At 40.0% G+C, this 144,179-nt stretch overlaps 5 protein-coding genes and 1 long non-coding RNA gene across 11 annotated transcripts; 3 read left to right on the plus strand and 3 right to left on the minus strand.

The window, feature by feature from the left end:
* Positions 1 to 62: 62 nt before the first annotated feature.
* LOC103696091 (protein DMR6-LIKE OXYGENASE 2-like) lies at positions 63 to 2,254 on the plus strand. 2 transcript variants are annotated; one of them, XM_008777619.4, is made up of 4 exons: positions 63 to 313; positions 392 to 639; positions 745 to 1,066; positions 1,883 to 2,254. In XM_008777619.4, exons 1-4 carry the CDS (start codon positions 89 to 91, stop codon positions 2,126 to 2,128), a joined length of 1,041 nt encoding a protein of 346 aa, XP_008775841.2. In that variant the 5' UTR covers positions 63 to 88; the 3' UTR covers positions 2,129 to 2,254. The 2 variants fall into 2 exon arrangements, with proteins under 2 accessions (XP_008775841.2, XP_026656573.2); XM_026800772.2 differs by having other exon boundaries at positions 745 to 1,039.
* A 22,133-nt stretch (positions 2,255 to 24,387) lies between these two features.
* Positions 24,388 to 25,306, plus strand: LOC103696090 (probable E3 ubiquitin-protein ligase RHA1A). Its single transcript, XM_008777618.3, has one exon. The coding sequence runs from the start codon at positions 24,525 to 24,527 to the stop codon at positions 24,984 to 24,986; it is 462 nt and encodes a 153-aa protein (XP_008775840.2). The 5' UTR covers positions 24,388 to 24,524; the 3' UTR covers positions 24,987 to 25,306.
* Positions 25,307 to 41,349: 16,043 nt separating this feature from the next.
* On the minus strand, positions 41,350 to 64,995 carry LOC103696089 (MADS-box protein SOC1-like). Of its 3 annotated transcripts, none has more exons than XM_039115533.1 (8): positions 64,785 to 64,995; positions 64,429 to 64,678; positions 43,258 to 43,339; positions 42,386 to 42,444; positions 42,195 to 42,294; positions 42,054 to 42,095; positions 41,885 to 41,926; positions 41,350 to 41,745 (listed from the first exon to the last, which is right to left on the minus strand). In XM_039115533.1, exons 2-8 carry the CDS (start codon positions 64,608 to 64,610, stop codon positions 41,626 to 41,628), a joined length of 627 nt encoding a protein of 208 aa, XP_038971461.1. In that variant the 5' UTR covers positions 64,611 to 64,678; positions 64,785 to 64,995; the 3' UTR covers positions 41,350 to 41,625. The 3 variants fall into 3 exon arrangements, with proteins under 3 accessions (XP_038971461.1, XP_038971460.1, XP_038971459.1); XM_039115532.1 differs by having other exon boundaries at positions 43,237 to 43,339; positions 64,809 to 64,994; XM_039115531.1 differs by having other exon boundaries at positions 43,237 to 43,339; positions 64,785 to 64,994.
* Positions 64,996 to 71,222: 6,227 nt separating this feature from the next.
* Positions 71,223 to 72,075, minus strand: LOC120104445. The gene is made up of 2 exons (XR_005506871.1): positions 71,885 to 72,075; positions 71,223 to 71,738 (listed from the first exon to the last, which is right to left on the minus strand). It is a non-coding gene; the product is annotated as an uncharacterized LOC120104445 (long non-coding RNA).
* Positions 72,076 to 75,127: 3,052 nt separating this feature from the next.
* On the minus strand, positions 75,128 to 91,244 carry LOC103710691 (MADS-box transcription factor 50-like). 3 transcript variants are annotated; one of them, XM_039115535.1, is made up of 8 exons: positions 91,096 to 91,244; positions 90,773 to 90,991; positions 76,656 to 76,737; positions 76,311 to 76,372; positions 76,134 to 76,233; positions 76,004 to 76,045; positions 75,799 to 75,840; positions 75,128 to 75,559 (listed from the first exon to the last, which is right to left on the minus strand). In XM_039115535.1, exons 3-8 carry the CDS (start codon positions 76,734 to 76,736, stop codon positions 75,395 to 75,397), a joined length of 492 nt encoding a protein of 163 aa, XP_038971463.1. In that variant the 5' UTR covers position 76,737; positions 90,773 to 90,991; positions 91,096 to 91,244; the 3' UTR covers positions 75,128 to 75,394. The 3 variants fall into 3 exon arrangements, with proteins under 3 accessions (XP_038971463.1, XP_038971464.1, XP_038971462.1); XM_039115536.1 differs by having other exon boundaries at positions 90,773 to 90,994; XM_039115534.1 differs by lacking the exon at positions 91,096 to 91,244 and having other exon boundaries at positions 90,773 to 91,091.
* Positions 91,245 to 136,320: 45,076 nt separating this feature from the next.
* On the plus strand, positions 136,321 to 140,678 carry LOC103710692 (homeobox protein BEL1 homolog). The gene is made up of 4 exons (XM_026806086.2): positions 136,321 to 137,681; positions 138,406 to 138,788; positions 139,535 to 139,595; positions 139,826 to 140,678. The coding sequence occupies exons 1-4, from the start codon at positions 136,989 to 136,991 to the stop codon at positions 140,402 to 140,404; spliced, it is 1,716 nt and encodes a 571-aa protein (XP_026661887.1). The 5' UTR covers positions 136,321 to 136,988; the 3' UTR covers positions 140,405 to 140,678.
* Positions 140,679 to 144,179: the final 3,501 nt, after the last annotated feature.

The following is a 144,179-nucleotide window of genomic DNA, read 5'->3' on the forward strand; positions in this document are numbered from 1 at the left end:
AGATATGCTTTTGTGGACTATAAATGACAACCCAGCAGCCACACCAATCCATGATCTCCTCAGACCTCTATCTCGTTCTTCCCCCACCATGATGGCTGTCCCCTCCAAGCTCCTCCTTGCTGACATAGCCCAAAACTGTAGCTCCATCCCCTCCAACTTCATTCGTCCAATCTCCGACCGCCCCAATCTACATGACGTGAAGACCTCAGACGCATCAATCCCCCTCATAGACCTTCAAGGCCTCACCGGCCCCGGCCGCAGCAAACTTATCAAAGAAATTGGTGCTGCATGCCTGAAGGATGGATTCTTCCAAGTATCAGAACTCTTTCTATACCTTGCAGGTATGTTGGTGTAATCCCTCCTAATCTAACAGTGTCCATGATTCTGGTAGGTCAAGAACCATGGCATCCCTGAGGCGGTGATCGACGACATGTTATGTGTGTCAAAGGAATTCTTCCATTTGCCCGAGTCTGAAAGACTGAAGAAGTACTCCGATGACCCCATGAAGACGTGTAGACTCTCCACCAGCTTCAACATCAAAACAGAAAAGGTTGGCAGCTGGAGGGACTACTTGAGGATCCATTGCTACCCTCTCGAAGATTTCGTTCATGAGTGGCCCGACAGCCCTCCATGCTTCAGGTGTGAAATAATCAATTCTCCCCTTGCCTATCTACAGAAGATTTTCTTTCTTCATTCCATTACAAACGATCATGGTTACCATGCATGCACCATTTTTTATCGCAGACAAGTCGTCAGTGAGTACTGTAAAAGTGTGAGAGAGCTGGCTCTTCGAGTTCTGGAGGCCATTTCAGAGAGTTTGGATCTGGAAAGGGACTTCATGAATAAGGTATTAAGTAGCCATGCACAGCACATGGCCATAAACTACTACCCACCATGCCCGCAACCGGAGCTCACCTACGGATTACCAGGCCACAAAGATCCCAACGTCATCTCTCTCCTGATCCAAGATGGAGTTTCTGGCCTGCAAGTGCTTCGTGATGGGAAGTGGGTCGCCATTAATCCTGAACCGTATAACTTGGTAATTAACCTCGGCGATCAGATGCAGGCCAGTGGACTATCTTTTGACAACTCGAGAAATAATTGTTTCATAATTTTTATTGCTCTTTTATATATTTCTTTCTTGCAAATTCTTTATAAATATATAGTTTATGTAAACTTCTCTTTTCTAATAAAGGCCAGGTGGCTTTGCCTCCCTCTCCATAAAAAAAAAAAACAACAAGAGAGAAATAATTGTTTCATGCAACTCGCTAGTTGATTGTAAGTTTGGAAGTTCTTGTCTTCTTTTCTTATTCCTTTCTTGATGGACTTATATTAAACCTGAAGTCAATCCTCCCACCTTTCTCACCTAAAGACATATGCCACGTTTTGCATTATTTTAATTGACCCGGAAATGACCTGCAAATGGATCTAATTAATTTACTTGCAAGTTAATTTACTTGCCCAAATTTCCTTTTTCACCAAGAACGGGTTGCTAGATATGAACACAAGCGGATGATATATCCTGCTTGGATGGGAATTGGTCGTAGAAGTTGGGCGGAGGAAGAAGTAGGAGGGACTGCAAAAGCAATTGATTCCTCTCTTTCTAGAATTGTGAAATATTAGCTTAAATTCTTCAAAAAGGCAATATCTGGTATTTTGGATAGTCTTTGGAATTGCAAGATAAATGATGGTCCCTTTTGTTTCTCTCAATCTCTCAATCCCTGCCTTGCCTTCTCTTGGTAGACAGTCCCAAATGTGGGGCCAGAGACCCAATTAGTTCAATTAAAATTCCTTTACGAAAAGTAGAGAACTAGATTCAATCATAATACTCTATAATCTTTATGGCATCTAAACCTTCATATGGTTAATTACTTTTCGGCAGGTACTCAGCAATGGCAAGTACAAAAGCGTGCTCCACCGAGCAGTAGTTAACAGCAATTCTGCGAGGATCTCAATTCCTACTTTCTACTGTCCATCTTCTGATGCCGTGATCAAACCACCAGGATCACTTGTTGATCAAGAGCACCCTTCAATCTATAGGAGCTTCACCTATGCAGAATATTATGAGAAGTTTTGGGACCATGGAATGAATTCCGAGAGCTGTCTCGACATGTTTAAAGCCACCTAGGCTGGTAGTCATAAAGGATATGCTACATGTCTTCGCATGCTTAATTGAAGTTGGTGAAAAAATTCTGAAAGTCTTGGGATCAAATAACAAAAGACAACTCTGGCCCTTATCTTTCTTGCTGGTCTTCTTTTGTGCTGCACTTTCCAAAATGTTGAAATTTTGCTCTGGAATTTGACAGTTTGGTTCAATCCACAGAATTGTAACCTCAAATTAAAGTAGAAGCGCAGAAACTCTTGTGGGAGATACGTACGGCACTTGGAGACTCGTGAGATTTAGAAGACTTCGAGTCTTGGGAGCGGGAAAATTTGGCCCATGCAAACTTCAGGGCCACAGTCTCATGGATGGAGGAAGGAAATTAATCATCTCATACGCGCAAATAGAAAGACTTTAGTACCACGATGTTGACATGATAGTTGATGGCTTCCCCATGATCGCTGTAAAATGATAGAATTTTGAGAAACAACGATATTTTAAAAAAAATGTTAAAAGGATTGTTACAAAATGATAAAATTAAACTAGGATTATAGACAGTTATGGAATTCAGTGCCCTGCCAATTATGCATAGTACTGGGGAACCCATTTTCACTCAGATTAGGGGTAAAGAGACAAAACTTCCACATACTCAATATTAATCAATAGACAAGTTCTGAAAAAAAGAAGGGGGCCGGACTCCGGCAAGTAAGGGCGAGAGATCGGGTATTGTCCATCATCTACTTCAATACACGGCTTAAAGGTGAGTAGCTAGGGATTACCTGCACTATATGTTTTGCATTGCAGCTGCGACATCATCTGATCATGAAGATAGATGGCTATCAAATATTTAGAAATGATGTGTGGTGTATGGTATGCAATGTGACATGATCCGTCGACATGTCCTATTTGATAGTCCTTCATCTCCATGATTCGATGAAGTGGTGGCCATCAAGTAACTCTTTATTTACAAAGATGGGTGCCTCTGCTGCTGGTGACTTCTAACACTTTGTTTATCAAGACTGTTTCTCATTTTTAATAATTATAAAATTGAGTTACATCAAAGCAAAGCAGAATATCAGGTATCTAAATCTTTGATCAGGAGGATGAACCCATAATTTGTTTTGGTGTCGAGCACTATATCCTCTACATATACATGTATATGAGTGCACTTACACATACATGATACTAGTGTTTTGAATCATAGCCGGGATATTGAATCATTTTAGCGACTAAGTCATAAGTCAGCATCCAACTGCGAGGCAATTTCAAATCAATCATTGATCCATGATATCAAAAAATAAATAAAACAAGTTAATATTTAAAATAATAAAATATTTGAAGATATATAAATATAAATATGAATGAATCTCATAAATAATAATAATAAGAATAAAATTTTCATTATATATTTAACATCTACACCATAAAGTGATATAATCTCACAACTTGATTTTGCAAAAAAAGAAAGAAGAAGAGAGAATATATATTAATATTTCTTTATACTATAGATAATTTCCAAATGATAACATGACAAGGAATTTGAACTTTGGATGACAAATTTTTATTATGTCTAAGATCATAAAAGTAAACTAGTAAAATAATAATTTTGGTTATAACACTTTAAGAGATTGATCTTGATGAGTCAAAAATGGATTGATCCAACAGGGCCGATGGGATGACCAGCTAGGTTTGTAGGTCACATATTGTTTTAAATTTTTAGGTTTGAGATCAACCCAATCTCTGTGTAGGCTTTTCAGTTACAAGTTGCATGAGTTGACCTGGTCAACTCATCCCAATCTTAAAACAAAGCATGATACTACAGTACATAGTTATTTAATTAAAGATCATCAATTGATCGATTTAGAGTTTTATTCTAAATCTTCTATGTCAATCTAAAAGGATCACTAGACTTGTTGTAGACCACTTTAATCATTTAAGATAAGTCTAGACAGGTTTTGAAGAAAGATATGCCATATCCAACATTTAACCTCTATTTACAAATTCTAGAGGCCATAACTTTTTAAAATGATAGTTGTTTTCAGTGCCGCTAGGTGTTAAAATGAAGCTTTCAATCAATACCATAAGGATGTAACTACCTCTAAGGGATCAAAGCAAGTAGTAAATGTAGGCTTTCAATAATATTTGGGCTTCGAAATGGACCGGTCAAAGCATTATTTTTTTTTAGTAAGACATTGACTAGGTTTGTTTTCAAATACAAGAGAAATTAGATAACCTAATAAAAGACAAAGTTGACATAGAAGTTGTAAACTCTTCGAACTAATAGTTTTACACCAAAAACTATTAGGCATGAGTACCCAATATATTTTAGCTTTTTTATGATTATTTTTTATTAGGCACGGGTATCTAGAATTATAAGCTCTTTTAACAAGAAAACAAATCTAACTCAGATTTTATTAGAGCGAAACTCACTAGTATAAACAGGGGACCTATATAACAGTTTTGGCCATTTTTAAGGAAAGTAAAAAGCTTAGAATCATGCTTTCAAAATTTTTTAATATTCTTTGTTGTTTTATTTAGTGAGATTCTAGTTGGGAATGTTAAAAAATATTCTTCCTTGCTAGCTGATTGGGTCAAACTCCTAACCTATGCTCCGACCAGTCCTTCTAAAATCTCAATTTTTTAGAGGTGCAAGGGTCACTAACCAAGATTCAATATAAGAAAAACAAGATTTGGCGACGCTTTTTAAGGCCTTTACCGACGCTTATAAGCGTCGGTCTGTTTTCTTTTGACGCTTTTAAAAGCGTCGCCAAAGGGTCGGCTATATCAGAGTGGAAAAAAGAATTGCCGACGCTTCTAAAAAGCGTCGCTAAGGTGGTTTTTAGCGACGTTTATTAGCGACGCTTTTAAGCGTCGCTAAAAATCCATTTAGCGACGCTTTAACGTGTCGTTATAAATATTTTTTTAAAAAAATATATCTAAAAAAATAATTTGAATCAGAGCCTCGATTCCTCCCTAATTTCCTCTTCGCCTCCTTCATCGCATCCCTCAGATCCCACAGATGCCCCATGCTCGCGCTCAAATCCAGCGGCTCCATCTGCACCATGTCGACCCCCTCGACGCCGGCGATCGCCTCGATCTCCGCCAGCCCTGCCGCCGTCTCCACCTGGCACATCACCAGCAGCTCCTCGTAAACCCGCGCCAGGTAGCCATCGTCGATGCCGTAGGCGGAGGCGCGCACCACTGTGTCGGCAGACGCCGCGCGGCGGGAAACGGCAGAATGAGACGGCGAGCTCGGCGGCACCAGGGGACTCGATCATGGGGAACATGAGGCCTTGGGGGCCAGATGGCCGGGGTGCGATCGCCTCTCGTTGCCATTGAAGCGGGCTCCGAAGAAGAAGGCGACAGAAAGGAGCCACGAGTCGCTGTGCACCGGCTCATTTCTGTCGCTGTGACCCTCGCGAAGTTGATCCCGAGCGCCAGCTCGGGCAGCTCCGGCGACACCTCCTCCACCGGCAACGTCACCTCCCACATCCCTCCAGGATGCCCATACAAGCACAAGTTCTCCTTCTCTGCATCAAATCAACCCACACCCAAATTCCTCGATTCCAAGAACCAGATCCAACACCAAAACAACCCTGATCTCAAACTTCTACCGATCTTTACCAAAAAAAACAAAAAAAGACTCACCCGGATCGCACATCGCATAGAACTCATCGACATCTGAGGGTAGAACAGATCCCAAGAAAATATGAGAAAACAACCAAAAAAAAGTCGAAAAAATCGAGCAAAAGAGGGATTGGAGAAGGGTTTGGTCTCTGTACCTCTATCTCTATGAAGCACTGGTTACCGATGTTTCTGGAGAGAGAGAGAGAGAGAAGACGAGGAATGGGCGAGAGAGATGTGGGTAATACTACTGGTTAAATAGATGCTTTCCGATCTCTGGAATGGGTTGAGGGAGGAGGGATGAGAGAGAGGAGGGCGGTGGCCGGGTAGAGAGAGAGAGAGAGGCGTGTGAGGGTGGCTTCCAACAGAAGGTTGTTTGGAGGGGGGTCGTTGGCTTCCGATGACGCTTTTTAGCGTCGTCTTAGGCATGCGACTACACCGACGTATATTAGCGTCATCTTTTGTCGACGCTTTTTACAAGCGTCGCCAACTTTAGACGTTAGACCGAAAATTGCCGACGCTTTTTACAAGCGTCGCCAACTTTAGACGTTAGACCGAAAATTGCCGACGCTTGTAAAAAGCATCGGCAAAAAAGCGTCGGTAAAACTGATTTTTTCTATAGTGATTAGATTATATTCACTTAGTATTTCTAATTATTCTCTTGTTTTGGGGTATAGGAAAAGATGGATATCATGTATGAAAAGCTAGTTTCTTCTCTTATCATGCGTATCTCATTTCACTTACCAGTGAAACTTGGTGCTTTTAATTAACCATTTGGTTCAAGACTTAGGCTTTTATATTGGGGTTGAGAATAGTTGGGAACCTGCCTTTCCTTAAAGGTTACTTAGAACCATCAAATAATTGAGCACAATGGAGTTATGCTTCAAGTGACTATAAGGAACTCGAACTTTTGTGCGTGTATGAGAGAGAGGAGCAGAGATAGGAGATGGAAAAAGGAGGTGGGTTACTAGACTCTTGAGGCTTAGCTACTCAGTTAGAGGAACGGCTCGGGCTTGTGTTGAATCTCATATTGATTGTGAATGGGAGAGACCTTGTATATTTATATAAGGGTAAGAAATACAACTTATATATTTTGGCTAACCTTTTTGGATGAGGTATCGAATTATTATAATTGGTATCAAAATAGATCCGGCTTATAACTATGTGAAGATCCATGTAGGCATATATTTAGTCTATCGGTTATACATCATAATACTTTAGGTGTTTATAGAAGCCTAAGGAATTTAAATAATAACTTTTGGCTTTTTTTTTTTTTTAATATGATGTCATGAATCACTAGTACACTGCTCTCTTTCTCATTCTAATAGCATCTGGGCTCCACAAAGTGCTATCCTTGCAAGAAGGCTTTGTCATTGTGGACTTTGACTGAATTCTTTTTATATGCTTGAGAAACTATGCTCTCGTTTGTGTTGGTTCCATCCAATCTTAGCTTGATCGCATATTAATCAGATGCCAAGGGCAACATTGATTTAATTTAAGTTATTTAATTTGAGCGTGAATACAGGAACATCAACTTATTGTATTTTATGACCGGCTTACATTTAAAAGTAATTTTATTAAGTCAAGGGAGGACAAATCATTTTCATAAGGTTGGCGAGAGTCTCACGGTATGCATGTAACACAGAAACATGGTTAGAAACTAACCTTATATTTTAAAAAAATAATACCGTGACGAAATCCAGTGCCCTCATGAATCATGACCTCTGATGCTTGACTTACGTAGGAGCAGCATGAGTAATCAGTGAAGGATTCTGCTGCATGACCTCAGAACTCATGGGCAAAAGAGCCCATTCCAAAACACTAAGGTTATTATGTGCATATAAAAGAAAAAAAATAGTAATTACATACAGACGACCGAGAATCATGGTGATTGGGGTGACTTGGTCTCTCTCAATCCTACCAAAAGATAACAAAAAATGACTTAAACAACAGGATAATAATTAGATAACAACAGGATCTAAATCGAAGTAATTGATACGGAATTCGATAATTTTATCAATTGCACTGGTTGATACCTTCAATATTATTCAAATATAAAAAATATAATCATTTTATGTTTATAATTTATATTGAATACAATGATGGATAAAATGGTTGTGCAATGCCAAGTACCTCAATCGACAAACGTACATGGTTATCCAAGGGGATGTGGTGTCTATAGAATGATGGAATCGCTTCCAATTAACCTTGATGTCACTCATCTACTATTGTTTATCAACATGAGCCAAGGTATTTGCATGGGTGATAGGGTGAGGAGGGACTACTTTGTTCGGCAAATGTAACACCATTGCAAGAAAATAGTTTATTATCTAATTTTAGAGCCTGGACTGAGTGACATTCCAACATGGACCATATGCCTCACTGATGGGTTGATGCCACTTATATTTTGAGCCACATAAGAATCGTATCCATGCTACTAGTGATTCTTCTACCAAAGGACACGGCACGTATGTAGCCGAAGTGGAACTTATTAATTAAATAAGAAGTGCTAAGCCTGCATGACTGTGTTGAGGTTCGTCTGCATTCCACAAAGGAACCCCTCCACAAGACACCTCCATGAGTTGAACAGTATGGTTGATGTCACATGTAGCCAAAGCACAAGTCGGGGTTGTATCTTTTGGACGAAGGAAGGTGAAAGGATTCACCTTCCTTCATGCAACTCCACCATTGGATCATCTATTAGTTGCTTTGAGATCTATGCAAGTGAATGAATAATGAAGTTCCAAATGTTTTTGTATTTTTGAGGTGGGTGATCCGATGGTGGATTTGTGCAAGGAAGATACACTCTTCTTTTGTGCGAAAGATACAGCCTTGATCTCACCTCTTGACCAATAATAGCTTTCAATAGTCAACACATAATAATACTAATTAATGTAAGCTCATAATGGCAAGTGCACGCATCAGGGTTGCATGTTTCGCACAAAAGAGGGATTCACCTTCCTTCATGCAACTCCATCATCGGAACATCCATTGGTTACTTTGAGATCTGCAAGTGGATGAATGATGGAGTTTCAAAGTGCTTTGAGATCTTTGAAGTGGGTGATCCAATGGTGGATTCATGCAAGAAAGATAAACCCTTCTTTTGTGTGAAAGATACAATCTTAATCTCACCTCTTGACCAACAATAACTCTCAACCGTCAACACATAATTATACTAATATAAGCTCATAATGGCAAATGCACACACCAGTCCATTATATTAATTTACCATTTGAAATCACATCATCATTCTTGAACATATCTTTTAGGTAGACAATTTAGGTATTCTTGGAGATGGGTCAATAGAAAAAGTGGAATTCTCCACCGTCTTTTTTTTTTTAATTATTGAAGAAGAAACGGAGGTGGAATTCTCCACCTCCTTATTTTTTGAAGAGGGCTTGAAGCTGGGTAGGTGTACCCATCTGACCATTTCAAGGATAGAAATTTACCTCCAGGGTCGTCATAAAAAAATGCCATATTTTCTCAAAACCAAGTAAGGCTACAAATTTTAATTGGACACCATGTTTATGTTAATAATTCATGTTCTGAAATGAATTTTTGTAATTTGCCCTCTACTTCTACTTATATTGTTTGGTTGAAGTTATATAGACCGATAACAAAGCTATATATACTAGTTTGCCACAGTGGTGGTCATTGGCTGAGGACTTTCTGACTTTCCTATGGACTTCTTCTCGAAGGCCGGCCAGGGTGGAGCAGGAGATTAGGGCAGCTTAAATAGCTTATCATTGCTAGCTAGAGAGGAATGCCTGAATCTTTGAGGACAGAGGTGCGCATCCGAGGTTGGTGGTGGACCGGGCTCTTGCTCATGCGGTGGAGATCCTTGATATGGCCGCTTCATCGTCCCTTGGGATGGCAAGGAGAATCTGGAGCTCTCGTTCCGCTCTTATAGTGCCCAGGACTATATCTATATTCTGGGAGCCTTCACTCCCAGGCTTTCTCAAGGTGAACTTTGACGGCGGTGTCAACGAGGTTGGAGGCAACGAAGGTGTCAGAATTATCATCAGAGATCAGGAGGCCAGACTTGTGGCGGCCAGAGGTTGACGGATCTTTGAGCAGACTGTGGTCGGGGTAGAGACCAGAGTTGCGTGAGAAAGTGTCTCCCGCGTGAGAAAGTGTCTCCCACGTGCACCTCCCGCGTGAGGCAAGTGCTAGATGCAGACTGCATTGTCCTTGAGAGGGATGCGACTGATCCATGACATTCGTTGACTCTTGGGTGAGTGCACCTCCCATTGGGCCACTCATGCCTATAGAGAGGCGAATAGTGCGGCTGATTGGGTGGCATCCTTTACGGCTCAGCATTTTGAGAATTTTATTTAGGACAACCATTCCTTGTTTTCGGCATCCTTGTATTCTCTTATCCTCTTTGATTTTATGGGCTGCACCCACATTCATTGTGTGTGAGTCGCCATTGTACAAAAAAAAAAAGCTATATATACAGTAACACGCAATTGTAGATGAGCTAATTATAATCTTGGGTATTGAACATGAGAATTTATATCCATTCATTTCAGTAACATCTAAAGCATTCAGGAACAAATTGCCTGCTGAAATAGTGTTGAACAGCCTCCAAATGTGTCACGCCCCAAAATCGGATCATGACACGGCCGTGCTATTGCAAACCCTTGCCCGCAATAACACGCAGCCACTTTAAAACTTTAAATCAATTATGAACAATGTCTTTCTTGAATGTTAACAAATGTTTCATCAATAAAAGATTGATTACAAAGCATCTAAAAATAGAAACATTTAATGTGTCATTTTCTTTTCCCCATAACCCTGAAGCATGTCACGCTCCTCGTTCCTAGCATCTCCTATTCATCTGTAAGAACATAAATAAATGGGTATGAGCTATAAAGCTCAGTAAGTAACCATGCATAATCTTATCTGATCAATCATAATATTTTCTCATACTAGTGCATTAATTTAAGAAACTAACAGTTATAACAAAGTAAGCATTTCATATAACAAACCAGTCATAAAACTATGCATGTCCATTTATGCAACTTCATAAACATGGCTATGCATTAAAAAACTTTTGTCATTATCCCATGCTTTGAAATCCGTACTCGTCATTATTCATGCTTTGAAATTCATGCTCATCATTATTCATGCTTTGAAGTCCGTACTTGTCATTATTTATGCTTTGAAATTCGTGCTCATCATTATTCATGCTTTGAAATCCGTACTCATCATTATTCATGCTTTGAAGTCCGTACTCATCATTATTCATGCTTTGAAATTCGTGCTCATCATTATTCATGCTTTGAAATCCGTGCTCATCATTATTCATGCTTTGAAATCCGTACTCATCATTATTCATGCTTTGAAATCCGTACTCTCAGATGATAGTGCAGCTATGGTCACTATTATTACCCGTGACAGGGCCATAATCTTTACCAACTATTATTTTCCGTTGGCAGGGTCTAAGCCAAGCTATTATCACCCGCTGGCGAGGGCCGTATGCCGAGCTACTATAACCCGCTGGCGAGGGCCATAATATTTGCCAACTATTATTCCCCATTGGCAGGGTCTAAACCAAGCTACTATAACCCGCTGGCGAGGGCCGTATGCCGAGCTACTGTAACCCGCTGGCGAGGGCCATAATCTTTGCCAACTATTGTTCCCCGTTGGCAGGGTCTAAACCAAGCTACTATAACCCGCTGGCGAGGGCCGTATGCCGAGCTACTGTAACCCGCTGGCGAGGGCCATAATCTTTGCCAACTATTATTCCCCGTTGCCAGAGTCTTCTTCCAGTTACTTTTACCCACTGGCGGGGGTCGTAAAGCCAAGTTACTTTTACCCACTGGCTGGGGTCGTATGCCTAGTTAATGTTACCCACTAGCGGGGGTCGTACATAGCAATCTGAGAGTTCTTTAAAACATATCATGCTTTTCATAAATCTTTTCTCATAGGTACATTGGAAAGTGAATAATGGCATCATGCTGAATAAAATTCATGATCATGCTGAAAACTTTATTTTTCTTTCCATGCATCTTTCTACATTATCATAATCATGTGTACATAATATAATAATAATAATAATGATGGATGCTATGTATCCAAAATCATGTAATCATTTGCTAACACATGCTTGATCTTAATTTTGTGAAAACATAAATAATCATATACAATTTCATAATCAAGTAATCACAAGTATTTGATAAAACATAAGATTATATCAGGTACTTTTTCCACAATTCTTATACATAATTCCAATTGCATAAATAATACTTTTTCATCTTATAAAACGTGATACATAACCCATAATAAGATTAAGACAGGTTACTTACATTAATTTGCTCACCAAATGCTAATTCTCCAATACCCAGCAAGATCATTAAATTACATATTACTTGCACATTTAATTTCTATTTATTTATAATCTTAAAGTCATTTACAGCCCATCCATAGGACTCAATTCCATTTTTGGGTCCATAGCCTAATTCAATTTCTGGTACAGGTCTGGGTCAATTGCATACTGATTCAGATCTGATTTAATTTCTGGTTCAGGTCTGGGTCAGCTTCTGGTTCAGACCTGATTCAACCTCGGATTCAGGTCTGATTCAGCTTCTGGCTCAGTTACTTCTGGGTTTAAGGATATTGGGCTCAGACCAGGCCCAGTCCGGCCTCGGGCCTTTAAAGCCCAATTCATTTGAAGCCCACCACCGGAATCGGCCTAATTCGGCCCACAGTAATTTTTTATTTTATTTTATTTTTCTTTCTTCTTTTCTTTCCTCCTTTTCTTTTCTTTCTTTTTCCTTTTCTTTTCTTTCTTCTTTTTCTTTTCTTTTCTTTCTTCTCCTCCCTTCCCGAACCTTCTCTTCCTTCCTTTCTTCGTTCCGTCCCGATCTCCTCCTCCTCCTCTCCTCCCCCGCATGAAGCTAGGGGCGAGCTCGGAAGGATGCTCGGGATGAGGCCGGCCCGAAGCCGGCAGCACTGCAGCCAACCGGCGGTACCTGCAGCGGCCGTGGCCTGGCTGGCCGCTCCCCTTCTCCTCCTCCGATGGAGGAGATAGGGCACGGGCACCCCCCAAGAAGCAGAGGAACCGGCCGAAGCCGGTGGTGCCCGCGTAGCACGCGGCCGACGCCCGTGATCGGCCTGACGGCATCCCAGGTGCCCCGAGTCGGCGGCGGCTATGGGCAAATAGGGAGATCCCCCTTCGGCTCTTCTTCTCCAGTCATCTTCGGCCAGAAATCAAACCGGTTCCACCCATGGGAACCGGATTTGCATGAGCCGAGGACCCTTCCATGGTTTGTTTGCATTTTAGGATTTTAGACCTAGGATTTTGATTGCAGTGGTAAAAGCCATGATCAGATGAAGGAGAAAGATCTTTAGCCAATGTCAGATCACGAGTGAGATCTCCCCCCTTCCTCCACTGCATCTTATTCCTACCCTTCCTTTTCTTCTTTTGATCTCTTTTATTTCGTTGTCTCTCTGTTTTGTTGTTCCATGATTAAACTAGATCTACTTGCATAATACAAGGGAAGACAGGGACTTACCTAGCTCCGGGACAACTCTGTGATGTTCCCTTCGGCGGCTCAGATCCCTCTTCCGTTCCTTGTAGCAGAAAAAGAAGAGAGTGAGAAGAAATGAGAGACTGATAGAGTTCCTTTGCGAGGGATCCATGGGCTTTAATAGCCTTCGGCCGTAAGAGAAGAGGGGTGGTGATCGTGGCTGTTAGGTGGTTGTAACCGCCTCAACAGCTGGCGATCATGGTTGCAGGTTTGGGTTTTTAAATGGACCACAGACCATAATCCAGGTCGGTCCATTTGGCCCGGTATTTACATTCTTCCCTCCTTAAAAAAAATTTCGTCCTCGAAATTTTACATAACTTAATTCTTAAACAAATGAAGTTACTTAGTCTTTTATCTAACTTTCCAACAAGCTTCCGCTGCGCAAATTTGATCGAGCCCAACATTTCTAAGGCTTAACAACTCAATCTCAATTTGTATTAGCTTTAACTTTCTCGTTGAAGTGATAAAATTCTTAAACATAACATCTATAAGATTAGTTTTCTTAAGGGAGATGACATCACATAAAGACTGGTTCAATTCTTATGGTGTGCATTATAGAGAGTTAGAAACCTAGAAGATACAAAGGGGTCGGAAGATTTACAATTAATTGACACCTGGCCTTCATGGCATTATCTAGGATGATATTTGTCACTATTTGATCACTCGTACCAACATTCTACCAAATCAATGCAAAAGCTGAGCTCCCGATTCAGTAGGTTCCGAGTCGTTCTTCTTTTTATTTGGACAGTCTCGTGTCAAATGTCCATGTTGACCACAAATGAAGCAGACTCCCATCTTCTTAAAACAAGGCTCCCTATGAGTCTTGCCACAGTAGGTACATGCCTCAAATCTCTTCTTCTTATTTGTATTACCTTCAGAGTTCCGTGGCCTGTCACTCAGATTTTCTGTCATTTTGGGTCTCTTCTGGTCACCTCTTTCTTTTTCTGATCTCTTCATTTCGGCTTCTAATTTTAGAGCCCTTTCCAATACATCCTGGTAACTAGTGAAAAGCAGAACAATCAACCTGGACCTGATCCCATATCTCAGGCCTTGTTCAAACCTATTAGCTTTACTTATCTCTTCCTCCATGAACTGAGGACAAAACCTGCCCAATTCATTAAACTTGCTGGCATAATCCAATACTGTCATATTCTCGGTCTGTTTCAGGGCCAAAAATTCATTCTGCTTCACCAATCTCACTGACTGGGGGAAGTACTGATTGTAGAATTTACCTTTAAATTCCTCCCATGTTAGTTGTTCACCTTTTCCTTGAACAGCAGCCTTCATAGCTGTCCACTAGAACTTGGCATTTCCTCTGAGCATAGGAACCGCCAATTTGACCTTAACCTCCTCGGGAAATTGTAGGGCATCGTACATCTCCTCTATCTCCCGAATCCAGGTCTCAGCAACCAAGTAATCAGCCCCTCCCTCAAACATTGGAGGATGCAGCCTCCGAAATTTCTCATAATAAGTATCGGTGGACGACACAGATCGGAAGGAGAGCTGCATCTGCTGCTGCTGCTGGAGAAGCTGTGCCACCACTTGGCATACCCCAACAAGATTTGCCTGAGTGGCTACAGTATTTGGAGCTAGCCCAGCTGGCATGTTGGTAGCTTCTTGGGATGATGCTTTCACTCCTTTTCTTTTATAGTTAGCCAAAACTTCATTCTCGCTATCACTCATCGTCACCTATTAAAATATAGTATGAATCCTTTTCCATTTCATCACATTATATATATATATGTATTTAAATATATGTATATATATATATTTCTTTTATTATTATTATTGTTATTATTATTATTATTTAGAATATCATTATTGTTCTTACTGTGATTCCAATTATTGGAAAGTTAACTTAGCTACCCATTCCCATGATTAATTTTAAAGTTCTTAAATCATAGTTAAAAATTATTGCTCTGATACCAAATGTCCCGCCCCCGCCTCTGCGAGGCACGTGAGGCACCCAGTGCCCACGTGGGGGCCACATGAGGGGGGAACGCGGGGCTCCCCTGCCAGATATTGTCCGGTTCTGGGGCTTCACGCAAGCGTCCTTCACCCCTCCCCGATTTTTGTTTTCCACCCAAAACGCGTTTGCAGGATTAGGAGACACCCGCCTCATATGCCCAGGCTCTGGAACGAATCTTTCCGATGTGGGACTATTGGGCCTCACACCCTTCCCACCATCGGACAAGAGCCGTCCTCGGCTCTAATACCACTTAATGTCACGCCCCAAAATCGGATCATGACACGGCCGTGCTATTGCAAACCCTTGCCCGCAATAACACGCAGCCACTTTAAAACTTTAAATCAATTCTGAACAATTTCTTTCTTGAATGTTAACAAATGTTTCATCAATAAAAGATTGATTACAAAGCATCTAAAAATAGAAACATTTAATGTGTCATTTTCTTTTCCCCATAATCCTGAAGCATGTCACGCTCCTCGTTCCTAGCATCTCCTATTCATCTGTAAGAACATAAATAAATGGGTATGAGCTATAAAGCTCAGTAAGTAACCATGCATAATCTTATCTGATCAATCATAATATTTTCTCATACTAGTGCATTAATTTAAGAAACTAACAGTTGTAACAAAGTAAGCATTTCATATAACAAACCAGTCATAAAACTATGCATGTCCATTTATGCAACTTCATAAACATGGCTATGCATTAAAAAACTTTTGTCATTATCCCATGCTTTGAAATCCGTACTCGTCATTATTCATGCTTTGAAATTCATGCTCATCATTATTCATGCTTTGAAGTCCGTACTCGTCATTATTTATGCTTTGAAATTCGTGCTCATCATTATCCATGCTTTGAAATCCGTACTCATCATTATTCATGCTTTGAAGTCCGTACTCATCATTATTCATGCTTTGAAATTCGTGCTCATCATTATTCATGCTTTGAAATCCGTACTCATCATTATTCATGCTTTGAAATCCGTACTCTCAGATGATAGTGCAGCTATGGTCACTATTATTACCCGTGATAGGGCCATAATCTTTACCAACTATTATTTTCCGTTGGCAGGGTCTAAGCCAAGCTATTATCACCCGCTGGCGAGGGCCGTATGCCGAGCTACTATAACCCGCTGGCGAGGGCCATAATATTTGCCAACTATTATTCCCCGTTGGCAGGGTCTAAACCAAGCTACTATAACCCGCTAGCGAGGGCCGTATGCCGAGCTACTGTAACTCGCTGGCGAGGGCCATAATCTTTGCCAACTATTGTTCCCCATTGGCAGGGTCTAAACCAAGCTACTATAACCCACTGGCGAGGGCCGTATGCCGAGCTACTGTAACCCGTTGGCGAGGGCCATAATCTTTGCCAACTATTGTTCCCCGTTGCCAGGGTCTTCTTCCAGTTACTATTACCCACTGGCGGGGGTCGTAAAGCCAAGTTACTTTTACCCACTGGCTGGGGTCGTATGCCTAGTTACTGTTACCCACTGGCGGGGGTCGTACATAGCAATCTGAGAGTTCTTTAAAACATATCATGCTTTTCATAAATCTTTTCTCATAGGTACATTGGAAAGTGAATAATGGCATCATGCTGAATAAAATTCATGATCATGCTGAAAACTTTATTTTTCTTTCCATGCATCTTTCTACATCATCATAATCATGTGTACATAATATAATAATAATAATAATAATGATGGATGCTATGTATCCAAAATCATGTAATCATTTGCTAACACATGCTTGATCTTAATTTTGTGAAAACATAAATAATCATATACAATTTCATAATCAAGTAATCACAAGTCTTTGATAAAATATAAGATTATATCAGGTACTTTTTCCACAATTCTTATACATAATTCCAATTGCATAAATAATACTTTTTCATCTTATAAAACGTGATACATGATCCATAATAAGATTAAGACAGGTTACTTACATTAATTTGCTCACCAAATGCTAATTCTCCAATACCTAGCAAGATCATTAAATTACATGTTACTTGCACATTTAATTCTATTTATTTATAATCTTAAAGTCATTTACAGCCCATCCATAGGACTCAATTTCATTTTCGGGTCCATAGCCTAATTCAATTTCTGGTACAGGTCTAGGTCAATTGCATACTGATTCAGATCTGATTTAATTTCTGGTTCAGGTCTGGGTCAGCTTCTGGTTCAGACCTGATTCAACCTCGGATTCAGGTCTGATTCAGCTTCTGGCTCAGTTACTTCTGGGTTTAAGGATATTGGGCTCAGACCAGGCCCAGTCCGGCCTCGGGCCTTTAAAGCCCAATTCATTTGAAGCCCACCACCGGAATCGGCCTAATTCGGCCCACAGTAATTTTTTATTTTATTTTATTTTTCTTTCTTCTTTTCTTTTCCTCCTTCTTTTCTTTTCTTTCTTTTTCCTTTTCTTTTCTTTCTTCTTTTTCTTTTCTTTTCTTTCTTCTCCTCCCTTCCCGAACCTTCTCTTCCTTCCTTTCTTCGTTCCGTCCCGATCTTCTCCTCCTCCTCTCCTCCCCCGCATGAAGCTAGGGGCGAGCTCGGAAGGATGCTCGGGATGAGGCCGGCCCGAAGCCGGCGGCACTGCAGCCAACCGGTGGTACCTGCAGCGGCCGTGGCCTGGCTGGCCGCTCCCCTTCTCCACCTCCGATGGAGGAGATAGGGCACGAGCACCCCCCAAGAAGCAGAGGAAGGTGGTGCTTGCGTAGCACGCGGCCGATGCCCGTGATCGGCCTGACGGCATCCCAGGTGCCCCGAGTCGGCGGCGGCTATGGGCAAATAGGGAGATCCCCCTTCGGCTCTTCTTTTCCAGTCATCTTCGGCCAGAAATCAAACCGGTTCCACCCATGGGAACCGGATTTGCATGAGCCGAGGACCCTTCCATGGTATGTTTGCATTTTAGGATTTTAGACGTAGGGTTTTGATTGCAGTGGTAAAAGCCATGATCAGATGAAGGAGAAAGATCTTTAGCCAATGTCAGATCACGAGTGAGATCTCCCCCCTTCCTCCACTGCATCTTATTCCTACCCTTCCTTTTCTTCTTTTGATCTCTTTTATTTCGTTGTCTATCTGTTTTGTTGTTCCATGATTAAACTAGATCTACTTGCATAATACAAGGGAAGACAGGGACTTACCTAGCTCCGGGACAACTCTGTGATGTTCCCTTTCGGCGGTTCAGATCCCTCTTCCGTTCCTTGTAGCAGAAAAAGAAGAGAGTGAGAAGAAATGAGAGACTGATAGAGTTCCTTTGCGAGGGATCCATGGGCTTAATAGCCTTCGGCCGTAAGAGAAGAGGGGTGGTGATCGTGGCTGTTAGGCGGTTGTAACCGCCTCAACAGCTGGCGATCATGGTTGCAGGGTTGGGTTTTTAAATGGACCACAGACCATAATCCAGGTCGGTCCATTTGGCCCGGTATTTACAAAATGTACATGAACAGGCACAATTTTGGCTTGGTCTGCTAATTAACAGGCTGTAACTTTTCAGCCCAAGCTATATCGTTACTCCAACTATCTCACCAATATCTTAGGCCCAGTGGAAGCCTGGTATTTCTTAGGTCCAATCTGTGTTATTGAGACCAACTGTCTCAAACCCTTTCAGGAGCAGTTCTAGTTAACCTCTTTCGACTTAAAAGTAGTGGAGCCCATTATAATTAACGCAAAACTAGGCTGTGGGCTGTAATGCCTGCCAAGAAACAACCCAAACAGGCATACCAAGCTGCAGTGCAGAATGGGTTAAGCTTATCAGAATGATCTCATGACCACCATTTCATCATGGATATGATGTCTAAACCTTTAAGCTTGAGCATGCAGTATCATTATAAGTATACAGAAGAAAACCCCAGTACTGCAGCACTAATAAGCACTACTGGTATACATGTATAACTTTCCTCCAAGTTCATAAAGAAAGAAAAGCAAGATGAGCAATGGAGCCAATCATTTTTACTACAAAACTGCCTTACTCCATATGAAAGCATTTTCACTTCTTGACAACACCTTCATCCTGTAGTTGAATCCATACATATAAGCATCATCAAAGACTTGTCCTTCGGGCAATGACGCACAAATGATGCTTACAATGAAATTGAGGGCAGAAAAAAAGGCAGAGCATGTGTGATGGTCCCTATGAACACCCAACTTAGCTACAGTTCCTCAAGCTACATTCTTTCCAATCCGATCAATAGGTCTGGCATGGACCCAACATCTGTATCCCGGATGCCCAGAGGATGAACAAATGATCTTCCTTAGTTCCATGAACATAACACTTCAATAATGTAATTTACCTTCTGATGTCATCATTTGGTCATCCTTTATTTTTTTCCCCTGAGATTTGATATCATTTTTCAGCATCAGATATTAATTTCTAGAAGCAGAGCACTACGAGGACCATGTGAGCATATATTTAGTCCCACATCAGTTGCATACTGAGAAAATCTCGGGTATACAATGTCCAACAATCAAAAATATCTCTTGCTAGTCTTTTTGGATGATGTCTTGGATTGTTATAATCACTCTTCTTGAAGGGTGACGAGTTCTCACAAGACAAACCTTTCTTTGAGGATATTATAAAAACCAGCCTTGTAATTCATTGAGGATACTACAGAAACCAACTTCCCTCTCTGCTCTAGGAAAATGGCTGAGTAGTTTAACAGCTGGCTTTCATTAATTTCAATCTTTAGACCTCTTTACTTTCAAAAAAATTGAGGATGAGGAGCACAAATTTTCTTAGCATTATTTTCCAAATAATTCATAAAAAATAAGGTCCTTTGCTCCTTGGGCATGCAAAACGTTTTATTTTACTTATGATATAATAACGCATCTTAGGGGTCATTGTTCGGTGCAATGGTAAAAAATTTGGACCGACAAATTCAAATTCAATGGTACAGATTTAAGACCGAGAGCCACTTTGCGTAAATAAATAGTGTACCCTTTATGATAAACCATCTTGCTCCATCCATTCATGGCAGCTACCAGGTCTGTCGGCTGAACTAATTTCCAGTTCACCTACCATTGCTGGCTTCAAGCAAATGTTGTCAGCCAAGAGAAGTTGGTTCAACTTGGATGCATGGCCCATCAGTCTCAGGCCATAAAGGAATACCTCTAACAGCCTTTATCACTTTCAAGTCAAGGAGTCATCTATATCTTGTCTTTTATGGCATCATGAAATAATTCATTAATTTAGATTGAAATCTAGAGGTATATTATTATGAGAAGGAAACAAATTGAAATGTACATATTAAGTCCAGAAGTATCAACAAATAAAGTGCCAACCCTGTACTAAAAAAATTTGAGAAAGTAAATAAAAGAGAAATTCATCCAAAAAAATGGAAGAGAGAAAAATGAACACCTCTAACAGCCTCTGTCAACTTTCAGTAAAGAAGTTATTTATATCTTGTTTTTTATGGCATCATCAAATAATCCATTAATTTAAACAGGAATCTGAAGTTATATTACTATGAGAATGACAGATATTAAAATCTACAACTTAATTTTAGAAGTATAAACAAGTTAAATAAAGTACCAATCCTGTATTGCGAAAAGTTGGAAAAGTAAATGAAAGAGAAACTTGTTATCCAAAAAAAATGGAAGAGCAATATATATATATATATAATCATTGCATAACAAAACTTTAAGGCCCTATATTGATAAAATTATTAATTTAATTTATTGATACAACTGCCATAAAAGATTTAGCAAGTTTGCTTTGTGAATAATTGGAAAATTATTATTTTAGCCTGAGGGTTGTCACTTTAACCTGCAAACTTGGCATCCATCTCAGACCCAACCTGCCCGATCTACATCGAACCGAATGATGAATGAGCCGGCTACGGGTTCAAAGTCAGATTCATTAAAACTTTACTGAATCTGACCCAAACCCATATAATAACCTGGTTTATCATGTACTACATAAATACGTGCATGTGTGCATGTATACATACATAAAAACATATATTTTTCAATTTCTAAACTCTTAGCATATAAAATTTTCTTTTATAAATTATAGGGATAGAAATATTAAAAATAATAACGTGTTGGAACATGCTATAATATTTATATGGACTTTAATTATATCTTCTAATTTTCAGTCAGTTATTATTATATTGTAATTGTGACATGCATGTTGTTTACGATTTAACTTTTGTAGCATGTCTTGGATATTTCATTGATAGAGTTCTCAAAATATCGGTCATTTTAACTTGATTGACTTTTCAAAATATTTTGATATCTCAGTTAATTCAAACTCGATGCATATTTTTATTATCTAAATCGGGACCGATCTAAACCTTCAAGGATCATATATGGAATAAAATTTAGACCTGAAGTCCGGTCTTAATTTAGCGAAGCCCAGACCCAATCCACCTAAGTATATTAGCTATGATATGAAAAGGCTATGTTGTAATTCGGGGAAAAGAGAGATATCTAATCATTTCTTTTATAATCACTTACCTTTCTGAACCTCTCTTTTGCGCAAGTGCCTTCCTATTTCTTTATAATCTTGTTTGTGCCACATGTTAATGATAATATTCGCAAGTTTTAATATTTTAGATGGTATGGGTGCCATTGTGGTGGTATCACTGCAATGACAGCAATAACACTTTTGTTCAGGTGCGGAACCCATCTATGTCATTTGTTGTTTTCACTTTAATCAATAGACACAATACACAAGCCATTTTGAGTATGATGCTTATGTTTATATATATATATATCAATTTAGCAGCACTAAGTTGTATTAAAGCTATGCTATGATGTGGCCACTTGTACGTAGTGCTGCTCCATTGCCGACTGCTGCAACCTCTCTTCTTCCACAATATTAAAGAGCATCCATTCCACTGTCACCCTCCGCAAATATGTGCACCAAACACAAGGGTTACATCATTAACAATGTCTCAATTGCAAGATGACAGTAACCCCACGACAACCACATCCTATATTTAATTAAACATAAGACGAACTAAGAAACCTCACCTTTTCTCAAATAATATTTTCAACGTAAAAATGGTTTAGATTCTCTTAATTGACCATTTATCACTCAACCTAGACGAAATCTACATGGTTTGGCGGGGCCGTCCATGATCTGTTGTCGGAATAGTTGGTGAGCCTTCCACTGTTTTATTACATAAAGAGTGTACTGTCTTTAGGTCAATGAATGCAAAGCTAATGAAAAAAATAAATGCATGCACCGTCCTCCTTTTCGGGTGTGCAGCTACCAATGTATCCAGAGGCACAGCAGCACTTGCTTCTTACGCGACATATAATGAAAGCTTTTCCGTTGTACCTCCCAAGGAGTGTAGAGGAAGCCTCTCAGGTTCAATGAAACCAACCATGGAGATCACCAAAATAAAAATCAACCAAGGAATGGCAAAATTAGAGCCCACTGTTTTAAGAAATCTGGCTGCTAATTGTTTCTTTTGATACAAATGTTATTCTAGGTCGCAATTCCTTTGTATCTCTTAAATTTGATATATATTATATTGCTATCACCTGGCCACCTTGTTTTTATCGTTATGACAGCTTACACGCATATATAACAACCTATAAATAATGACTGCTATTTATAAAGGCAACCACTGTAATGATGTTGAACAATGACATTTGGTTACCTGACGCTCTTGTTATTTATCTATTGATTTTTTTATTACAATAAAATTATATTTTTTTGTGTGGATATCGTCATGCTCCAAATCCACCATCTAGTTGCCATACAGCTAACGTGCAAAGCCTGCTAGGGGAATAAGAGTAGTTAAACTCTAATATTATTTAATGATTCAATAAGCTTAAATATAATTTTATTTGCGCATCTAGTGGTATGAGATGACTTCTATTCATTTTCTATTCTTCACTGATAGGCTAACTTAACTGTATCCTATGCATCTGCATCTCTAAAAAAGTAGTTAAAAAAATAAGATTAGCTACCACAACTCAGAATATCATCAAAAAAAAAAAAATAGCCAAAAAATATTATATGAATTACTTGGCTCTATATAAATACTTAAGATCTACCTATTGCATAGCTAATATGAGACTAAATACACACTCGTATCTTATATACTCTCTCTATTTAAGTCCTGACATCTTAGAATCAAAATTCATTCATATTCAATTACACTATAAATCTAATCACAACTACTACAATTAGCTCATGATCAGCCTACATAAGCCCATTCAGCAATGTCCCCTAATTCAGATGGCTATGGTGGGTACCTATCACAACCTAGGATCTCATCTAAAAAAGATAGCTAGAAGATATTATTTGGAATTTTTAGTTCTATATAAGTACCTAAGATCTATCCGATATATAGTTGATATAGAATTAAATATATGCTCCCATGGATCTTTACATATATCTTATGGATAAGGATGCATATTCAACCACTATATACTATTGCAATGGGTCATAATAGCCATTGCAGTACATCGGTTAAAAAGTTGAAGAAGGTCGTGGTAAATCAGTAAAAATATTCAAAAAAAAGCTAGGTTTTAAATTTTCTTTAGCCAAGTAGCATTCATTCATTGCAGTGCCCTTGTTTTTCCTGTCTCGCTATTCTTCCCTCCTCTTCCTCTCCTTTTTTATTGTGCTTCTATACCTCCTCACTAGGCATTCCCAGCTCTTTTCAATAAAACATAAAAATAAAAATAACAAAATAAAAAAAAATCATTGCAACGTTATAACAGTAATCAATCTTTTTGGGCCCCAAAGATCAGATGGAAATGGTGGCATTACTAACACACCGATCCATTGAAATAGCTCCAAATTGTATGTCCATTATTGTCGCCATGAAAAGCTTTCATACGACAAAACATCCAAGGCCCAACATGCTTCAACGAAAAGAAATTAATATTACGGCAATAGCAAACAACTTGACAAATCTCCACCGAGCCTTGGTATTGGCTCAGTAATTCCCACATGAATTCCTGCCCGTGCTACATTGGATGATGAGATTTCTCGTATGCTATCATACCATTATTATTTCTTTTACCCATGCAAGGTCCCATCAATAGATAGCCCCAAAAACCTTCGTTAGAAGAGTCAATGGCTGGCCACCCCGGAGGACGGCCAGCATTCGAGAAGTCCTCCGACTCCTTCGTACCCTAAAAGATACAGAGAGCACATGGGCTGTCAACCACACCTCTTCTTCCTCCCCACCTCACAACCACCCTCCTATTTATAGACCCCACCATTCACCCCCTCTCCATTCTCTCCTCATCACCACCGACAGCCCTTGTTCCTTTCTCGCCACCCCCACCACCTTCTCTTCTTTCATTCACAACTCTTTCTCCAACTCCACAATGGGCTTCCCTTCTGTCTGCTATTGTGTCATCCTTCCGAAGCCTCTGATCCTTCTAGTCCAACTCCTCGACTGCCTGAAGTTCGCCGTGTCGGCGATCCTCTTCTGTCTTGGATTCGCCTCGTCTCCTGAAGATTATGTCTATCCTCTCTCGGCGACCGATTTCTCGGTCCCTTCGTCTCCTCCGATCACCCCTTCGGAGATCAAAAGTAGGATTCCGGTCGTGAGGTTCTCGAGCTTTCGCAAGAGTTCAGCCCAAGGAGAGGAGTCCACCTGTGCTGTTTGCTTGGGAGCATTGGAGGCAATGCAAGAGGTTAGGGAGCTTGGCAACTGCTTTCATGTGTTCCACAAGGGGTGTATAGATAAGTGGGTGGACATGGGTCGGGTCACCTGCCCGTTGTGTAGAGCCCAGTTGTTGCCCAAGGGAAGGGAAGAGAAAGGGATGGCTGTTGGGTTGATGTAAAGCTTTTGAGATGATTATGAGACGTGTTCATCAGGAAATTGTCAATTAGTATGTGAGTGGCCTCATCGAGAGTGGTCCTGTAGGGTATTTGTTACACTGGATCCTCCAATATGGGATCACATTTAGATTTTTGTAATCTTCTCCCCTCTTCTTTCGAAAACTGAATCATGTGTACAGTTGATAGTGGAGTACCTTCCATGACTTTGATGTTAGGGACTGGTTTTTTGTTCATTCCTATGGAGGCCTAGGCAGTGTTGTATGATTGCTTCCACTTCCAAAGTAAAATAAATAAATGCTGGTGCCCTTGGCTTCAGAATTCAGAATACAGGATAAGCAATGATGATTGGATGTGCTCTAATTTGAGAGTAGATTGCATTGCCTGGTCCTGGTGCAAACAGGTTAAAGAAATTGCTCTGCAGCACTCCTGAAAGCAAACCTAGTTCATGGTCACAAGCATGTCAAGTTTTTTATATCTCAAAATTTATGATCGAGATTGCCTTGCGTTGCGCTGTTTTCGCCAAAGTTGGCAAATGTTAAATAGATGACCTGATTCACATAGATAAAGTGTGAAGATCCGTGCAGAGGTGCCTTTAGTTCTATATCAGTTGTTCGTCGGAAAGATTATGGGTATTTATAGAGGACTAAAGAACTCCAAAAAAAATATCTTCCAGCTAGCTTTTTTAGATAAGGTCATGGGTTATTATAAATAGTACCAGAGCGAACCTGGCCCATAGCCCATATGGACTAGAGACACTGCAGCATAGATTTGTTGATGCTGACTACGGTCGATCATGATACTTATGATTAGATTTGAATGGATTTGGATCCTTAGCCTGGTGAAGACATCAAGACTAAAAGAATAGAGTATGTGAGGACTCATACAGGCGTGTGTTTAATCCTATATAGGTTATTTGTCAAAAGATTTTGGATACTTATATAGGACTAAGGACCTAAAAAAATGTCTTCCGGTGGATGAAATTCTGGATTGTTAGATAAGCATTAATGTTGATAATTTATTTTCATGAAGAAGCACCTCAACCCTTAAATATTGGTCTCGATACCCTCTGTCTACCATCCGGGATCATATCAAACATATAAAATTACATTGGCTATGCCCAAACAGTTCAAAGAAAGAAATTATATATGCTCCCCAGCAGTGTACCTTGAGGCGGCTGTTTCAGGAGGGGAATGATGATGCCTATATAACAATAAATAACTCTTGTAAGAAGTCTATCGTTGCAGGTTGGAAAAATATATTGAAGAATAAATTTCAAAGATCAATCCAAATGATCAAGTGATACTTGCTGATCTAACCACCAACAGAATGTAACACAAAAAGAATCATAACCTTTCTCTTTAGTGGGTTCAATTGCACTGGAATGAGAATGATGCAAGGGTGATGGATTGAGTTCAATCATGGCATTAGATTCCAAAGATCCTTGAATGGCTCTAAATGAGCATCCTCCAGCCTTCAGCTGAAACACTAAGAGATACATTTACCATGGTACACTAATAGCAATGAATTATTTGGCATTTGTTTCCTCTGATTAAAATAAAACCATTTTCATTGAGCTGCTCTTTGATGTCTTCCAAATGACGCTCAACACAATTTAAAAAACAATTCATAGCATAACATGGCAAGAAAATCAAAACAATTCATACATAATATAAAATGACTAATTTAAACATCTACCTATTATCTTTATAAGTAATTTGCATAAGAAAGCTCAAAAAACCATCAATTTTCTTATTATAGACTAGAAAGATGGTATTTGCTTCTGTATTGGCTGTTTACAGTGCTGGAACAGGGTTTTTGTCTTGGATGGTTTTGGATTTGCTCACAGCCAGCCAATTACGGAAGGCTTAAACTCGGTTATGAAAGGCCTGATATCACCGTCGATTCTCTTTTCTTTACCACCCAGAGTGTATTTTATGTACTGGTGGAGAGTAGAGGGCACCACAAAGTGTTCGTGCAGCCATGGTCTACCCAGTAAAGCCCGGTAGGATGTATCAGCATTAATCACATCAAACTGAACTTCAGTCTCCAAGCTACCTAGGCGCAAAGGCAAAATGATGGATCCAAGTGCGGCGGAAAGATTAAGCAGGTTGGTAGATAATATAGATTAGCGTCGCTCAGATTCAGGCAGGTGCTAATTGGATCATATTCAAGTCAGGTCAGAAAACCCTGACCTGATTTTAATTTTGGTAAAATAATCAAGCTGAATCCAACTAGATTATGAGAGCCTATTTATGAACTCAATTATTTGGCTAGGTTCAGGTGGGGTGGCTGTAAATGTCAGAAATTGCCAGCCTCAGTTATTTACAGGATTGGGAAGTCTTGCTTGACCTCCGGCATACACTATATCTACCAGGCTCAGCTTATTATTCTAGCCCAAAGTTTGGGAATCAGAATATGAAAAGGCAATAACATTAAGGTTCTTTTTTTCTACATGTAATCCTTCTCTTATAGATTAACTGCATATAAATATTCTTCTTTTATATACTTGCGGATCAAGACCTCTCATATCTCAAAAATTCCTCGACAGGACTCAGGCCAAGTTGGCTGTCTTCAGTCATAATGGAATATTATCCCCTGCTCTGTCCCTGTTAAGCTTTTAGCTGGTGGCCACTTGTAATTCTTGATGCTATCATCATTGTACTTGATCTCCTTGCGAGCATTGTTGTTATAATTAGTATCTTGATTTTATCTGGAATTTGCTCCAAGGGCCTAGTGGGAGGAGGAATGAGAATCAACATAATAAATATTTCATTATGTCTAGAAGAAACTTGATTTGGGTCCTATGGGCAATTTCTAAGATAAGGTAGTTCTTGATCGTATCAGCGCCAAAAAATCTGATCGCATCAGAATTCCATAGCTAAGTATGCTTTGGAGAGAGTAGGGCTGTTATTCTGACCTGCACCTGACCGACTTGGACTCGATTGGTTCCCGACCTAAGCCCCACTCAGACTTATCAATGAATGGATTAGGTATGGTCCGAAGTCAAAAATATCATGTTGCATCTCGGTTTGAAATGTTCAAATCCAACCCGACCATATCCTGACTAATTACTTGGTGTGTTTGTATACATGTATAATATTAGATTTTATTTTGTATACCCTTCAATCTCTAAACTCTTAGTTTATAAAATTTTTCTCTTGATACTTAGTGGGGTAGAAAAAAATAAAAATATTCACATGTTAGAACATATTTAGATGTCTGTAGTTGACTTTAATTTAAGTGTACCTTTTCAATTTTTAATTAATAACTTTAATATGGTTAATTAGCAAATGCTTATTGTTCATGGTTTAGTTTTTAGCAAATGATTCAAATGTTTAATTGATATACTTCTTGAAGCATGGATGGATTTAGCTTGATTAATTGTTCAAGGTTTTTTTTTTTTGTTTCCCGCGGGGGGGGGGGGGGGGGGGGGCGGGGGCTAATGGGCATCTGAACCCAATCTACACCAATCTAAACTCGATACAAACTAGGTATGGCACAAGTTTTGACATATCTAAGCCCAGTCGAAGAACTTGTATAATTTTTTTTACTCGAACTTGGATCCAACTTAATCCTACAATAGGCCAAGTATGGAACAAAATTTAGACCCAAACTACAGGGGTTCTGGGCCTGGATTTATGGAAACCCAGACCTGACTTTAACCTAATATCACCTCTAAGGTAATACCATGTGATCCAATTGGAGAGAAGAAAGATTTTCTTCAACCTGCTCAACTTGAATCACTGAAAAGATAACTAGAAGAAGATGGAGAAATCTCAAAAATATAGTTTTAAGTCCCCTTTTCTTTCATTAATGATTAAAAATGAGGTATATACCTCTATTTATAATGTGAGGTCCATCCTAATACGATTTGGGTTGGATTACTCTTCCTAATCCTAGTAGAATTTTTTTTTTCTAAAATAAATATCTCTAATAGAAAAGCTAAAAATTTTAAGAAGGTAGATCTCGACTTCTACATTAACTTTGCCTTCGGTCGTTTTGTTTGATTCTTCTCGGATAGAGAGCTATGTCTGATTAAAGTTTTACTCGAAAAGAAAACTTTCGGTTTGACCAACTCGTTTTGGGTTCTAATGGTGGAATTTCATCCCAATTCAACCTCCTAGTTTTAGATTTCGAAAAGATATCCATTTTTTTTAAAAAAGATCATTTCAATCGAGATCGTATGACTAAGTTATGGCTTCTGGAAGTTTGGCTGCAACTTGGCTTTCCCGATGTGGTGGATCTCACTCTTGAACCCTGTCTAGCCTAGCCCATAGTGATCAAAATGGTCTACATCAAGTCTTAGGATCCTCCAGGATCAAAGCTCCCCCTGTTTAGAAAATTTAGCTCTCCCCTAAATTAGAACTAAAGGTAGAAAAATGCCTGCTGTCCTATCATGGTTGAACCTCCTAGCCTTACTTGGAGACAATTTCTGGCCTGGCTCTTCTTCGCTCTCGAGTCTCGGCGAACCACTTGCTCTACTCCTGCATCTAGACTTTGTGGTAGGGACACTCCTTGCTGTCTTTCCTATTCGATGATGACTATGACTTCCTCAATCTTGATCTTGGTAGATCGATTAATGGAACGAAAGAACGAGAGCTTGGCCTCTCATAAGTAGTATCAGATTTTCGTACTATTATCACAAACTTGTTGCTGGTATTAACAAGTTGCTTCGCTTGGGCAGCAATTGCAAGGTCTATATTTTTTTGTGTTTTGGAGGCATTGATCATAAACTCCTTCTTGTCCTTCACGAACTGATACATATTCAGATGTCGGTAGAAGATTGCATCTCCATCCCAAAAGTATGGGCCCTCAAGGATAACTTGGCAAACATCTAAAGGAACAACTTCACAAGTTACTTCGTCGATATACCTCTCAGTTATAGCAAATTTGAAGATACATTGCTTTGTGATCTTCCATTCAACGTCCTTTTGAATCCAACCAAGAGAGTAGGGCACAGATGAGGCTTAACCTGCAACTCCAACTTATGAACCAAATTTTCAGAGATGAGGTTCTTCTAGCTTCCAAGATCCACAATAGCCTCAATGATTCTCTACTTTACTTGAATCTTCAATTGGAAGAGTTCCTCTCACATTTCTAAATCTACTTCAGTAGTTGTCTCGGGTTTTCTCACTATCAGGCTCAATTTGGAGACTGTTTACTCAAGCTCTGGCAGCTCCTCAACTTCTACCGTATTGAAAACCACTTTTTTCTTCTTTTTGGAATGATCTTCTTCTTGTGTCTTCCCCTTCGGTAACAGCTCGGGGTGAAGCTTTCAATACTTCTCCTTAGTGCATCCATGATGGTTACAATAATCACAATAAATTTCTGAGTCGTGTTGATGTGCTTCTTTCTGTACTACCTTTCTTGATATGGATTTCTGCCATTTTTCTGAACTTATTACCCTTTTTACCTTGTCTAGGCTAATTATTCCTCTCAATCCCTATGGCCTTCATACTAGCTTTGTTGATGTCTTCAACTTTGAAGAATTTCAGCTCCTTTTGGATACTTTCGTAGATATCTCTGATTTCATAAAAACTGCATAATCGTCGGTGGAGATTCTGAGCGAGATTGCTTGCTTGTGAAACTCGGTGGCGTAGTCCTGAACAGACTGATCATACTTCTTCCATATAAGTACTACCACTTAATCTAATGATCCTCCTCATGGCCAATTGGGTAGAATTACTTTTTGATTAGACTTTTGAATTTATTCCATGTCAGATTCGAAATATCATTGTTTCTCATATATAAATTCTGCCAGATAAGAGCATTGCTAGAAAGCTTGAGATGGGTAAAAGCTACCTTTTAAATACTAAAGTATCTATAGATAGTAAAATATGTCTCTAGGTGGTCTAGCTAGTTATCTAGCTTTTTGGGATCACAATCCCATTATATACAGGGATCTGAATTCAAGCCTCAACTTTAAATGGTTGAAGAGAGATATTTTTCATAGGTCGCTCATCCTCATCCTCATCTCTAGATGGTGGTTCTTTATCTCGATCCATAGGAGACAACTTTACAACAGAAATTATTGATGCTTGTGCTGAAGGTATCGCCAATCTCGAGACAATTTCGATGAGTTGGGCAATCTACTTCTCCAGTTGTATGAGACGTTTCTTCATCTCATCATCACTCGTTGAGGAAGAACTAACACCCATACTTGTCTTTGTCATTCGATATACTTGAAGCATAGCCCTTCTCTTGATTGTTTGTATTGCTCATGCATTTGGACTATGAACAAAAGCCTCCATATATATAAAGGGATGGAGCTCTGATACCAACTTGATCTGATTGGGATGAAGGAAGATTTTTTGCAACCAACTCAACTCGAATCTCTCGGAAGATAACTAGAAGAGGATAGAGAAATCTCGAAAGTAGAGCTTTAAGTCCCATTTTCACTCATTAATGATTAAACAAATGAGGTACATAGTCTCTATTTATAATATAAGGTCTTTTCTAATATAATTTGGGTCGGATTCCTCTTTCTAATCCTAAAAAAACTCTTTTTTCTAAAATAGACATCTATAGTAAAAAAAGCTAAAAATTTTGAGGAGGTAGATCTCGACTTTTACATCAACTCTGCCTTCTATCACTCTGCCTGATTTTTTTTAGATAGAGAACTATGCTCGGTCAAAGTTTTACTTAAAAAGAAAACTTTCAATTTGGCCAGCCTAAGTGTGATATCCAATTTCAAAAAAAAAAAAAACAATCATCTCAATCGACCATTATATGACCAAGTTATTGCCTCTAAAAGTTTGAGTGTGACTCGGCTTTCCGATGTGGCGGACTTCGCTCTTGAACTTTGTCCAACCCCACTCATAGTAGTCAAAATGGTCCAGATCGAGTCTGAGGATCCATCTGGATCACATGATGGGTGAAATAAGGAAAATCTTCGTCTATAGATATCTAAAAAAGAAACCTTTATGTGCGACTAGTCTATAATGGGAAAGCTTATATGCCTAAAAGAACTAAAATGGGTAAAGTACAATTAGATCTTTTATTGTGCTCTAAAATTACATTAGGAAATGCACATTTTACTCTAAAACAAATCTTCTACTTAAGTGTCAACTTACAAGGTGATGTTGATTATACTAGCCTCTTGTAAAGTGCTTCACAAGAAAAAGAAGTCACAAGATATGCTAAAACATTCCAAAGGTCGGCATGCTAAGAATTTCTATTAGTAGATCGTATCTAGGCATGGCAAACACTATGTCGTAGAAAATAGCAATCGGTACAATAGAAGTATTGGAGAAAGTGCATGTCCAAAAGTTGGATTTCAGGTCACGTACAATATAGATGCAACTACTTATATTTAAGTTTTTCCTTTAATTTTTCTAAATTTTGGTAGGTCTCCCCTTCTCCAATTGCCATTTAGTGTAGGCTGAGTTTAGATCCTCGGAGATGGTCAATTGTTTTGCTCGGTAGAGGCAGGTGCATATTTGGCTGGGTGATAAGTCATCTATCTCAGAGATGGACAAACATCGCCTATCGCATTAGCATGCCAAACATAGTAGGTTAAGAAATGGGCAATAACTATCCATTTCTGAGATGGGTAACATATTGTCCAACTAAACATGCAGCCGGCTCTTGTGGTGCAAAACACGCACCACAGAGATCCGGACTCATAGTAGACCCCACTCTCTAGCAGAATTTCCCAAGCTAAAAATACACCAATGATTTTTATGAATGGTTATAAAATATTTCTTTCTAAAGGGTCATGAGATGATCCATAAGCCAATCCATGATAGATGGGATAACACTTGTAATAAATAAACAAATAAAAGAGTTGTTAGTAAATAGATTAATATGCTAAAAATATAAACTAAGACCAAAATAGTCCAATGAAAAATAATAATATTAATCATCATCACATCAAGGCTTGTAAGCAGTAAGTTGTCTACATATTTGCTTCCTTCTGTAAAAGAAATAATTAAAGTGAGGATACGCCGTCTAATTTATAAAATTTAGGGATCAACAAGAACACGTTGCCAACCCCTTACATTGCAAGTTTTGATCTACAATTGACTCTTCCTTGCAGGCTGATCTGCTATCTCATTTTATAGCTCGTGTATGTTGCAAGGTTTCAAATCTACAGTATATGGGGTATCATATTGACCATCAACTTTGTATTCTGCACTATATTGACCTCTATCAATGCAGGGGTATTGATGGGGACATTAGAGCCCTTCATCCAGATGATCCTGAGCCCTCGGATTGAGTCAGACCCGGATTGGGTCCATTTGAATGCGAGTCATTTTCTTTTATTACATTATTTGCTTTTGTCTTAGTTAAGTCAATTTGGTCAGTTGTTTTGTTATTAGACTAGTCAATTGGATTTATGTAATTGGGTTAATTTAGTGGACCAATTTTGGTAAGGGATTAATTGATGTAAGGGTCAAAATTTAATTAGTGTCAATTGATTGATTTGATCAATTGATTACTTGATTTGGTTAAGATGTAAGGTCTATATAAAGACCATCCCTCTCATGTATGAGGCGATTGATGATTGAATGAAAAAAATTCTAGCCTTCCTCTTGTTCTTCTTCTTCCTCCTCTTCTTCTCTTCTTCTTTCTGCGTCTCTATAACCTCTTCTTCCTTCTCCCTTTCTTATTCTTCCTCGTTCTTCTCTTCCCTGCAGTGGTTCTACATCAGCTTGGTATCAGAGCTTCGGCTTTGCCTCTGTGCCAAAGCCTCGGGTCCCTAAACATCATCTTTCTCCCTTGCTGCCACTTGAATCCACTGCCACCCCTGCTGCGGAACCTTACCCTACTGCCTCCACATCCCCTGCTGAGATACGCCCCGTGCGATGCGACATTCGCAGCGGAATTCGCACGGAACGTCGTTCATTGCATGAACGCGCCTCGAATCGTAGAATTCAAAATACTTTCTGAATCCAAATCCAGAAGATCTTTAAACTCATTAGGAAGAGGAGATTAGGATCAGAGGAGGGTTGATTAAGATTCATAAAACTGAAACAAAAATCAGAAGTTATAGATTTGAAGATCTCATCTTCAAAAATTCTGCACGTATAGAACACCGCAGTCTGATGATCTTTCTAGGTTTCTGGTTAAGCCGCACACATGTCCGGCCTCTATAGGTATCCACACGAGGATCTAATCATCTGAGATAGGGTCTTACCGGAGTGCTAGCTCCTTGCAAAGACCTCTCATGACTATCATAATATTGAAAGATAAAAATTTGCAGCATACCTCTTTGAAGGTGAATGCTTTCTTCTTCAACCTTGCTCGCAATTAAGGGAGAGAAGGAGGTAGATTTGCTCGTAGATCTTCCTCACCTTACAACCATGGAAGAAGAGGATGAAGAACACTCCTTGCTGCCGTGGAGAAGGAGAAGAGAAAGAAGGGGCTGACGTGAGGAAGAACACCTTCTTTCTCGGCGTGATTTGATCTCTTCCTTTGCTTCTTCTTCTTCTTTTCTTTCCAACGCTTGGAGGAAGAAGAACCCTTTCACCTTGCTACCATAAGGAGAGAAGAGGGCCTCCTCTTGCTGTCGTGGGAAAGGAAGAAGGGAAGAGGGAGGAGGCGTGGAGGGAAGAGGAGAATTCTATTTCTCATACGCCTCCATGAGTCCTTTAAATAGATTGGGTTTAGGGCTTTTTCCAAAGTCTATCAAGAGTAGGAGACAAACTTCTCAAAATAACCCATCCTTGGATTAATGCCAAGTGTCCAATCCATGTGCCCAAGGTGCCATCAAATCAATGCATAACAAGTGTCATTGGATCTAGAGCTTAGAGCCTAATCCAATTAGGCTTGAACCCATTCATGGCGCCATGATAAAGTCCTAATCATATTAGCTCTTGATCGATTTCCTAGATAAGCCTAATTCCTAATCAAATTAGGAGTTAGGCTAACTCCTAATCACATTAGGATAATTAATTTGGGAGTATGCATCCAACGATGCCATGTGGACTTTAAAGTCCGCATAGTGTGAACACGACTTAAGTCATATTCATCCTACGATGACATGTGGACTTTAAAATCCGCACAAATCCTGGTTTAATCCAATTGACCCAATCATGAACCCAAATCAATTTGGGTCGAACTCAATTTAATTTGACTCATTTAAACAGCCCAATTGCAATCTAATTGCAATCAATGCCACTTAATTTTTCTTCCATTAACTCACTAACACTTAGTGGGTTAATTCAATCACCAATTATATTGATGATTGATTACTATTATGATTCCAAATCATAATTATGATAGTTTAACTAATTAAATTCTCTATGTGTGTGACCCCGTAGGTTCTATTCTGATCGGTAGTAAGACATATCGAGATCTCCATCTCAATATCACTGAAATTTCTTTCAGTGGGCTGAAACAATTTCAGTTCTACTCTTAGGGTTCACTGATCACCAAGTGAATACATTCGAGTCTCACAATCCACTAGTGACACCTAGCAGTATGTGGTGGCAACCCAGCAAAATGGAATATATGAATCTCTAGGTGTAGTTAGCGTATGATACAGTCTTTCTATCATTGATCCCGACGTGATGGAGGTTATGGATATCTCGTCAAACCCCATCGTCCGTCATATATCAAATTTATTCGACTTTCAGTTCGAGATATGGAAAACTCCTTTTCCAAAATATATGACCAGAAATTTATCGAACTCAGTCTTATAAATCACATAGGATCACTCCTAATCTATCATGGTCGATAAATCCTATCTAGATGCAGCCCTATTTCAAAATGAACCTACTGCAGCCAATCCGCACTACAAGGATCTAAATGGCTAGGGCCCAAGTTCACATGCTCATCAAACTACAGCAACTTCACAGTGAATAGCTAAGGCATCACAGGTCAAAGGACCAGTTATATAACTATAGCATAAGTAGTCACTGACGAGTGGATAGACATCCATGTGACTACTTTCTTTGGTCACGCTCAGTACCTTGTTCTCTAATAAGTACTCGCACAATCACTCCAGTGTCTCTACACCGTGGACTCGAAACTCGTCCATCTGACTAAGTGATCTGTGCACTAATCTCAATGAATCGATCACCGTCTCTCGTGATGGATCCATCGATCAGGAGTATTTAGAAATTAATCCCTAATGACACATGCCTCAAATTCTCAACTTCTTGAGAATATGTGTCATCATCTATTAATTTCTTAGACGATTCATGGACACAGACAAATTTGAATGAAAAACAAATTGCCCAATCTTATTTATTGATAAGAGTCAAATTATAAATTTGTGCTCCAGATTAGAAATATGCATCAGCCACATTGGCTTCTAGGGCATACTTCTAACACGCATCTCCGACACTGCTTCTCCCTCGACTTCCCATGGCCCACCACCCCTTTCCTATCTCTCTCTCTCTCTTGGTGCTCACCAGAAAATCAGTGAAATAAAAAGGGAAAACCCCTATTCGTCAGGCCCGTCCCGTCAGCCGCCAAGCCCATGTCTACCACTCCCACGCTCCATCGCCGCTGCATCGTGCCACTGCCAGGCTGAGCACCACCTCCTTCGAAGTATCGCCGCGTGCTCCAAGTGCTCCGCCACCATCGGGCGCCCTGTTGCCGCCCGTGGAAGCTTGAGATCGGCCGCCTGCGTCATGTCCGCAGAGGAGACCGCCGCCGTGCAGCCCCACAGTCAGTCACCGCTGGTCGCCGCAAGCCTGCAGCCGCTGCCATGCCCTCTGCCCGCCCGCAGCCGCCGCCGCGATTATCGGCATGCCCTCCCGTAGCCAAAGGGAGGTTGAAGAAAGGATTAACAGGTAAGTCACAAAACCCGTTAACTCGAATCCGGTAATCCTGTTCCAAAAAAACTCTGCACGTGACCGCACATGCATGCAAAAAAAAAAGAGAAAAAAAGGAGTAAAAAAAGAATAAAAAAAAAGATTACCATTTCGTCTTCCCCGAGCCGTGGCCGTCGTCGTTCCACCGCCGTCGCGCCACCACCACTCCGCCGCTCGGTTCCCACCGCGCCGCCCAAGCATGAGCCGCTTCCCGTCGCCGCCGAGGTCTTCGCCGGTGCCACCCAGCCTTGAGCTCCCCGCCGAGCCGCACCGCCTGCGCATGCCTTGCCGCCGTCGCCACCCGAGCACCTCCTCCGTGATCTCCCCTTTAGAGCGCTGCCACCTGAGGACCGCCACCTCGGCCTCTCCCACTGCCGCCACTTCCCAGCTGCTGCGCCGGTCATGCCACCGCTCTCCTCCGCGACCTCCTTCGCCGACGTCCCAGTCGCCGCCGCCGCCCGCCGCTCCTCCTTTCGCCTAGCAACACCACCCCGCCTCCACCCCTCAACCGCCACAGTAATCCCTCCGAGGGCCCCCTCCGAGCCCTCCCATGAGCCATTGCCCCTTCCGCCTTCCCTCCCTTCCCCTCTGCTCAGCCGTAACTCATCCCGAGCCTTCCCATCTCCCCCTCATCTCCCTCCTCTTCGTTCCCCTCCCAAAGCGCAGCTCCCCAGGGTTTCAGGTCGAAACCTGTTCACTGTCCTCCTCCACTCTATAGAACCGACCCCAAGCTCACAGTCCCTCACGGGTCAATCAACAGGCCCCCGCTTTTCAGAGCCCAACCATCACTCGACAGGCCCAAGCCCACACGACTGATCTTTCCTTCTGTGGCCCAAACCCCAGCAGGCCCGCTATCCTCCACTTTTACAGGCCCATCAGGCCCGCCAGATCTCTTTGGAGCTGCTGTACTCAGGTTCTATCTTCGGCAATTGGAGAGCCCATCAGCTGCAGCCGCGCCCTTGATCGTCGCCCTAGCCCACAAGCAGACGATTCTTGTCGCCTGCTTCACAACAGGTGATAGGTTTCTACTTTTCTTGGGCTTGTTCATTTAATTATGTTCTAGTTCTCTTGCATGATAGCCATATTCTTGAAACTTACTTTTACTGTCAAAATTTAGAACATTGAACCTTTCACTTCTGAACCCGTCCTATTATCCATTAAATATATTAAATTAGCACACCCTAATAACAGGATGTTTCTCAATATTATTCGATCAGATTACTTTAGGATCAGAACAACTGTAATACTTAATTGCAATCTAATTTCTTAAATTGAATAATCTTAATCCTTACATTCGAATAACCGAAGTAAAAATCAGCAACATTTAAACTTTAAGTTATTCTTGTGAAAACTTGCTGATCTCTGAAATCATAATAGATTGCATTAATAGGTTGTCCTGCATCAAATTTGGTCATGCATCATATTTATTAGGGTTTCATTAGCGACACTGCATTTCACATCATCACATAGTGTTATTATTACTTGCCAACCCGTACTGATAGGGAGTATGATTTCCGTCAACCTAAAATCCCTGTAGAATTTCGACATTAGATCTCTTATGGAACAATTCGATGCCATGCATGATGGAAACGAGGAATTCAAACAAGAGATCCGTGAGCTCATGCGAAATTCTAAGACCCCTAAACCACCAACCCCCATTGTAGCCCAACCTAAAATCGGTTTGGCCGCACCACCTATAGTCCTTCCCTATCCTCCTAGGAACTAACCACCTTTCGATTACCAGCGCACTCTAGATAAGAGGCTGCTGCGTGCCGTAAGAGTAGAGGCCCCTACCTTTGCTGGTCAATCCGAGCCAAGCGTGTATCTCGATTGGAGAGCCGCTATGGACAATTACCTTGAGAGGAACGAGATAACTGACGATAAAAAAGTACGATTTGTCAAAATGAAGCTTATTAGGCAAGCTCACTGGTACTGGCATAATGTTGAATATATGCGTGAGACCCAAAGGCTTCCTCATATAACTACATGGGAGGATATGAAAGAAAAGCTAAATAAGAAGTATCTGCCATTTTCATACCGACAACGCCTTATGGATAAGTGGCAGAAGCTAACTCAAGGGACATCGACGGTTGTTGATTACATCGCACGTTTTAAGAAATTTTATATGAAGTGCAGTGTAATAGAAGAGGAGACTCTTACCCTCTCTAGGTTTCAAGCAGGACTCTATGAGGAAATTTAGGAATAACTACTCCTCCGAGAGATTACCACTCTTAACCAAGCATACCAGTTGGCTCAAGATGTAGATAGTTTCTTAAGACTACCTGTGGTGAGGCCCATCGACCCTCAACCACTGGCCCCAGGAGTCCGACCTAACTAAAATTATCTCCCACAACCTAGACCGCTTTTCAATCCTCCTAATCAGCCTGGCCTAACCCAAGCATCGACTCGATGCCTGTCCCGAACCCTTCAACTGATAAGGAAAAAGGAATCTTAGGTTCCAACCCTCCTTCTCGAAGCCAAATCCAATGCTTCTGGTGCCAAAAGTCCGACCACATCGCGTCCCAATGCTCTGCCAAGACTTACCTGATTACTGAACCAGAAGCTAGGATCCAAGAGACCGAATATGTCAAAGAAGTTTATGAACCAAATATAGAAAACTATATAGAAGACTTTGAAGATGAACCCACTGGATTAGACTTTGTCCAAAATGATTTCCAAAGGGAGACTATTGACCTAAGTACAACTAAGCCACTTCACATCACTACTGTGGAAGAGGTAGTGAAAGATATTGAGAGCCAGTCACCTGAGTTGGCACTTATGGCTAAAGATACCAATGCGGAGTCCAACTTTGAACATTCTCCTGTAGTAGTTCCCCTTCTAGAGGAGTTTCATTCTATAGTCTCTGATGATCTTCTGGATGCACTTCCTCCAATGCGTGATATCCAACATGCAATTGATCTAGTTTCCGGAGTATCTCTGCCCAACCTTCCACAACATAGGCTCAACCCGAATGCATATACTAGGATCTGGGATTTAATGTTACCGACAGTTGAGTTTGTATATAATAGTTCGGTTAACAAGTCCATAGGCATGAGTCCATTAGAACTGGTGCATAATTACAAATGTAGGCAACCCATAGACCTATTTTTCATGTCTCATCAGTATAGAGTCTTTGAGTCTGCACAATCATTTGCATCACATCCACATTCATTACATCAAGAAATTAGCAATTGTATTCACTTTAATAACTTAAAATATAAATTCCTTGCTGATTTACACAGACGTTATAAAGAGTTAAGTGAAAGAGGTTACGTCATGATAAGAATTAGGCTTGAATGACTTTCTTCGAAAATGTTCAAAAAATTGCAACCTTATAGTGCAGAACCGTTCAAAGTCCTATAGAAAATTAATTCGAATGCATATGCTGTGGATCTTCCTGATGACTATGGGATTAGTGTGACATTTAATATTGAAGATTTAGTCTCATACATAAAGACAATATTCATGCCTTCTGACCCCTTTATTGATATACCTGCCCATGATGAACATCCTGAACTATTACCTGCTATTAAGCCACCACCTCCCAAATTTTATGCACGCAGAGAACAAATAGAACATATATTAGATGAGCAGGTTATGTCAACTAGAAATGGTGGTTATCAACATTACCTTTTTCGGTGGAAAGGTCGACCAAAGTCTGACATGACGTGGATTTTCAAAGCACAGTTGCAGCACCTTAACCCGATCTTCTGGAGCAGTACGACAGCTGGCCAGACCTGTACTCGATGAGATCGAGTTTTTCTCACCCGGGAGGAGTTGACGGGGACATCAGAGCCCTTCATCCAGATGATCCTGAGCCTCTGGATTGAGTCAAACCTGGATTGGATCCTTTTGAGTCCGAATCATTTTCTTTTATTACATTATTTGCTTTTATCTTAGTTAAGTCAATTTGGCCAGTTGTTTTGTTATTAAACTAGTCAATTGGGTTTATGTAATTGGATCAATTTAGTGGACCAATTTTGGTAAGGGATTAATTGTGGAAGGGTCCAAATTTAGTCAATGTTAATTAATTGATTTGATCGATTGATTGCTTAATTTGATCAAGATGTAAGGACCACCCCTCTCATGTATGAGGCAATTGATGATTAAATGAAAAAATCCTAGCCTTCCTCCTGTTCTTCTTCCTCCTCTTTTTCTCTTCTTCTTCCTGCATCTCTATAACCTCTTCTTCCTTCCCCCTCTCTTGTTCTTCCTCCTCTTCCGTTATCCTCTGTGGCGAAACAACAATGGACATGGGGGGTGTACGGCAGACTTGTATCGTATGGGTGCATGAACAATCGAAAGCCACAACATGGGATTTGAAAGCTTAAAGTGTTGAGTGTAAAAATTTCACCCTTTCCTCAGTATGGAGAAAGAAACAGCCAGTGACCACTCTTGTTCAGCTCCATGCATGCATCATAATTTGAGACAAATGCCAGTAACCACTGTAGTGTTAGATCAATCAAGCAGATATTTTTACGTGGTGCTTGTTGAACCAGATGCATGAGTTGGGCCTGTCATAGTTAGAGCATACAATGGCAAGAGCACTGAGACAATTAAACATTCTGTTATCTTATGGCAATAGCGAGGTATGGCGATCCAGAACTCTCTTCCGTGAAAGAAAAGTTTGAAATCCAACTGAAAAAAGAAAAAAAGGAAAGAAAAGCTCGTACCAGACCTTGAAAGACAGGAAACATCCAACTATTTCTTCACACAGGATCATATAGGCAACAATTGGTTGATCCATGACATGGTCTTCAGAATAATACATTTTGACATACCATTAACTTATTGTCCATAGCATTTATATTTATACATATGCATTTAATCGATAAACATGTTTGCTGGTGATGACAATTTGATATTGTCCCTTAACCTAGCAAGTCCCTGGCCTACCAATTACCAGCTCTGTCTCTACCTCCGTGTTCTGACCATCATGATCATCAGAAACAGCTTTCCAAGGAGCGCATAGCTGTAGCTGAGTTTCTGAGTCAAACTTAAGATAGAGGACAAATATCAAGTTAGTTAAAACATTGTTGCAGATGTTACAGACCATTTAGGGACAGGTACTTAAATATTGCATATCGATTGTATGATGAAGCAACATAAAGACCAAATTATATTCAACTTCTTACCATTTCATGTAGTGAAGAATTACGTTCCAAAAGGATCTTCCCCTGAATTGATAACCAAAATGTAAAAGGAAATCTGATCAAGTACTAGAAATAAAAACTCAATGTAGTTCCTTGGCAAAGGACGACTTCATTGTTACAACCATTACAATGCATAATTGTAGTAGTCTACCTTTTCTTTCAGTTGATCGATTTGCTCCCCTAGCATGTGATACTGAATGAAACAGAAGATAATGACAATGTCAGAGATAATGATGTGCTGCTGATGGCTAAAGCCAAATAAAATAACACAGGAAAGGCTATTATATCATACTTTTCTTTCTCTGATGATGCTTAGGCTTTGCTCTAACTGCAACTCTAGTTCATGCAGTTCCTCCGCTGTACATGATTCCAAACTTTCACCTAGGAGCTTCCTGCATGAAAGGAAATGTTAGGATTTTATCTTATGAGAAAAAATTTTGAGTTCTGGCGGGATGCAAACTTCTCAAATTTTTCAGTCTTCACCTTTTACAAGCCTCAAGCTGTTCAATCTTCTTCATCAAGCTTGCAGTTTCAGACTTCAGCTGTTGCAGTTTAGGCAATTTAATTTCATAACACATGCGAAATAAAAAATAAGAAATTAATTTATGACGGTTTGTCTTACAGATTTTTCTAAAGGTATATTATTTCTATGCATAATTATTTAAGATGCTTTCAAGGTATATTATTTATGTGCCTGATAACCAAACATAAATCCTTCCATGTTTCTGTTTCTTGTTTCTGGTTACCATTTGCTGATTCCATATGATGGGGCCAATAGTACTAATGTAAAACATTTTCGAAACTTCGTGAGTTTTTCCATAATTTGACACTAGGCATTGGAAATAGCAGTTTCTTCACTTCCGCCAACCAGCTCTAGCTCTTGTTAGCATTCCTCCTTACTTGAGAGAGTTCCACTTTTCAGATCCTGCAGGTGGCATCAACCACCGCATTTCTCAAAAATTGACTATATCTTTCCTTCTGCATGGATATTAACATAACCTTGATTGCATTACTCAGATGGATATTCCTCTTCTTCTTCATGAATATTAATATAACCTTGATCAAGATCATGCCAATATCCATGCAGAAGAAAAGAAACAGGCCATGTTTTCCATTCAAAAACATAACTTTGATACATTTTAATTGAACTTTGTAAGTATATTCAATTATATTATGCTTTTAATAACTAAACCCAAAACCTGGCTCTTGGATGCTATATCCTCCTTTGCTAAGACAGCAGATGCAATATGGGCGAATGACACATGAAATTAAACAGAAACGACTAAATAAACTAATCTCATCAAAAGTCAGATAAGAACAATGGGATCACTTACGAAAACAGAAGGATTACTAACTCGTTTATTATGCTCTTTTGCTTGCTTGCTGATGTTAACATCCATTGCATGTAACATGTAACGATCAAGTGTGCTTTCCATGCTGAAACACCCCAGAGTGAAAAAATTAGGTTTCGTTCAAGAATATATTCAGATAATAGAATCTGGAAAAATATTCAGTAAAAAATATTAATCTCTTCAAAAAGCTTAAAGGTAAATGCAACTGTCTTTGGTTGCACTGTGATCTGACCCAGACTATGACCAAATAAGACCTGATCCAATTCGACCCATTTGACTCACTAGCTAGGTTGGATTAGGTCCAAATCTTGACTTAATTTCTATATTTCCGTTGGATCTGGATAACCATTGAGTGATCTTTACCCTCACCATGGCCACAGTTAGAAAGTCAACATTTGTGGCACAGTATTGGTCAGATCTAATCCAACCCAATACACAGCTCAAGAGACTTATTTTAATGCATAAAAAACATATATCTAATATTCGCTATTACTAAAAGTAAGATTTCAATTTGAATATTTTCTTAGTAAAGCATCATGAATTTAGAAAACATTGGCAACATAAGAAGAAACTGTAAACTCTTTCAGTCATGTAATACCATTTCTAGTAAAATATAGTGGATTTGGTATTAGCATTTTAAGTTTTAACATCAGCTAGAAATAATTGATTAGTCATTTATATTGATCTAAGCTAAAATGGGGGCTAGAGTTACACCATCTAGATTGATATGGAATCAGGTGTAGATGTGAAGTATTAATGTTATGTTGCAGTGCCCAAACTTTTTGTTCTTTAAGAGTTTCCTCTCATGATCATAACCAAGTGCTATACCAATACCATGTCTAAGTGTAGGGACCAAGCATTCATGTGTAAATCAAAATGTCTGGGTAATAGGGCTGAAACCAAATCGGATACATATCATATACCAGTATATCCATATCTATATTTATTTTGTTTGACAAATACAAATATGGATATGGATGTTAGTTGGATGCAAAAATTGATATCCATATTTATTTTAAACGAATACAGATATAAATAGGATAGTAAAAGTATGGATATCAACATGGATCTAAACAAGAGAAATCCCTCAACCATCCCAACAAATGCCACACACAATACATATATGTATATGTATGTATGTATGGGATTGGATCTAAACGAGAGAAATCCCTGAACCATCCCAACAAATGTGAAACAACAAATGAAAAATGAGCATTTTAATTAATTGACTTCTAAAAAAAAGAAAGAATCTTAAAGACGAATCCTATGCTCTTTGACCAATCATATACATACAAAAGCACAGTATTACAACACAAATTAATGCTAGTATCATTTTTTGAGAATATGATGATTATTAACCATTGCTCATATTTGAACCAACTTGGAGAGGTATGTGAATCAGCTGACCTATCAGCTACTGGTATGGCCACTGGAAATATATCATAAAAAAATTGGACTAGATCATAATTCATATGATTCTAATTGCTTTTTTTTAACTAAGAAAAAGATAAATTGTTAAAGTTATAAACTCAATTTTATGATTCAAATGAATAATCTCTTTTTTTTAAAAAAAAGAAGAAAAGATAGAACATAGAGAATCTAACATATCCACTTAGCTTGTCCGGTAGTTCAACTGGTTTGGTGTCTACACTAATTTATATTTGATGCTCACAAGTCAAAATCAACTTCAACTTTCATTCTCACATTACAAAATCTTGAATCAAGAACTGAGAAGTACACTAGAAAAAAATAAAAAGATTGCTGCTGCATATGCACTGATTCATATCTCCTAGGCAATAGAGAGCACCCAAATGGCAATATAAGAAAAAAGGCCAACAAGTGGGAAGGGAGTTTCTTATACTCTTGATTTCATATAATAAAAAAACTATAATTTTGTGGGAATTAGACTCTATCCAAAAACAACAAATTCATTTTTTATACGTATAATGATTTAGGGCCTCATCCAAAAAGACTAGTCAGAAGGTGTTATCTAGATTTCATAGCCTTGCTTAAAATGCCCAAGACCTCTCCAATATGCAACTACAAGCTATCTGTGAGGATCTGTACAGATGTATGTTTAGTCCCATATCGGCTATGCAATGGGTAAATCCTAGATACTTATATTGGACCATGAAATTCAAATAATATCTTTTAACTAGCTATTTGGGGTGAGGTTCTGGATCGTGACAACTGGTATTAAAGTGGATCCAACCCACTGCGTAATACGGGTCTAGATTGGATTTATGGTACTTATAATTGGATTTGAATGGATTTAGACCGTTAGCTTTATTTGTCATGACTTAGGACCTTACCCAGAAAGACTAGTCAGAAGGTGTTATTTGGGATTCATGGTCCAATATGAGTACCCTGGATCTACATATTGCATAGCAGATGCAGTACTAAACACAAATCCATATGAGTCCTCATGCTACCAGCTTGGACTTTGCCCAGGTTTTACTAAAACCATACCTGTATCTATTGGAGCTTCAAATCTAAATATTATTTCATAGCTAGTCTATTTAAGGATCAGGATTGGTCTAGGTTCAGGTAATAAAAATGTGCATTAGGCTTGGGTCAGTGAAGATTAGGTCCCAATATCCATCAGGTATAACTTATATCATGATAAAGCTATTGTCAAAACCATTCTTATATGATTATTTTATATGAAAATCATATCACTTATATCTTGATAAAGCGATTGGCAATCGTTTTATCATAATTTCCATGATTTAATTTTTGGAGCACGTATTGAATGTTTCATTAATAAACTTCTCAAAACATGATTTTTTTTAGCTTGGTTAAGTCTTTAAGATATAATGGTTGATACATTGATAAACTTCTAAAAGCATGGACCTGAAACAATGTTGAGCTGTTGAAAAAGAATGGAATTCTGTCAAAAAAAAATATATGCAATGATTTTTCGTATTACCCTATTACAGAAAGGTTTTAATAATAAAATAAGATATTAAAAATATGATCTATTTATTGCACCTTAAAAGTTGATTTTTTTTATTTTGCTCCATCTAAAAATCTCCCCTCTGGTCTCTAGACTAGTTAGTTCATAAAATTTCGAAAATTATTTGTCTGAAGTATTTTACAAACAAGGGTCAAGAATGTGTAAATCTTAGGAGTTTCATCATTGGACAACAAACCCACAATTCTCCAATAGTGTTTGTTGCCCAAGAAGACAACCCAGGAGGGGGGGGGGGGTGAATTGGGTTATGATTTAAATTTCGACTAATTAAAAACTACGTTTGGTTAATATCCAATTCTATTGCAAGTATTCCGGTTAAGTAATTATATGCAGTGAAAGATTAGAGAGAGTGTAAGAGAGAGTGCAGCAACCAACACAAACACAAAACAATTTATAGTGGTTCGGTGCTAACCCCTGCTCCTACGTCTACTCCCCAAGCTACACTTGGGAATTCACTATAATCCCTCAGATTACAGCCGGTTGTTTTACAATTTCACAACCCAACTTGTTTTACAAGATCACAACGAACTCGGTCGGTTTTCACAGGCTCACCGACTAGAACCACCCGATTGTTTTTCCGGGATCACAATCGAACCCTTACACCGTTAGTTTTAACCTTAGCTCACCAACAAACCTTACAACCCTTGATTTAATCCCCTGATTGAATCAAGTAAGAAAATAGTTTGGAAAAAGTTACAAGGAAAGCTTCTTAATAAGCAAATATTAAACAATATGAAAAGAGAAGAGTTAGAAGCCCTCAAACAGATTTTGGAAGAAGAAGAAGGGGCTTCTCGAACTCTGAATCTCCTTTTTGAATGCACTGAAGATCTGATGTCAGAGGAGAGCCTTGAATGCGAAGGAAAGAGTTAGTTGGATGGAGTTCAATGCGCTTCTTACTTCTTTCTCTTGTATTTACTCTTAAGAGCCTTTGGTAGGTGGAAATTCTTTTTATTTGAATGGAATAGCTCTCTTGGTGTCTACTACTATTCACTCTGACTATTTAAGCAATTCCCTTTGAAAACAAGCCGTTAGACACTAATTTGTGGCCGTTCTGCATAATCTGCAACTCCTAATAATGTATCCGTTGGGGTCCGAGTCGACTCACTCGATTTGGAGTCGACTCGGCTATTGCTGGAGTCGACTCATGCTTTACTGGAGACGACTCGCCCACTGTTCAGGATTTGAATTAAAGTGCTGTCCCATTCTGGAGTCGACTCGGCCAAACCTGGAGTCGACTCGCCAATATCCGAAGATGACTCGGCCCTCTGGAGACGACTTGTTCTCAGAGTTCCAGAGATCTATTTTTCTGCATTTCTTTCTCGAGTCGACTCGGATCATCTTGGAGTCGACTCGGCTCTTAGAGCCCAAAAACTGATCTTGGCTGACTTGGGAGACAAATGCAAGATGATTATTTAAGTTCCTAAGAGATGCTCTAGTTCTAACAGGTTGAAATGGATTATCTAAAATTAATTCTTTAGGGTGACCATGAGCATACCTCCAAGCCTTAGTAAGCCCATGATCAACAATTACCTTTTGGCTTTTTGAAGTTTCTCCAATTTGCTTCGGTTCATTCTCTTGTAATGTCATATCATCTATCCTTTTCTCAAGTATTCCTGCATCATCATCAAGAGCTACTCTCTTGCTAGAAGAGACATCATTAGTATCATCAAAAACAACATGTATAGACTCTTCAATGACAAGGGTTCTTTTGTTGAAGACTCTATAAGCTTTACTTGATGTAGAATATCCCAAAAAGATACCTTCATCAGATTTAGAATCAAATTTGCCTAAGTTATCTTTGCCATTATTATGAATGAAACACCTACACCCAAAAATATAAAAATAGTTTACTTTGGGCTTTCTATCTCTCCACAGTTCATAAGGTGTTTTCTTTATAATTGGTCTCAATAAAACTCTATTTAGTATATGGCAAGATGTGTTAATTGCTTCACCCCAAAAATACTTAGGAAGATTACTTTCACACAACATGGTCGTGGCCATTTCCTCTAGAGTTCTACTCTTTCTTTCTGCCACTCCATTTTGTTGTGGAGTCCTAGGTGCAGAGAAATTATGAGTTATCCCCTTTTTACTACAGAATTCATCAAATAGATGATTTTCAAATTCCGTTCCATGATCACTACTAATAGCTATAACTGAAGCATTTCTTGAGTTAGTTACTTCCTTATGAAATTTCTTAAATACTGAAAATGCTTCATCTTTATGAGCTAAAAACATGACCCATGTGTATCTAGAAAAATCATCTACAATGACAAGACCATACTTGTTTCCACCAAGGCTTGTGGTTCTAGTTGGTCCAAAAAGATCCATGTGAAGTAGTTCAAAGGGTCTAGCAGTAGAGACATAATTTATGGATTTAAAGGAACTTCTAGATTGTTTGCCATATTGACAAGCTTCACAAATTTTATTTTTCTCAAATTTTAGCTTTGGCAAACCAATCACTGAATCTCTTTTAACTAATTTTGATATTGTATCCATACTTGCATGACTTAATTTACGGTGCCATAACCAACTTGCATCATTGACTTTAGAATCACTAGCTACTAGGCAACGGCTATTATTAGCGAGATCTTCAAGATCTACTACATAAACATTGTCACGTCTTATTCCTTTGAATAATAAGCTATTGTCAATTGAGTTGGTTATGATGCATAGAGATGGCTTAAACAGAACATTAAAACCTCTATTACATAATTGACTAACGCTAAGTAAGTTATGCTTAAGACCATCTACAAATCGTACATTATCAATAAAGGTTGAAGAGGTGATTTGTACTTTACCTATACCAACGATGTGACCTTGGTTATTGTCTCCAAAGGTCACTGCACCTCCCTTGTTAGGCTCTAGGGTGAAGAATTGCTCCTTGTCACCCGTCATGTGTCTTGAGCAGCCACTATCCAAGTACCAACTGTTTTTGTAGACCTTGGCTGCAAGACACTCCCACACAAGAAAATCATACAATTTTAGGTACCCAAGTTTTCTTGGGTCCTTCATGGTTAGTAATGTTGGTTTTTTTTGGAACCCAAACCTTTTTAATTTTTCTTTTAGCTTCTACTTTCCTATGGTCACATACATTAGCTTTATGTCCTACTTTTCCACAGCAAAAATAGGTTATATTTTTAGTTTTACTTTCCCCAGCTTTTACAAAAAAAAATTTAAGAAACTTTTGCTTATTCTTAGGCTTATACCCTAAACCAGCTTTACTAAATACATCTTTTTGACTATTAAGTATCATGTCCAGTTTTTCAGAACTAAAGGTAAACTTCTCAACTATAGGTTTATACTTTTTAAGTTCTTTTGTTAAGTTTAGTTTTTCTGTTTTTAGTAAATTTAGATCTTTTGTAAAGTTATCTTTTAGAGTTCGGTTACTGTTTTTAAGTTCTGAAACTTCCTTAGTTAGTCTTTCGTTATCTTTAATTAAGGTATTAGTTTTTTGAGTTAACATTTGGTTGCTTGTTTTAAGTTCTAAATTTTCTTTGATGATAAAATTCTTGTCCTTAATTAATTTATCGTACTTATGGCAGTGAGATTGATTAGTTAGTTTTAATTCTTTATTTTTAAGATTTATTGTCTTATATTCATTCATTAGTTCATTAAAAGCATCATACAATTCATCAAAGGTAAAATCTAAATGCGTTTCAGATGTTACCTCATTTTTATTTGCCATAAAACAGAAGTTGGCCTTTTCCTCTTGTTCCTCATCCGATGATGATGATGATGAATCGGAGTCCGTCAAAGTGGAGACGAGAGCTTTCTTTTTCTTGTACTTGCTGTTCTTCTTAAGCAAGGGACAGTCCATTCTGAAATGTTCCGGCTTCTTGCACTCATAGCAAGCGGTTCCCTCACTTTCCCTTTCCTTACCTTTGTTCTTGTTGTGGAAGCTTGAGGAACCTCTCTTCTGATGAAAAGACTTCTTCCGATTGATGAATTTTCTGAACTTTCTCACGAGAAGAGCCTCATCATCATCTTCCTCATTGTCTTCTTCTTCACTGCTACTGCTGCAAGAGGGAACTTTGTTAGAAGAAGTAGATTTAAGTGCAACTACCTTTTTCTTGTAGGAGGACTCTTCTTCACTGTGTTGCTTCATTGTCAGCTCGTGTGTCATCAATGATCCAAGGAGCTCCTCGAGTGCCAGCTTGTTCAAGTCTTTGGCTTCTTGGATCGCCGTTACCTTGGCTTCCCATGACCTTGGTAAGGATCTAAGAATTTTCCTAACAAGGTCACTGTTAGTATAACTTTTGCCAAGGTTCTTTAGGCTATTGACAATATCAGTGAATCTAGTAAACATGCATGTGATAGTTTCATTTGGTTCCATCTTAAATAGTTCATACTTATGAACAAGCATGTTTATTTTAGATTCCTTGACTTGATTTGTGCCCTCATGAGTCACTTCAAGTCTGTCCCATATCTCTTTTGCAGAATTGCAAGTAGAGATCCTATTGAATTCATTATGGTCTAAGGCACAATAGAATACATTCATGGCTTTGGCAATTAATTGTGTCTTCCTTCTATCATTGTCATTCCAATCTTTTTCAAGCTTGGGTATAGCAACGTTGTCTACATAAATAGAAGGAATGTATGGTCCATTAACTATGATGCTCCAAACATCATAGTCTTGGGCTTGGATGAATATCCTCATCCTAGCCTTCCAATAGGTATAGTTGGTTCCATTAAAGAATGGAGGCCTATTGGTGGATTGCCCCTCACTAAGAAAGGATCCAAAAGGGGTTGTCATTTTTTAATCTTTTACTCTTAAAAAAAATGAGAGCACCTGCTCTGATACCACTTGTTGCCCAAGAGGGGGGGTGAATTGGGTTATGATTTAAATTTCGACCAATTAAAAACTACATTTGGTTAATATCCAATTCTATTGCAAGTATTCCGGTTAAGTAATTATGTGCAGTGAAAGATTAGAGAGAGTGTAAGAGAGAGTGCAGCAACCAACACAAACACAAAACAATTTTTAGTGGTTCGGAGCTAACCCCTGCTCCTACGTCCACTCCCCAAGCTACACTTGGGAGTTCACTATAATCCCTCGGATTACAGCCGGTTGTTTTACAAGTTCACAACCCAACTTGTTGTTTTACGAGATCACAACGAACTCGGTCGGTTTTTACAGGCTCACCGACTAGAACCACCCGATTGTTTTTCCGGGATCACAATCGAACCCTTACACCGTTGGTTTTAACCTTAGCTCACCAACAAACCTTACAACCCTTGATTCAATCCCCTGATTGAATCAAGTAAGAAAATAGTTTGGAAAAAGTTATAAGGAAAGCTTCTTAATAAGCAAATATTAAACAATATGAAAAGAGAAGAGTTAGAAGCCTTGAAACAGATTTTGGAAGAGGAAGAAGGGGCTTCTCGAACTCTGAGTCTCCTCTTTGAATGCACTGAAGAACTGATGTCAGAGGAGAGCCTTGAATGCGAAGGAAAGAGTTAGTTGGATGGAGTTCAATGCGCTTCTTCCTTCTTTCTCTTGTATTTACTCTTAAGAGCCTTTGGTAGGTGGAAATCCCTTTTTGTTTGAATGGAATAGCTCTCTTGGTGTCTACTACTGTTCACTCTGACTATTTAAGCAGTCCCCTTTGAAAACTAGCCATTAGACACTAATTTGTGGCCGTTCTGCACAATCTGCAACTCCTGACAATGTATCTATTGGGGTCGGAGTCGACTCGCTCGATCTGGAGTCGACTCGGCTGTTGCTGGAGTCGACTCATGCTTTACTGGAGACGATTCGCCCACTGTTCAGAATTTGAATTAAAGTGCTGTTCCGTTCTGGAGTCGACTCGGCCAAACCTGGAGTCGACTCGCCAATATTCGGAGATGACTCGGCCCTCTGGAGACGACTCGTTCTCAGGGTTCCAGAGATCTATTTTTCTGCATTTCTTTCTCGAGTCGACTCGGATCATCTTGGAGTCGACTCGGCTCTCAGAGCCCAAAAACTGATCTTCTGTCTTTGGAGTCGAACTGCCTCGGAGTCGACTCGGATTGTCTTGGAGTCGACTCGGCTCTCAGAGCCCGAAAACTGATCCTCTGTCTTTGGAGTTGAACTGCCTCGGAGTCGACTCGGATCGTCTTGGAGTCGACTCGGCTCTCAGAGCCCGAAAACTGATCCTCTGTCTTTGGAGTTGAACTGCCTCGGAGTCGACTCGGATCGTCTTGGAGTCGACTCGACTGACTTGGGAGTCGACTCTGGAGCGCTTGGAGTCGACTCGGCTCTCAGAGTCCCCGAAGTTGGTTCTCTGCCTTTTAGTCTTGCTTTCCTCTGAGAGTCGACTCGGACGTAACTAGGAGTCGACTCGCCAAACTTCGGAGTCGACTCGTAACCTTCTGAAGTCGACTCGGTTGCAGGGTCTGAAATACATCGTTCTGTCTTTCTTCTGTTACCCTTAGGACTCGACTTGGAAATGTCGGGAGTCGACTCGGCAACCATCGGAGTCGACTCGAACCCTTCTGGAGTCGACTCGCTGACAGGGTCTGAAAATCAACTTTCTGTCCTTCTGTCAGTTCTCAATCGAAGTCGACTCGTAGTGTACCGGAGTCGACTCGAGCATGTGCCAGAACTTCTGAAACACTTGGAGTCGACTCGTAATCTTTCGGAGTCGACTCGAGCTTCAGACTTTGGTTCAAACTGAGTTCCATACTTAGCCAAAATATGTTGAACCAAAGCTAGAATACTTAAACATAAATTCACAAATATTTGCCTGAAACACTAGATTGAATTCATTAGTATAACATAAGATATACTCAAATGCTTTGAGCTCATCGAAATCAAATAGGGTTATAATCAATCACTCCACAGTGTTCTTCATTGCTGATAACAAATGAATGTGTGCTGTAAACATCTCAACCATTCCATGACAAAGTAATCAAATGCTATTATATTTAGGAGATAATAATAAGCATGGAGAATTCTATGACTAAGATAAGCAACTAAACACAATGAGACCTACAGTATGATAGCATCATATGTGCTTAATAATGTAGGACTCTATTTTATGGGCAAGGACTTTACAGGCAACACACCCATCCTCATTTGAATGAACCATAAGCTGGGGTTAAATCTTTTATGGGGGGCACTGAACTTCATGTGTCATTTTCTTGTTCATGTTAAGAATGCCTCATGTATCACAGTACACATCACATGAACATCAAATATTATTGCGATATAGAAATTGCGAAGTAATAAGTTTGCTGTGAAAGGCATATCAGAAATCATAACTTAAACATTTCAAGGACCACCACAACCGAACAGTTAATCACCCCCGGGGTAGGTTTCTACCTAGCAATTTGCAGCATTCTTATGAGCACTTCTACCAAACTGGGTCCAAATTTCTTCAAACCAAAACCAAACACAACCAAGATCTGCAAGAAACCTCTCTCTCTCTCTCTCTCGCCCCCCCCCCCCCCCCCCCCCCCCCCCTAATTGATGGATGAGGGGCTGAGCCATTGGGCACAATCTTTATTTCCTTTATCTCTTGCAATATAATATGCACAACCTCAGAAATTCTAGTTTTTTATTTTGATGACCATTGAGATAAATATTTTACTTGTTTAAATTTATCCTCCCTTCTCAATAATTCTTATTTTGACTCTTTGTGTTGTCTTAGGTGTTCCTATATTGCATGTTAATTTATAATATAAAAAACGAGTTTTCATATTCATAATGTTATAAAATAACTTCATTCTTGGCATAATGTAACTTTATTATCTCCACCACAATTAAAAAAGCTGTGAGAAAGGTCCTGGAATGATGACTTAGACATGACTCATATTCTTGACATTATATGTAGCTAAATATTTTTCAGAGATTAAATCTTAAATAAAATATCATCAATGCATCACAAAAAGATTTAATATAGTTACATTCATATTACGAGCAACTAAAACATTTTCACAGCTAAACATGATCGCTAGCTTCTACACATATGCAAGTATGTATGAATGTATATATGCACATATGTATGCATATATGTGTGCATGTATGTATGCATGTGCATGCATGCTTGTATGCATGTACGGATGTATGTATGTATGCATGGATGCATGTATGAATGGATGTATGCATGCATGTATGTATAGATGTTTGTATGTATGCATGTATTGCATGTATGCATGCATATGTATGTATATATGCATATATGTATTTCAGTATAATTTATGTTGACTTTTCAATCCAGGCTTCAGAGGACAAAAACAATTATAGTGCAAGCATAAAGGTGGATGGGCTAATATATTTATGTTGATGCATGCAAGACGAAAAATAGATTTTCACAAGTAGCCGGAATAAGTAGAAGTCATGCAGAAATTCTCCTTTGATAGATCAATAGAAATCTTGGGTCTTCTGCTGATTGCATATCACTTATTAGGATTAGTAGGCAAAATCAAGTCATGCTCATAAAATTGCCACAGTCAAACTTAAGCCACCATACATGATGGTATAAACAAGAATAAAAATATGGTAAGTAATGAAGTGAGGGGCAGCACAGACTAGTGGTGACTTTTCAATATAGTGTTCCAAAGACCAAAAACCCTGCATAGATGAAGTTTTGTTTTCTAAAATAGTGAAAGTATCCCTCGACAAAAAACACCAAAAGGTCTAATATCATTTGCAACATTTCTAGAATACATTCACATTCTTTTGATGAATTATGTGGATAACTCCTCCTTTATTTAAAAATCAACATAATATATAGAACATAACTAGTAATATGGAATTGATGGGACATAATTTTATATGACCTTGATAATGCTTGGATCAATTTGCAATCCAATGGAAGTGGGAGAAAATACAAGAATAATTTCTTGTGCAAGGAGGAAGATAATTTTCATTCAAAAACTTGGGATCCTCCTCATTACAATTCATGACTATTTATAGGCAAATCATGAGTAACATGAAAAGACAAAAGAAAATGAAAGGTCAAGAGTCACCTTAATATGGGTAACTCACACAATAAAAGACATCAAAGCCAAAACTAAATTCTCTTAGAGAATTTAAAAGATCAAAAGACACTTGCCTCTTAAAATACCTATAACTTTCCAACCATAATTCAGATTTTAATGTTCTTAGGCTTGTTGGAAAGAAGAGAAAGAGACTTGAAACTTTCATTTTAATAACCTTTCTTATTTCGGTCATTTAATATCCTAAAAATGGCATGCAAGTTGTATGACGTCCATGCACCTGCATCATACTCCCCCGGTTGAAGCTCAACTCGTCCTCGAGTTGTCCAATGCCTCTTCATCATCATGATATGGAATTAGATCAGACATATTGAAGGTAGCAGAAACTCCATAGTCACCGGAAAGTTCAATTTGATAGACATTTTCTCCAATACGCTTAAGAACTCGAAATGGTCCATCGGCACGATCTTGTAATTTGCTATATCATCCATGGGGGAATCGTTCTTTACGAAGATGAATCCATACAAGGTCACCTTCTTTAAATGATGCCGAACGTTGATACTTATCAGCTCTCTCCTTAAATTTTTGATTGCTCTTTTCAATCTTGGATCAAACTTGCTCATGCATCTTTTTGATTTCATTAGCCCTTGCTTCTGCATCACCGCTAAATCGAACAACATAAGGAAGGGGAGCTAGATCAAGAGGGCCATTAAGATTGCACCCATAGACAATCTCAAAAGGACTAGCACCGGTAGTAGAACTACTTGAGCGGTTGTATGCAAACTCCGCTTGAGGAAGAATTAAGTCCCATTGCTTCTTATTGTTGCCCAAATAACTTCGAATAAGATTGCCAAAGCTTCGATTCACCACTTCCGTTTGACCATCGGTTTGTAGATGATGAGAAGAACTGAACTGAAGTTTGGTGCCGCCCATAGAGACCGCCAAAAGTGTCCTACAAATTTTGGATCTCGGTCCAAAGTGAAAGTCTTTGGGATACCATGAAGTTTGACGATCTCTTGAAAATAAAGATTAACAATTTTAGATGCATCATAAGTCTTTTCGCAAGGTATAAAATGTATCATTTTAGAGAATCGATCAACAACCACCATGACCGAATCCTTTCCATGTTGGGTGCGAGGAAGACCAAGGACGAAATCAATACTTACATCCTCCCATGGAGCTTGAGGTACAGGAAGAGGAGTATAAAGGCCGGTGTTTTGAGCTCGGCTTTTGGCAATATGGCAGGTTCGACATAAGATGACATGTCTCTCTACATCCTTTCTCATCCTCGGCCAAAAAAAATTTTCTTTGACAAGGATTAAAGTCTTGTCTCGGCCGAAGTGTCCTCCAAGTCCTCCATTGTGGGCTTTTTTGATGATTGCTTGGCGAAGAGAGCAATTAGGAATACATATTTGGTTACCTTTAAACAAGTAACCTGCTTGAATTGGATAATCTTCATGAGGAGCATCACTGCATCGAGCTCAAATCTCGCAAAATAATCATCATTAGAATAGAGATCTTTGATGAAATCAAAATCGATTACCTTAATCTCCAAGGTTGACAACAAAGCATGTCTTCGACTAAGAGCATCCACAACTTGATTGAGACTTCCGGCTTTATGAAGAATGGTGAAGGTAAAAGATTGCAAAAATTCAATCCACTTGGCATGCCTTACACTAAGCTTGTGTTGAGTATTGAGGAATCGCAAGGCTTCATGATCAAAGTAGAGAACAAATTTCTTAGTCATAAGATAGTGCCGCCAATGATGAAGAGCCTCAACAATAGCATAAAATTCTTTATCATATGTTGAATAGTTTTTTCGCCCATCTCCATGTTTGGCACTAAAGAAAGCAATAGGGCGTCCTTCTTGACTAAGCACCGCGCCAATGCCCACATTAAAGGCATCACAATCCACCTCGAAAACTTTTTCAAAATCTGGCAAGGCAAGGATAGGGGCCGTTGTCATTAATACCTTAAGCTTCTCAAAACTTTCTTAAGCCTCCATAGTTCATTGATAGAATCCAGTTTTCAAATAATTTGTGATGGGGGCCATAATAGAACTGAAATGTCGTATAAACCTTCAATAAAATGTGGCCAACCCATGAAAGCTCCGGATCTCGTGAATGGTATGAGGTACCGGCCAACTAGAGATAGCTTCAATCTTCTTAGGATCAACTTTGATGCCGCTGGCGGTGACCATATAACCCAAAAATATTAGGCTATCGGTTAAGAAGTCGCATTTGTGAAGGTTGACATAGAGCTTCTCTTTTCACAACATCATAAAGATTTGTCTAAGATGTTCCAAATGTTGCTCTTGATCCCTACTATAGACCAAAATGTCGTCAAAGTAAACAACGACAAATTTACCTATATAAGGCTTGAAGATTTGATTCAAGAGGCGCATGAATGTGCTTGGGGCATTAGAAAGCCCAAATGGCATCACAAGCTATTCATATAGTCCATCTCTTGTCTTGAATGCCGTCTTCCATTCGTCATCCGGTCTCATGCAAATTTGATGATAGCCACTTCGAAGATCAAGCTTGGAGAAGATGTAAGCGCCGGCAAGTTGATCTAACATGTCGTCTAGCCGAGGGATTGGAAAATGGTATTTGATGGTGATCTTGTTAATAGCTCGGCTATCAATACACATGCGCCATGTTCCATCCTTTTTGGGGAAAGTAAGGCAGGAACCGCACATGGACTCATGCTTTCACATACCAAACCTTTGGCCACCAACTCGTTCACTTATCTTTGTAATTCCTTCATGGTCCTTGGGACTCATTCTATATGCCGCCTTGTTTGGTAAAGTTGCACCTGGCATGAGATCAATGCAATGTTGAATTTTCCTCATTGGTGGAAGACCAGAAGAAATTTCATCGGGAGCCACATCTTGGAATTTCTGCAAAAAAGAAGTAATCTTAGGTAGCAATAAATTGCCCTCCGTGTTAGATTCTACCACTATGAGAGCATATGCTTGAGAGGCTTCTCGAATTTCAACTTCAAATTCTGCATGGACAAAAAGGTACTTCCCTCTCCCTTAATGGGTTTGGGTGTGTTGTCCATTTTTGAAGGCCCAAGGGTTATTTTGGCACCATCCTTCAAGAATGCATAAGTATTTTTGTATCCATCGTGAACGACCCTCCTATCAAATAACCATGGCCTCCCCAAAAGTAAATGGCAAGCGTCCATAGGAACCTTGTCGCACCATATTTCATCACGGTAATTTTTCTCAATTGAAAATTGAATAAGGCAACATTGGAAATTTTTTACCTCATTTCCTTTCTTGAGCCAAGAATGAGAATATTGGTGGTGGTGAGGTTCTGTCTTGAGTTTCAACTTTTCCACCATCTCCATTGAGATGCAATTCTCGCAACTTCCTCCATCGATAATGACATTGCAAATTTTGCCATAAGCCGTACATCGAGTATGAAAGATGTTGCACTGGAGCCACATGTGATCATCTTTGCTTCGTATTGAATTCAGATTTCGACGGACCACAAGAGCTTCACCATGATCACTATATGTGATGTCTTCTTCAATTTCATCATATATAGAATCTGACTCATTTTCTTCACCGTCACCTTCTTCGGCAAGAAAAACCACTCTTCTATTTGGACACTCAGAAGCAATGTGCTCATAGCCAGAACACTTGAAACATTGAGGTCGAGATGATGTTGGCCGAGAAGAAGATGAAGCATCTTTTTTCACCGCTGTGGTTGGCTTGGATGTAGAAGATGAATGAGATTGTAATGCACTCCCCCGGTTAGGAATACCCTCACGCTTGAAATTTCGGCCTCCAGGAGCATTTGTTAAACCCTTTTCTCGCCGTTGTTAAAGTTGACGTTCCACCTTAGTAGCAAGTTTAATAACATCATTAAGAGAAATAAAAGAATGGAGGTTTACCATATCATGGATGTCACGCCTCAATCCACTAAGGTAACGAGCTATTGCTTGTTCTCCACTACACTACAATGAACCATAAGATTGTCGAACTCTTCAGTGTACTCCACGGTTCGCATCCCTTGAGTGAATTGATACATGGTGAGAAATGCATCTTGAAGCTAATTTTCGGAAAGGTACTTTTTGCGAAGCTCTTTTTTCATTTTCTTCCAAGTACAAATCTTGGTTTTGCCCTCCTTTGCTCTTTGCAACTTGAAGCGCTCCCATCAGATTGGTGCATGCTTTCGAAACTTGATGGCTACGATCTTCACTTTAAGCTCATCGGGGATCTCTTTGTAGTCAAAGATCCGCTCAACAGTGTTAAGCCAATCTAGAAAGATATCGTGTTGCATTTTTCCTTCAAACTCGGGAATATCTACCCTGATGTCTGGAAATCGAAATTGATGACGATGTTGGTGAGATGAAGAAGAGTTGCTCCTCCTACCACAACGTGAACTTTGGTCACGGAAGGTGTTGCGATCTTCTTCAGTGGTGTCGCCCTCCTCTTCACTCGGGTTTTGCTCATAACTAGCCAACCTTTCGGTAAGGTTTTGGACTTGCCGCCGCAAATCATCATTCTTTATGTCGCGAAGATCTCGCTCTCTACGAGATTCTTCATCGCTAGAAGGATCTTAGTTGCCTCGACTCGCCTTGGTTGGTTGAAGCTTGCGTCAACACCACCACGAGAAATACAATAGGATTCCTCTCGAAACGTCAAGAGATGATAACCTCGCTCTGATACCACTTGGATCAATTTGCAATCCAATGAAAGTGGGAGAAAATACAAGAACAATTTCTTGTGCAAGGAGGAAGATAATTTTCATTCAAAAACTTGGGATCCTCCTCATTACAATTCATGACTATTTATAGGCAAGTCATGGGTAACATGAAAAAACAAAAGAAAATGAAAGGTCAAGAGTCACCTAATATGGGTAACTCACACAATAAAAGACATCAAAGCCAAAACTAAATTCTCTTAGAGAATTTAAAAGGTCAAAAGATGCCTGCTTCTTAAAATACCTATAACTTTCCAACCATAATTCAGATTTTAATGTTCTTAGGCTTGTTGGAAAGAAGAGAAAGAGACTTGAAACTTTCATTTTAATAACCTTTCTTATTTCGGTCATTTAATATCCTAAAAATGGCATGCAAGTTGTATGACGTCCATGCACCTGCATCAGACCTTCATAGCAATAATGAAAACAAAGCCAATTAACCTTTTAAGACACCTTTCTCTAAATTGTAGAGATCACATTCGTTCTGGGTTTTACAGAAACACGTAGTGTCAATTTTCCAAGATTTCTAATAATAAACAAGAAGGAAATGCTTTTGACATTATAACTGCACTTATCATGTTCTCTCTTAACAAAATTTTTGATGTCCGATACTAGATAAGTTCTTAGTGAATACTGATCATACCTATCCCATAGACATCCATTCAAATTCTAAATTGTGGTAAGTCTAATAAACCAAATTTGTTCTCTAACAATTTCACATTGGTCAAATTGATTTTAATAAGTTTATAATATTAAATGTAATTATTTGGATAAATTCAACACCTAGCATTAAGGCATAAAAATTGAATGTTGGGTCTAGTTAGGCCTGATGAGTATGTTCACTCAAGAGAAACCAACTACAAGGTGATAGATCTAGTTTGACCCAATGTGCTTCTCAACCCACTACCTCCTCTTTTTCTTCTATTCTTATTTTATAATCTTTGATTTTCTTATTTTGATGTTTTTGTGCAAGATGGATGACAGTGTAGGTATAATAGTAAAATTAAGTTGATCTGATGTTGTAGTTATGCGGGGGCTCTTGCAAAGAGAAGAGAAATTGAGGGAAAAGGGAGAGAGATGGAAAAACAGAAAATCCCCTAGCTCTTAAAAATGTAAGGCATAATGGGTCATCACTTACTAATTTCTAACTGAGAGACACGAAATTATATTTTTCAGGTCAATCAGCTTAATCGGAAGTTCCTTGTTAATAACCAAGTTAAATATCTGATAGACAACTTGATTAGCACTAATAGAAGTTTAGTGCTTCATCAATAATTACGCTGGAAGAATTTTCTGAGAACTAGAATGAGAGGAAACACAGCCAAAATCAGGTCAGATATTAAAGTACTACAGTTTTGATAAGTTATCCTTCTTTTGCAAAATAACTCATTTAGTGTCATGAATAAGGTAGCCTCTTTTTGGTTAAACTTTGCTCGCTCTTGTTGATAACATTGTACGTTATATTCTTCTCTTAACCAAATACTTTTTTAATTTATTTGTGGTTCTTCTGCTTTACTCCTTTAAGTATCTTCTTCCTACACTCTCACTTCCTCAGTTGTTATCGAATTTAGTTCTGCTGTAAAGGGCCACAATCATGCAATGCATAAATTAAATGGATCAACTAACTTTGCAATTGCACAATAAAAATCATAAAATGCATGCATATGTGAAGTTGATGGAAAGTTCATTAGAGAACCAAGAAGGTCTTAAAGAATTAGTTATTATAATGATGTGAAAGTAATTAAGCAAGATCACATAAGATGCTTCAGGTGAAAAGCAGCAATTATGCTTCATCTTCATATCAGAATCATGTTGCTGCAGGTCAAAAAGCTGGGATTAATATTGAGTGTTTTCCTATGCAGAAGTTCTTTCAGAGGTCTTTGCATATCTATTTTAATATGCTGAGCCACATTAAGGGAAACTAATATTTTTGGATTGTTTATTTATGGAAGGAAATATGACTGCGAGACACCTAGAAACTAAGTAAAGCTAGTAAACATTAATGGGAAAAATCCAGTAAAGATATATATATATAGAACAACAATTGACTAACTAGAAAAGTATTAAACAGATATCTAGTATATACAACCAACCAGAAACTATGCCTAGATCCCAGACACCAATTACAGGAAGATACACCTGTACTTAGGAAATATGGTGATTTTATTCAGAGTTTATTATTTCCTATTGAACAAGAAATAACAGAGGAAAAAGAAGTTATGGAATTAGGAGTGGACTTTCATGGTAAGAAGCACATGCCCACAAACTATGTTCCCTCACATGTGATGTTTTATAAATTTTAACTACTGCATGCAAGATGTGGAGTAATTAAATTTACAGTTCACAGAACCCCTTTTCAACTGGGTAGACTTGATAATGCATAATCTCCAGAAGCCTTTCTTATGTAAGTGTTTCCATGCAAAAACTTCTTATGGAAGAAGTACAAACTTCCAGGTCTATTATTTCACTAGGATAATTTAGTATACATCTTTCAGAGGAAACATGGACTTTGTCTAATTTCCCATCATCTAAGAGCTTCTTCTTAAATTAACGATGGCTTATAGTGTTGAATGGACATCAGATATTTTCTTATGCTTTAGATTATTACAATAAATTAGCATAGTACTTGCGGGAAAACAAAAATCACTTAGTTTACAACAGAAGGAAGTTGAAAAGAGCAAGACAAGGAGTACGTATGGAAACAGCAATATTGAAGGAATAGGGTTGCAAAAGCTTTACGGTCCACAATAATAATTAGTTCTATGTATCACATAAAGCATGGAAGGGGGAAACATATGAACCAAATGGATCAATTTCAATACATATGAACAAAATGGATTTAATGATAAATCCGACATGCGCATTATATCTGAGATTATTTTTCCCCCAAAAAATAGATGATAAAAGTATTCATATGTATTTGTTCGGTGTGACAAAAAAAAAAAAGAGACAAAAGTTTACACACACACACACACACATAGATGCACACATATATATGCATACATAAATATACATACATACATACATACATACATGCATGCATATATATGTATATAGACACACGCACACATTATAGTACTTGATGCAATAAATTGCCTATCATAAAAGTATTAGATGCTTCCAATGATAGTACGAATATAGACTATAAATTTCCTTTTGGATGGAAGAGTTCTTCTAAGAAACGTTGTTTGACCATAAAGTTTCAGATTAAAAATCTTGAACGCATTTTTTCTTCTCTTCATTACTCTTTTCCCTTAACTACAATAAACCAAACAAAAATTATGAAGTTGTTTGACCCGAGGTTGAATGCTCAATTTTGATTCTATTTGATGGAACAAAACAAGCTTCAGTGTCTGTGGTTTAGGTTTTAATTTCAATGTTTTTTTGCTGAAAATTCTAAATATCAAAAGAAGAATTAGCTAATGAAAAGTACGGAAAACATATGAAAATAAGTCAAGAAAATGAATAAGACATCATTTTATAGTATACTGTATTATTTCAGGAGCATTTAACGTATCATTTTGGTGATTAAAACAATCAAATTTGTTTATTAGATACACTAAAAAAAAAATCATGCTTCGTATAAGGATACATCATTTTAAGTTTTGATAGCAATCTAACTTGACAATCTAAATGCCTGTGCAAGTCAAGTTTCCAATAAAAATCTAAATGCCTGTGAAAGCCAAAAACTTATGCCAAAATGTTCACTTTCCAATAAAAATCTTTAAAACATAAAGTTGCAAAAATCGTGTGAAAAATAAGAGTTCAATATAGAAAAAATAGATTCTTGTTATTTAAAGAAATAAATATACGGCAAGAAATAGGATTATAACTCGCAAAAACATGCTTAATTTGGCCCCAACAGTCAGTTCCGGACTAAATCCCGGAACCAGTTTTGGTTTTCGAAACTTCCAGTGCAACCCAAAACCATGGTTTGGTGTACTATTACACGATACTAAACCGCAAGAGAACTATAAATATTAGAAATCTAAATCAGAGTACAACATTCAAACCTACCTGACCTCTCTAGGTTGTGTTTCCGTGGTACTTCAGTAGATGCGTCGAAACCGTATATATCCTGACCCTTCCCATCAATAACGCGAAAATCTTCTAGTCGTCCAAAAGAGTCTCCTTATCCTTATCATTTGTGTGTGGAATCGCTATAAAAAACAATGGTGTGTATCTCACAATCTCGAAGAAAGGAGAGCAACTACAGATTCTTTTACCAGAAATGAAGCTCTTTTCCCCCTAAAAGACACTTCCATTTCCCAGGAGAAATCATGGAGTTTAAAACACAAATATCATGGATCATTTTGTAGTCGACACAAAGAAGAGAAACGACACCAATGAGCGCTAAGAATACCAGTCCTGCGAAGAGTTGCATATTGACCTCAAAACCCATGTCTTTACACTAACCTACCTCAAGATCTGAAACAAAGATAGAAGTACTGTACTGGGTTTCAGATGGCCACAGAGATATAAGTTCATAAAAAGAAAAGGTCAAGAGAGATAATACTGAGAGAGAGAGAGAGAGAGAGAGAGAGAAAGAGAGAGATATAGAACCTGGAGCTGGAGAACTCATAGAGTTTTCCTCTAGGGGAGAAGACGATGAGCGCCACCTCAGCGTCGCAGAGGACGGAGAGCTCGAAGGCCTTCTTTAGGAGACCATTCCGGCGCTTGGAGAACGTCACCTGCCGGCTGGTCGCGTTCTCGATCCGTCGTACCTCCGTCTTCCCTCGCACCATGATGATATGTGATCTCTAATCTTCTCTCTTTTTTCCTTTTTTTGTTAGATTCGTCCTGGAGAAAGAGGCTATAGAAGGAAAGGTTGGGGAGGGACAAGCAAGAGGCAGGCGGGATTCAGAGAAAGAAGTAGTATACAACTGTAACCATATTGGGAAAGAGATCTCAGGACTCACCACAAATGGCAAAACAAAAGGTACCTCTTGGTTTAGAGACAGAGAGAGGTGGGATTCAGAGACAGAAGAAAAAAACTCCTTGCTTTGTTCATCTTCCTTCGCTTTTTTCCCTCTCTCTCTCTCCCATCTGCTTTATTATTGGTGGGATTTTGTGGTAGGAGCTCCCATTCGTGGATTTTAACAGAAGATAAGAGAGAGAATAATTTCTCGCTGTAAGTCCTAACTTTTTTGCCTCATTGGGAAAGAAATATCAAGGTTTTCCATAACACGTTATCCCTTTGTAACCGACCCAAGCTCAAACCGTCGTACACAGCTGCAACCAGCTATAATGATCATTATTTATCTTAAAATAACATTTCAAATTTTCATATTAAGATAAGCATTAAAATAACAGTCATTGTAATGGTTCCGTAATAGAAACATAGTGGTCTCTTCCCTTTTATTACATAAAATAATAATTTCTGGAACTATATACAGAATTTGCAAAATAATATTAATTTTTCGAAATATTCATGATTTCATATTATATTTTTTATATTATTTACTTCAACAACGTAAGAATTGGTGCATTATAATGACTATCATAACTCCGTCCCTGAATATCCTGAGAATAGTCAAACAAATCAGAGCAGGTGAAAGCTTTCTTTTCTGCTGTTTCTGACGTGGCAGATTTCTGATTGCTTTAGCACTCTCCACGCAGTTTGTAAGGTTACAGCGGATGGGGTGGAGTGGGGTCGCAGATATCATGATTTGGGACCAAGCCATGGGTGGAGGGCCCGGGTCGTACGAGGGGGGATTGATGGAGATGGTACGACTACCCTGCAAGGAGCGACACGCGTGAAAGCCTGATGCATGATGGCCGCCAACCTCGGTCGCACCGCGTCACGTGGTACCCACTTGTGTACCCGGTCCTTTCTCATGCTTTTTTTTTTTGGCCTTTTTTCGATTAATTACCATAAATCATATGGTACGTGTTTAGATTAATCTTGTTCTCTATAATCTAAAACGGGTTCCTAGGTTTTCGCGGGGTTTGCCTTTTATGGGTTTCCCTTGGGCGGGCACAAGAATAAAAAAATATGGATCAGGTTCTTTATTTTGCCACGATTTTTTCAGTGCCCACCTTAAAAAATAAATTCAAAACTTAAACGGTCCTTCTACGAAGAGAGTTATCATTTCTATAATTAAAAAAATAAAAAAAATTGCGCATGGCATATCTTTTTTTTATTTTTATTTCTAAAATATATTTTTTATTGATATATCCTACGTAGCTAAGTAATATATATTGTTGCAGCTAGGGCTGGAAGTGGGCCGGGCCACACCCCTATCCAAGCTCGGCCCGAAATGATTTTCCGGGCTTCGGGCCGGGCCTAGGCCCGAATAGTTTTACAGAAACTCGGCCCGAGCCTGGCCCGAGCCCGGTCAATTAAATTTCATCCTTTGTGTAGATATTGCCTCTTCATGATGATAAAAAGAATTTTAATCCTTATACTATGCTAGACTAACACAACACCACCATCCAACTCCATAACCAAAATTCCAGACAAAGAGACCAGAGAGATCATAATTCTTTTCAGGGATCGAAAGCCCTCAGATCGCGGGGTGAGGATGGTCGAGTACGGTCGATGAGCCATTTCTATTTCGGGCTGGGTTGGAAGTGGGCTTGGGCTGGGACAGGCCCGAGCCGAGCCAATGAAATATCCGAGCCCGGCCCGAAATAGAAATTGGCTTAATCATTCAACCCGAGCCCGGCCCGAAATGCATTGAGCCTAGCCCATAGCCCGGCCCGCGGGCGGCTCGACTCGATGGGCTTTGGGCCGGCCCGAGCCCACTTCCAACCCTAGTTGCAGCTAAGGTTGGTCACTGCTCGAGGTTGGTTAAGGTTGGCCGATATCGAGATAATAATTAGGACGACCGAAAGCTGAGAAAGGACTTTAGGGTATTAAAGGTCTGTCGATGTCGATCCGAAAGGAGAGGTCGACTTGAAAAAAAAATCCGCTTGCCGAAAGGTTTTCAATAAGGGACCCTCTGATGCTTAAGTTAGCATGCAGAACTCTAAAACAACAGTGGAACAATGAGAGAGAATGAAAGTGGCAGAGGATTTGAGCGTGCTTATTTGAGAGGCCCCTAGTCCCCTCTATATATAGAATGGGATAAGAGTTCGTTACCTTAATCATTGGAAGACACATGCACGATAACAGCTGACGTCGTATGTTAACTGCATGGTAATAGCTCCTCAAGATATGCACACAGCAATAATTATGTCGATCGTGCATTTACGGCCGAGTTGGCATGACCGTGGCTGAGACCATAACTATAACTTCTTTAATGACCCTCAGCATTGCTCTGAGGTTGGCCCGGCCGAAATAACACCCCGGTCAATACCAAGGTCATTCGCCTCGAGCAAAATTGATGTTAAGGATTTTGGGACAATCGAAGTTTGAATGGCCAATATTCTTCCCATCATATATCAAATAAATTAGTCATTTAGCAAGCTAATACACATATTTAGATAAATTGATACATAGTTTCTAGAATATGATATTCACCAATATACAATATATGGCCAGGTGATACATACTTAGCAAATTAGTCATTTAGCAACCTAAGTATATATCTCCAAGAAATTTGATGTGCAGGTTCCAAAATATCATGTTCACCGATACATACTACATAGCTGGTGATACATACTCGCCGACTTCCTAATATATATTGTAAGCTTATTTAATACAAATCTAGTGTGATCCAATTCACATATTTAGGTAAATCGATACACAGTTTTCAGAATATACTTTTTACTAGTATATACTACATGGCCAGGTAATACGTACCAAGCAAATTAATCATCTAGCAAGTCAATACACACCTCTAGATAAACCATATATAGTTTTTAGAAGATGGTATTTATCAATATAGATACACAGTTTTCTAGCTTTGTCTAACATAATAAATTATATATATATATATATATATATATATATATTATTTCTTAAATTCAATCAACTCTTAGGTGCAAAGATCCTAAAAAAGAGAAAGATTTAGTGAAGAAAAAGGGACTCGAAAAATAGAAGAGAGACCTCACAGATAAGAAGAAAGAGAATAAATGGAGAGGCATGACGAGGAAGAAAAAGGATGGGGACGATCTCTTTTTATGGACAATCTCTTTTAGTGCATAAAAGATTTTTTTTTTTAAGTTATAAGATTGACGAACTCTATTGGTAGGAGTCCTACGTTTATTTAACTTTTGGATTTCCTCTTTAAGATGGGCGCTAGAGAAAACGTGATTCTATCATCCTATATGATTTTTGTTCTCTTTCCTTTCCCTACTTCTTATTAGAGATTTTTGCTGGTTATATATAAAAGTCGATAATTGGTTGAACGCTATCTACAATTTCACTAGCACTATCTATGATGTATCATCGTACCAATCTTTGATTTGGACGGATGAACCAAGCAATGAATAGATAAGTAATTAATAATAATAATTTTAAAATAATTACTATCATTGTTAAATAAAAAACAAAAAATAATAGTATATTTTTAAATCATTCAATTTTCAATTATAAATAAAAATATTTTGAGATGTTTGCTATGTGCATATAAAAAGTTTCACAAGCTCTTTTATATTAAGTTGGCAGTTTAATATGTAACACCTCTTATGCGTGACACTTATTTTCATAAGTTCCTGGAATTCGCTTTGGTCATGCGTCACAAAAAAATTTTCGTGCAAACAAACCAGTCTGCATAACATTACTTGAAAAGTATTGGTTAGAAAATTTAAATTGAAAATAAAACTATTTTATTTGAAAATAGTACAGATATATAATGATTACAATGCTAAATAATCTATTGTAATGAGTATTATTAATTGTTCTTTTGTTATTATATACAATATATACAATGGAGGTGGTCTCAAAGTATGAAAACGACCTCCATAACACTGTAACGGAGGTTGCTTTATAGCTTATTGCCGGCTTCCAATAACCGTTGAAGTCTGATGTGGAACTGTTGAGGTCTGATGTGGCGCCGGGCCCAATAAGAAAAGAAAAAGAGAAGTCATAGTGGCAGATGGCACGGTCTCGCTCGCCCGGCAGGTGAGTTGGATGTTTTGCGATGCTCATGGTAAACTTTGCCGTGCTATTTACGTTGCAACCAGGGGCGGCCCAATACATTTGGGGGCCTAAGGCGAACTCATTAGAAGAGGCCTTTTTTATTATTATTTAAATAATAAATTTTTTTTAATAAGTATAAAAATATTTTAAAATTTTTATTTAAAAATAATTCGTCTAGCTTTTTGAGAAGCAAAATTACTAATTAAACTTTTATACTCAAGATCCATTAAAATACTATTTTCAATCGATAATATAGCTAATCCATTTAATCTTTCTTGTGACATAGTTGATCGCAAATAAGATTTTATCAACTTTAATTTTGAAAAACTTCTTTCAGCAGAAGCAACTGTTACAGGTATTGTTAATAATATCCTATATGCAATGCATGCATTTGGAAAAGAATCTGTTTTTTTTATGAAACTTAAAATATCAATAGGAGTACTAGTTTCTGTTTGTAAAAATTCTTTTAAAATTTTTAACTCTGAAAACAGATCAATACTATCAATATCAGAATATTCACCATGCTTTAAAAAGTTTTCAAGATTAAGACAACACTTTTTCAAATCATCTTCATTCAAAGATTTTAACTTTCTAAAATTAAACAAAAAACCAAAAACATTTTCATATATGGTAAATTGTTCAAACCTATTTTGAATTGAAAAAATAGCTTGATCTACTATATATAAAAAGTAATCAATTCTAAAAGATTCTTCAGCTGATCTTGTTATCTCATCATCATTATTTTCATCAAAATATTTTTTTCTACGGATCATACGTTTTTCACGAAATATAGGTTCTATTTCCATTTCATTTGCAATTTCTTTATATGAATTCAAAGCATTCATGAATCCATTTTCCCTATAACTTTTTAAATAAGAAAGAAGACCTTTTAATTGATCTATAGCAACATCAATATGCATGTCTTCAGATTGTAAAATCTTACTAACTGAGTTAACAGCAAACAATATATCGTACCAAATATTCATGCCTAATAAAAATTCAAAATTTTCAATCTCATATGTAGCTAAACATGTGGCTTCACTCTTTGTTTTAGGATCTTCACTAGTTTCCGCTAATTGAACTAAGGCATCTCTTATTTTAGGAGCTTGGTTTTTAATTGCTTTGACACTTTCAATACGACTTTCCCAACGTGTTTGTGACAAGGGTTTAAGAGTTAATGTGGATATATTATTTTGTAAAATTTTCCATCGTTTTGTAGAAGAAGAAAATAAGGTATAAATTCGTTGTATCACTCCAAAAAAAGATATAGCCTTAGGACATGAGTTAGCAATATCACATAATACTAAATTTAAGTTATGACATCCACATGGTGTGTAAAACGCTCTAGAATTTATATCTAATAATCTTCTTTGTACACCTTGATGTTTTCCTTTCATATTAGATCCGTTGTCATACCCTTGTCCTCTTATATCATTAACCTCAAGTTTATGTTTTTCTATTACATTTATAAGTTCATTAAAAAGACCCTTTCCAGATGTATCATCTACTTCTAAAAATTCTAAAAAATATTCTTCTACTTTTACTGGACTTGTTGAAGTATCTACACATCTTAAAACTAGGGTCATTTGTTCCTGATGGCTTGCATCAGGAGTGCAATCAAGTATTACAGAAAAGTATTTTGCTTCTTTAATCTTTTTAATTATTATAGCTTTAATTTCAGATGCTAATATTTGAATCAATTCATTTTGAATATTATGACCTAAATAATGATTGTGAATTTCACCATGTTGAATGCGTCGAATATGTTCTTGCATTACTGGATCAAATTCTGAAATCGTTTCAATAAAACTTAGAAAATTTCCGTTATTGCTTTGATAGATCTTTTCATTCTTTCCTCGAAATGCTAAATTATTTTTTGCAAGATTTTTTACGACAGCAATAATTCTCAATAGAACTTTTTTCCAATGATCCTTCTCTTGGTTTATTTGTTCTTGAAGACTTTTATCAATTGTATTATTTTTTAGCAATCTCACTTCTAAATCAATCCATCTATTCATGCTAATGATATGTTCATTAGTTGTTTCATGACTTTTAAGCTTGATACCTAGATTTTTCCAATCCTCACTTCCTTCATTGACTAATTGACTCGTGCTAGGCTTTGAATTAAATAATTTACAACAAAAACAATATACTCTATCCAAATCTTTCGAATATACTAACCATCTTCTATCATATTTTTCACCATTAGGTAACTTACGAATGTAATATATCGTAGAGAAGTGTCTATTGTTTTCATCCTTAGGAAAATGAAAATCATAATCTCTAATTGGACCTCTTTCCACCATTAGATCTCTAAATTTTGTATCAATATTTTTCCATTGACCAGGATCATAAAAATTTGTAGAAATAGAACTAGTTCCACAATCTTTTTTCTTGTTTATCTTATCTCCATCTGATTCTTCATAGTGCTCTTCACTAGATAGTGTTTCACTAGCAATCTCATTTTTTAACTCTATTTCGGGTGTCTGTTCTGTTGCTAATTCCTGAGTTGAATTTGATGTGGTATTTTGTTTGTTTGTAACAACAAATCTATCTAGAGCTCCTTTTTGAGATTGAATGAGTTTATCGATTTTTCTTTTTTTTTTTGAGTTTTTCATACCCACAGTCATATTTTCTATTAGACATTTTAATCTATAAATAATATTATCAAACTAAGAAATTAAAAAAACACCACAAATAAATCAAAATATAAAAAACTTGATTGTGTCAAGAAAAACAAACTCGGATCCGACAAGTAGTGCCGAACTTAATTGTGTCGAGAAGAGGCCGAATAGTGCCGAACTCAACGGCGAGAAGAGGCCGAACCGCCGAAGTCACAACCAACCTACATTTGGACCCAAAAAAAAATCAATTCTACTGTCTCTAACTCGACTAAATAAAAATTAATTGGATCAAAAGATTAATTAGTAAAGTAAACTAGCTTAGGAGCTAACAGAGGAGAGACGGTGGATTAGATTGTCTGATTCTCACCGGACACCGGGAATTGGGAATCCAATTTGGGATCAGCCGATCAGTGATTCAGACACAGAGACACTCAGTGAGACAGTGAGGACTGAGGATGGTGGATTTTGGTCCTTGGAGAGTTGGAGTGAGCCGAGCTGCCGAGTGCGGACTGCGGAGTGCCGAGGAGCGGAGGAAGCCGGAGCGGCGGAGCCCGGAGGTCGGAGCCGAGGACGGCGAGGAGAGCTGGAGTCTGGAGAGGACTCCTCTCAGAGGAGATCCGGCCGGCGGGCCGGCAGCTAGCCACTCGCCCGGTCTTCCGTCGGCCGAAGCCCGAAGGTTGGAACTTGGAGGACGGGAGGAGCTGACAGCCGAGGACGGCGACGTCGGGCGTCGGCCAGGGCCCAGGAGAGGAGATCCGGCCGGCGGTCCAAGAGCTGGAGAGGAGATCTGCCTTCTTGGAGCCGGAGGAGGAGGACCGAGCCACCGAGGACGGAGCCGGAGGAGGAGGGTTCTGCCTTCTTGGAGCCGGAGGCCCGGAGCCCGGAGGCCGGAGGTCGGAGGCTCGGAGCCTCGGAGGAGCCGAGGACGACGAGTCGACGAGGAGAGATGGAGCGGTGCTGCGAGCCTGCGAGTCTGCCGAGAACGGAGAACGGGAGATTGGGAATTTGGGATTTGGGAGAAGGTTCACTGGTTCACCTATAAAAAGAAAATCACCGGCGGCAGAGAACTGAGAAGGGGGGAGAGAAGGAGGGAAGAAATGCCCGTTGCTTGTCATTTGTCACCGTAGCCGTTGCCCAGCCACTCTGCCGTTGGGGAGACGCCGAAGGCCGAAGGAGATGCACTGTAGCTGCTGAACTGCCGTAGCCGTCGGCCGTCGCCCACTGCCCAGCGCCCAGCTACGACTGTCACTCTAGGTCTCTAGCTATCGGAGATCAGGAGATGGATGGGAAAGGCAGAACGGCTCAGGGGTGGGGATGTCATCATGTCAAGGAGTTCCAGGCTTCCAGAGTTCCAGCTCGGCTTAAATAAAAAAAAAAAAACTATGCTGTGGGCTGTGGCGTGTGGGAAGTGGGGACCGTGGGGTGGGGGCGGGGGCCTTCCGTGGATTGGGGGCCTTAGGCGACCGCCTCAGTCGCCTAAGGCCCGAGCCGGCCCTGGTTGCAACGTAGGGCTTATGCAAAGAAACTAACGAGGACGTATACTATTTCCCGATCATGTATATAAAAATTGATGTATGACTAAACATACATCTATACGGATCCTCACATACTCTCTCTTTATTTAAGTTTCAGCATCCTCATTAGGTTAAAAATTCAGATACATTCAAATCTAATCACAAATACCATGATCGGCTTATGATCAACCTTTACAAATCTATGCTATAGTGTCTCTTAGTTTTTATGGACCCTATAACAGATCTGCTCTGATACCATGTATAAAAACCTAGAACCTCATCCAGAATGACCTGCCGAAAAATATTTTTTTTAATTTCTTGGTCCTATATATATAATTATCAAAGATTTATTGAGTGAATAACCGACGTGGGACTAAACATATATGCCTGCATGAATCCTCACAATTATATAAATTATTGGTTTTATCGCTCGCATGGGAAAAGAAAAAAAAAATATTTTGTCAAAATCGACGGGCTACTGCATGGCTCTAAGTTTTCCCATAAAATATCACTTCACAGTATGTTTTATTATATACATAGAATCCTATGATACGTAAATCATAATCGACGACGTAGATTTCAATTTATATCTTTTCAAATATCTTAGTAAAATGATATGTATGTATGTATGTTCAAATATTTGAAATGCACCATATATAATGTGAATCCCAGAACTCCAATTTGAGGAGGTTTGTGGTTCACTTTTGCTGCAAACCTTGACAAGAACAAAATTAGATCATACTTCTGTAGTTCGGCACATAAGCATCCAACGAAAGGTATATATCATCTCTCAATGTGTGGTTGGCATCTTATATAAGTTTCATCTAGAACATAGAACTTCAGTTTTCCTTCTTTTTTTTAAAGGTAAAAGGAGGCAAAGAAGCCACCCGTCCTTTATTGCTGAAACTATTTACAAAAGGAGATATTTACAAGTGGAATACATTGGCTCTCCTAAGAGGTGTACGTACCTCAAAAGAAGCCTCCTTCCTCCCTGCTTGTTGATTATTGCCAGATAACTTTAGGTTCATATACCATGATGGATACTAACACAGGCATAATTTTACATAGATTCAACTCAATTTCATTAGAAGATATAATATGTCACCATGCATGCACAAGAAAAGCTGCAGTGTTTTGGCCTCTCTGGGAATTTGTAGTCAAATAGACCAGCCTCACTTGGATGATACGTAAGTCATCCTCACAAAAACTTTACAGCGAATATGTCCTACTTATAAAATTGCGATATCACGTCCAGATTCTAAGAATTCTGGGAGTATGGCCATTGCTACTGTTTGTCATATAGTGGTCAAAAGATTCATAGTGGGAGTATGCATGCACTTCTTGGTAATCACATTAAGTTTCTTTTTCTTTCTTTTTCATTCCACTGCGGCTCAAGAGGAGAGGAAAGTATTTGCGTTACTTTTTGGTTACCAAAAGGATCATCAAAATGATGGCACACATGTACATAAAATTTTTAGAACAGGTACTACGCACCATATGTTTCTTAAGGAAAAAGCATAACCATAGGAAGGTGGAAAAAAGGCCCCTCTCTCGAATAATTTAAGGTCTATGAAGCCGGTATTAGTATAACGCTTTCAAAGTAATGGCAGAGTGCTACTGAACTCTTTTCTGGTTCGGCTTTACCTCTGTATTTTAAAAAATGATGTCCTATTTTTCCTCTTTAAAAAAAAGGAAAAAAAGAAAAAAGAAATGCATCACATGAAGATCTAAAGGTGAAAAATCTCATGGTATCACATTGCTCAAAGTCCTACAAGTGTAGCAACAAGCACTAAGAATTAGTATGAAATAGTCTACGATTTAGTTCTACAAATTAAAAGCCATGAAAGCTGGGAAAATCTTGGCAACCTGGTGATGCATCTCATTCTTATTCACAAAGCTGCACACTAATGCAATCCAGCTCCCATTTTTGTGAGAATCTTCTTTATACCTTTTTTCTTATTGTACCTTGAAGGAAATGTTCACCCAGTACTTGTAAACATTCCATGTTTTCGGTGCGCATCGGTTCAGTGTAAACCACTATGTACATTACAAATACATAAAATTATATAAAAAAAAAATTCATCCAAGTCCAAATCTTGGAACGATTAAGAAATTTGAAATTATCATGTCTTTACTCATACCAGATCACATAGATGATAAGTATGTATATTTTTTGAATTCTTACTCTTTTCTGACAAATTTGAAGGTCTATAACTAACACCGAAAACAATTCACTCTGTTATTTTGACCTTTTGATGTCCCATTGTTCGAATCGTTGTAAGGATTGAGGATTTGAAGAAAAGTTAAACAATTGGTGTGTCATGAACTTATTGTTCGGAGGTGTGCATAATCAAGTGCAAGCTCTAAACCTGTGACTCATATTTGTTGAGGCTAACATGATCCTGTTGTTTAGCCTCACTACTTCCTGGCCTTCCAATAATCAGCTGTGTCTCTACCTCCATATTTTGACGGGCCTGATCATTTGCAGATGCCTGAGTTATCAGTTGTACCGGACGTTCTGTCTTGCACTACAGATAAAGAAAAATTTCGAGTTAGTAAGGGTCTTGAGCTCCTATCATGACGCGCTGATCTACGCCAAATGAACCATGGGCACATTTCCCTTGAAGTAAGCAATTCAATGGGGGCAAATTCTGTTGTATAGGTAACTATCACAAATGACCAGGCCATGCATTGAAACCAAAAGAACTCTTTGATGTAATGATTTGATGATGGATCACAAGGATAATCTGCATTAACTGACTCTTACCTTTCCACGTAATGATGAGTTCTCTTCCAAAAGAATCCTCTCCTGATTTTGATAAGCAAAAGCAAAAGGAATTCTTTATTAATACTATTAGTCCTTGGAAAAATATAGCATTTTATGCAAGTATGAAAGAGTAAACTGGCAGGAGATAGGGTCTCCTCCTCCCTCCGTTTTTCTCAAGAAGAGTGTGAAGGTGGTAGTAGCTTACATCTTCTTTTAGCTGTGCAATTTGCTCCATTTGCATGCGATACTGAATAAAATACAAGTAGCATCTATGGTAAATAATGTTATATCGTAGGTTTAATTCAAACAAAAGAAATAATGTCATTAAAATTCACCTTTCTTTCCTTGATTTTGATTAGGCTTTGCTCCAGCTGCATCTCTAGTCCATGGACTTCGTCTAACAAACATGATCCTAAACCCTCACCCAATAGCTTCCTGCACTAAATTTTAATCTCCTAAAGTGTAACAATGTAAACTAGAAAGTAAGCTATAATTAATGTTCAAAACTTGACCTTTTAGAGGCTTCGAGATGTTCAATCTCCTTTGTCATGCTTTCAACTTCAGACTTCCGTTGCTGCAGTTCCAGCAATTCAGTGTCAGAACATAGACTTGACAAACAAATCAGGATAGCAGAATACTTGATTTTAAGTTGAAAAGTTTTCTCCTTGGTGCACTCTTAGTGATCAGAATTATATATCTCATTTACTATATACAGCAGTCCGCAGCATGCCATACAAATATACTGTAAATCTCTCCATATCCCTGTTTCTATGGGTGTATTTCAAACTGTTAATCTCATGTGAGTCAGATAATAGGATAGGTCTAATTGTTCAAGCAAAAAGTGAATCACTCCCAACCTGCATAATTCGTTCTGTTGCTCTGATGTTGATGTCGACATCTTTTGTATGCATCAAATAACGATCGATTGTCTTTTGCATGCTGAGGAATCACAAAGTGAAAAAAGAAAAAAGAAAAATAATCACTTCAAACTAGATTTGGCTGACAAAATTGGCATCAAATAGTCGTAAATAATATTCTTGGCAGAAAAAGAAATTCATTAAGCAATAAATCAAACAGCTAATTGTCCATTATTCCAGTTAAATGGACAAAATAGAGTGCTAAAATATATCATGATTTGAGTCAGCCAAGTCACAAAATTAGTATTTAAAGTTACAGAAGACAAAATAGAAACTTATAAACAAAGAACATGCTCCAATAAGTAAATTACAAATACATTAACTCATACCATCACAGATCAATATAAACAGAGATAATATGGCATAGTCATGGTTCCAATAATATACAGTGAGAATGGGCAATCAAACAATATGGTTCATACAAGAAAGCACAATTAATATAGTTTTTAAGGAAACCAGGAAGGCCAGAACCATATTAATGCACCGACAAATTCAAGATATTTTGGGGAGTAGAAGAGTTTCAACATTTTTTAGAGAACTAGTATGGATGGAAACCTGGCAAAAATCGGGTGAGGGCAAGATCGATCCTAAGTCACTGGTATCAACACCCAGTGATGTTATAAACTTTTTTGGGAATAAAATAATTTCAACATAATCATTTCGTGCTCATATGCACCCATTCTTCATGCCGAGAACTTAATAGCCACTTTATCCTGTTGTAAAGCATATATGGAAGTTGAAGCTTGGGTAGAAACAGGAAATAAATTTTAGAACTATAGTGACAAAAGCGAATATACTCATCAGGCAGTGCATGCCAACAACTACGAGGAGTGCAGAGCTCATTGGATTCTTACATAGTTTTATATAAGCAGGCGATATCTTGTATGTTTCAGGTCATAACTTACTGCATGAGAGCTTGTCATTTTTATATGCTAGCACTGATTATTGAGCCAAAATTCCCGAAGGATTTCTAGCATTTATCCTAAAGTTTTAGGGACCGTTTTCCAAAAATTCCATTTTAAACATCCATGTATCACCTTATTTTAACTTGCAGGCACTTGTTCAAATTACCAAAGTTAGAGGCTTTTGCTGAAATCAGTAGAAAATTTTGATCCATTTGTCACAGACCATAAAATGGCTTTCATTGTTGTTTGTGACTTACCTGTGTTATTCTCGTTTCTTCTGTTGCGTTGTTCTTCCCCATCTTCTTGATCCTTTAAGGAAGATATCATGCAACATGAAAGTGTCATGCTCAAAAATTTTCAACGATCAGAGTTCTTATACCATCTAAGTGATGGGCGTAGCCTTATACTTTAGGCAAATGATTAGGATGTACAAATACTTTAAATTAATGCTGTGTTTGTATCGGATATGTGTCATATACTGATACTTGCTAGATATGGATAAGATGCATTCTAGATATTTATTCTAAGTATCCTACATTTTTTGAACTTAAAAAGGACACCGAATATTTCTCAGATATGCTAAAGATACTTCATGGATACCCTTGAGGGTGAGGAGGAAGGCTATTTTAGACATTTTGATGATGGAAGCTTATTTAGAACCTGGTGATGTTAGTGTTATTATCTGGGGGGGGGGGGGGGGTGCGCATGTGTATGTATGCATATTTGTACATGCATGCATGCATGCATATTTGTACACGTACACACGTACATACACACACACACACAGACACACATTTGGCTTATGACCAAATGGAGTTTGTAGATGTTGATGTTACAGATTGTGTATGGATTATATTGGGCTTAACCATTATGCCTAATGGATTCTATTTTACATCAGCTAGAAAATATAGTTATTCATTCTCAATACCTACTTGTATCATATATTCTTTCCAGATTTTTTATATCATTATATCTAAAAGTGTTTTATATCCAATGTGTTACCTGACATCCTTCTCCTAGAATCCATGTCATATATGTATCTGAATCATATACGCATCCCAGCACCATACATCTTTGATTCTACTATAGATCATATGATTTACAAGTGATGTTTCATTTGTATCTATTAGCAATTTTTTAATATTATTGAAACCATGACAATGAATACCAGTACGGGCACCATACTTTGCATAAATATCTCAAAAACCACTTAAACATGGAATAACTAAAAAAATATTTACTAAGCATTCATTTTAAGGTAAAACTTTAAAAATTGAAAATAAAATATGAAAATACAAAAAAAACAACAATCTTGGTATAGTACCAGGATGTAGGAACAAACACACAAAAGTTGAGCTAAGTTTCTTATTATCTTTAGCTAATTCTGGTTGCTAGATCTCTTGGTTAGTAGATACTAGCAAGTAAAATTCTAGCTATGATATATTCTTCTCTGTAGTGATTAAATTTTAATTGACAAAAATAAAATAGATTTTTATTTATATTACCAAAAATTATATTTTTTTGTTATTTGAGCTTAGTCAAGCCAAAATGAGCAAGCTAGCAAATCTCAAGTCTGGCTTTGTTTATATTTTTGGCTTTGGTTTGAAGCCCAAACTCGACTACTGTACTAATCAAATGAAACCCTATCAATTATAAGCCAAATTTTAGTCAAACATAACCTAAACAAGAAGGATTCACTCACTCACCCTTACTCATAAGAGACATGTGACTATTCAAATATAAGAAGATTTCTCTAGATTTCATCTCCAGGAAAGGTTGGAAGAGGTCTGTTAATATAATACAATCAGCTAGATCTAGTTGCTAGATGCAAGAGTAAGTGAAGGAGTGGATGCAAGTGCGGGTATGAGAGAGAAAATCTTCAAAAAATAAACAACTAGAATGAGGAAATGCTTGGAAACATGGGCAAGCTTCCTATGCAAGTATATCATCATAAGTAGCGTTTCTAGCTACTAAGAGCCAGACGCCACTCCTTGAATTCAAATGAGGACAATTCTCCTACAGGCAGAATGGCTAGTTAATTTCTAGCTAATTGAGAGCATTATATTAGAGAACAAATAGAAGATGGAAGCTTAATTGTCAAATAGCCAACTGACTGTAGGCAATGGATCTAGACTACTACTTAGGTGGTGCCTATGTGACCATGCGACCACTCAGTAAACAAACTTGATACAACATTACTTGATAATTTTTTATTTGACTCCATTAATATGAATATATCATTATAGAAAGAAGTGTGAAACCCGATGGAAATTTGCCAATGCTAGAAAAAAGTGTTGTTAACTTGTCCACCGTGCCAAATTTTGCCGACATAGCTTACAAACGTTGGAACATGACGACGCTTTAAGGTGTCAGCAAGTTAGAATGGATTTTTTGACATTTTTTTGTTAAGTGTCGTTATGTTATGACGCTTAAAAGTGTCGTCAGAAACCAATAATAAAACAACACTAATAAGTGTCGTTGGGTTCCACATATTTTCCAAATCCCTAGCCCGACGCAGCTCCTTTCCTCTCACCCCTACCACTAAGCTCCTCCTCCTCCTTCGCTGCCACTCTATCAGTTTTCTTCTCCTCCTCCTCCTTCGCTGCCACTCTATCAGTTTTCTTCTCCTGCTCCGCCTCTCTATCGGCCTCCTCCTCCTTTACCAGCTTCCTCCTCCTTCAACTCCACTCCGCATACTCCACTCCGCATACCTCCGACCTCCTCCTCGACTCCCTCCCACGGCCTTCACCTCCCTCATAGCCGGCCGCTCGGCCCCAACCGGCCACCGCCTCCAAGAATCCCCTCCCTCTTAGTAAACAAAGAACATGCTCCAATAAGTAAATTCCAAATACATTAACTCATACCATCACAGACCAATATAAACAGAGATAATATGGCATAGTCATGGTTCCAATAATATACAGTGAGAATGGGCAATCAAACAATATGGTTCATACAAGAAAGCACAATTAATATAGTTTTAAGGAAACCAGGAAGGCCAGAACCATATTAATGCACCGAAAAATTCAAGATATTTTGGGGAGTAGAAGAGTTTCAACATTTTTTTGAGAACTAGGATGGATGGAATCCTGGCAAAAATCGGGTGAGGGCAAGATCGATCCTTGTCACTGGTATCAACACCCAATGATGTTATAAACTTTTTTGGGAATAAAATAATTTCAACATAATCATTGCGTGGTCATATGCACCATTCTTCATGCCGAGAACTTAATAACCACTTTATCCTGTTGTAAAGCATATATAGAAGTTGAATCTTGGGTAGAAACAGGAAATAAATTTTAGAACTATAGTGACAAAAGCGAATATGCTCATCAGGCAGTGCATGCCAACAACTACGAGGAGTGCAGAGGTCATTGGATTCTTACATAGTTTTATATAAGCAGGGGATATCTTGTATGTTTCAGGTCATAACTTACTGCATGAGAGCTTGTCATTTTTATATGCTAGCACTGATTATTGAGCCAAAATTCCCGAAGGATTTCTAGGATTTATCCTAAAGTTTTTGGGACCGTTTTCCAGAATTTCCCTTTTAAACATCCATGTATCACCTTATTTTAACTTGCAGGCACTTGTTCAAATTACCAAAATTAGAGGCTTTTTGCTGAAATCCGTAGAGGATTTTGATCCATTTGTCACAGACCATAAAATGGCTTTCATTGTTGTTCTGACTTACCTGTGTTATTCTCGTTTCTTCTATTGCGTTGTTCTTCCTTATCTTCTTGATCCTTTAAGGAAGATATCATTGCAACATGAAAGTGTCATGCTCCAAATTTTTCAATGATCAGAGTTCTTATACCATCTAAGTGATGGGCGTAGCCTTATACTTTAGGCAAATGATTAGGATGTACAAATACTTCAAATTAATGCTGTGTTTGTATCGGATATGTGTCATATACTGATACTTGCTAGATATGAATAAGATGCATTCTAGATATTTATTCTAAGTATCCTACATTTTTTGAACTTAAAAAGGACACCGAATATTTCTCAGATATGCTAAAGAGACTTCATGGAAACCCTTGAGGGTGAGGAGGAAGGCTATTTTAGACATTTTGATGATGGAAGCTTATTTAGAACCTGGTGATGTTAGTGTTATTATTTGGGGTGTGTGTGTGCACATATGTATGTATGCATATTGGTACATGCATGCATGCATGCATGCATATTTGTACACGTACACACGTACATACACACACACACACACATTTGGCTTATGACCAAATGGAGTTTGTAGATGTTGATGTTACAGATTGTGTATGGATTATATTGGGCTTAACCATTATGCCTAATGGATTCTATTTTACATCAGCTAGAAAATATAGTTATTCATTCTCAATACCTACTTGTATCATATATTCCTTCCAGATTTTTTATATCATTATATCTAAAAATGTTTTATATCCAATGTGTTACCGACATCCAGCTCCTAGAATCCGTGTCATATATGTATCTGAATCATATACGCATCCCAGCACCATACATCTTTGATTCTACTATAGATAATATGATTTACACGTGATGTTTCATTTGCATCTATTAGCAATTTTTTAATATTATTGAAACCATGACTATGAATACCAGTACGGGCACCATACTTTGCATAAATATCTCAAAAACCACTTAAACATGGAATAACTAAAAAAATATTTACTAAGCATTCATTTTAAGGTAAAACTTTAAAAATTGAAAATAAAATATGAAAATAAAAAAAACCGCCATCTTGGTACAGTACCAGGATGTAGGAACAAACACACACAAAAGTTGAGCTAAGTTTCTTATTATCTTTAGCTAATTCTGGTTGCCAGATCTCATGGTTAGTAGATACTAGCAAGTAAAATTCTAGCTATGATATATTCTTCTTTGTAGTGATTAAATTTTAATTGAAAAAATAAAATAGATTTTATTTATATTACTAAAAATTATATTTTTTTGTTATTTGAGCTTAGTCAAGCCAAAATGAGCAAGCTAGCAAATCTCAAGTCTGGCTTTGTTTATATTTTTGGCTTTGGTTTGAAGCCCAAACTTGACTACTCTACTAATCAAATGAAACCCTATCAATTATAAGCCAAATTTTAGTCAAACACAACCTAATCAAGAAGGATTCACTCACTCACCCTTACTCATAAGAGACATGTGACTATTCAAATATAAGAAGATTTCTCTAGATTTTATCTCCAGGAAAGGTTGGAAGAGGTCTGTTAATATAATAGAATCAGCTAGATCTAGTTGCTAGATGCAAGAATAAGTGAAGGAGTGGATGCAAGTGCGGGTATGAGAGAGAAAATCTTCAAAAAATAAACAACTAGAATGAGGAAATGCTTGGAAACATGGGCAAGCTTCCTAAGCAAGTATATCATCATAAGTAGCGTTTCTAGCTACTAAGAGCCAGACACCACTCCTTGAATTCAAATGATGACAATTCTCCTACAGGCAGAATGGCTAGTTAATTTCTAGCTAATTGAGAGCATTATATTAGAGAACAAATAGAAGATGGAAGCTTAATTGTCAAATAGCCAATTGACTGTAGGCAATGGATCTAGACTACTACTTAGGTGGTGCCTATGTGCCCATGCGACCACTCAGTAAACAAACTTGATACAACATTACTTGATAATTCTTTATTTGACTCCATTAATATGAATATATCATTATAGAAAGAAGTGTGAAACCCGATGGAAATTTGCCAACGCTAGAAAAAAGTGTTGTTAACTTGTCCACCACGCCAAATTTTGCCGACACAGCTTACAAACGTTGGAACATGACGACGCTTTAAGGTGTCAGCAAGTTAGAACGGAGTTTTTTTGACCTTTTTTGTCAAGTGTTGTTATGTTATGACGCTTAAAAGTGTCGTCAGAAACCAATAATAAAACAACACTAATAAGTGTCGTTGGGTTCCACATATTTTCCAAATCCCTAGCCCAACCCAGCTCCTTTCCTCTCACCCCTACCACTAAGCTCCTCCTCCTCCTTCGCTACCACTCTGTTGGTTTTCTTCTCCTACTCCGCCTCTCTGCCGGCCTCCTCCTCCTTTACCAGCTTCTTCCTCCTTCAACTCCACTCCGCATACTCCACTCCGACGCATACCTCCGACCTCCGACTCGACTCCCTCCCACGACCTTCACCTCCCTCACAGCCGGCCGCTCGGCCCCAACCCGCCACCGCCTCCAAGAATCCCCTCCCTCTTAGTGCCTGTCAACCCTAAAGAATGAATTTTGATGATTACAAAACACTTGAGATGATGTTGTGTACTAATGATGTTGGCTTAATTGTGAAGTTTTATAAGTCAAGAAAAATCAGAAGAAATGAAACACTGCAAAATCATAAGTTCTTCGCAAACACTTCATTAGATATGTTCTAAAAGGAAAATGATCTTAATCTAATCCATAGAGATCAAAGATGAAGTCTAAAGTTTTCTGTTTGAAAAACTTGAGTCAACCCCTATGCAAAAAGGACAAGTTTGAGTTAACTCTAGCATGTTTTCTTCAAGTGGCACAGTCAATGAGTCGACCCTCGTATTACATTAGTCGACCCTTGTGTAGTTCAAATTAAACAAAGAGCTTTTACCGCCTCAGACAAAGTTTGAAGAGTCAACCCTTGTTCCAAATGAGTCGACCCCTGAAATTGAAGAGTCGACCCTTGTTCCAAATGAGTCGACCCCGAAATTGAAGAGTCGACCCTTGCGTTTGAAGAGTCGACCCCAGTTCAGTCAGAAAAATTACTGCATGAGTCGACCCTTGTGTTTAAAGAGGCAACTCCTGAAGAAAATGAGTCGACCCTTAAGGTTAAAGAGTCGACCCTTTGAAGTTATCACAGCAAGAGCCAACTCAATATCTTGAAGTGCCAGCCCAGGATAAACATGAGTCGATCCCTGAGTTACATGAGTCGACCCTTGTACTGCTGGGACCACAACGGAAAGCTTGCAACAACTTTTGTCTTCTTTTGTAACAGAAAAGCTTCCTATCAGAACGGAAAGAAAGGAATTCAAAATCCCTCTGAAGAACTCGTCTATAAATTCAAGGAAACCTTAGAAAGGAAACAACAAAAAAAGGAAAAGATTCTATCAACAAAGAAAAGTTTCCACTAAGAAAAGAGAAGAAAAAGCTAAACAGTTCATCATCCTCACCGGCACTCATCTGAAACTTACTCTTGTGAGAAAATCAGTCGAAGCTTCTCATTGAATCGAGAAGAGCTGCTGCTCAAGCATTGAGACATTCTTCTGCAGTCAACTTCTTCATCGGCTTCAGCTTTTATTTTTATTGATTCATTCTATATATTCTAAAGCTTTAAGTTTTCTGGTTACAGCATTCATTTATTTGGATTAACTGTTGCTGTAATAGTTTCATTCATTTGAAACTTGTAAAGATTCTTCCAAGCCTTGATTAGAAGTTGCTGAATCGGAAGTATTCAGAAAAGAAAATAGTTTCTGGTTGGTTTGTCTGAAAACCAACTGGGTTATTTGTGAGCCCGGAAAAACAAACGGTGTAAAGTTTTTAGTTGGTTTGTCTGAAAACCAACTGGGTTGTTTGTGAGCCTGGAAAACAAACGGCGATAGATTTTCGGTTAGTTGCCTGAAAAAACCAACTGGATTTTTGATTGTGAGCCCGAAAAATAATCAGGCTGTAATCTGCTGGGATTATAGAGAAATCTTAAGCTAGGCTTGGGGAGTGGACGTAGGTGCTGGGAGTGCACCGAACCACTATAAACTTTGGTGTTTGTGTGGTGTGGTTTATCTCTCTTCTTCTACTGCATATTTCTGATTGCTTTTCTCTTCCTATTCACTGCTTTATATGTGCAATCTTATTTCCGCTACTAAATCTGCAAGTTATTGAAAGATAACAATATTTACACTCTTCAACACTTTTAATTTTAAAAGACCCAATTCACCCCCCTCTTGGGCTGCACCTCTGGCAACAAGTGGTATCAGAGCCTGGTACTCACAGCAACTTTTTGATCTAACAATCAAGAGTTAAAGATCATGGCAGCCACCATGGGATCCTCAATTGCCGAAGGGCAATCTACCAACAGACCACCTATTTTCAATGGTACAAACTTTACTTATTGGAAAGCTCGTATGCGTATTTTATTCAAGCACTTGACTATGATTTATGGACTGTTATTGTCAATGGACCTCACACACCAACTAAGATTATAGATGGCATCACCTTATTCAAACCTGAGATTGAATGGGATGACCATGATAAAAGAATGGCTCAGCTGAATGCAAAAGCCATGAATATTCTTTACTGTTCTTTAGATACAAATAAGTTAATCATATATCTATTTGCATGACTGCTAAAGAAATCTGGGATAGGCTGGAAGCACTAACCAGGTCAAAGATTCTAAAATCAGTATGCTAGTGCATAAATATGAATTATTTAAAATGAAAAACAGTGAGTCTATAACTGAAATGTTTACTACATTCACTGATATTATAAATGGCTTAAAAGCCTTGATAGATCTTACTCTAACAGTGATCTTGTTCGAAAAAATTTTAGGTCTCTTCCTAGCTAGAACAGAGGATCGCCGATCGCGATCCTTTGCTGCACCTTCTAGGGCATAACGGGGGCGGGAATCCGTGGTGGCCACTTAAATGGCCACCAAACCTGCCCAACCACCGCTAAAATCGCGGTGGTGAACGAGCAGAGCTGTTCGTAAGCCTCCTCTGTAAAACTTTTCTCTCCTTTGCCATTGACCCACATCTGAGCTCCACTAAGCACTTCCCTTCCTTCTCCACCCTGCTCCTCTGCCTCTCTGACTCCTCCCTCCTCCACTGCTAGGGTTTGGAGCTAGCATTGGTGCCGCCGGAGAGAGTAGCCGCAACTTCTTCCCGGAGCAAGGTAAACCCTAACCCTTGTTTTCTTCTACCTCATGAAACAAAATAAAGAAAAGAAGAGGGAAGAACCCTGCGGCGCTGCAGGCCCTCGGCCGCGGGCACCGTGGGTCTTCGTCTACGGTCACCGCAGATCTAGCAAGGGATGCTAGAAGAAGAAGAAAAGGAAGAAGAAAGAAGAAAAAGGAAAGAAGAAAAAGAAGAAGAGGAAAAAAAAGGGGGGGAAGACTTACTGAGTGGACGATCCATAGCCGCCGCCACTGCCCCGAGAGCGGCGTGGCCGCAAACGTTGGCTGCCTGCGCGAACCGCGGAAAGCTGTGGGTGTCGGCCACGGGCGCAGGCCGGCGAGCTTCGGCCGCAGGTGCCACAGGCCCGGCCGCAAGTGCGGCCAGGGCCCGATCCCTCTTGTGTGGGGGATCTCCCCTTTCCTTCCTTTCAAAGGAGGAGATAAGAGGGAGGGGGGAGGGTTGAGAAGAAGATGAGAAGAAGAAGGGGAGAGCTGAGAGAAGAGAAGGTGAATCGAGAAAGGAGAAGAAGAGAAAAAAAAAAAGAAGAAGGGAGAAGCAGGGAAAGGAGAAGAAGCAGGGAAGAGAAAAGAAGAGGAGAGAGAGATGAAGAGAAGAATCGAGAAAGAGGGCTGAGAAGAAGGTTCTGGTGAAGGAAGAAGAAAAAGAAAGGAAGGAGAAGAAAAGAAGAAAAAAAGGGAAAGAAGAAAAAGAGGAAAAAAGGGAAAAAGAAAAAAAAGAAAAAAAATACATAAATAAATAAATATAATAAAATAAATAATAGAAAGTAGAAAAGCAAATAATTGATTTTATATGATCTTGATAGGTACGTGGAGTTGCCCAACTGAATCTAGAAATTTTTTGACAACAAAAGTAAATAACCCTGGCACAAATCTTATTGATTTCAAATTGGTGTTTAATTGTAAAGTATGAATTAGAGAAATATATATTTGTTATGATGCATTTTCTCGAAAGTAAGATCAAGCATATGATTGCATGTGATCATGAATTGATCAATGCATCCTTTATGAATATTTAATTGGTATGAATTATGGTTATGATAAATGCATGGAAATGATATTTGTGGTATAATTATGTTTTAAACTTTACGATACTATTTGTCATTTTCCACCTATTATGAAGGTATGATTTATGAAAAATATAATGATTATGAACTCTCAGATTATATGCACGGTCCTCGCCAGCAGGTTATAATAGCTCGGCAATGGCCTACCATGGATAATATAGTTGGCAAAATTACGGCCTTGTCACTACCATCTGAGAGCATGATTTTAAAGCATGAAATAATGGCAAATTTTACATTGCATCTCCATATTTAGAACTTTCATGATTGAGCATGCATTGCTTTATGACTATTTTGGATATATTGGCTATAAATGCTTACTTTGGTATAACTGTTAATTTCCTTAAATAATACATAGGCATGTGAAATATTATGCTTGATCTGGTAAGATGGTGCATGGTTATTACTGAGCCGCATAGCTTATATATCTCTTTCTATTCTTTTTTATTTATTCCATATAACTAAGTCTACTAGGAGCGGAAAAGAGTACATGAAAATGGAGATGAAGCATAGTTACAGAAATTCATAGAAGTAGCTATGTTATAAGTTTGGGTTGTAACATTACAAACTCAAGTATATGATTTAGAAGCTCTGTACCTACTTTCTTATGATTAGTAACTAAATTTGATCAGACTTTATCTTGTTTCATAAAAGAATACTGTTATCAGGGCTTCGTGTTATTGTGGACAGCAACTACAATATCAAGCGTGTCATGACCTAGATCTAGGGCACGAAAAAAAATATGTCCAAATCCGATCGTGACACCATGGGCCGGATTTGCTCTAACATCATCTGTAACAACCCAAGACCTCACCGAAAAGATAGCCGCAAGGTATTATTTGGGTTCTTCGGCCTTGTATAAATATTGAAGATCTATCTAGTGCATAGCTGATGTATGACTAAATACCACTAAAATGGATCCTTAAAAAACAATATGGATGGACAAAATTATGAAAGGTAACGAAGAAGATATCTCTTATGTCTCATATAATGAAAGTGTTAATATCTTTTGGTATATATTTCACACAAAATAACATTTGATACATAGATATTTAATCTACTTATTGTTCTAATAGAAATAAAAAAGAAAATCAACTCCAATTGCAAGGAAAGAAATCATTAATTGAAAAACAAACCTGCTCATGATGTTATGGACATACCAAATTTAGCTAATGATGAAATACCTTTGGACAATTTAGAGAAAAAGATGTTATGCATCTTTGATAAAATAGCTAGTGACTTACACGAGCATACCATTTTGTTTATGAAAAGGAAAGAGTGTAGCATTTGCTCACATACTTACTAAGATTAAAAGTGCATATTTTGTTACCACATCAAACAGACATTGGCATTTAAGCATCTTTGCATTTCATTTGTGACATTGAAGAAGCATGGTGGCAACTTAAGCATTACAACACAACTTTGATCATCTTTATAAATCATATGTCTAAAACAAACATCATTCATTCAAGTGGAACACACTGAGAGCAAATGAACCATAATGTTTTTCATGACGATTCCTATGTTATTGTCCAAACATTCTCATACGTTGCTGCTATATGCTGACAATTTGAGTCAAACAGCTCAAGACATACTTCTTTAAAGAAGAATCTCTTTCAGTTTCTAAATGCTTTGAACCTATACTAAGAAATATAGTTTTAGATTCAGACCATATATCGCACCTTTCAAGATGATAAACTAACATTCAGTTAAGTTTCTATGCTTGTAAAATAGTAGAACTTCATTGAAGCTCTGAACAAGCTTCACTTCACAACACTTTGCTGTTGAAATAACAAGAAATGAGTTTAAATGGAATTGCAGTATACATGTTTGTTCTGACATAATGGTGGCTATGTTTATGTGTTTGTTGTCTATCAAAGTAGTCCATGGAAAGAACTTGATGGAAATGTGTTATGTGACAAAGCAAACATTAGTCAATCACATTTAATTGCTTACCATAACCATGCACACATTTCACTTCAGATAATAAAACTAATTGATAAGAAAAGCAAATGTATAATTTTTTGTGCGTAACAATAAAACAAAAGATATAGATTTTATAGTACAAAACGATAAGAGCAGAAAAAACTCTTGATGCCAAGCTATTGACAAACATGTTTGCGACTAGGTAAACATGGTTCAGCAAGCAATGTAAACACCCCAGAATTTGTATCTATATCTTGATTCAAGAGTTCACACACAAATGAAAGGAGCAAGCCGACACATCAAATAAATAACCTGCAAATCATAATCACCAAGACACAACTTGAGGAGAAACTTTAAAGCTTCATGGCATGCTCTCCAAGAAAAAGTGTCTTAATTATTAGCAACCGAGACTCGACAATGATGACTAACAATCGGCTGGACATTTTGTTAGGATTAGCTAGCTACTTCAATTCCTATGCAATTAAAAATAGTTGATATTGTTGGTTCTATTTTCCTCTCTCTAAAAGTCTAAGCCCGTCTTCTTTCGAATATACAGCTGCAAACCCAAATAAATGGAAGCACCGTAGATATATAAACACATGAAATGCGATAACAACTCCTAACTGGTGTAAGAATTTCCACTGCCTTGTATAATACCCACTAATTTCTCATCTCTTTCTTGTAAGACAAGAATAATGGTCATCGTTTTCTTTGTCCAGATAAATCTCTCCACACTTGCACAGAGTGCACCGTCTTTCCAATTTGCTGTCTTCGACAGGTGACTCAGTACATAGTACATACCCTCCAATAAAAATGTTTCTTGTCTCCAAAAAATCTCCCATCACAACCGTTGCTTCCTTTCTCTATTCCTGGCCCCTCTCTGCGATCCAGCACACATTCATCCCCCAAAGGACAAAGAGTCCAAACCCGTACAAAAATAATTAAAGAAATAATGCTTTTTTTTTCCTCTAACGATAGTCCTTTTTTTAAATGAAAAACGAGAAAAAAAACCACTTATTATGTAGAAAAAAGAACCACCAACATGAACCTGGACGAAGGAAAAAGATGATCAAAGATTTAATGCACACACAAACAGAAACATCCATGGACCTATACACACCCGTCCCAAGATCTGAAGCAAGGTCCAAAGGACAACATGGCAAACCCTCCCACACGGTACTATTACAGCCAAAGCAGTACGACACCAAAGAACAAACCTTTCGGTTCATCAACCCAAGAAATCACATCACACACGCACAGAACGGCAAAGAGATAGAGAGAGGACCTGCTGGAGCTGGAAAACTCGTAGAGTTTTCCTCTAGGGGAGAAGACGATGAGCGCCACCTCGGCGTCGCAGAGGACGGAGAGCTCGAAGGCCTTCTTTAGGAGACCATTCCGGCGCTTGGGAGAACGTCACCTGCGGCTGGTCGCGTTCTCGATCCGTCTCACCTCCGTCTTCCCCGAACCATGATGATCTCCAGCTAATTATTCCACCGTTATTCCTCTTCTTCCCAAAGATTGGAAGGATTAGAAGAGGAAGGAAGAATAAAACTTGAATTAAACGAGAAAACGAAGAACAGTAGAGGGAGAATAAACCGAGAAAGTTACCAGCAATGGAAAAGGATAGGGGACACCTGGGGCTAAAAAATGAGCCCAGGGAAACAAAAATAGCACAAATAGATCCTTCTGAAGGCCCTCCTTTTCTTTCTTTATTTGTCTCCACGAGGAAAGGCCCCAATAAAGAGGCGACCAACCCCGTTTCCGACTAAAGCAAACCAAACTTCCACGCCCGGTGACGGAAGACGTGAATTACATTCTCCATGATTGACGTGGCAGCATGTGGTAGGTTCAGAGGCGTACGTCAGAGGGGACGGTGTTGGGTGTTCGGCAAGAGGCAGCTGATGCGGCCACTGCGGTCCCTGTTCCGGCGACGGACGTACGAGTCGCCGGTGGAATGGCGATACGTGCAGTAGGGAGGTCGTCGCGGGGGTAGGGGGCGGACCGAGTCACGTGCCTCGCCTCTTTCAGGACCTCGTCGGGCCCATCTTGTTTCTCTGAACGCCCCAAAGTTATACACACCGACCTCACTTTTCTCGATCGGTGGGTCCCGCTGCTCCTCTTGGGTGTGGACTTGATGGGGTTATTAAATCTTTCGGAAATTTGCCGTGGGAGGGAAGGCGAGAGGGGTGAAGCCGAGCTCCCATTGGCCAAAGAGCTCGTGATTCTCGTCCGCAGTTTTCCCTCCCATTCCTTTTTGAGTAATTATTAAATGCACCAGGTTTGGGGATGACCCAACCCAAAATTTGTCGGTTCGGGCATAGATGGCTATTTTAGAGTGATCACTAATCCTGACTGTTAGTAGTGCAATTATACCAAAAAATTATACTAAAATATTTAGCAATGTTTTTATTAACGGAGAACAGAGACAAATGTGGTTCTTTAAAAAAACAAACGAGGCATCTTGGAATCCCATGAGATGGGGCCCACATGATATGTGAGTGACAGGCGGGCTTGGGGCCCACTCTTTTAAAGAAGTCCATGAATTTGGGCTATCGTTTTCCTTTTTCATTCACCGTTTGCTATTTGTTTCCTTTTTCAGGACACGTTGTAGCCTGTAGGCTTCCACAGCGGTAGATCTCTCTCTCTCTCTCTCTCTCTCCGCACGATGCACGAAATCATTGCCGTTTTGGACGCGGGCTGAAGCAAAATCCTGGACCGCCACAAGGTCGACGACAGGGGAAGTTTCCCCAAAGAAAAATGCCACTGCTAAGCCCACGTTTTAAAGGTTCCTTAGATTTATTAATCCTTATAACAAACGTCTTAATTCTCTAGTGCATTTTATTAGGCAAGGAATCCAGTACCACCTACTCTTTCTTTAGGAGACTTCACAGTGACCTATATCAATTCATAGATCAAGCGTATGAAGACTCCTTTACTCCTGAAAGATGAAATAATGTACGTGTGAACAAAATATAAAAGGTGAAATGCGATTAGCAGCACGAACACGAATGAACGCACAAGACAAGACTAGTGGGACAAAAATTTCTCTTCATTTTAAGCCTTTGGCATGCTTATCTTCCACCAATTACATACGAAATGGGAGGCCATGACAGCCTTAATTAATATGCTGTTATTAAAATTACTCATTAATAGGATGGATGCAGCTGTTTGCGTGTCATAGTCTATCAAAATGCTGTGATGAATCATGATTTCTTGATCAACATATATCCACTGGTATGTCTGTTTTGATTCCACGTCAGCCCTGAAACCTGCCGTTTCAAGGAGTAATCTAGCCTTGGAACTGTTTTTTGAACAAGTAATGTTTCTTTGAGGGATCCTTTGATTGTGCTTCCCTGTGCTGCCAATAAGAAGCTCAGTTAAAATCAAAAAAAATAGCAGGTGTGGCCGGGAATAGGGGGAGATCGAGGATAAGAAACCATAGAAATGATACGTGACCAAGGGGAACGGAAGGAATTGCTTAAAGGCGTAAAGAAAATTTATACTTGCACTCCATGCACATCACCAATTGCTCCATAGAGAGCATAATGATGTTGCAGAGCATCGATTTATCTGGAGGGCGTACATCTTGATCTTCTTCCAACTGCTCTAGACCCACTGATCATCCCCTGTACTCAGATCGTTCATAATCACAAAAATCACCATCGAGTTTTCTGAATCCATAAGAAACAACATGTGGCAAGCCAATCAGTAACAAAAGCAGTGAGAACACAAACTTTGCTTGTAGGTCAAAGTTGCACATCAAGAATGGGATGCTAAGATCAGCTCCTGAATCACGGCGGCAAGCTGGTGATTATTGAAAGTAGCACAAGTCTTCTTTAGTCGCATATATATTTGATTCCTAAGTTATAATACATGACATGCAAGAACTGAAGTCAAAATAAGGAAGGAACAAGCATGTCCAAACTTTATGTAACAGTGAAAAGGAATATTACAGTAGCATTTTACAGAATAAGAGCCATTGCACAACAGTGACCTCAAAATTAAGAGCCCGTGCGAAAAACGAGGACAAAAGAACAAAGATTATGGCCAAAATATGGTGTAGACCAGTAAAAACATTAACCATGCTTCAGCAGTATATATCAAAGCTGTGGCATGTATCGTATACTGACAGATTATTGGCTGCAATTTTTTTCCCATTGAAAGGAACCAGTGGTTGGAGGGAAGGTGCCAAAGTCAACAAGAGGCAAAGATGTGGCCTAGCCGACCTCGGCCAGATCTCTCTACTGCTACAACCTGCAGCAATCTCCTCTGGAGTCTACAACGACGATCCACCCCGGCCAAGTTTGGGGCGCCCTATGTGACAACGCGCCCCGGCCCGAACTCGAGGCACCCTACTGAGCAGACCTCAAAGTTAAGGAGGCTAGGCCAATCTCAGAACCCGCCAAGCCGACCTCACCGAATATTTGTCATGGCCCCCATGTCGGCCCGACCTCAGCGCCCTGCCATGCGGGCAAAGCTGACCTCGGACCCCCACCAAAGGCCGAGCTAATCTCGCCCAGTATGCGTCGCGGCCATGCCTGCGACAACCTCACCGCACCATGCTTCGCTTGAGGCCACGCCCAGACACGTCAATAAAGGACTTTGCCTTGCACTCCAGCTAGCCATGCCTGCTGACAAGAGCCATACCCTGCGGCACGCACTGGCGCCATACCGCACGTAGGAACATCTCAAACCATGTGCCTCAAGCAAGCCGTGGCCGCACCCACCTGGCCAGTACCATCTCCTCCTATGATGAGGACGGGTCATATCTCCACCACCTGGGCACCTCCACGGGGACTATAATAGCCCATCAGGTAATGCCTAAGAACTTTTTGGCCACAAAAACTCTACGCTAACTTAAGCATCGGAGGGCCCTCATCGGAATCACCGATGAGGCTTTGTGCAGGGTACGCCGGCGCAGCGAGAGTGGCGTCCTTTCTCCGTCTTTGACTGGCAAGCTCCCCCGACTCCTCTCGGCTTGGTCACCCTCGGGCCAAATTTGAACCACAACATCTCGCGCTCAAGGAAGAGCCCGAGTCGTAATCATGAGGCAAAAGAGTCTCGGAGCTTCAAATACATCGAGGAGCCAGACACCAACTCTCGGCAACTCGCTTCAAAGTCCACCCCCTGCAGCACCTGCATCGGTGGACCAAACTTCTCAGGTCCAGCCAGAGCAGTTTAATCTGCTCATCCAACAAGTCCAAACATTCACTGCGGCCATTCAAGGTCTGCAGTAGCAATAACCCAATCTACACCTCCTCTTCGCGGGCGCGAGCCCTCAGGACGGTGCTCGCAACATCACTCCCCTGCCACGCGGTATATACTGGCCGACGAAAGGGAGTACGATCGACCAAGGAGTAGATCTCCCCGGCTTGAGAGAAATCTTCCTCGGCCCAAGAGCCCGGCTCGCCCGAGGTCTCTCCTCCAGAAATTTCGGAAAATACACTCCCCCTCACCTCCACCGAGCTGAGATCCTCGTGGAGATTGAGGGTCAGGCTTACCTCCGATCACCATCGAGGATGTGACCGTCAAAGTCGTGGAAGTGCTCGAACAAATATTGTCGCATTCCACAAAGATTTACTGGCCATGATACGGAGGACTGCTACCAGCTCCATGATGAGATCGAAGCGCTTATCCGCTGAGATCTGTTGGGTCAGTTTGTCCGTGCTCAAGCCAACCAGAGGGAGCTCGAGGAACAGAGTCCAGAGCTAGCGCGAGGGCAGGACAACCGCCCCATCGCAGGCACCATCAACGTCGTAGCCATGTATCCTACATATTGGCGGCTCCTTGACCTCAAAGGGCAGTGGCGAAGGGCCTCATCCCACCAACCCGGGTCTAGCGGCCCGGGGATCACAAGCTGCCATTCCTGGACGGAACTTTAGCTCCTCCAGGTTGGAACTCTGATCTTAAAAATATATTATCAATGAAAATTGTCTTTTGGGCCTTTTTTAAAAATGTCTCTGAAATGCCTTAATGGATTCAACACGATTCGGTTTGTTTCCACGGCATGGCCCACAACTACAACAAATGACGCGCCCCAACCCGAGCTTGGGGCGCCAAATATCTTCGACAACGCGCCCGACCCAAGCGCGGGGCACCAAATATTCTCAACCGACGCACCCCGACCCGAGCTCGAAGCGTCCAGCATTGTATCGATCGCGAGCCAAAGAGCTTCCGCAACCGCAGGAGTATTTCGACGATATTTCGACGACATTCAACACCATTTCGACAATATTCGAAGATATTCGATGCTATTTCAATATCATTCGACGACATTCAATGCCATTCGACGATATACGACGACCCCATCAACCGCAAACACCCTAATCTGAGTGGGAGCGCCTTACAGAGTCAACTAAAAGCCGAAGAGGCCATCAACCGCAGTCGTCCTGATCTGAGTGGGGGCGCCCTACCAGAGTCAACTAAAAGCCGAAGAGGCCGCATCAACCACAGGCGCCCTGATCTGAGTGGGGGCGCCTTACAAAGTCAATTGAGCCGAAGAGGCCCTCTACGATGACTCCGCCCCGACCCGAGCTCAGGGCGCTAAGTATTCTTCGACGACGCGCCCCACCCGAGTTCGGGGTGCCCTACGTTGTGTCGATCGTGAGCCAAAGAGCTCCTGCGACCGCAGGCATTAGGAGCAGAAGAGGCCTCTACGCCGAGGCCCTCTACGCCGACGCGCCCCGACCCGAGCTCGGGGCGCCAAGTATTCTCGACGACGCGCCCCGACCCGAGCTCGAGGTGCCAAGTATTCTCGACGATGTGCCCCGATCTGAGCTCGGGGCGTCAAGTATCTTCAACGACGCACCCCGACCCGAGTTCAGAACGTCTGCGTTGTGTCGATCGCAAGCCAAAGAACTTCCGCGACCTCAGGCATTAAGAGCCGAAGAGGCCCTCTACGACGACACGCCCAACCCAAGCTCGGGGCGCCAAGTATTCTCGATGACAAGTATTCTTGATGACGCACCCCAACCCCGAGCTCGGGGCGCCAAGTATTCTTCGACGATGCGCCCCGATCCGAGTTCGGGGTGCCCTGCGTTGTGTCGATCGCGGAGCCAAAGAGCTCCCGCGACCCGCATGCATTAAGAGCCGAAGAGGCCCTCTACGATGACGCGCCCCGACCCGAGCTCGAGGCGCCAAGTATTTTCGACGACGCGCCTCGATCCGAAATCAGGACGCCAAGTATTCTTCGACGATGCGCCCCAACCCGAGTTTGGGGCGCCCTGCATTGTGTCGATCGCGAGCCAAATAGTTCCCGTGACCGCAGGCATTAAGAGCTGAAGAGGCCTCTGCGACAACGCGCCCCGGCCCGAGCTTGGAGCGCCAAGTATTCTTGACGATGCGCCTCGACCTGAGCTCGGGGTACAAAGTAATCTCGACAACGCGTTCTGACCCAAGCTCGGGGCGCCAAGTATTCTTCGATGATGCGCCCCGACCCGGGCTCGGGGCACCAAGTATTCTTCGACGACGTGCCCCGATCCGAGTTCGAGGCGCCCTGCGTTGTGTCGATCGCGAGCCAAAGAGCTCCCGTGATCGCAGGCATTAAGAGTTGAAGAGGCCCTCTACGACGATGCACCCCAACTCGAGCTCGAAGCCCAAGTATTCTTCAATGGCGTGCCCCGACCCGAGCTCAGGGCGCCAAGTATTCTTCAACGACGCTTCCTGGGCTCGAGGCGCCAAGTATTCTCGATGATGCGCCCTGACCCGAGCTCAGGGCACCAAGTATTCTTCGACGACGCGCCCTGACCTCGGGTCGAGGCACTCTGCATTATGTCAATCGCGAGCCAAAGAGTTTCCGCGACCGCATGCATTAAAAGCCGAAGAGGCCCTCTACAATGACACGCCCCGACCCGAGCTCGGGCGCCCAAGTATTCTGGATGACGCACCCCGACCCGAGCTCGGAAAACAAAGTATTCTCGATGACGTGCCCCGACCCGAGCTCGAGGCGCCAAGTATTCTTCGACGATGTGTCCCGACCCGAGCTTGGGGCGCCAAGTATTCTCGACGACGCGCACTGACCCGAGTTCGAGGTGCCTGCGTTGTGTCAATCACGAGCCAAAGAGCTCCCATGACCGCAGGCATTAAGAGCCGAAGAGGCCCTCTACAACGAAGCACTCCGACCCGAGCTCGGAGCGCCAAGTATTCTCAACGACGCGCCTCGAGCCGAGCTCGGAGAGCCAAGTATTCTCGACGATGCACCCCGATCCGAGCTTGGGGCGCCAAGTATTCTTCGACGACGCGCCCTGACACGAGTTCGGGGCACCCTGCGTTGTGTCGATCGCAAGCCAAAGATCTCTCGCGATCGCAGGCATTAAAACCCAAAGAGGCTCTCTACGATGACGCACTCCGACCCGAGCTTGGGGCGCCAAGTATTCTCGACAACGCGGCCCCGACCCGAGCTCGAGGTGCCAAGTATTCTTTGACGACGCGCCCCGACCCGAGTTTGGGGTCCCCTGCATTGTACCGATCGCGAGCCAAAAAGCTCCCGTGACCGCAAGCATTAATAGCCGAAGAGGCCCATGGACCGGAGGCGCCCCGATCTGAGTGGGGGCACCCTGTAGTCTCAATTAAGAGCCGAAGAGGCCCCATCGACCGTAGGAAAGGACGTTCCGAGCCCAAACTCGGGCACCCTGCTGCGACGACGGCGAGTCAATAAGACTCCCTCAACCTCAAGAAAAATATTTGAGGACGATCCAACCTTGGTTCGAGCGCCCAAGTTAAAGTCTACAGAAACCTATGAAGCCGAAAAGCATTAAAGCTTACAACGACCTTCTATCTAAAAGACGCCCTAGTAAGCTACAGTTTGAAAGCTGAAGCGGGGCCCCGAGCTCAGTCTTTGTGCAAAGGTCTGAAGCAGGCCTGGTGCCCGACCTAGGCGCCTAAAGTTCGTCAGCGGACAAGCTTGGGAGCAGCGAGCTCTTCGCCAACCTTGCAAAGCTTGCTTAAGCTGGGAGTGAAGGTCGAGCATGGTGACTTGGCCAAAAGTTACCTGGCAGCATGAAAGCCAAGCCAGCACCAGCGACATGCAGTTCGGACTCTATTAGCCGAACACAGAGACTCAATGCAAGGCAAAAAGCAAAATGAGTTCAAATTTCAACGATACAAAGTGTCAAAAACGTACATTTCATTAATGATAAAAGGCCAAAGGTCGAGTACAAAAGAAGCCGACCCTGAGGTCGGACTGAATACAGAAATGGTCAATTACAAAAAAGGCCTGACTGGCCGACCTTACAAAAATGGAAAGAAGAAAAATGAGTACAAGGGGCAAAGCTCAGGTGGCTTGCTTAGCCTCGGGCCTGACTTCGGGAGCGGTTTCATCCCCGACAGCGACTTCGGGAATGGCTTCAGTCCCGACCTCAGTAGCAGCCCCCACGGCATCCTTATCCGCCACACCGGTGACGAGCTTGCACGCCTCAACGGGCTCGCTCACTTCAGTCACAATCGTCGCCTCTGTAGCTCCAGACAGACATGGACGAAGGTCGCTGAAGTCGACCTCGGGGCAAAGCCTCTGAGCCTGATCACGACAGTTTTCAAAGTCCCGAATCATGGCGTCTGAGCCTCCTCCGCCAGCTCGTCCATGTATTCTTCGGATTGGGGGAAGTTCTAGACCGCCTCCCATGCCTGCTCCTCTGACCACCTCCCAAGCTATTCGGCCTTCAGCCTCAAAACTTCGGCTTCGTGCCTTTGGCCACCCAGCGCATTTTCAAGCTCGGAGATGCGGCTTTCGGCAGCCGAACGAGTTCAAGCGAGTTCGACCTCCATCTCCTGAATTTGGGCAAGTCTGGCTTCGATCAGAGCTTTGACCACCCTTGTTTTCTTCTCGGCCTATTGCTACCGCTGCTCAGCAGCTGCCGCCTTCTGCTCGGCCTTCTATTGCTACTGCTCAGCAGCCGCAGCTCGGACCTGGTCTTCCTTCCCTCGCCGCTCTGCGACCTCCACTTTCGACCGAAGCTCCCTTACCCGCTCCCGAAAGTTGGACGCGGCATTCACCAACATATCGACTAAGTGGAGAGACTGGCACAAGAAATAAAAGGTCAACCGAGGTCGAGCACTCTGAAAGATGCACAAACCAAGTAATAACACTCACTATGATGCCGATAGAGTAGGCTTCGTCGATGACCCCTCAGAATCCCAGCTGCTCCAATTGGGCTTGGTCGCCCAGAAGCATGGTGCAGCGAACGAGCTCACGAGCAACCTCGCTAGACTCGAGGGCTCTGTAGTCTTCAAAAAGTCGGCGTCCGGGTTGGAATGGCTTCCTCCCGAGCTCGAAGAGAGCAAGATCGACCCCAGAAGGGGTCGGGACCTCAGATGAAGACAGGACCCCGAGCTCGCTCCCTGGATCAGGACCCGATCGGCGCTGGCGGACGACCTTGCGGGCCTTCCGAGCTCCATCAGCAGGCACTGCAGTCGCCTGTTCAATCAAGCCCCCTTTGCAGTTGTTGGGGGTAGTTTGGCTTCGGCCGGTAGGGCCTGTTCGGGACTAGGCCGAGCGGGCTCAGTGACAACAACTTAAGCGGGCTCATCCCGCGTGGCGTCGGAGGATGAGGCAGTCCTCTCGGCTTCTTCGACCCTCCCTCAGGCAAAGCTCCATCCGAGGCGGCCGCCCTTTTATGGTACCTGGCCATTAAAGTCTCAGAATTGAAAATCATCCCCGAAATTTTTGACAATAGAAGACTTAGTCCAGATCCAGCATGAAAAAGAAAAAAAAAAGAAAAATGACTGCACCGCTGGTGCGGACACCAGTGCCAGGTCAGCCATCACTCGGGTCGATGGTCGTTTCAAGAGGATGATCCAGCCAGCGTGATTTTATTCTAGGATTAATTTTTATGGCTTATTAGGGTATTTTGTTATTTGACAGCCTTTAAGGCTTATTTTGATATTTCGTTAGTTTGAGGATCTTTTGTGAGACCAGTTTCTTTTAGGTGCTTATTTGCATATTGTCATTTTAGGATTTTTATAAGATTGTTTTATTTATAGGGATCTTTTTGTTATCTTGTGACTCTATATATATGGGGTCTAGGTTCTTGTTTAAATTTTTGATGAACGATGAATGAAAATTAGCCTCCTTTTCTTTTTCTTCCTCCTCCCTTCTCTTCTTCTTCCTCCTCCTTCCTCCTCTTCTTCCTCTTCTCTTCTTCCTCTCCTCTCCTTCTCTCTTTCTCCCTCTTTTTCCTGTTGTCCTGCATCAACTTTAGTATCAGAGCACCCGGTTTTGCCTCTGTTGCCAAAACCTTTTTCTTTTCTGGGCTGTTATGGGTCGGACTACGAAAAAACCCTTATGTTGCCTCCTCCCTCTCCATCAGATCTCACACCAGAAAAAGAGGAACAGCTCCTTCGTTGGTTGGCCCTTCCCCATCGCCGCGCCCACACCCACCGCCGCCACTGTCCCTCAACCCCGCCACACCGCCGGCGTCTACCGACTCTTCGCTGTGCCGCCACCTTCCCTTCCAGCTGGGAAGTGCCCCCCTCCCCCCCCCGTCTTCCTGTCTAAGTGGAAAAAAAAACCGAGTGACCCGACGCCACACCACCGTCCTGCGCTGCTGCCACTATCACCCGAAACCGATGAGAAGCACCGCTCCACATCCGGGCACCCCTTGACCGTGGCCGTTTCATCGTCGTCCGAGACCCGCGTCCGGCTGTTATCACGCTCTGTGATCCACGAAAACAGGTAGCAACTTTTCCCTCAATGCCCCACGAAGGAGCCGGATCAGAGGCGGGCTACCAGAGCGAATTCCCCGCTAACCCGAATCTGGACGGGCTAAAAAAACAGCGCACGTGACTGCACGTGCTTGTTGAAAAAAAAAGAAAAAAAATTAGAAAAGAAAATAAAATAAAATAAAAAAGAAGAAAAAAAGAAAAAGAAAAAAAAGAAAGAAAGAAAAAGAAAGAAAAAGAGAGAAAAAAAGGAAAATACCTATCATCTTCTTCATCCGTCGCTGCATCCGCTGTGCCGCCAGCGCCGCTCCACCGTCGCCGCGCCCGCCGTGCCCCCTTCGTCTCCCCGCAGCACCACTCCACCTTCATCTGCGGCTGCCATTGTCCGCCACCCGCCACCCCCTCGCAGACCCGCCCTCTCCACCGCGTGGTGAAGCCCCGCCGCCACCGAGCCCCGCCACTTCTCCACTCTTCGGTCCCCTGACCCAAGTCACCCACCCCTTGTCCGTCAAGCCACAGCCACCTCACACCAGCCTAGTCCACCAAACCCCATACGACCTTCCCTTCTTGCCAAGCCATTGTCATCAAACCCACCATCCTTCGTCTCGCCAATTCCACCAACGTCAAGCTCCACCGCAGCGCCGCCACTGAGTTCACCGTTTCCCCATCCCCTCGTAGGCCTATTCCCCTTCCGCCGCACCCCACCCTCCCTACATCCTCTCCGATAACCCCCGCCCCATAAGCTCCAAACCCACTTCACCTCCTTACGTCTTCCCCTCTCTCTTACGAAACCAGAGGGATTCGTCCCCCTTTTCCCCGCCTCTTTTCCCTCTTTGGTGGGCCCTCTAGTCCGCGGGCCTTTCGGACCCAGCTACACCCCAGCCGCCCAGCCCCTCTTCCACGGGCCCTCCTTTCAGGCCCGCCCCCATGCACCACAACCCCACCCTCTATTCAAACAAGCCGCCATCGCCAGGCCTACCAAATTGCTTTGCTCAGGCTCGCTGAGTTGCTAAGATCAGCCCCGATTGGAGCCGTTTGACGAGCCTACTTGCTGCACAGCGCTTCTAGTTGTCGTCCAACCCAGGTCAGATTTCTCTATTACTGAAAACTCTATTTATTTATCTAAATTTAGAATCAATTAACTCTTAAGTGCTCTATTGATATTGCTTTCTGAAAAATTCAACACACCCACTCCAGACAACACCAAAACCCTAGTAGTGGCCTATCTTTGCTATTAATTGTAGGGTACCAAATCTTCGAGAGTCGTTGAGGCTCTATGCAACCCTGCAACACACTGAAAAGTAGTACTATTTGACTGCAACTACTTACCTGGATTTATTATATAATTCTAAGCTGATTTCAATTGCTACGAGCTAGCTTTCATTTATATTGAGCATATATGTTGCATTCTAGACATTATTTTCATGCATTAGGTCTACCTAGGAATCACCACTGTCTTAGCATTGTTGGGCCCAGCATAATTTAGCTCACTCGGTATATGTACCTTTGTAGTGGTCGAGTTGTCTCCCCGTCTGAGTCCCAGCTTGTTATGGATGCCCGCATCGGCGCCTTACTGAAGGCAGTCGAAGCCCTAACCACCTAGGCCCATGCCCGACTAGATTCAGCTGAGGCTTCCCTTCAAAGCATTATGGGATCCAAAGAAGGTAATGCCTCCTACTTGAAAAGTCCAGAGGTCGAGAATAAAACCCTAGACCATCTAGGGTCGAACCGACAGGGCCAGTTCAACACTAGCCCTTTCCTAGGCCACTATCAAACCTACCCTCGTCTTAGAGAACAAGGCCCTTTCCCTAATGTCAATAGTGGTTATCGATACAACGTAGAACCCAGAGGGCCTCGTGACCATGTTGAAGATGTGTCGAAAGGCATCCGGGTTGAAGCCCCTACCTTTGATGGTCGCAATAACTCCAAGGACTTTTCAGACTGGTTGCACGAAATGGACCACTTCTTTGAGTGGTATAATTTCTCTGAAGAGAAGAAGATTCGGTTCGCTAGAATGAAGCTCATCAGTCGAGCTAAACTTTTTTGATAAAGCACCGAACATCTGTTAGCTAGGAGACAACAACATGAAATAACTGATTGGATAGGGATGAAAGAGAGACTTAAAGAAAAATACCTACCCCTTAACTACCAAGACGATCTCCTTAACCGATGGAACACTAAGTCCACATTTGTAAGGCGCCCTTGTTAATGATAGTAATTTATGGCACAAAATCAGGGCCAGCTGCTGATAGTAATATAGGAATATAAATAGGTTTTATATTATTACTAGATATATTCTTTACTTATTTGGCAAATTACATATCTGTACCCTAGCTGTAAATCCCTAATTATTAGGCTTGTAAATTTCTATATAATGTACAACTCCCAAAGGAGAGGTAGGCTGTTTTTTGGCTCTCTAAACTATTGTGTGCTTTAACATGGTATCAGAGCCTCAACATTACAATTGAGGCAAAATATCCCCTGGTGTCTTGGAGTTTTGTTCTTGTCTTGCGTAGCACTTGTGATCCCAAAGTGAGAAAACTTGTTCAGGTATTTGCTGGTCTTGTTATATTGGTGTCCTTCTTTGTCCTGTCACCTAGCTTGTGACTCATTCTTGCTGGTTACATCATGAATTCTGAAAAGTCAGAATTTTTTTGTGTTCGTTTTACAGGGAAAAATTACTCGGCACGGGCATTTCAATTTCAGTTATTTGTCAAAGGGAAAGAATTGTGGGGTCATCTTGATGGGAGTGATTCAGCCCCTGAAGACACAGAGAAAGATAAGGATCAGTATGCCAAGTGGGAAGTCCAGGATGCTCGGGTCATGTCTTGGATCCTAGGTTTGGTTGAACCTCATATTATTCTTAATCTGAGGCCGTATAAAACTGCCAAGGACATGTGGAATTACATGAAAAGGGTCTATAATCAAGGTAATACAGCTAGGAGATTTCAACTGGAGTATGAGATGGCAAATTTCACACATGGCAGTCTCTCTATTGAAGCATATTTTTCTGATTTCCAAAATCTATGGACTGAATACTCTGATATCGTTTATGCTAATGTTCCTCCTAATGCACTTGCTGCTGTCCAAGCTGTGCATGAAATCAGCAAGCGGGATCAGTTCTTGATGAAGCTCAGATCTGATTTTGACACTGCACGTTCTAATCTGATGAACCGTGATCCAGTACCCTCGTTGGATGCTTGTTTTAATGAGCTTCTTCGTGAGGAACAACGCCTTTTCACTCAAACTGCCATGACCCAGCAAGATCATGCGCGTAACCCTATACCTGTGGCTTATGCAGCCCAAGGGAAGTTGAAAGGCCGTGACATGAGCAATGTACAATGCTATAGCTGCAAAGGTTTTGGTCATATTGCAACAAACTGTTCACGAAAATTCTGCAATTATTGTAAGAAATCAGGGCATATCATATCAGATTGTCCCACTCGGCCTCCCAAGAAACACGAGAGTGTTTTCCATACTTCAGTTGGTGCCTCAAGTTCTGCCTCTCCGGTCATTCCTTCTGCTCCTCCACATCAGCCTTCTCTCACTCCTGAAATGGTACAACAGATCATAGTTTCTGCCTTTTCTGCCTTAGGGATCTCAGGTAACAAAATCATCTCTTCTCTGCCCTGGTTTTTTGATTCTGCAGCCTCTAATCACATGACAAACAGTGTTGTTCCTCTTACCAATGTGAAAAAGTATGCTGGTCCTCTTGATATTCACACAGCCGATGGGACTTCTTTGCCTATCACGGCTGTTGGTGATATTTCTCCCTCCTTAACTGATGTATTTGTGTCTCCTAGCTTAACTACCAATCTTATTTCTATTGGTCAATTAGTTGACAATAACTGCAATGTTACTTTCTCTCCTGCTGGTTGTGTTGTGCAGGATCAGGTATCCGGGAAAATGATCGCGAAGGGGCCTAAAGTGGGACGACTCTTTCCTCTTCACACCACACCTCCACCTTTTTTTGTTGCATCTCCTTCTTTTGTTACTTGTAATGCTGTTAGACCTGATTATCAAAGGTGGCATAGATGTCTTGGCCACCCTAATTCTCATGTACTCCGCACTTTGTTCAATTCTGGTCTACTAGGCACTAAAGATTCCTCTTCTCTTAATGATGTTCAATTCGATTGTACGGCTTGCAAGCTGGGTAAAAGTAAAGTTTTGACTTTTCCAACTCATGCATCTCGGGCAACTCACTGTTTTGAGATCATTCATAGTGATGTTTGGGGGATTTCCCCTGTTGTTTCCCACGCTAACTACAAATACTTTGTTACTTTCATAGATGATTATAGCCGATTTACTTGGATTTATTTTCTTCGCTCTAAGGATGAAGTCTTTACTGTTTTTCAGACCTTTGTTGCTCTTCTAGAGACTCAATTTTCTGCCAGAATTAAAGTCTTTCGTTCTGATTCTGGGGGAGAATACATGTCTACCAAATTTCAGGCACTTCTTCAAAGCAAAGGAATTCTCTCTCAGCGTTCTTGTCCGTTCACTCCACAACAAAATGGTGTTGCCGAGCGAAAGAATCGTCATCTTCTAGATGTGGTAAGAAGCTTGCTCCTTGAGTCCTCTGTCCCATCTCGTTTTTGGTGTGAAGCTCTTTCCACTGCTGTCCATTTAATCAATAGGCTACCTTCCCCTACTCTCAATAATGCTTCACCATTCTATCTTTTGTTTAAACATTCTCCTCATTACTCTCACCTTCATACGTTTGGTTGCGTATGTTTTGTACATCTTCCTGCTCCTGAACGCACTAAACTTAGCGCTCAATCTGTCCAGTGTGCTTTTTTGGGTTATGCTACAAATCAAAAGGGTTATCTTTGTTATGATCCTTGTGCACGTAGGATTCGTGTCTCTAGGAATGTAATCTTCTTTGAAAATCAGTATTTTTTTCAAAATCATGTTGAGCCGCCGTGTCCATCCTTATCTGTTTTGCATAATTTTGATTCCCCTGCGCATATAGAAAGGTTTAAACCTGGTTTTGTGTATGAGAGACGTCCTCGGACAATATCTGGTTTTCCTCCAGATCCCTCTAGGCCTCCTCACGATCTTGCAACGGAACCTGATTCTGCCTCAGACTCAGTGGTTGATCCAATCCCTCTTCGCCGCACTACCAGACCTTTGAAACCCCCTGATCGGTATGGTTTCTCATCCCATGTCTCCCTTGTAGCTACACTGTCTTCTATTTCCATTCCATCATGTTATAAACAGGCTATGGACCATGAGTGTTGGCAGAAAGCAATGGCAGCCGAACTTCACGCCCTTGAGGAGAATCACACTTGGGATATTGTGTCTTGTCCTTCTTCGGTGAAACCTCTTCGGAGTAAATGGGTGTATTCTGTTAAATTGAAATCTGATGGTTCTTTGGATCGCTACAAAGCTCGGTTGGTAGCTTTGGGTAACAAACAGGAATATGGCATCGACTATGAGGAGACCTTTGCTCCTGTTGCCAAAATGACCACGGTTCGCACAATTTTAGCCATGGCAGCCTCTCACTCTTGGCCGATCTACCAAATGGACGTGACAAATGTTTTTCTTCACGGTGACCTAAAGGAGGATATCTATATGACGCTTCCTTCAGGTATGACTACCTCCTATACAAATGATGTTTGTAAGCTTAGGCGTTCTTTGTATGGGCTGAAGCAGGCTCCCCGGGCTTGGTTTGAAAAGTTTCGCAGTACGCTGCTTAACTTTTTTTTTACACAAAGTCAGTTTGATGCCTCACTCTTCTTCCACAAAACTTCCACTGGTATGGTTCTTCTCTTGGTTTATGTGGATGACATTCTCATTACTGGGACTGATGTTGCTCTGATTTCTAAGCTTCAGCAGTTGTTACATGACTCTTTTCATATGAAAGATCTTGGTCATCTCACCTACTTCTTGGGATTGGAGGTTCATTCTCAACCCAATGGGATTTTCTTGAATCAACATAAGTATACCCAAGATCTCATCACCTTGGCTGGTTTGGAGGATACTCAATCAATTGATACTCCTTTGGAGGTGAATGTCAAGTATAGGAAGGCTGAAGGAGACCTTCTATCTGATCCAACTCTTTATCGAAAACTTGTTGGGACTCTTATTTACTTAACTATTACTCGGCCAGACATCTCCTATGCCGTTCATACAGTTAGCCAGTTTATGAACTCTCCTCGGCATCTTCACTTGGCTGCCGTTCGTCGCATTATACGCTATTTGCGCGGAACTCCTACCCGTGGGCTTTTCTTTCCAGCTGGTTCTCCTCTTCAACTTACGGCTTATAGTGATGCGGATTGGGCAGGGTGTCCGGATACTCGCCGGTCTACAACGGGGTGGTGTATGTTCCTTGGTGGTGCATTGATTTCTTGGAAATGTAAGAAACAAGATTGTGTCCAAATCATCCACCGAGGCTGAATATCGTGCCATGTCGGCTGCTTGTTCTGAAATTGTATGGTTGCGTGGTCTTCTTACGGAGCTTGGTTTTCCCCCGGATCATCCTACTTCGCTTCATGCTGATAACACTAGTGCTATTCAAATTGCAGCCAATCCTGTTTACCATGAGCGAACCAAGCACATTGAGGTCGATTGTCACTATATTCGTGAAGCCTTTGACCGGCGAGTGATCTCTCTTCCTTATATTTCTACTGACCTTCAGGTGGCTGATGTCTTCACCAAAGCTATGACTAGGCAGCGGCATCAATTTCTTGTTGGCAAATTGTTGCTGGTCGATCTCCCAGCATCAATTTGAGGGGGGATGTTAATGATAGTAATTTATGGCACAAAATCAGGGCCAGCTGCTGATAGTAATATAGGAATATAAATAGGTTTTATATTATTACTAGATATATTCTTTACTTATTTGGCAAATTACATATCTGTACCCTAGCTGTAAATCCCTAATTATTAGGCTTGTAAATTTCTATATAATGTACAACTCCCAAAGGAGAGGTAGGCTGTTTTTTGGCTCTATAAACTATTGTGTGCTTTAACAGCCCTGACACACGGAGCACTTCCATGGGCCCTAATTTCTCAGGGTCCAAACCTTCTGTAGGGTCCATAACTCCTAGGCCCCCTCCTACTGCCCATGTCCTAAGCCGGGACACTAACGGCAAGGGAATCCTTGGTGAGCTTCCCAAACCACAATCCAAAATTCAGTGTTACAAATGCCAAGGTTTTGATCACGTTGCCTCCCAATGTGCTAACAAATCTTTCGTTATTGCTCAGTAAGAGCAGGAAGGTGACACAGATGACTTAGAGGAGCAAATCTATGAACCAAACCTCGATGACATTCAAGAATTTGAGGAAGAGTGTGATGACAAAATTGAAACCCTAGGATGCACCTACAGTACACCTAGCTCGCTTGCATAGTCAGATAGAGAGTCTGAATAGTCCACCATGAGTGTAGTTTGATATGCTCTCGCACAACCCATCGAAACTGATGCTAGAATTTTTCAGCCTGCATATGCATTTGCCCAACACATTCTTAAGTTGCATCAGAAAATCCATAAGGGCATTCATGCACGTACTGTGCAATATAAGATGCAAGCTAATTATCATGCTAAAAAATTTCAAACTTCGGGTTACATAATGATCCGTCTTAAGAAATTGCAGTCTCTTAGTGTTGGACCATTCAGGGTGTTGCACAAGAATAGCCCTGATGCCTATACCAGTGACTTCCCATTTGATTAGGGTAATAACCTTACTTTTAATATCACTGATTTGGTTGCAATCCCTGATAACTCTTTTGTTGAACCCTCTCCTAAGCCAATTGCTTATCCTATTACTAATTCCATGCCATCTTCGTCTTCTTTTCTCCTCCATCGAGTACAAAAGGAGTATATTGATTCTATTTTAGCCGAGCAAATAGTTTTTAACAGTGATGGAGGTATCCAGCGTTTTTTGGTTCGCTGGCATGGACGACCAAAGTCTGGCTACACTTGGATCCAGCACGAGGAGCTACCGCCGATTGACTCAAACTTATTGGAGTACTACCGGGGCTACACCAAGCCGCTTTCGTCGAGGTCGACTTCTTCCCACCCGGGGAGAGTTGGTGCGGACACCAGTGCCAGATCAGCCATCACTCGAGTCGATGGTCATTTCAGGAGGATGATCTAGCCAGCGTGATTTTATTCTGGGATTGATTTTTATAGCTTGTTAGGGTATTTTGTTATTTGACAGCCTTTAGGGCTTATTTTGATATTTCGTTATTTTGAAGGTCTTTTATGAGACCAGTTTCTTTTAGGGGCTCATTTGCATATTGTCATTTTAGGACCTTTATGGGAATGCTTTATTTGTAGGGATTTTTTTGTTATTTTGTGACCTTATATATATGGGGTCTAGGTTCTTGTTTAGGTTTTTGATGAACGATGAATGAAAATTAGCCTCCTTTTCTTCTTCCTCCTCCTCCCTTCTCTTCTTCTTCCTCCTCCTTCCTCCTCTTCTTCCTCTTCTCTTCTTCCTCTCCTCTCCTTCTCTCTTTCTCCCTCTTTTTTCTGTTGTCCTGCATCAACCGCCCTTACCCCCAGGATGAGCCGAGCTTAGGCCGACATTCAGTAAAGCTTCCTCGCTGAGCAAATCAGGAAGCTTCAGGGCCCCTCCAAGTCTGAGCAGCTTATCTAAAATCTTCAGTTCGAACCATGATAGCTTGGGTGGTTTGTTATTTATTGTGGCCTGCGGCGAATCCCAAGTCAGGTTAAACCCCCACGACCGCTCGGAGGAGAGAAAAAAGAATTTGTCCTTCCACCCGTGAATGGAGGAAGAAGCACCTCGGAAAAGGGTACGGCCTCTCCGAGAAGAGAAGTACCACCACCCTTTGTCTGCGGGGTTGGCTTTTAAGACAAAGCAACCCCGGAAGACATGCACCGAAGTGGAAAGATCGTGAGCAAGACAGAGAGCGAGGAAGCCAACGATCATCCTCCACAAGTTCAGAGCGAACTACGCAGAGACTAGGCGATAAGTCGCCAGGAGCTTGTTCACGAACCTGTGAAGAGGAAATCTCAGCCTCGCTCGGAGTGTCTCTATATACACCCCGATCCGACCTCTAGAAGGGTCGGTGACTCGAGCCCCAAGCTCTGGGAGCTCAAGAATGAACTGACAAGGAAAGAAAAACCGAGCCCGAACCAGGCCCAGCTCCTCTTCACTCATGCTCGAGTCGGTCCCGTACGAACCTTGATTCATCTCAAGCTCGGCCTCCTCCATAACCAAAGAAGTCCGGGCTTGGGATGAACCTGCACCAAGCACAAGGGCTCTTGTGGGCGACCCCATTGCCTCGCTCACAGAATATCAAAGAAAAAAGAAAAGGAGAACAACTCTCCGAGCGACCGAGGAGGAAAAGAGCACCTACCCGAGATTTTGCCGGAGAAGATAACTAAGAAAAGGAGGAGGACTGCCGGAAAACTCCGAGAACACTCGATAAGAAGCTTGAGGACAACAAAAAATGGCGGCCAGGAAAAAAAGGCGAGGATGACGGGGCTCAAATGGGGACCCTAAGGCCCCCTCAAGGCCTTATATAATCTGCCCCGACGGCTTTTATCGGCCTTCCCGAACGGCCAAAGCGGCCAGATCCTACCAGGTGGCAGACTCAGACACTCCCCTCATGGCTCCCTCCGCATATTCTCCCAAATTGCGGCATTAAAGGCCAAAATCATCATGGCGACTGCTTCGGAGGGCAGGGCATTAATGATTGGTCCCTCGCGTTTCGCAAGGCAACGCACTTCGAAGATGGGGCATTAAAGATTGGCCCCTTGCCTTCCATCCAGCGACGCCTCAAAAAGAAGCGCGCACGCAACATATTAAAGAGCTCCCACGGCCGCTCCCGCTTGAAATGACGTGGTAGCCTGATCCACTCAAGCTCAGCTTGTAGAACTCGGCCTGAAGTAATCAGCCTCCAATAATGTAAAGTGTACGCAGCTCGGTGCGCACATCTTCATGAGTACTTGGCCATGATGCAGGACGATCAACAACTCCGCTACTTCCTTCGCCCGAGCCAAGGAGCGACTCGACCTTGGAAGTCGGGGAGCAAATAATAGAGGGTAGAATGGATCGTCCTACTCAGGACAGGGGATCACCCCATTCCAGCCAAGCAAATCTCGACGCCGACCAGGCGGGACCTCAGTTCCGCTAAGAGCCAGTCCTACCTTGGACTTCCCCGAAGGCCTAGCCGACCTCAGCCAGATCTCTCCACTTCTACGACCTGCAGCAACCTCCTCTGAAGTCTATAACGACGACCCACCTCGGCCAAGTTCGGGGCACCTTATGCGACGATGCGCCCCGGCCCGAACTCGAGACCCCCTGCTGAGCAGACCTCAAAGTCAAGAAGGCTAGGCTGATCTCAGAACCTGCTAGGCCAACCTCACTAAATATTTGTCGTGGCCTCTATGTCGGCCCGACCTCAGCGCCCTACCATGAGGGCAAAGCTAACCTCGACCCCTGCCAAAGGCCGAGCTAATCTCACCCAGTACGCACCGCGGCCATGCCCTGCGACAACTTCACCGCACCATGCTTCATTTGATGGCCACACCAAGACACGTCAACAAAGGACTACGCCTTGCCACCCCAACCATGCCTGCTGACAAGAGCCATACCCTGCGTCACGCGCCAGCGCCGTTCCTGCGCAGGAACAGCTCAAACCGTATGCCTCAAGCAAGTCGTGGCCGTGCGCCACCTGGCCAGCGTCATCTCCTCCCATGATGAGGACAGGCCATATCTCCACCTCCTGGGCACCTCCACGGGGCTATAAATAGCCCCATCAGATAACACCTAAGAACTTTTTGGCCCGAGGTTAAGGTTACGTCAAACATATGTACACATGACAAGGTAAAGACAAAATTCATATGAAATTGTAAAAAAGAAAAAGAATTAAAAAATTATCAGAGTGATAAATTTCCTCACAATGCTAGGAACCTAGAAAACTTTCAGCAAATAAAAATAATAAAATCATGAGAAATTAAAGTTTCCAAACAAGGACATCAAATTGTGCACCAAACAAAACTCAAGTCATGCACATAGAGAAGTTGGCCCCAATTGAGCATAAGCAGTCCTGAATTACCATTACACGCACCATTTTATTGGACCACAACAGTGAAGGAATACAGAGTCACAGTTGACTTCCTCCATCTTGTAAGTGTTCCACTGGTACACAACTATTCATGCACTCAGCATGCGATATGCTAAGAAAAATAAACTACAATTCCAGCTTTCATAACCTTAATGTTCTCTGAAGTCTTTAAGCAGTGCAACAGAAACAATATGGGAAACATAGATAAAAAAGGACCATATTTCTGCATTTTTAAGCCTCATGGATAAGTTTTTGAGAAAAAAAGAAGTCTTACCCTAAAGCTATATCCATGGTCAATCAAAATTGCTGTCTTTTAATAGAGTAATATATCTGCAGCCAATTCGAAAAGCAAGTTATTCTTATGCCATAATAGAAATATAAAAAACAAACAGGAAAAAATTTCACTCCACAATACCAATATTAATATAATAATAAAAATTCAAGGACTGGCTGAAAGTCACAGAAGAAAATATAATCCCACCAGTGTATCTGTGGATACAATGGAACAGAAAAAGCAGGGTACTCTTGTTGTGCACCTGCCATCATATCTTGAAGTGGACCCAGAAAATCCAGCAAATGCCAAATAACTAACAAATAAAAAAGAAATCTTACATTCTTATATATGCTCCTGTATGTACATATCATATGCATATGTGCATGTTGCATGCATACAGGCATGTATACAGGTATGCATGTAAATATGTACGTAATATCCATATGGCAGTTCTAACTTAAAATTTAAATGCAATTTATATTAATACAAAATTAGAAACAATCAAAGTAATGCCAAACTGCCTAAACTGATCACTTGCATAATTCTGAAGAACTCCTTGAACATACCAGTACAAATATATATATAATAGAGAGAGAGAGAGAGAGAAAATACATGAACAAGACAGAACCATGTTTTCCTCAGCTTGATGAGGGTTACTAATCTTACAAGTGGAACTCAGCTTGTGCCGCACTCTTCTGGGCTTTGGTTTTTCCTAGGCAGGTTCTGATCCAGCTTTTTTACATTTTGCCGAGTTCAAACAAATAGAACCAACATAAGACCTGATTCCATATACTTCATATTTCAATAATTCAATGCCAAAATGCCTATGTCATCCAGAAAATTTTGAAGACAACAGTATGTAGAAAAATCCCTGTAAACTTGTCCAAGTACATCAGTTTACTACAATATTTTGTCGTCAAGCAATATGCATGTAACATGTAGATAGACTGCTGATGGTCCTGAGCCAAACCCAGTTAGAACATTTTGATAACCAAGCTTAACAATGTTTTAAGTCTCGATCCTAGACTTCTGTACCAGTAACTTACAAGTGATGATATACTAGACTGTTGGAGTAGGCACAGTAAATATTACCATGTGTCAATACAGGGTCACACCGAGCCTCATACCAATACCAATACCCTGTTAGGTCGGTATAGTACATGCATACTGCCAGTGTGTTTTGGTAATAAAAATGCTGAAGCCTAATCTAAAAAATTCACCTTGCAAGCACAAAAATATAAGGTCAAAGCCAGTTTACAGTGAGCTAAAAATCTAAGCCAGTTTAAAATTTAGTATATCTCAATTAGAATATACCTTTACGGCCCAAACATCAGCCTTCCTGACATCATGACTTTGCATGAGATGATATCTGTATGATTGCATTGGCTTTAGGAAAATATCAATTGAATTATCACAAACCTGAAAAGAACATAACAAAGATATGATTAGATTGGCTTGGAAGCAAAGTTTACGACATTCAACAGCAAATTGTTAAAGAATTCAGAAACTCAACTCAACTAAGCCTTAATCTCAAACTAATTAGGTTGGCTAAAAAAAGTAAAATTGGCATCACCCGGAACCGGAGACCTTCATTGTGTTTGACTATCATAATAACCAACTACACCACAACACCAAGCAGCTGTTATGTAATTCAGACAGCAATCTGTTACCAAATTCAGATACTCAATTCATTAGGTCAGTTAAAAAATATTAATATTGGCGTTGCTCAGACTCGAACCCGAGACTTTTAGTGTGTTAGACTGATGTGATAACAAACTACACCACAGCACCAACCAGTTGCTAAATAATTCAGACAGCAATTTGTTATAGAATTCAGATACACAACTCAACTAAGTCTCAATCCAAAAAAATTGGGTCGGCTAAAAAAAGATAGCATTGGCGTCGCCTGGACTTGAACAGGAGACTGACGTGATAACCAACTACACCATGACACTAGCTAGTGGTTACATAATTCAGATAACCAATAAAAGGCTAAATTAAGAAAGGTTAGCCTTAACCACTATAGATAGATGGACGTATTTCAACTAATGACCAGAAAATTTTTGACATGCTAGGCATACATGTACAGATGTGACGGATTAAACAATTAAAGCATTGGACAGGTTGGTCTATTAATGCTTCCTTTCTCTCATCATCAACCTTACTTTTGAGATGAACAATAAGGAATTATCCCCATACAGGATGTGCGCACAAAGTTTACCTTCATCAACAACAGACTCAAAGCTTCTAGAACCTTCAGTTCCCAGACCTAAAGAACTCTTCCATGCAGGAAATTTACATTGTATCAATGTGACGTTGGCCAAAGGACACTCGATATCGATTTTCTTCAGCGAATCTTGTAGCCCATCACACTAATATGTATTGGTCAAATGTTCATGCGACATTATTCATTGATAGCTATAATTCCATGGTGTGCCATACTAGACTATATCTGCTCCTACATGGCATACTCTATCATACCAGTAGTGAACCAGTACTCAGTTTGTGGGGGCATATCAAGTGTTGGTGCCACAAACTAACTTGTATCGACACTGCACCAGCATAGTATTGATACAGGCACTGAAACTGCTAATACGAACCATGCATAATTCGAACACAATTTTAACTTGTTAATACATATAATTGAATTTGATAGATATGCCTAAACTCCACATTTGAAAAAATATATCAGTTAAAGATGATATATTGCAGTTTCACAGCATAGCTTAGACAAGAAAATCATATTGACATCTAGGATATTCTTGAATGCATGAAGAATTCTTGTCCTCTCTTGATGGCTAAATGATTTTTTTGAAAAAAAAAGGTTAAGAAGAACGAGTCAAGCCAGTACATACCAAAACACATTAATTTCCAGTGAATAGAAATCATAGGTTTTCAGATCATTATTGCTTATTCAGTAAGTGCAAAAAGATTATCAGCAAAGACAATACTCTTATCACCATGCTGCTGCTCATGAAAGCAAACTAGACACTCATAAACCCTAAAATTATTTGGATTATCATGTAAAGTACCTGGTAAAAGATGGACAATAAGAAGCGCGAGAATGGTGCTGAAAAGGTAACAGCATGGCTAAAATCACAACTATGGAAGAAAATCACAACATTTTGAAACACAGTAGTAGTATGTCTAGCATACAAACATGCTCACAATTTCTGTGATTATCACATAAAATATGCAGGAATGCAGAAAAATTGTTTTACAGCACAATAGTAAAACAAAAGGTGTTATTTGGGTTTGTTGGCACTGTATAAGTCCCCCAGATCAACCTAGTGCATAGTCGATCTAGGACTAAACACATGCTATACAAATCCTCACATGATCCCTCATTTAAACCCTGGCATCCACGCCAGACAAAAGGTTCAAACCCATTCAAATCTAATGATCAGCTTATGGTTAACCCAAATGAGCCCATGTTATAGTGTTTCCTAATTCACATAGACCATAGGCCAAGTTCGCTTTAATACCATTTATAACAACCCGGAGCCTCATCCAAAAAAGTCTGTGTTATTTAGATTCATTAGTCTTGTATAAGTATTCAAGATCTACTGAGTGCAGAGCAGTAGGACACATGCCCGCACAAGTCCTTACACATGGTCTCTCACCAATGTTGCTGCCATAACATCCAAAACACTGTTCCGGCAAAAAGCAAAAAAAAAAACAATATAAACGTACGCACAAAACCAGGAAATGCAATTTAGTTCGAAAAAACGTTGACCCATCCAAATTTGTAATGAGGTTTGGTGATGCTGATAACCTTACGAAGCATGTGTGCAGGAAAAAAATAACCAAAAAGTACGCAAAAGTTTCCAAAAAAAAGATGTCAAGGATCAAAATACTTTCTCGGGTTTCTTCATTGAAATCGTCGGCATAATCGCCAATGTCATCGCCTTCGAGGATCTGATGAGCCTGAAAGAGGGAGGAATTAGAGCGAGAAACAGAAACAAGGATAGGGTTTCTTGATTTCGATCGATGATTCAACTTTGACGAGATATTTAGCTTCTTGCTAGGCGAACCCTTTTCGCCTGAAACGCAATTGGAGAGAATTTAGAGAAAGGCAGAGAGCGAGAGAGATCGATGGGAATCAAGGAAAAAGAGAGAAGGAACCACCGTCACCGGCCATGGATCGAGAGAGGAGGGAGAGAACCATGAGAGAGCGAACGAGAGAGAACTTTTGGCCTATGCTATACTAAACGGACCCTAATAATCCACGCTAGGCTGCAAACCGGTTTGTGACAGGACAGCAAAATTGCCGGTTCGTTCAAAAATACAGGGTTTAGATCCTTTCGGGGATGTTTTGGGGGACGTATTATTACTTCACACGTGTCACTATTTGGCGTCGCTTTTACAGAACGGAGACGGCAAACATCTTTTAGTGCTATTTTCTTCTCTTTTTTATATTATTATTATTATTTCAAAAAATAAAATAAAAATTTAATTTTCTTAAACTTTTTAAAATTAAAATTTATACTTGTGTCACTACTATTCTCATCACATCCATCATTATCATCTTGCTATTTATCCTCCACCATTATTAGTGTCCACCTTCTATTATTATCGTAGCCATCATTGCCAACCTCTACTATAGCATTCCCATCATCTGCACTATCTTCATTATTATTATTACTTTTATCATTATTGTTATATTTATATTTTAAAAAAATTTAACTATATAAAATATATATTATTCAAAATTAATTAATTAATTAATTATTATTATTATTATTATATTTTATGAATATAATGAAAAATAAAGAAGATGCCTAACAGCATCCTAATTTAAACTATGAAAAAAGAGCTAAATACTTGTACCATTGTATCGATACATGTGAGAGAAAAATGAATTGATCGAATTGCTTTTGATTTTTCTTTTTTGGTATGCTAATTTAATTATTTATTATTATTTAGGTAGATTGGGAATGATTTTGTATTTTCTTTTTGCCGTGGCTCCTTCTTTTGTTATTATTTGAGATCAGATCTCAACAAAATAGTTATGAGAAAAATATTTATCCACGAACGAATGGACAAATTTAGATATGCATGAAAGTAGGTGGTTGTGAACGGGGGACCATTCTCTCACCTATCTTGGTCCATCAATTTGCATCCTCCCAAATTACAAGGATGCAAAAAAAAGATGGATGCAACATATCAGAGCTGGGTTTTTACATTGATAAAATTATTCTTCACTAATTTTTTTTACAAAACGCTAACACTTCTTCACTTTTTCATTCATTTTATTTATATATTTTTTATTTTATATGTTCTATTAACTCTATGCTATTAAATTTTAGTACGAATTATTTTAATTTTAGTACATAATTTTCATAATTATAGACAAATAATTAGAATTGTCTTTTATTTTTCTATTTATATTCACTAATTATTTTTTAATACTAATTATTTATAATTATTTTTATTTTTAATGAGTTATTTATATCATTAATACATATAAATTAATTCATATATAATTAATTTATAATTGAATTAAATTAAATTAAATATTTATATAATTTTTTAATAATTATAAATTATAAAGATTATAAGTCTATTTATTGCCCAACATTATGAATTGATAATAATAATAATACTCTTTTTCTCGAAGGATAGCGTAGTAAAAATGTTATACAAATATCATTCATATTCCTCCTATGCTAAATAGAAGAGGAAATCATTTCCGTTCTTCCTTTTTTGTTTTCCAGATAAATAGACGAATTCTTTATCCATCCTTCGTACCAAACAGAGGGTTAGTGCTCAGCACCATATTGAGGCTGGGCTATTTTTTTCACCACCAAAAATTGTTCTCTTGTCGAAGCCCATGGAGCCTGGTCTGTATCAGTTCGGCCATGGATGATGAAAGCTTGGGCTTAGCCCATGGTCTGTAGTTTTGCAGCCATGCTTGCAAAGATTCTCAGGGGCCGGCAATGAGACCACTTCAGCTTCACCTTTCTTGGCAGCAAAAGGCAACACTTGCCCAAGAGGCTACATAGAAGTAGGCGTTCTGCAGAACCTTTCAGCCAAGAAGAATGTGAGAGTTCCATACCAGTCCAGCCTCATCTTCTTCTTTGCTCTCTTGGATCGACAAGCAGTCCATCATGACCTTAGTGAACTCGGCACACCATGCATTGCAAATTTATGTTTCAGCAAGAGCCACATACATCGCAGGAAATTGGCATCCAAGGAGAAGGTGATCGGTTCATGGCCATTTCCGAAGATTCTCCATCATAAGAAGCCTATCATGGATCAAAAGCCAGAGGAAGACCGATATCTTGGGAGGCATCGCCCCTTTCCACAAATGAGAAGCCAAGAAACAGATCAAACCACCATTGTTAAGAAATCTGAAAGCTTCATACGTAGAAACTAACTTAGATTCCGCTTCCTGCAATGTTGATTTAGAGATTTAGAACTTGGGTGGCATGACTATGGATGTGAAAAGCATGAGAACATGAATAATGAAATTTTTCTAGAGATGCAGAAGATATCTACATTTTTAAACTCGAAATTAATAATAGAGCATCTGAATCGAAAATCTATATCAAATTGTAATCTATGCTACTAAAATGATAGAAATCAAAAATCACATATTTTAGTAGTCTCTAACGTACTCATTTTATGGACACAAATATGGATGATCTCTATTATGCTAATATGATAAAATGTTTAAATTAAGGATTCACCTTACTGGTTTTACGTATGTTAAAATATGTATAGATTGAAAATCAATACTTTTAATGTTTAAATCATAGTAAATCATGTTTTCATAATTTTTATCCATTATATGCATACATTATGCATCATCAAATTATATGATTTTTAGGTATTTTTAGTACTATAGATCATTGTCAATGGTGAATGTCTTCAAGTTGATATTTAATTATTGAATTTGAAATCAAGAGGAGTAGATACCTTATCCTCTCAAAAGGGATGTAGTCATCCCTTCTCTCAGCATCATAAATTATGTAGCATATGTAAATATTCACAAAAAAGTTGACATACTTCTCATATTACTCAAGTCGATCACCATTCAACCATTTAACCCACTCATCATTGTTTAGATTAATCACAAATTTCAAGACCTTGCATCGATACTGGTACGAAGATCAGTTGTATTACTCTCCAAAAAAACAAAAACATTTTGTTATTCACCCTAAATATAATGTCACTTTGGGTGGGTCACCCGTAAGAATCATTAGATGCATATAAGAAAAAAACCAAGCAAGATCTAGCTTTTCCTCCAAAATCTATAAGACAATCAGCAGCTTGATTTACCTAACTAAGGACTCTCCTTCAAATTGAAACAAGCATTCGATGGGGCGGTGCCGCCTACTTAAGTATCGCAACAAAAACATCTTGATCGGTAGTGAAAAGGTTAATGCATGTAACTTTCATGATTTGGAGGTATATCGGTGCATTGTCATACCAAATCTTGTCATATGTGGAATTGTGATCAAACAAATTCTAATATGCCAGTTCATTAATTAAGGAATCCAACAAGGTTCAACGCACTTGAATTAGTTTAAGCAGGACAGTATAGATTTAAATGTAGGTGTTTGTTTCTAGAGAAGACTTTAAGGGAGGGAGAGGGACCTCTAACCTCAAGGCAAGGAAATGTTTAGCCTTCTAGATATGTGGACTTGCCTAGGCGAAGCCATATGCTTTGTTAGCAATTCTATATTGCAAACCTACGTCCATTTGTCATATGGATCGGCTATTGGTGAAGTAGCCGTTAGCTTGACATTCCAAAATTTCAAATTTATGGGTATTGTGTTATGGCATTGTATTTCTCAAACAAGAATTGTGGGGTAATCAAAAAGGAAAAATACTCAAGGATGCTTCCAAATTTAATTGAAATTAATTTTTTTTTTGGCAAATTAAAGCGGATTTGTATGGTTATACATACAGAGGGGGAGAGAGAGAGTGGATATACGTGCTAAGACTGGGTTGTATCTTGTGCACAAAAGAATGATTCTCCTTCCACAAATCCACAATGGTTACTTTGGGATCTGTGCATGTGGAGGAATGAAAGAGCTCGGAGTGCTTTAGCATCTGTGCAAGACATGATCCAATGGTCAACATAAAAAGATCAATCATTCTTTTACTAGAAGGATACAATCAGAACCTTAAAGAAATGCGCAAGTAAGAGTCAACATAAGTCTGATCATATCCAAAATTTGGAAAAGCCCTGGTTTTGATCTAAACCTTATTTATTGAATGAGTTGCACGCAAGTTTGGCAAAATTGGAGTAAAGTGACTAGAAATGTTCAAAAGACTGGCAAAGGCTGTCATATTTGGATTCAACATACTGAACCTAACCTCAAATTTTGCTTAAAAAAGTCAGAAATGGGTTGGACTTGGATGAAACGATAGACCCAATACTTTAACCACTAAATGAGGCCATGCATTGACCTCTATTGATGCCAATTTTTATAACTTGTACAATGTGTAACGTGCCATGATAATGGTGATACAAGAAGACAATGAAACTCAATAAGCATGGTATAAATGGTAAAGCATCTACTTAGATGATTTGAATTCTACTGATCCTACACGCAGAATTTGTTCAGTGAGTTTCTCATCCAAATTCACGCTGGCTGTCAAGGAAATTAACAATTAACAATTCACGCAATCTATTCTCGAAAAAGGAAAAAACAATTCATGCAATCTGCAAGTTGAAGCAAGTTGTGAATCATCTAGCGAAGAAAAACAAAGATGCTAATTGGCCACCATTATATTCCACTAATTATCAAAATGATAAATTTATTATTGCATTTACTACTTTCACATTGTTAAATGTACATGCACATATAGGCCAAAGTCATCTATATGGAATGAGCTACAAGCAACCCACAATTAACATAACCTAGCAGCCAATTAATGTAGATCTAGGATGCAATGGAGCTGGTGTGGTCGTGTTGCGTGGTGCCTATCTTCGCTTACATGCACATAGGCCTTCTTATTTTCCTTAGATCTTGCACAGAACTAATAGATAAAGTGAAGCTAGGACTCCTACCAATTGATTATTGTTGAATATAGGATGTCGTTTCTCAACAAATAGAACAACCTAGAGATCTATATATGAGATTAGGGTTTTATACAAGAGCTCATACTTCATCCTTGTACAACTCTTGAATCCCATACACAACTCCCGAGAAAATCGCGACTCCTTAATCTTATACATCAAATGTTGTCTTTGTATTTTGAAGCTAAATAGCACCATATCCATGTTTAATTGTAGCCAAATATAGCCACATTTGGAGTTAGCTGAGCATTAATACAATGACAATTTCCCAAACCCCACCCGAGCCACTTGCACAACAAGCCGAACCATCACGTAGGTAGCCCTTCACATCAAGCTCCAAGCTTGGGGACCCCATGACGTGTGGTTTTTATGCTTTAATCTCTTCATATGTCCTTTGCCCTTAAACCACTGTATTTGTTGGAAAGTGAAAAATGGCTTATGATGATTACCAAGAACAAAAGATTGTTACATTAAAAAAAAAAATCTTGTGATTAAGCTTAGTTAATTTGGCTACAAGACGTGGGGTTTTTAGGGCCCTGCAATTCCTTAACCACTAATAAGGATATCAAGCTATTGGAGTCAACTAAAGGACCCAGCAGAGATCAACATTTAATGAGAACGGGAGAAGAATACATAATTCCACTCCTATGGATACTATCAAGACAGGAGAGAGAAGAATGATATATATATATATATATATATATATATATATATATATATATATATATATATATGGGGGGGTTGATAACCTACTCTCTGTTATGGTAGGTTATCAATCTACCCATTTTTCATTAGACAAAAAGTACTCTTACTTTTTATAACTTTTAAGGACACTTTATGTCTTTTTACAATCTCACATTTACTCATCCTCCTAACCCCTCCAATTAATGCTCTCTCCCTCTCTCTCTCTCTCATACATATACATATAAATATACATACATACATACATATATACATACATACACATACACACATACATACATACACATACATACATACATACACATACATACACATACATACATACATACACACACACATATACATACATACATACATATATAGACATACATACATACATATACATACATGCATACATATGTATGTACATACATAAATACACACACACATATATACACACACACCTGAGAGAGAGAGAGAGAGAGAGAGAGAGAGAGAGAGAGAGAGAGGGAGAGAGAGCATTAATTGGGGGTTGAGAGGGTGAGTTAAGGTGAGATTATAAAAAGACATAAAGCATCCTTAAGAGTTACAAAAAATAAGGGTATTTTTTGTCCAATGAAAAATGGGTAGATTGACAACCTACCATAACAGAGAGTAGGTTATCAATTCCCTATATATATATATATATATATATATATATATATATATATATATATATAGCACAAGGCTTCATGAAAGCTTGGGCTATTCATGAATTCAAGTAAATGACCACCTAGATAAGATGGTGTGACATACATGCCTCCAATATCACAATGCCTATAAAAATTCAAAAATTCTAAAACTCATTTGTAAAAAAGAAGAAGAAGAAGAAGAAAATCCACAAAGAATTTGCTCTTTTGTCAAAAAGTTTTGGAAGAGAGGGGTTATATAACTTAAGGTTGTGATTTCATTAAATTGTAAAAGAAATGTTTGAGTGATGCACTTAGTACAATTCTTGAAGGGCGGAATGAGTCCATATTGCCACACACCAAAGGGAAAACCATGTAAGTATTCCTTTAGGGTATTCATTATTTTGACAACAATTTCACAATATACAAATTAAATTAAATAATGTTTTCCAGATTTTAACCACTAATCAATGGAAGTATTTTACCAAATTTCAATTGATCATGTGCTCAATTTGCTCATGATCGCAAGAGTGACAAATGTGCCTAAAATATGTCAATTCAAACCGACATAGTATAAAAGCAATTATGTGGACAACTAACTTTGCTTCTTGGCCATACTTTCTTTAGTCAAGATCTATTACCTAATAGCCACTTTTGCTCTAGAGAAATTACTCTACTAGAGACTCGATCATCTCACTCAAGACATATTACCAGATAATAACATTTACTCCAAATAGTACTAATCTACTCTAGCCACTAGAGGAGTTTATAAAACACCGAATAGTGTTAAAAGCTTTTAATCATGCATATAACAATAGAAGTGTTACTACTGAAAAAGGATAATGGGAGTATGGATCTCCTCTTGTCATTTGAGAGGTCCAATGTTGCAATTATAGTGTGTTCCCGTAAAATGGAATAGTGAGTGAATTAATGGAGATGGCATCCTATCCAATTACTAGTTATTTAGCATTGTATGAACAGATAGTAATTAATTGGTACTGAATCTCTTAAATTCAAACATGAAATAAGAAGGATTTGAATCATAACCAAACTAAATTTATGTCTCAAACCCCCTAATAACTTAGAGACACGTCACACAAATACCCGACCAAGAAAGCTATTAAGTTGACGGTTTTCATCTACTAATCATATTTTTCTCCTTTTCTAAGAAAATTTTCAAAAAACAAAAATCATAAATATTAGGATTTCTATGCAAAATCTTCAACATTTTGGAGGTGTCTATTTAGGTCTAACATCATAAATTAAAATATATAAAAAGTTATCCAATTTCAAAAGAAATTAAGGTTATGGCCGTCTGGTCAGATTTTTTTTCTCATTTTCTAAGAAAATTTTCAAAAATTTAAATACATAAAGTTATTGTTTCTATACAAAATAATTTCTTTTGTACCAAAAAAAAAAAAAAATTCATATGTGGGGTTTCTTGGCACTTGCAATTTGTCAAAAGCCTTAAACGTCGATATTCCTCAATGCTTTCAATGACAAGTAGGATGTCTGCCACATTAAAAAGAAAGAAATGGATAATGAGAAAGCTTTGTTCTAATATTGCTCTAATCCTTAACGTGGGAAGGCCCACACATTTTCAATTCTCCGGTTCCTAACGCCCATTTAATGACTCAAAGATGTCTTTGAGAATTTTACATGAGGAAAAGAACTTCAAAGTGGGTCTTTTGTTTCCTATGGAGGACTTTTTTTGTTAGTAGAAAGCATCTTTAGTCAATCTTCTTGATATTAGAATATATAAATTATTAACAATTAGATAGATCTGCTTGAGGAACCTATTTTTATATATAAATATATATATGTGTATATGTATGTGTGTGTGTATATATATGTTAGAGCATTCGTAGAATATGGGTAATGCCGGATTGGCATTCCACAATGATAGGATCATGGAAATGACCTCTTCCTAGTCCTTAGTGAGTTGGTATAAGATGCATGAGGCTCCTAAGTTGTTGATTCTCGGAGAAGGGCAAATAAAATGTTTGGAAATAAAAAAAAAAAAGACAAGCAAACCAATAATTATGCATTAGCATACTAAAATTGGCTATGTGTCTTGAAGAAATTCCCAGAAACTCGAGCACTAGTAGATTATCTGTTGCTCTCAAGTTATATGTTGTCGTAGCATTGCTTTTGGTTATGCTCTTCAACTCTTCATCTCTTGCTAAACTTAATGCATTATTTTTATGGAAGTGGTGATTTTGCAGCTAAGCTTGTTTACTCTTACATATATGCATTTATACATAATTTGATTAATTATTTTTGTGGCACATGAATTACAAGCTACTAAACCAACGTGACTCTTGTACAAGACATTTGTTCAAAATACATGATCTAATTGAAGCAGATTTATGAATAATGCAAAAGGTTAAAAGTGGCACTTCTTATGTCAAACTAGCATCAAATACTGTAGATCACAAGAACGATATTGAAAAAATTTATGTGATGCCATGAAATTTAATGATAAGAATGGCAGAATCCGATAATTCTCATAAATCATGATGTCTTGTTTATTGTATATATGATAAGATGTAGCAATCCATGAGATGGATCAAACCTACTTGATATCTCAAATATCATGAAAGATTTTTTGATTCCAAAAGAAGGACAAATCAGTAGTTGTCTACGAGCTTACTCAAATAAATTGTGTACCCTAAAAAGATTTTCGGCAACCATAGTCCTAATACATTATCATTAATTTGCTCTTATGTCGAATATTGTCATAGAACTGGATTATGCACTTCAACTCTTGCTGTCTTGTTAGACTTAATACGCTCTTCCATGGAAGTGATAATTGCGCAGGTGAACTAAACAATCGTGACATGCATTTATATTTCATCTAACAAAGTATTTTAATGACACATGCAACATGCTAGAAAACCATTGTAAGCATAGCATACAAGTAAATTGAATCTTCTTCAACATATTTGTTCATTGAAGTAGAGCTATGAATAGTGCAAAAGGCTCAAAATCGACTCGTCTAATGTTAAACAAATGTCAAACATAGTACCAAACACTGTAGAATCATGTGAAGAATTATTAAAGAAAATTATGCATTGCCATGTAGTACAGGATAAGATGCCACGATCCATGGATAAAACCATACTGGATATCTCAAATGGCATGCAAGTCTGAATCCTCTACAAGTGTAACTATAAGAAATTCTTATTAGAATTGTCACGAGAGTTCTCGATTTTGAGACGAGAACAAATCCATAATTATGTATGAGCGTATTAAAATTAGCTATATGCTCTAGAGAAATTTTCAGAAAATCCTATTAGATTATCGGTAGCTCCGAGGTTGTCTGCCATAATATTGCTATTAAGATTATAATCTCCGTCTACTCTCCCTCTCTTGGTAGATCTAAGACACTTTCTAGTGGAAGTAATAATTTTGTAGATGAACTTGTTTATATTTTTGATGACGTATTTATAGTGCATCTAATAAATTATTTTTGTGGCGTGCGCAATACAAGCTCATATATCCCTGTGATTACATGCACAAATAAAGTGACTATGGTGCTTAATCATGATACACACCCAAAAAAAAAAGCCGGATTTTGGACGGCGACAAGGGAAAGCGGCCCGGGAATAATAGCGTCACCCTCCTCACCAATCGTAGACTTTCGAGGGCCCCACCCTCTCCACTCCATTACTAACCGTCCAGCTGCCATTGCGGTGGTTGGGACCACGGGGTTGTATCTTTCGCCCGAAAGAAAGATTCACCTTCCTTCGCGCCAATCCCCCGTTGGATTACTCGCTGCACAGTGGCGTGCACGTATCGCAAAGCCAGCATAGGAGGATTCAACGGTGGATTCAGGCGAAGGAAGGTGAATCATTCTCCCCATCCCCTTGGAATGGGGTTGTGGGAGAACGATCATCGACCCTCCTGTGGGACCCGACGTACCAAATAATTCTCCCCCGGGCCCCACAAGCCCGTTATGACGCCATTATGGTGGAAACCGGGCCCCACAAGCCCGTTGGTGTGGGAGGCTCAAAATAACGGGATACGAATTAGATGACGGTCTATTTCGTCATCATAAAAATTATATATAAAAAAATACACGTTTTTTCTTTTTTTTTTTAATTCCAATTCCTATATATATATATATATATATAATCTGACAAATAATACTACAATATCTATTACTTTTCATTATAGAGTAAACAATAACTATCATAAGTTTTATGCTTATCATATTTTTAAGTTTTCATGCAAACATAATCTCATGTTTAGCTTTGAAAATAAAGCTTCCGCCGAGGTTTTAGGACCTGCTCTCTCTCTCTCTCTCTCTCTCTCTCTCTCTCTCTCTATATATATATATATATATATATATATGACAAGATGGTGCATTTGATCCAATTGCTCCTTGTTTTTTTTTTAAACTTTTATTATGAGTGTTAATTTTCTTTCCATCTCAAAAAATTTTATATTTTTATATATGTTAACTGATCTAAGATTTATATTTTAATAAAATTATATTCTTAAAAATAAAATTTGTAAAAAAAATGATAAATAAAGTTATGACCACTGATATTTTTAAAATTTTAAATATATATGCTTTCATATGTATGACATATACCAAAGACTAGTTATATATATAAAAAATATATTGTTCTAGCTGGATGATATTCATCTCACATGCTGCTAAGTTAGAAGCAAAGTTATTCAATTCTCAGACAGTAATACGTGCTGTGCGGAGAAATAGCATTGATTATAAACATTTGGTTCTACCTTATATATTGTAAGTTGGAAAGAAAATTCTTCAAATCCCAAGAAACCAATCAAACCATGTGGAAAAGAAAAAATAAATATGTAAACTTTTGAAAATTTATTAAAGGTAGTGACACAAAAGGGTCACGGTTGTTTCAATTTTTGTTTTATCACAGCTTAGTTCTAATAATAAATAAGTGCAAGAAAAAAATAGTGCCAGAGAATAAAGACGTGAGCCACCAAGATGGTAGTCCAGTGAAATTGGACGTAGTCTTCTAACCGCAGGATTCTAAGTTCGAATCGCCCCACGTGTCGATTAAAATATGATGACACTGCTTGGACTTGGGGTCTAGAAGCGATTATTGGTCCATTGATAGCTTTGGTGGTGCCAGGTGTGACGTACTCACCTTTGGATGGAGAGGATATGAGTAAAACGGTATCTATCCGCATCGAACATTCTTTTGGCGGGGCGGAGGCTCAGTGGAAGCTGCTACGCAGGGATGAACTTGTCCCTTTCTCCTCTCTACTTTTTTTTTTAGCAAAAAAAATAAAAATAAAGACGTGACTAAAATCTTGGCTTGTACCGCCTATTTGCCAGGGTTATCGTTCTAGCTTTGGGCTCTGTGGAATCTTTTAACAAAGTGGGGTCCAAGGATAACACCGCATCGAACTGATAACACCGTCCCAACGGTCACATGCAAAACTACCGTCACAAGCGATTCAAGTTGGCAAGAGAGATTCCCTCACAACTCACCAGCCAACGCATAAACCATGAAGGAGAAATGCCACCTACTACTACTATTCTACTTGTCCTCTTTATTCCTCATGAAAATACTGTGCACCTTATACCCCTATATATGGGTCGCAATATTTATAGTCACCCATGCATTGCATGATCAAATCTTGTTGCTAAAGTTAGAAGCTAGCATGATTCCTGTTGGGGAAAAAAATGGACCACCCCACAAATACAATTAAAGCACCCAAATCCGACAGCAAGCCGAGCTCAGAAGGCCGAACCGAGCTCATGCAGGCCGAGCTGAGTTCAGAAAACCGAGCCGAGCTCATGCAGGCCGAACTCATGCAGACCGAGCTCAGAAGGCCGAGCTCATGCAGTCCGAGCCAAGCTCATGCAAGCCGAGCTCATGCAGCCGAGCTCAGAAGGCTACTGAGCACAGGAGGCCAAGCACAGAAGGCCGAGCTTACCTCAGAAGGCCGACCTCATTGTCCACATGCTGCGGCTATGCCCTGCAGCAGCCTCACCGCACCATGCTTTACTTACCGGCCATGCCACGACGTATCAACCAGGGATCATACCCTGCTACGACTGTCAACGCCTCACCATTTCCAAGAATGGACTGCACTACGCGCCATCTCCTCCCATGATGGGAACGGGCCATCCACGACAACTCATTACTTCACACGCCCACGTCTAATATCGTGACGGTAACCCATTAATTCGCTCAGTCACATCACATGTAACCCTGCCACTCCCCCTATAAAAAGGAGAACTCCTTCCTCTCAAGAGAGGCTTAGGACTTCTACATGCAGTCCATCTCTTTCTCCAAAATTAAACCCCTCTCTGACTTAAGCATCGGAGGACCGGCGCTGGAAACTCCGGCCACCGGCTTCTTGCAGGTCCCCCGGAGGACGCCGCCCGCCGACGTACTGCCACCCGCCACTCTTGCCGGAGCTCCTCCTTCTCAGCCGACAGCTGCCCCCGGGTCCAATTTCCAGCAACAGTTGGCGCTAGAGGAAGGGCCCGAGTCGTGGCCATGAAGCTAAGAGTAAGGGAGCCTCTAACGCCTCCCGGCATCGCGTACCAAGTCCTGGACACTCAATTCAGAACCCATCACCAAGACCTCTAGTAGATCAAGTTCCACAAGTCCAACCCGAGCAGTTCGATGCACTGGTGCAGCAAGTCCAAGCGCTAGCCATTGCAGTACAAAGCCTGCAACAAGTGGAGGCCCCTTCTGTGCCGCCTCCACGGGTTCACGTCAAGCGGAGGAAGAAACTTTCACCCGAGCCATCTCAAATCAGGCACGGCTCCCGCTGCAACGACGTGAGACGTGGGGGGAACCAGTGAGAAGTAGTAGCCCAAGTCTCACGCCAACGAGTTGGAAGGGAAGAAAAATAAAAGCTAAGGTCTGGAGGAGGAGAGTTATGGAGTTTTAAAATGGGATTGTAAGCCTCTGTGGCAAAGGGTACAACCCAATTAAATTCTGTTGCCCTTCAAACTCTTCTATCTTCCGGCAGCCAGTAAGAGACCAACATGTACTCCCTCCTCATAGGTGTAAGTCCTCAGGACGGCGCCCGCGACGTTGCTCTCCTTCAGCGCGTCGCCATCACCGAGGCCCAGAATGCCGAGCTCAGAAGGCCGAGCGCTCAGAACGCTGCCGAGGTCAGAAGGCCGAGCTCAGAAGGCCGCCGAGCACGAAAGGTTGCCGAGCACAGAAGGCCGAGCTCAGAAGCCCGAGCGCAAAACACCTCCCCCAGAAAATCAAGCCAAAGAAAGCTGGTGCTAAGCCAAGTTCTGAGGGACTTCAAAGTTCGGGAGCCATCAAAATGTCTCCAAAAGGTACAAGACGCCACTTTGGCTTTAAATAATTTTAATATTTTACCTATCTCCAGGTCGGAGAATGCACAAGACGACCTACAGGTATCTCTATCTCCAACGTCGCTCCACTCCAGGTGGGAACGCACGATCGCCAATAGACAAGGCCATCTCCGGTCTCCATCTCCATTAAAGACCTCGACCAAGCTCGGGATGCCCCATTGTTCGACAGTGAGCCCAAGCTCCCTCGACCTCGGGAAGCGTCACCAGGTCGACAGCGAGCCCAAGCTCCCTCACCTCGTGCACGATCCTCCGACTAAAGGCGGGATGCCCCGCTGAGTCGACAGTGAGCCCAAGCTCCCTCGACCTCGGGAAGCGTCATCAGGTCGACAGCGAGCCCAAGCTCCCTCGACCTCGGGAAGCGTCATCAGGTCGACAGCGAGCCCAAGCTCCCTCGACCTCATGCTCGATTCCCCGACTAAGGTCGGAATGCCCCGCTGAGTCGACAGCGAGCCCAAGCTCCCTCGACCTCATGCTCGATTCCCCGACTAAGGTCGGAATGCCCCGCTGAGTCGACAGCGAGCCCAAGCTCCCTCGACCTCGGAAAGCGTCACCAGGTCGACAGCGAGCCCAAGCTTCCTCGACCTTGTGCTCGATCCCCTGATTAAAGTCGAGATGCCTCGCTGAGTCGATAGCGAGCCCAAGCTTCCTCGACCTCGAGAAGCGTCGCCAGGTCGACAGCGAGCCCAAGCTTCCTTGACCTCGTGCTCGATCCCCCGACTAAGGTCGGGATGTCCCGCTGAGTCGACAGTGAGCCCAAACTCCCTCGACCTCGGGAAGCATCACCAGGTCGACAGTGAGCCCAAGCTCCCTCGACCTCGTGCTCGATCCTCCGACTAAGGTCGGGATGCCCCGCTGAGTCGGCAGCGAGCCCAGGCTCCCTCGACCTCGGGACGACATTCGACGACATTTCGACGACATTCAACGCCATTCGACGCCTCCTACGACAACACACCCCAATCTGAGTGGGGGCACCCTGCTGAGTCGACCACAAGCCAAAGAAATTCGCTGAGTCGACGTGAAGCACTTAACTCCAACTGCATGAGAGGTACACCCTACTTGGCACGTACATCTCCATAGATATTTGGCTATATTATCGGATGATCGACGACTGGACTACTTCCTTCGCTCGAGCCAAAAAGCAGCTCGAACTCGAAAGTTGGGAGGTAGTATTTGAGGAAAAACTGGACCACCCCACAAATACAATTAAAGCACCCAAATCCGACAGCAAGCCGAGCTCAAAAGGCCGAACCGAGCTCATGCAGGTCGAGCCGAGCTCATGCGGGCCGAGCCGAGTTCATGCAAGCCGAGCTCAGAAGGCCGAGCCGAGCTCATGCAAGCCGAGCTCAAAAGGCCGAGCCGAGCTCATGCAGGCCGAGCCGACCTCAGAAGATCGAGCTGAGCTCATGCAAACCGAGCTCAGAAGGCCGAGCTCATGCAGTCCGAGCCAAGCTCATGCAGGCCGAGCTCATGCAGTCCGAGTCAAGCTCAGAAGGCTGGCGAGCACAGGAGGCCAAGCACAGAATGCCGAGCTGACCTCAGAAGGCCGACCTCGTCGTCCACATGCTGCGGCCATGCCCTGCAACAGCCTCACCGCACCATGCTTTATTTACTGGCCACGCCACGACGTATCAACCAGGGATCATACCTTGCTACGACTGTCAACGTCTCACCATTTTTCAAAATGGACTGCACTGCATGCCACAAGTAAGCTCTAACTGCGCGCCATCTCCTCCCATGATGGGAATGGGCCATCCACGGCAACTCATTACTTCACACGCCCACGTCCAATCGTGACGGTAACCCATTAATTCGCCCAGTCACATCACAGGTAACTCTGCCACTCCTTCTATAAAAAGGAGAACTCCTTCCTCTCAAGAGAGGCTTGGGACTTCTACATACAGTCTATCTCCTTCTCCAAAATTAAGCACCCCTCTGACTTAAGCATCGGAGGGCCGGCGCCGGAAACCCTGGCCACTGGTTTCTTGCAGGTCTTCCGGAGGACGCAGCCCGCTGACGTACCGCCACCCGCCACTCTCGCCGGAGCTCCTTCTTCTCAGCCGACGGTCGCCCTCGGGTCCAATTTCCAGCAACAATTCCCTAACAGAACTCTAGTATGATTTTAACGGCACCCTTAAGATCATATATCATGTGTAGCCCAAAATTGTTTTTGATTGAAAAAGAATCAGAGATTGCTATACATTTGTAAAATTCTTCCTTTTGTCACCCAAAATTTCATAGACTATTAATTTTTTGTAACTAATTATCATTAATTAGGCTAGAAGATTTGGTAATGTTGTTTGTTGATTCACTATAATAGCCATTATTAAATAGATATAAAATAATTAACATATCCATTTTGATATTAAATAATATATTTTATTTTTAAGAAATAATACATTATCCATAAAAAAATATGATTAAGAAAAGAAAAAAATATGAATTTGCAAGATAATTCAACTAAGATGCAAAAAAAATAAAAAATAAAAATAACATAAAATAAAAAAATAAAAATGAACCAACAAACCTGAGGCCTCCCAGCACTCGGCATGGTTTCCTAATCCACAACAAACTCAAAATAAAAATGTTTATTATATTTAGTTTTGCATGAGAAACAGGCTAGCCTTTTTCTACAATAGAATCTTGGGTTTTCTGAGCCTTGGAGTGAGTCTATTCATAGGTAATTGGAGGTAGTCAAACTTCCACTACAGCAAGAATGGGTTTCTCCAACAGTTACGTGCCGACGCAAGAGAGTAGAAATATGATAACATAACTTATAGGGCTAATAGAAGAGTAAGAGAGCAGTTAGGAAGCTCTAGAAAGCACTCCCACTTATTCTAAGGTATTCCTGATTTGAATTAGGAGTAGTTTGACCAAAACACCCACCACCCATGTAAATTTGGTATTTTGTGCAATGATCAATAAATTAACCATAACTCTACCACAAATTTGGAATTCCATAAAATGAGTTGGACTCATTCGATGCCCTTTCAAGCAAGTGAAACATATATTGCCTATATTTAGCAACACAAATTTTTTTTATAAATTTTGAACGTATGACGTGCGTCAGTGTCGTGTGGATTATTTTTGTGTGAGGGCATGCTACATGGATGTCATTGGAGTCTATCAAAAACCTTTTGATTCCATGTAATGTGTGAATAACTGAATTGTTTTATTGAATAGCCAAAAGTGAGGCATCTACAACTCCAAATAGGACTTGTCATATCTTTTTTCATCCAATCCTGCAGCTCTATACTGGCTCCCTCTTCAACAAGAATGTTGACATCTTCTTCACTGCCACCCTCGGCTCTGTCACCACCAACCTGCCTTTGTTCCCCCATGGCACTCTCCATAGTTGACATTGTTGCTATCTCCTTGTTTTCTTCTTCTACTTTCTCTTCTTCATTATATATAATAAGAGAGCTAGGGTTTTAACAGTCTCATCCTATCGGAGGAACTCATGCCATGAGATTATTCTTTTATTATCAGCTTAAATACTTGAGGTTTTACATGAAATAAACTTTGCCAAACTTGGCTCGTTATACAAATTAATATGGGTAAGGAAGGGTGATAACAGGTAGTAAAAGCACAAGATGGACCCATATGATTGCAAAAACTCTACAAATAATTACGAGTGAGACTAGAAATGTACTTTTGTAAAAATATATGAATGTATCTATGAATTCACCTAAATAAAGAACAACAAGAATAAGGAAAAGATCCTGAAAGTTTTCGTGATTTCTTGAGGAAAAACAAATGTCTCATGAATTATTAGACAACCACCAACATACTACTTTCTTGAGTCAATCATATGTACATCAAGGGTTAGAAATTAGTTAATATGTAACTTTGATTGCCATGCTACTCTATTTATACAGCAAAGAAAAATTAATCTCACTTAATACACCATGCTTAGTTGCCGTTATCCTTTGTAACAAATAATGTGCCATATGTAACTTTGAGATTCGACAATATATAGCTCCCACACAGATTTCAGTGATGGTGAACATAGATCTCAAAATTAATGGAGTATGGCTGCAAGAAGAAAACCAGTCAACATGTAGAAAGGAACCAGTCCAACCATACGTATGATATTATGCAATTACCAGTCTAGTGTCAGTGGGTTCGGTCATTATTGCTTGCATAGCTTCTAGTAATGAGATAGGAGAGCATTTAAAACTCAATATCTAGTTTCTAGTCCCGAACCCTTTTCATTTAGAAAGTTGTGCACAGCTAGTAGAAAGAGTATATAAAAGGCTACGACTTAATATAAAAGGCTACGCTTTTGATTAGTCGACTTTCTTTTTTCACGATGGAATACATTCCAATAATGTTGTCTCATTGTCATTTGTAAATTCCCATGTCTTGATTATTTACTTTTCCACATTCTTAATCACATAATCATCAGTTCAGCAAGTGATAGTGTTCCTAATGATTAACTGACTCAAACTTTAAAAAAAAATAGAGACTTGTTTTTTTTTTTTGGTGATTACATATTTGTTAAAAAAGAAAAACTTATTATAAAATTAAATAAAACAAGAATGATTAATCAGCAGTAATCTTTAGAAATATAGGGATTAAGTGGAGTGGATCAAAGGAAAATGTTAATATATTCATGTAATCAGAATATGATGTTGGAATCATTGGATGATATTTGTCAAGCATTGTGGAGCCTATATATGAATGTTGGTGCCAAACTGGACCCATAAAAGTAAGAATATTCCCCTCCCTTTTTTTTCCCTTCCATTACTTCCATTAGGTGAACACTTTATTCACAAGCATTACGTATTGAGAAGTAATTGTTACATGAACCAAATCCCTCGGTCAAGAAAAGCAAATAAACAAGTCATGATAGGGAAAATAGGCTCTCATACAATAGAAACAAAGTAGTTCCCACGTTAATTAGGAGAAATGATACTTGCACCATGTGCACCATGCCGCTATGCACCAGGTCAATTGCCACATCTTCTTTACATGGGCATCATTCATCATGCGCATGTTTCAGTGATTGGTCTACAGGAAGGAGATGCAATCATGGTGCGGGGTGTAGGGTATAATTTTCTGTTAATTAGATCATCCAATAGTTAATTTGAAGGCTGATCATGTACTCGGATTTGGAAATGTTTCGGTGATTGATCTATCGGAACGAGATGCAGTCATGGTGCGGGGTGTGAGGTATAATTTTCTGCTAATTTGATGCTTGTGTGCATAACACCATGTGAAGTGCATGCACATGATTGAATATCCTGAGCATCGGATTACATTATAATGTACATCGTGCAATGGACCAGACTACGTGCTCATTTCAATGTACTTTGTAACATGGTCTTTGTATATACGTTCATGCATGACGTCCCAAATTACTGAACTTTGAAGCTAGGAATTGTACATGTGGGTCAACCATGCAAGGAAAAGAGACGTGGGTGTATGTGTACCAAAAAAAAAGAAGAAGAGAGGGGACGTAATACTGACGCCAACCACACGAAACCAGGGATCATGAGTGCACGATGGCAAATATTTTCCTTTTATTTCTAATATGATTAATAAATTATAAAAGTAACATAAATATTTTTAAAATATTAAAAATACATGCATTGGTGGACCAATAGTGAAACTAAAAGATTCAATATGACAATATTATGTTTTCATTGGATATTTGGCATCACAATCTTAAATTGTTAATGGAGATGATGCTGTCATAATATCATAGGAATAATTTACTACATGTTATTAGTAGACTACTTACCAGCTATCTTCATTGTCCTCTTATTCATTTATCTTTGCTTATATAACAAAATCTTATATTTTATTCTGAGAAGCTTTCAAATATAATTGAGAAACAAAAAGGTACAGAAAATCTATCATGCAGTGCAAAAGAAAAGCCAATAACATCATGGGTTACCATGCATGAGAGGACCACTTGGCACCAGACGAAGGAAGATAACAAAAAAAAAAATAGATGCAGAGTAAAATAATTCTCATAGGGTAGAAAAAGGTGATAGTTTAAGTGGAAAAGGAAGGTGAGGGTGGGGGAGACAGCGGTCCCATGCGGCCCAGTCTCCTTTAAACCCGTTTTAATGGTGATTAGTTGGGAATGGAGGACCACCGTTTCCCCCACCTCGGTCGGCGCCAGCCCCTATATTTAGAATATAATTTATACTGGTAGTAGAGGAGCAGCAGTGATACAAATCTCCAAAATCCCAATCCATCTCTGTCCTTCTGTGAAATAAAGCAGAGGGCTACCAGAAGCCCATCTGAGAAAAGTTTTTAGGTGTGGAAGAGAGGAAAGGCAGAGGCAGAGAGAGAGAGAGAGAGAGAAGCAAAAAAAATAAACTAACTTTGGAGGAGCTGGGATTCTAGCCAATCCGAGTTCAGCCACCTTTTCCACCTAAGAGAAAGGAAAGAACAATTTATTGAAGCCTGGCAGTAATAAGTGCGAAAAAAGAGAGAAGAGAGGGTGGTAGGCTCCTCAAGTTGAAGGACGAGGATCTCTTTCCTTGCTATTTTGTTTCTTTTGCTTTCCTCTGGCTCTCCTGCTACTTGCTCAAGATGAAGTAGAGCTCGTTCCATGGTCTCTCCTTGACCTTTCTGAAGAGAAAAACCACTGCTTATAAGGTTCACTATATGCATGGTTGTCTTTTCTCTTTTTATGTGCACTATATGGTTGTTTTTCCTTTGTCTAAGGTTCACTATACGGTTGCTCTCTCTCTCTCTCTCTCTCTCTCTCTCTCTCTCTCTCTCTCGGGAATCCATTGAAGGGAGGCCTTCTTCTATATCTTTGAGGCTGTGATCAATCCTAGAGCTTTTGTATGATGGCCCATGAGTCCCACTATGCTGAATTCTACGCCGCCGACCACCCGGTGATGGAAAGCTTCGAGCCCAACCACAACCTCTTCGGCCCCCAAGGTGGGATGGAGATGTTGGGACCCCCTTCCAAGCACCCAAGCTCCAACCTTGGGAGAGGCTTCATCCCCCCAGACTTCCTGGAGGCGTCGAACAAGAACTTAATGGTCGCGGCGGAGGCGGCGGCATCGGCAAGCCCGTGGCAGGTAGATGACTCCTCGCTGAGGTCTCTGTTTCCCTGCCAAGGGACGTCCGAGCAGCCTGGTGGGAGGCTGTCGCTGTCCCTCTTCAACCCAAAGCCCTCCGATGCCATCGGAGTCCCTCAGTCCTTCCATCAGAGTGACTCCAGGGATGTATTTCTTTCAAGAGCAAAAAGTTCTCACCAACAGCAGGTGTTCATGCAGGAAGGGAGGGTTTTTAATTCCCAACAGCCCTTTCAGCTGAAGAATTCCAAGTACTTGATCCCAGCTAAGGAGCTTCTGAATGAGTTCTGTAGTTTAAGAGGAGAGATCAGCTCAAAAAAGAGGTCCCAGAAGGCAAGCCAATGGGAAGAAGGTGGGCCTTCTTCCTCCTCTTCTTCATGGAACCAGTCTCTAAACTCCATGGACCTCTTGGAGCTCCAGAGGAGGAAAGCTAAGCTGCTTTCCATGCTAGAAGAGGTCAGTAATTCCTTACTCATTTTTCTTCTTATTCTTCTTCCATCTTATTGGTCGGACAAACAATTGATCAAAAGCTTTTTTTTTTTAAGAAAAAAAAATCCTTTCAGTGGGAATCCCAATTGATTGGTTTAGAAGCTCGAATCTGGGGTTCAATTATGTAGGACTGCAGAACCATGGGTAGGGACAGATTGGCAGTTTTTGAGGTTCACTATTTACTTTTGGAAGCCTCTATTCTCCTACTTTCTCATAGCCAACCAGCCCTATCATTCTTCCATCCGCCTTATTTAATGGAACCCCACCACCTTTCCCTGTCCTTTTTCCATTATAATGACGACTACAATTATTCCTGTAAACTTGCAATTGCTATCATTATTACCATCATTACTACTATAATTATTAACGATGTTATTATTTACTACTAGCGTGCAAAACCTAACATATGCCAAGTCATTTTATGCAAAAAGATAAGGCTAGAATGCAAATTAAGTTGAAAAGGAGAAAAGAAGCCACATGGCTAATTACATCCCGAACGAGAGAACATGCATGGTCTCATGGCAATATGCTAATTGCTTTCATATCCTAGTGTTGTTCTTAGATGATTACCATAATATTGGAAGCATGCAGTAACTAAGGAGCATGACATTATATGTATTTGTACAATATCTATATAGGAGCAGTGGGTGCAGAACTTGTGATAACATCTTCTTGAAATGCATTCACTCAGGTGGATAGGGGTTACAGAAAATACTGCAAGCAGATGAGGGTGGTAGTGTCATCGTTTGAGGCCATGGCCGGGGAAGGAGCAGCCGCAATCTACTCAGGGTTGGCTTCCAAGGCCATGTCGCGGCACTTCCGATGCCTGAGGGATGCAATTGTTGGTGAGATACGAGCAACAAAGAAGGCGATCGGAGAGAAGGACACGGCCTCACCAGGGACTACGAGAGGTGAGACGCCACGGCTCAAGCTTCTTGACCAACGCCTGCGACAGCACCAGGCATTTCAGCAGGCAGGGCTAATAGAGAGCCACTCTTGGCGACCTCAAAGAGGCCTTCCTGAACGTTCTGTTTCGATTCTTCGAGCTTGGCTCTTCGAGCATTTCCTGCACCCGTATCTCTCTCTCTCTCTCTATCTCTCATGAACTATGAAAGCTACTTGCATTATAGAACTCATTGTGATTTACTGCCTTAAATCACAAGGATAATGCCTGGATTTAGCTTACTATTCTACAGATTATTGAATGATGTGCCTCTTAGATCCTATTCGCCAACTTTACAGTCCACAATTTTTATTAGGTCTTGGACAAAATCACAAGATATTATTCTTTTTTCCTTTTTTTTTCTTCTTCTGTGCACATGAATAAGATCATAAGACTTCATTTAGTGAAATTGACCATGAGTAATATCTTGGGTGATTGAAGAAACTAATAAAATCCAGAAATTTGATCAAAAAATTAATTTAATAACATTGGCTAGCTGCAATTGCTATTGTACGCTTTATACAATAATGTCACTCAAGATATTAGAATACCAAGCTAATTAAGAGTTATCCTGGTAGTGGTTTCCCGGCCATCACAATCACGTACGCAATTTTCTATGGGTAGTTTTCTTATAAGAAATGCGAATCCAATGAGGCGTAGCGTGATGCCAGTGCTGACGTCTATTGCTCCTTCCAGCTGCCTTTGGTCAGCTGCTCTTTGTTTTTTAAGCATGGCATGCCAATTTCACTTTGTATTGATCTGTAACAAACGAGGAGAGACCCAAAGAACAAAAATAATAACAACAATAATACTAATAATACTAATAGCTGATTTCTTCTAGTTCCAGTGTCGGATTTAAGAATTGAACTTGATGCAGGTATCCCAATGATGTCGATAAACACATCTTAGCCCGGCAAGCCGGACTCTCAAGAAGCCAGGTATTCCAATTTCATAGCTAGCATCTTTCATCATACCCATTAGATACATATCCTTCATTCATTCCCCTGTTTTATATTTTCAAATTAGTTGTATTGATTACCTTTATATAATATACAGTTATGACTATGCTCATACGTTCTTAGTTCATTCAATATATATCTAGAATCATTCAAATTTATAACTTATCAAACTATATCATCACTATATGCATGCATGGATTGCACCCCAGGTCTCCAATTGGTTCATAAATGCAAGGGTGAGGCTTTGGAAGCCAATGGTGGAGGAGATGTATTCGGAGGATATGAAGGAACAAGATAACCTGTCCTCCCATGCGGCAACTTCACATCAAGACAACAACACCAGCTCTAACCCTAACCATAACTCTAGCCTTAGTCAGAAGCCAGCACCAGGGCAGCTTCTCAATGACTCCGACTCGCTCTCGTCGATCATCAACGGCAGCCACCGTAGCGACGGAAAAAATACAGTAAACGCCGAAGCTTCCCAACGTCACAATCCACAGCAGCAGGCTGAGAACTTCGGCGTCGTCGAGCTGGACATCTCCTCCTACGGCAGCTGCGGCAATCAAAACTTGCGCGGCGGCGTGTCCTTAACGCTGGGCCTTCAGCAGAACAGTGGGGCAGGCAAGACGCTATCATTCTCGCCTGCTTCTCAGCATTCTCTCCTCTTCTCCAGAGAGCATATCGACGACGGCCAGCAGCTCCAGTTCGCCATTTTAGATGGGGAGGCACGGACTCTTCCCTACAGGAACGTGATGGGTGCTCAGCTGCTGCATGACTTGGCAGGATAGAGGATGAAGAAGGCATGCATGCGACCTGCAAGGTTAGAATAGAAGCATACTGGCTCGAGTAAGTAGCTAGATATACTACGTATACCTTTTTGTATATTGTTTTGCCTCGTAGGATAAATACTTTTGTCCTTTGTAATTGTTTCTCCCTGGTATTATATTTGAATCCTATCTTAGTAGCGACATTATGTCACTTGTAGGTGCAAGTAAATATATATTTATACATATAAAACTTTATTCGGTCAAAAGATATACATACAACTACTTCATTCAATAATCAAACACCTCTCTCTCTCTCTCTCTCTCTCTCTCTCTCTCTCTCTCTCTCTCTGTGTGTGTGTGTGTGTGTGTGTGTGTGTGTGTGTGTGTCTGTTGCGTGCGTGCAAATGATCATGAGATGATCATGAGGCAAACGCATTAATCTTGATGGTGTTTTACCGGGCTAAAGGTTAAGGGGGGTTTCATTACTTATTCATCGTATTGCACCAACTAAATGACTGATTAAAAGATCATCTTGGCTTACTTTCTTGGAGACAAAGAATGATATTTGGATAATTTCCCTTTTATGTATGAATATTTCTAATGCACCTAGGATGAGTATTATAACTCTTCAATAGGCTAGCAAGATGGTGTGTTATGAAAATAAGGATAAAGCTGAAATTGTATTCCTGCACTACAAAGAACTTTATGATTATGTGTAAGGACTTGTGCAGACGTGTGTTTAGTCTCACATCGCTTAGTCGCCAAGAAAATTTTAGATATTTATACAGGGCTAAGGAACCCAAAAAAATACCTTCCGACTAGCTATTTTGGGTAAAGTCTTGAGTTGTTGCATTATGTAAATACCTCACAATCCATTGCCAAAAAATTTTGTTACAGAACTTAATGCACACAAGTTTATCAATCTCTTGTATGTATGTTTTAGCCAAATTATATATGTGTTCTTCTTTTATCGCATTTTCTTTGAGGCATTAACATGATTGTGTAAAGGCCTTGTCTATCCATAGTGCGACAGATATAATTTTTGAGGGAAAGTACGTGCCCTACTTTGTTTTTTAAACATGTGAAATTTCAAAGCAGCAAGGTAACTAGGAGCATCAAACACTGACATATGAGTGTATATGAAATAAATTTGTGACTCAATTAGATTAATAATGGAATAGCTGATTATGTTCATGAAAAGCTAAATACTGATGATCAATTGAGTCACATCATTCAATGTTTATAACGCACCTGAATGGATTGTACATTACCACTGTTCATGCATGAGAAGACTTCTCTAAAGAGTTATTCATTCATCTCCAGCCTAATTGTGTCATTACATAAAATCCTGTCGTGCAAAGAGTAGTATTTATTCTCTACCATGTTGTAGAAGTTACGGTGTGACTCTAGTAATGCATTTTATGGTTGTAAATAATTTATTGTGTGCATCCTAAGAGACTGATTGCAATGTCATTGATGCCAAAGGAGAAACCCTTACCACATCATACGCTTACCCTGCATTTGTGAAGAGCTAACTCTTTGACATGTTGTTGAATTTAATAATTATAATTATGTAAAGATATTTCCATCTTCAAAACATCAATTGAATTCTGGGGATATAATATGATCTGGAAAGCTACTAGTTCGATCAAATTTGATAGGTGATTAGTTTGCATGCAAGTCGAGATAGAAATTAGATTAAATCATATTGGACTTTTGTTCAATCAATATACTAAGCAACAATGGACTTCGATATAGTGTGTGTCGTCAGATAAACTATGCTTGTAAATGAAAATTGGTAACATTTTTTAAGCAATCCAGAGAAAATAGCATCCCGAGGGTCCTAATGCATGCCTTAGATTTGCTACTAAGATGCATTTTTTGCAACACTTATGAACATGGGCATTTGGTATGCTTTCAGTGGCATTGGCTCAAATATCATATTTAAGTGTGGTTAACAATATTACCAAGTGCCATAGTTGGAGCTTAAGTAGCATTTACAAATGCCGAATAATAATGAAACGTTTAGTAAAATTTGTACAAAATTCTAGTCAATTGCTAACACCATCTACGGCTCGCAAATCCAAAGATACTGCAATAAGTAGCTGCAAGACCATTTTTGGGTTATAGCAGCATCGGCAAATTAATGCTAAAGGCTATTTTTGTTGTTGTGATATAAAATCTCGTCATTCCATGCGAATTAACCTTTGATTATTATTGAACTTAAGTAACTGGAGAACTAAAATGGTTCGAAGTTTAATTAATTACCGTTAGTGTCTTTCACATCGAAGCCAACGTTGAGCTCATGCATCAATTTGTTTCTCTGTTGGTAGATTTTGTGTTGCCGTACTCTTGGATCTCCATAGTCTTGAATTTGCTTACTGCATCTGGCTATTTTCAATAGCCAATTGATGGACTTTATAAAATTTTTTTCTTTTGGAAAAACTTCTTGCAATGAAAGCAAGGGTAAAAACCAACAAAGTATCTAGCTTATATTACATTCAGATCTTTCACATTCTAAAAATGCAACTCCTTCTCAAAATTTAACATTTATGGCTGTCAAAATAATTTTTATTATTCTCATAAAGAAAATTATTTTATTTTAAATCATTTGCAAGTCATAAATGGATACCAATCATAGGTACTTCTTGCATGATTTACATGCGTAAGCTTTTTCAATTCAAGTAATGAACAAATACTTTGTTCCATTCCATGGCATTGACAAAGTTTTTTTTTTTTTTTTTTTTTTTTTTTTTGAGGCTAAGGGAGGCAAGGAGCCACCTTGATGATGAGGAATAGTTACAACTCAAATCTTGTTAAGTTTGACTCAATTCTACAATCTGCAATCTCTAAGTTAGGATTAAATAATAAGTTGGTTCAAACTTGCAGGGCATGTCTAAAATGAGGATAGCAGACTAGTCAGCCAAGACTGAATTAGGGTGTGGATGGGCACTTGGGCAGGGTCAGGCCCAAAAGCCCGGAGGCTACACCTCAGAGAAAACCCTAACCCAAGTTCCAGGCCTAAGACAGAGGATTCCAGGCCTAAGCCCAACCCAAGTTAGAACATCTTCTCGGCACTGGCCAGGCTTAGATCTGGCCCTGCTGTTTTTGGGCAAGTTGGTTCTAAGGCCTAAAAATTCACACCAGACCTGGGTTTTTGGGCCAACTAAGGCTGGGGCCCATTGATAGGCCTAAGTCAAAATCATATGCTCTTGGCTAAGTGACCCTCTTTTTTGAGGCACCAATAAACAATTTAATAATAATAATCTTCTTTTTATGAAAATATATTTCTCCCACATTGATTACTTGATATATATTTTAATTATTCTGTCTTTTCGAGAAATATATAGACAAATTTACCACCAGATCACTAATCAAAATGTAGCAGTCAGCAAAATGGATTAACATGCAGCAAACAATTATGACGAGCTTATAATTCTCACTAATCAATACGTTTAACTTAATCCAACCTGTTGTATGTTGGGGTGGATTATCTATTTAATAAAATAATCATGTTTGGGTCTAAATTTTGATCTATTTAATAAACAACTCAGATTCGGGCTAACAGATTTTTTACCTAACCTCTATCCAACCTAATCTGTATCTGAGTTAACTAACTTAATTGCCACCCTTGCAAACTCTACCCAACAAAACCCTCATTTGGGTGGTTGTGTGAGATTAATGTGAATCTAATTTGGTTCGGTTCGGAGTGGGAAAATATCGTCCTCATTTCATGCTCTTGAAAAGAATTGGAGGAGTGTTAGGTCCAGCCTAGTTTTTTTATAATTAGGCTCTT

This window comes from Phoenix dactylifera, chromosome 18 (genome assembly GCF_009389715.1).
Source record: "Phoenix dactylifera cultivar Barhee BC4 chromosome 18, palm_55x_up_171113_PBpolish2nd_filt_p, whole genome shotgun sequence".
NCBI lineage: Eukaryota > Viridiplantae > Streptophyta > Magnoliopsida > Arecales > Arecaceae > Phoenix > Phoenix dactylifera.

Excerpts from the sequence above, each read along its gene's own strand:
- LOC103696091 (XM_008777619.4), top strand. The coding sequence starts at position 89 with ATGATGGCTGTCCCCTCCAAGCTCCTCCTTGCTGACATAGCCCAAAAC. Across the intron at positions 640-744 it reads GACAGCCCTCCATGCTTCAG|ACAAGTCGTCAGTGAGTACT; the intron begins GTGTGAAATAAT and ends TTTTTATCGCAG. Across the intron at positions 1,067-1,882 it reads ACCTCGGCGATCAGATGCAG|GTACTCAGCAATGGCAAGTA; the intron begins GCCAGTGGACTA and ends ACTTTTCGGCAG.
- LOC103696090 (XM_008777618.3), top strand. The coding sequence starts at position 24,525 with ATGGGCTTCCCTTCTGTCTGCTATTGTGTCATCCTTCCGAAGCCTCTG.
- LOC103696089 (XM_039115532.1), bottom strand. The coding sequence starts at position 64,610 with ATGGTGCGAGGGAAGACGGAGGTACGACGGATCGAGAACGCGACCAGC. Across the intron at positions 42,445-43,236 it reads TTAGTAATCCTTCTGTTTTC|CTGAAGTCTGAAACTGCAAG; the intron begins GTAAGTGATCCC and ends AAACTGCAACAG. Across the intron at positions 42,295-42,385 it reads CAGCTTGAGGCTTGTAAAAG|GAAGCTCCTAGGTGAAAGTT; the intron begins GTGAAGACTGAA and ends CCTTTCATGCAG.
- LOC103710691 (XM_039115535.1), bottom strand. The coding sequence starts at position 76,736 with ATGCAAAAGACAATCGATCGTTATTTGATGCATACAAAAGATGTCGAC. Across the intron at positions 76,234-76,310 it reads CATCTCGAAGCCTCTAAAAG|GAAGCTATTGGGTGAGGGTT; the intron begins GTCAAGTTTTGA and ends AATTTAGTGCAG. Across the intron at positions 75,841-76,003 it reads TTGCACAGCTAAAAGAAGAT|GAGAGGATTCTTTTGGAAGA; the intron begins GTAAGCTACTAC and ends TATCAAAATCAG.
- LOC103710692 (XM_026806086.2), top strand. The coding sequence starts at position 136,989 with ATGATGGCCCATGAGTCCCACTATGCTGAATTCTACGCCGCCGACCAC. Across the intron at positions 137,682-138,405 it reads TGCTTTCCATGCTAGAAGAG|GTGGATAGGGGTTACAGAAA; the intron begins GTCAGTAATTCC and ends GCATTCACTCAG. Across the intron at positions 139,596-139,825 it reads CCGGACTCTCAAGAAGCCAG|GTCTCCAATTGGTTCATAAA; the intron begins GTATTCCAATTT and ends ATTGCACCCCAG.